Source organism: Sodiomyces alcalophilus (assembly GCF_042370955.1).
Source record: "Sodiomyces alcalophilus JCM 7366 unplaced genomic scaffold ACRALscaffold_7, whole genome shotgun sequence".
In the NCBI taxonomy this organism is placed as follows: Eukaryota; Fungi; Ascomycota; class Sordariomycetes; order Glomerellales; family Plectosphaerellaceae; genus Sodiomyces; species Sodiomyces alcalophilus.
The window spans coordinates 1831055-1959403 of NW_027263538.1; the positions used below are offsets into that span (position 1 = coordinate 1831055).

General features: G+C 54.3%; 38 protein-coding genes and 3 non-coding genes across 41 annotated transcripts; 22 read left to right on the forward strand and 19 right to left on the reverse strand.

Moving 5' to 3' along the window:
- Nucleotides 1–348: 348 nt before the first annotated feature.
- ACRALDRAFT_212415 (uncharacterized protein) lies at nucleotides 349–2185 on the reverse strand (the record flags this gene model as incomplete). The annotated part of the gene is made up of 7 exons (XM_071023875.1): nucleotides 349–373; nucleotides 415–553; nucleotides 630–911; nucleotides 995–1017; nucleotides 1049–1976; nucleotides 2005–2048; nucleotides 2115–2185. 7 exons carry the CDS (start codon nucleotides 2183–2185, stop codon nucleotides 349–351), a joined length of 1512 nt encoding a protein of 503 aa, XP_070872556.1.
- Nucleotides 2186–2751: 566 nt separating this feature from the next.
- Nucleotides 2752–3583, forward strand: ACRALDRAFT_1072007 (uncharacterized protein; the record flags this gene model as incomplete). Its single annotated transcript, XM_071017920.1, has 2 exons — nucleotides 2752–3317; nucleotides 3379–3583. 2 exons carry the CDS (start codon nucleotides 2752–2754, stop codon nucleotides 3581–3583), a joined length of 771 nt encoding a protein of 256 aa, XP_070872557.1.
- ACRALDRAFT_1077460 (glycoside hydrolase family 61 protein) lies at nucleotides 3348–5331 on the reverse strand. Its single transcript, XM_071018645.1, has 7 exons — nucleotides 5023–5331; nucleotides 4933–4941; nucleotides 4838–4867; nucleotides 4530–4783; nucleotides 4388–4448; nucleotides 4055–4304; nucleotides 3348–3997 (listed from the first exon to the last, which is right to left on the reverse strand). Exons 1-7 carry the CDS (start codon nucleotides 5122–5124, stop codon nucleotides 3954–3956), a joined length of 750 nt encoding a protein of 249 aa, XP_070872558.1. The 5' UTR covers nucleotides 5125–5331; the 3' UTR covers nucleotides 3348–3953.
- Nucleotides 5332–8241: 2910 nt separating this feature from the next.
- On the forward strand, nucleotides 8242–12323 carry ACRALDRAFT_1044169 (uncharacterized protein). The gene is made up of 4 exons (XM_071015342.1): nucleotides 8242–8706; nucleotides 8774–9662; nucleotides 9758–11274; nucleotides 11398–12323. The coding sequence occupies exons 1-4, from the start codon at nucleotides 8476–8478 to the stop codon at nucleotides 12004–12006; spliced, it is 3246 nt and encodes a 1081-aa protein (XP_070872559.1). The 5' UTR covers nucleotides 8242–8475; the 3' UTR covers nucleotides 12007–12323.
- On the reverse strand, nucleotides 12212–13987 carry ACRALDRAFT_2060715 (uncharacterized protein; the record flags this gene model as incomplete). The annotated part of the gene is made up of 7 exons (XM_071021934.1): nucleotides 12212–12379; nucleotides 12431–12573; nucleotides 12632–12693; nucleotides 12757–13377; nucleotides 13453–13568; nucleotides 13632–13810; nucleotides 13897–13987. 7 exons carry the CDS (start codon nucleotides 13985–13987, stop codon nucleotides 12212–12214), a joined length of 1380 nt encoding a protein of 459 aa, XP_070872560.1.
- Nucleotides 13988–14251: 264 nt separating this feature from the next.
- Nucleotides 14252–14486, forward strand: ACRALDRAFT_212410 (uncharacterized protein; the record flags this gene model as incomplete). Its single annotated transcript, XM_071023874.1, has 2 exons — nucleotides 14252–14295; nucleotides 14339–14486. 2 exons carry the CDS (start codon nucleotides 14252–14254, stop codon nucleotides 14484–14486), a joined length of 192 nt encoding a protein of 63 aa, XP_070872561.1.
- Nucleotides 14433–15386, forward strand: ACRALDRAFT_2139941 (uncharacterized protein; the record flags this gene model as incomplete). Its single annotated transcript, XM_071024164.1, has 2 exons — nucleotides 14433–14950; nucleotides 15014–15386. Exons 1-2 carry the CDS (start codon nucleotides 14511–14513, stop codon nucleotides 15384–15386), a joined length of 813 nt encoding a protein of 270 aa, XP_070872562.1. The 5' UTR covers nucleotides 14433–14510.
- Nucleotides 15387–15489: 103 nt separating this feature from the next.
- Nucleotides 15490–16429, forward strand: ACRALDRAFT_2036876 (uncharacterized protein). The gene has a single exon (XM_071020816.1). It carries the CDS (start codon nucleotides 15916–15918, stop codon nucleotides 16300–16302), a length of 387 nt encoding a protein of 128 aa, XP_070872563.1. The 5' UTR covers nucleotides 15490–15915; the 3' UTR covers nucleotides 16303–16429.
- Nucleotides 16430–17526: 1097 nt separating this feature from the next.
- On the reverse strand, nucleotides 17527–20313 carry ACRALDRAFT_1082911 (uncharacterized protein). The gene is made up of 2 exons (XM_071019378.1): nucleotides 19844–20313; nucleotides 17527–19760 (listed from the first exon to the last, which is right to left on the reverse strand). Exons 1-2 carry the CDS (start codon nucleotides 20244–20246, stop codon nucleotides 18322–18324), a joined length of 1842 nt encoding a protein of 613 aa, XP_070872564.1. The 5' UTR covers nucleotides 20247–20313; the 3' UTR covers nucleotides 17527–18321.
- Nucleotides 20314–27372: 7059 nt separating this feature from the next.
- On the forward strand, nucleotides 27373–27956 carry ACRALDRAFT_212406 (uncharacterized protein; the record flags this gene model as incomplete). The annotated part of the gene is made up of 3 exons (XM_071023873.1): nucleotides 27373–27386; nucleotides 27480–27672; nucleotides 27756–27956. 3 exons carry the CDS (start codon nucleotides 27373–27375, stop codon nucleotides 27954–27956), a joined length of 408 nt encoding a protein of 135 aa, XP_070872565.1.
- Nucleotides 27957–28063: 107 nt separating this feature from the next.
- On the forward strand, nucleotides 28064–29386 carry ACRALDRAFT_1082910 (uncharacterized protein). Its single transcript, XM_071019377.1, has 2 exons — nucleotides 28064–28541; nucleotides 28610–29386. Exons 1-2 carry the CDS (start codon nucleotides 28190–28192, stop codon nucleotides 29335–29337), a joined length of 1080 nt encoding a protein of 359 aa, XP_070872566.1. The 5' UTR covers nucleotides 28064–28189; the 3' UTR covers nucleotides 29338–29386.
- Nucleotides 29387–29446: 60 nt separating this feature from the next.
- Nucleotides 29447–31398, reverse strand: ACRALDRAFT_212404 (uncharacterized protein; the record flags this gene model as incomplete). The annotated part of the gene is made up of 11 exons (XM_071023872.1): nucleotides 29447–29507; nucleotides 29569–29798; nucleotides 29831–29877; nucleotides 29971–30340; nucleotides 30380–30715; nucleotides 30751–30826; nucleotides 30918–31016; nucleotides 31082–31090; nucleotides 31176–31196; nucleotides 31253–31320; nucleotides 31345–31398. 11 exons carry the CDS (start codon nucleotides 31396–31398, stop codon nucleotides 29447–29449), a joined length of 1371 nt encoding a protein of 456 aa, XP_070872567.1.
- Nucleotides 31399–31421: 23 nt separating this feature from the next.
- On the forward strand, nucleotides 31422–31931 carry ACRALDRAFT_1071999 (uncharacterized protein; the record flags this gene model as incomplete). Its single annotated transcript, XM_071017919.1, has 1 exon — nucleotides 31422–31931. One exon carries the CDS (start codon nucleotides 31422–31424, stop codon nucleotides 31929–31931), a length of 510 nt encoding a protein of 169 aa, XP_070872568.1.
- Nucleotides 31932–32443: 512 nt separating this feature from the next.
- Nucleotides 32444–36886, reverse strand: ACRALDRAFT_212402 (uncharacterized protein; the record flags this gene model as incomplete). Its single annotated transcript, XM_071023871.1, has 4 exons — nucleotides 32444–36484; nucleotides 36516–36574; nucleotides 36663–36715; nucleotides 36840–36886. The coding sequence occupies 4 exons, from the start codon at nucleotides 36884–36886 to the stop codon at nucleotides 32444–32446; spliced, it is 4200 nt and encodes a 1399-aa protein (XP_070872569.1).
- Nucleotides 36887–37639: 753 nt separating this feature from the next.
- ACRALDRAFT_2036880 (uncharacterized protein) lies at nucleotides 37640–38248 on the forward strand. Its single transcript, XM_071020817.1, has 2 exons — nucleotides 37640–37874; nucleotides 37963–38248. The coding sequence occupies exon 2, from the start codon at nucleotides 38062–38064 to the stop codon at nucleotides 38239–38241; it is 180 nt and encodes a 59-aa protein (XP_070872570.1). The 5' UTR covers nucleotides 37640–37874; nucleotides 37963–38061; the 3' UTR covers nucleotides 38242–38248.
- Nucleotides 38249–49813: 11565 nt separating this feature from the next.
- On the forward strand, nucleotides 49814–51399 carry ACRALDRAFT_1082907 (uncharacterized protein; the record flags this gene model as incomplete). Its single annotated transcript, XM_071019376.1, has 2 exons — nucleotides 49814–49891; nucleotides 49962–51399. The coding sequence occupies 2 exons, from the start codon at nucleotides 49814–49816 to the stop codon at nucleotides 51297–51299; spliced, it is 1416 nt and encodes a 471-aa protein (XP_070872571.1). The 3' UTR covers nucleotides 51300–51399.
- A 679-nt stretch (nucleotides 51400–52078) lies between these two features.
- ACRALDRAFT_2054777 (uncharacterized protein) lies at nucleotides 52079–52892 on the forward strand (the record flags this gene model as incomplete). Its single annotated transcript, XM_071021719.1, has 1 exon — nucleotides 52079–52892. The coding sequence occupies one exon, from the start codon at nucleotides 52079–52081 to the stop codon at nucleotides 52778–52780; it is 702 nt and encodes a 233-aa protein (XP_070872572.1). The 3' UTR covers nucleotides 52781–52892.
- Nucleotides 52893–53052: 160 nt separating this feature from the next.
- ACRALDRAFT_1051925 (uncharacterized protein) lies at nucleotides 53053–55675 on the reverse strand. The gene is made up of 10 exons (XM_071015706.1): nucleotides 55509–55675; nucleotides 55201–55431; nucleotides 55128–55134; nucleotides 54918–54987; nucleotides 54816–54822; nucleotides 54713–54738; nucleotides 54574–54651; nucleotides 54437–54521; nucleotides 54286–54358; nucleotides 53053–54144 (listed from the first exon to the last, which is right to left on the reverse strand). The coding sequence occupies exons 1-10, from the start codon at nucleotides 55530–55532 to the stop codon at nucleotides 53288–53290; spliced, it is 1458 nt and encodes a 485-aa protein (XP_070872573.1). The 5' UTR covers nucleotides 55533–55675; the 3' UTR covers nucleotides 53053–53287.
- A 371-nt stretch (nucleotides 55676–56046) lies between these two features.
- ACRALDRAFT_1051924 (uncharacterized protein) lies at nucleotides 56047–57896 on the forward strand. The gene has a single exon (XM_071015705.1). It carries the CDS (start codon nucleotides 56168–56170, stop codon nucleotides 57617–57619), a length of 1452 nt encoding a protein of 483 aa, XP_070872574.1. The 5' UTR covers nucleotides 56047–56167; the 3' UTR covers nucleotides 57620–57896.
- Nucleotides 57897–59294: 1398 nt separating this feature from the next.
- ACRALDRAFT_1035914 (uncharacterized protein) lies at nucleotides 59295–61318 on the reverse strand (the record flags this gene model as incomplete). The annotated part of the gene is made up of 10 exons (XM_071015009.1): nucleotides 59295–59332; nucleotides 59403–59638; nucleotides 59697–59799; nucleotides 59871–60093; nucleotides 60169–60220; nucleotides 60286–60407; nucleotides 60474–60531; nucleotides 60604–60735; nucleotides 60798–60886; nucleotides 60995–61318. The coding sequence occupies 10 exons, from the start codon at nucleotides 61316–61318 to the stop codon at nucleotides 59295–59297; spliced, it is 1377 nt and encodes a 458-aa protein (XP_070872575.1).
- A 4140-nt stretch (nucleotides 61319–65458) lies between these two features.
- ACRALDRAFT_t255 lies at nucleotides 65459–65550 on the reverse strand. Its single transcript has one exon. It is a non-coding gene; the product is annotated as a tRNA-Pro (tRNA).
- Nucleotides 65551–66358: 808 nt separating this feature from the next.
- Nucleotides 66359–67814, forward strand: ACRALDRAFT_1036227 (uncharacterized protein; the record flags this gene model as incomplete). The annotated part of the gene is made up of 4 exons (XM_071015016.1): nucleotides 66359–66689; nucleotides 66788–66930; nucleotides 66995–67081; nucleotides 67158–67814. The coding sequence occupies 4 exons, from the start codon at nucleotides 66359–66361 to the stop codon at nucleotides 67812–67814; spliced, it is 1218 nt and encodes a 405-aa protein (XP_070872576.1).
- A 552-nt stretch (nucleotides 67815–68366) lies between these two features.
- On the reverse strand, nucleotides 68367–69689 carry ACRALDRAFT_1035483 (uncharacterized protein; the record flags this gene model as incomplete). Its single annotated transcript, XM_071014998.1, has 1 exon — nucleotides 68367–69689. One exon carries the CDS (start codon nucleotides 69687–69689, stop codon nucleotides 68367–68369), a length of 1323 nt encoding a protein of 440 aa, XP_070872577.1.
- A 229-nt stretch (nucleotides 69690–69918) lies between these two features.
- On the reverse strand, nucleotides 69919–70009 carry ACRALDRAFT_t254. Its single transcript has one exon. It is a non-coding gene; the product is annotated as a tRNA-Pro (tRNA).
- A 558-nt stretch (nucleotides 70010–70567) lies between these two features.
- Nucleotides 70568–74770, reverse strand: ACRALDRAFT_1044157 (uncharacterized protein). Its single transcript, XM_071015341.1, has one exon. It carries the CDS (start codon nucleotides 74516–74518, stop codon nucleotides 71021–71023), a length of 3498 nt encoding a protein of 1165 aa, XP_070872578.1. The 5' UTR covers nucleotides 74519–74770; the 3' UTR covers nucleotides 70568–71020.
- Nucleotides 74771–75464: 694 nt separating this feature from the next.
- ACRALDRAFT_1036197 (uncharacterized protein) lies at nucleotides 75465–76082 on the forward strand (the record flags this gene model as incomplete). Its single annotated transcript, XM_071015015.1, has 2 exons — nucleotides 75465–75707; nucleotides 75774–76082. 2 exons carry the CDS (start codon nucleotides 75465–75467, stop codon nucleotides 76080–76082), a joined length of 552 nt encoding a protein of 183 aa, XP_070872579.1.
- Nucleotides 76083–76947: 865 nt separating this feature from the next.
- On the forward strand, nucleotides 76948–78378 carry ACRALDRAFT_1065197 (uncharacterized protein). The gene has a single exon (XM_071017109.1). It carries the CDS (start codon nucleotides 77137–77139, stop codon nucleotides 78067–78069), a length of 933 nt encoding a protein of 310 aa, XP_070872580.1. The 5' UTR covers nucleotides 76948–77136; the 3' UTR covers nucleotides 78070–78378.
- Nucleotides 78379–79921: 1543 nt separating this feature from the next.
- On the forward strand, nucleotides 79922–82542 carry ACRALDRAFT_1077450 (uncharacterized protein). The gene is made up of 2 exons (XM_071018644.1): nucleotides 79922–80500; nucleotides 80561–82542. The coding sequence occupies exons 1-2, from the start codon at nucleotides 80375–80377 to the stop codon at nucleotides 82184–82186; spliced, it is 1752 nt and encodes a 583-aa protein (XP_070872581.1). The 5' UTR covers nucleotides 79922–80374; the 3' UTR covers nucleotides 82187–82542.
- Nucleotides 82543–84301: 1759 nt separating this feature from the next.
- ACRALDRAFT_2029360 (uncharacterized protein) lies at nucleotides 84302–84883 on the forward strand (the record flags this gene model as incomplete). The annotated part of the gene is made up of 1 exon (XM_071020584.1): nucleotides 84302–84883. One exon carries the CDS (start codon nucleotides 84302–84304, stop codon nucleotides 84881–84883), a length of 582 nt encoding a protein of 193 aa, XP_070872582.1.
- A 323-nt stretch (nucleotides 84884–85206) lies between these two features.
- Nucleotides 85207–87700, reverse strand: ACRALDRAFT_1051918 (uncharacterized protein). Its single transcript, XM_071015704.1, has 6 exons — nucleotides 87400–87700; nucleotides 86676–87342; nucleotides 86536–86587; nucleotides 86148–86474; nucleotides 85928–86079; nucleotides 85207–85855 (listed from the first exon to the last, which is right to left on the reverse strand). The coding sequence occupies exons 1-6, from the start codon at nucleotides 87516–87518 to the stop codon at nucleotides 85676–85678; spliced, it is 1497 nt and encodes a 498-aa protein (XP_070872583.1). The 5' UTR covers nucleotides 87519–87700; the 3' UTR covers nucleotides 85207–85675.
- A 612-nt stretch (nucleotides 87701–88312) lies between these two features.
- ACRALDRAFT_1082899 (uncharacterized protein) lies at nucleotides 88313–89705 on the reverse strand. Its single transcript, XM_071019375.1, has 3 exons — nucleotides 89520–89705; nucleotides 89044–89402; nucleotides 88313–88943 (listed from the first exon to the last, which is right to left on the reverse strand). Exons 2-3 carry the CDS (start codon nucleotides 89108–89110, stop codon nucleotides 88345–88347), a joined length of 666 nt encoding a protein of 221 aa, XP_070872584.1. The 5' UTR covers nucleotides 89111–89402; nucleotides 89520–89705; the 3' UTR covers nucleotides 88313–88344.
- ACRALDRAFT_1077448 (uncharacterized protein) lies at nucleotides 88792–89705 on the reverse strand. The gene is made up of 3 exons (XM_071018643.1): nucleotides 89520–89705; nucleotides 89044–89402; nucleotides 88792–88943 (listed from the first exon to the last, which is right to left on the reverse strand). The coding sequence occupies exons 1-2, from the start codon at nucleotides 89602–89604 to the stop codon at nucleotides 89110–89112; spliced, it is 378 nt and encodes a 125-aa protein (XP_070872585.1). The 5' UTR covers nucleotides 89605–89705; the 3' UTR covers nucleotides 88792–88943; nucleotides 89044–89109.
- Nucleotides 89706–95464: 5759 nt separating this feature from the next.
- On the reverse strand, nucleotides 95465–96026 carry ACRALDRAFT_1065193 (uncharacterized protein; the record flags this gene model as incomplete). Its single annotated transcript, XM_071017108.1, has 1 exon — nucleotides 95465–96026. A coding segment is annotated over exon 1 (199 nt), but the record flags the coding sequence as incomplete, so codon positions are not given.
- Nucleotides 95991–100603, reverse strand: ACRALDRAFT_2139965 (uncharacterized protein; the record flags this gene model as incomplete). The annotated part of the gene is made up of 1 exon (XM_071024165.1): nucleotides 95991–100603. One exon carries the CDS (start codon nucleotides 100601–100603, stop codon nucleotides 96110–96112), a length of 4494 nt encoding a protein of 1497 aa, XP_070872587.1. The 3' UTR covers nucleotides 95991–96109.
- A 1886-nt stretch (nucleotides 100604–102489) lies between these two features.
- Nucleotides 102490–104926, forward strand: ACRALDRAFT_1082896 (uncharacterized protein). Its single transcript, XM_071019374.1, has 2 exons — nucleotides 102490–102865; nucleotides 102949–104926. The coding sequence occupies exons 1-2, from the start codon at nucleotides 102613–102615 to the stop codon at nucleotides 104418–104420; spliced, it is 1725 nt and encodes a 574-aa protein (XP_070872588.1). The 5' UTR covers nucleotides 102490–102612; the 3' UTR covers nucleotides 104421–104926.
- Nucleotides 104927–105115: 189 nt separating this feature from the next.
- On the reverse strand, nucleotides 105116–106012 carry ACRALDRAFT_2029366 (uncharacterized protein; the record flags this gene model as incomplete). Its single annotated transcript, XM_071020585.1, has 1 exon — nucleotides 105116–106012. The coding sequence occupies one exon, from the start codon at nucleotides 106010–106012 to the stop codon at nucleotides 105116–105118; it is 897 nt and encodes a 298-aa protein (XP_070872589.1).
- Nucleotides 106013–109084: 3072 nt separating this feature from the next.
- On the forward strand, nucleotides 109085–109156 carry ACRALDRAFT_t230. The gene has a single exon. It is a non-coding gene; the product is annotated as a tRNA-Met (tRNA).
- Nucleotides 109157–109865: 709 nt separating this feature from the next.
- On the forward strand, nucleotides 109866–111374 carry ACRALDRAFT_2029367 (uncharacterized protein; the record flags this gene model as incomplete). Its single annotated transcript, XM_071020586.1, has 6 exons — nucleotides 109866–109886; nucleotides 109967–109987; nucleotides 110055–110337; nucleotides 110433–110961; nucleotides 111048–111156; nucleotides 111246–111374. The coding sequence occupies 6 exons, from the start codon at nucleotides 109866–109868 to the stop codon at nucleotides 111372–111374; spliced, it is 1092 nt and encodes a 363-aa protein (XP_070872590.1).
- Nucleotides 111375–112605: 1231 nt separating this feature from the next.
- Nucleotides 112606–113616, forward strand: ACRALDRAFT_1077443 (uncharacterized protein). The gene is made up of 2 exons (XM_071018642.1): nucleotides 112606–113125; nucleotides 113179–113616. The coding sequence occupies exons 1-2, from the start codon at nucleotides 112876–112878 to the stop codon at nucleotides 113229–113231; spliced, it is 303 nt and encodes a 100-aa protein (XP_070872591.1). The 5' UTR covers nucleotides 112606–112875; the 3' UTR covers nucleotides 113232–113616.
- Nucleotides 113617–116903: 3287 nt separating this feature from the next.
- Nucleotides 116904–118963, forward strand: ACRALDRAFT_2111757 (uncharacterized protein; the record flags this gene model as incomplete). The annotated part of the gene is made up of 2 exons (XM_071023539.1): nucleotides 116904–117493; nucleotides 117631–118963. 2 exons carry the CDS (start codon nucleotides 116904–116906, stop codon nucleotides 118961–118963), a joined length of 1923 nt encoding a protein of 640 aa, XP_070872592.1.
- Nucleotides 118964–122596: 3633 nt separating this feature from the next.
- Nucleotides 122597–126457, reverse strand: ACRALDRAFT_1035498 (uncharacterized protein; the record flags this gene model as incomplete). The annotated part of the gene is made up of 4 exons (XM_071014999.1): nucleotides 122597–123435; nucleotides 123553–124118; nucleotides 124869–125526; nucleotides 125608–126457. 4 exons carry the CDS (start codon nucleotides 126455–126457, stop codon nucleotides 122597–122599), a joined length of 2913 nt encoding a protein of 970 aa, XP_070872593.1.
- Between the last annotated feature and the right edge of the window lie 1892 nt (nucleotides 126458–128349).

Consider the following 128349-nt stretch of genomic DNA (forward strand, 5'->3'; position numbering starts at 1 on the left):
GGGGAATAGGGGAATAGGGGAATAGGGGAATAGGGGAATAGGGGAATAGGGGAATAGGGGAATAGGGGAATAGGGGAATAGGGGAATAGGGGAATAGGGGAATAGGGGAATAGGGGAATAGGGGAATAGGGGAATAGGGGAATAGGGGAATAGGGGAATAGGGGAATAGGGGAATAGGTGGCCACCCACAGCACATCGCATATTCGCCCAACAATCTCCAGAAGACTCGTCCACGCGGCGGACATCCGAACATCCAAGGTCGGGTTCTCACACCCTTCACCGGGCCGTTTAGCATCGATATCCTCGACTTTTAAGAACTGGGGACGCCCCAGGTAAAGTGCCCATTCCCTAGAAATCGGTGTTAGGAGACGGTCTGACTTTGGACATCCATGTTTTGTTCTAAGGACGGGTGACGGGCCAACATGCCTATCCAGATTGAAGCAGCTCCAGAACACGATGCGGCGGACCTGCCGGTCAAGTTCGGACAAGTCGGTCTCAAACGTGTCGCTATCTCTGTGCAGACCCAGCTCATACGCCAGCCGTCCGGCACCTCCTATTCGCAAACCAGTGGTTAGACCCCCAATAAACCCGTGTGACCGGAGAGATTCTCTGTTCTCTGAACCACTCACCCGCGTACATCCATCCCTTGGTATCGTGGGATATCGCGCAGTGCATTTCGCTCAGCAGTTGAAGCGACTGCGCCGTTGTGATCCCCGGCGTGTCAAGGTCCGCATTCAACAACTGGACACACTTGCTGACCAAGTAGGGCGGGTCGTCCTCGGCGTCGTCGGCGAGAGCCAGTGCCCGGAGGCCCGGCTGATCGGAGATGGCGGCGGCTCGGGTAAGCATGCAGTATACAAGCAGTCTGCTGCAGTATTTGGTATCTCCGTTTCTCATGTCTCGTAGGAAGGCTAACCGCCACAAAGGGTGTTAATAAAAACACTACGATCAGGGCATTTCTAGGAGACGGTAAGAGAAGATAGGCGATGCGCACCCTCTTTATGAATGCTGCGAGACCTGAATGTTAGCTGCGTGAACTTAGCAGGACGTTGGGGACCCAAGGAGAACGCACCATGGAAGAACCTGATGCTGATATGTCCAGTACAAGTCCAGCAGATGGTCCTGCACTTCTATGGGAAAGTCGTCCTGCCAGCTCGGCCTCGACATGCCGCACGACTCCCGGATCAACACGGACGAAGTAACGCTCTCCATGAGATGTAAGCTCGACGTCGGTCCAAAGTACCGCAACCGCCCAGCGCGGTCGCTGTTGAGCTGCCTCTTCCCGCCGCAGAGCCTAACAATCATATTATCCGACCTGGACGACGTTTCCGACGCCGAGGGCTGCGGCGACGCGTCCGTGGCGGCGGCCGGGCTGATCGAGGTATCGGGCGTTCCAGAGTCGTGGTCTAATGGCGGGAAGTCGAATGCACCGCCGTCGTCGCCGCCGCCGTCCATGAGACAGAACTTGCGGTGTTCTTCGAGCTCGGCTTTCAGTCGGGCATTCTCGGCTTGGAGCGCGTCGATGAGGCTGCGGGTGTGGGTGCGGCGGCGTTCGTCGAAGCTGGGTGTGCGGCATTCGCGGTCTAGTTTGAAGCAGAGGCCGCATCTCGATTCTCCTGGGGGTCCTGGTTGGCACTGAAGATGATTGTCAGATGCAGTTCCGTGGGAGCTTTGTTTCTCTGCGCCATACGGAGCTAGGAATAATGATTCTCTTCTCACCTTGACCTTCTTTCTTCTACAAGTAAGACAAGCGAGGTGCTTTGTAGAGTGTCTTTTGGCTGGGGCGGGCTTCTCTGTCAGATCCATAATCGGAGTCTTATCGGGGGTCATATAGTGAGACGGCTTGTGGTCCATTATTCGGATTGCACGTCGTTGAGGACGAGGCTGTTGTCGAAGAGATGCTGATGCTGATGATGTACGCGATTCGAAGGACTCTTGGGTGATGATTTCGGTTTCGTCTACGGCCAGTTGAGCTCCTAATCTCGAATGAAGGGTGCAAAAGACGAGAAGGCATGTCAAGATGGCATGCAAGACCCAGCGCCATCAACCTGCAAGCGTTGGGCCTTGACGTCTCTCCCTATTACCCCAGAATTCCACCTAGGCGGTACGATCACGTGGAGGCGAGAATGTCAGCATCTATCCCGCATCGGGTAAAGGTGCATCTATAGTCCATTTGTTGAATCATCAGATCGTGGGGGAACCTGGGGAACCTGGGGGAGGGTGGATATGGTTAGCCGGCTGGAGCTTGGACCTAGAGGAAATAGGGGTAAGCTCCTGGTGATCCGGACCATCGATCCCATGGACCTCTCCAGCTTCCCCTCCTTTCCCTTCACTGCCTCATGTCTCTAGATTCGTAAGCAGAAGCTAAAAGATTGGAGAAGAGGATGGAGACATAGTCTTTAGCTCTTGGGGTTCGCTCCAAGGACCAAGATCCAGCTTCGGACTTTATTACCGACGATTGGAACATGCCAAGGCCTGTCCGGAATGGCCTGAAGGACTGCAAAGCAGGCGATCACAGAACGCACCTAGTGGCTGCAGAGCTATGTGAACTACGGCCCGAACGATGTCAGCAGAATGAGGACTGTCGGAGGTTGGTGAAGTATGAAAAGGGTGCGATGGAAGGCTCTTGAGCGGGTTGTCTATCAACAGTATCAAGCATACTCCCGAAACTCTCCCGTCTCATCTCTCTCGGGACATTATCTGATTTCACTGTCTTATACTTCCACGCTCGCCTCCACTCCAAACAAAGCCATGTCAACCAACTTCCAAGGAAAAGTCATCGCAGTCACCGGCGCCGGCGGCGGCATGGGCCTCGAGACGTCCAAGATGCTCGCCGCCCGGGGCGCCAAGGTCTCCATGGCCGACATTCAAGAAAAAACCCTCTTCGCCGCGGCGGAAGAGATCGAAAAGGCCGGGGGGCAGGTCATGGCCCGCGTCGTCGACGTCAGCAACCGGGCATCCGTCGAGTCGTGGATCAAGGAGACGGTCGACAAGTTCGGCAAGCTCGACGGCGCCGCCAACCTGGCCGGCATCCTGCCGCGGGGCTTCGGGCGGGACGGTGTCGAGGATCTCGACGACGACGACTGGGACCGCGTCCTGGCCGTCAACCTCACGGGCACGATGTACTGCATGCGGGCCGAGCTGAAGAACATGAAGGACGGCGGCAGTATCGTCAACATTTCGAGTATTGCCGGGTTGATGGGGATCCCGCACAACTCATCCTACGGAGCTTCCAAGTTTGGTGTCGTCGGGTTGACCAAGTGTGCGGCGACGGAGGTTGGCCCGACCCGGAGCATCAGAGTGAACTGCATTGCGCCGTACGTGATTTGAACACCCGTGCCAACGACGTGGGAAACTGTTATTGTATATGCTAACCAGCTGTCGGGACAGGGGAACCATTGCGACTCCCATGTATGAGCAGGTCAAGACTTTCCGCAACGGGAAGCCTATAGACGAGATCCAGCAGATCAAGCGGGATGGAAGGCCCGACGAGGTCGCGTCTGCTGTCTGTTGGCTGCTGTGCGACGAGGCATCGTACATTACGGGGCAGGTTCATAATGTTTGTGGAGGATATATCTGCTAAGATTCATCCGTACTGGGTGTCTTTGGTCATGGTCTTCTTCTGATTGCGTCAAGCTGCAGCATTCAGGACATATCCGGGGGCAATCCAGGGGTAGGTTCAGGGGTAGATCCAAACATCAGCGCTGTCATCAATGCGTACATGCACGGCTTGCTTCCGCGGAGTAATATAATCGTGCAAAACATGGACAAAGAAACTCTGGGTTGAATCGTGACAAGAGCTACTACAGTTAACTCTCGATGGCTGACCGCAACCTCAGCTGAAGGAACAGTGTCTCCATTCAAGAATATGTGAAGCGTGAGCCCACACACTATACAATCTAGATATCTAGCTAGAGCGCACAGTGCCTCCTCTCCACCCCCTAATAAGACACCTAGCAAGTGAATACAGGAGGGCCAGGGATGATGTATTGCTGGGCTAGGCAGATTGTTAGTGAGGGGTCAACGAAAAAAACAGACACTATAAAACACTCACGCAAGTAGGCATTGTAAGTGATACCGGGATCAGTCGGGGAGTAGGCGCCCGGGAAGCTGACAAGGTTCGTGGGAATCGTGTTGCCGGACCCGGTGACCTGGAGCTGGTGGCAGCTGGGGTAGAACTGGACGCCGGGATACGCCCAAGCGGCATGTAGCGCAATGGTCTCATGGCGGACCAGGTAGTAGCCGGGGGCAAGGCACTCGGGGATGGTGTACTTGTAGTCGTTTCCGGGTGTCATGAGGGGGGTCTTGCGATGAAGGCACCAGACGTTAGTGGGAATCATCCCTTCACTTCCATAACAAATGGACAATTGAAAGGGTAAACACTCACGGAGCCCCAGTAATTTGAGGTGCCGTCACGGCCCTCCTCGTGGACCTTGAAGAAGACGGGCCTTGTCGTGATTGTTAGCGGTGCTGTACTGTTGAGGGAGGACATAATGTTCTGTTCTATATGATATCATTGGGGGTCGTACTCTGTGCCCGGAAGCCAGTCGTGGCAGCCGGTGTCGGGACAGCGGGCCATGTAGGTCATGACGGGGCCGACATGGGAGTCGGGCCACAGGGTCCAGCGGAGGCTCACGGTGGAACCGGCGGCGGCGGGAGCGTGGAGGGCGGCGGGCTCGGAACCCTCGATGCCGCCGGCGGTGTAACCGCCGCACTGGAGATCGATGAGAGTGAGGTCTTCGATGGGACCATTTCCTTGGACGGGGCGGGAAACACGGTCGGGCTAGAGACTTATCAGTACATGACGGACACTTTGAGGACATCACATGCAACTTACAATAGGGTTCATGTACGGGTCCTGGTAGGGCTACAGGGTTTTTCGTAGTCAGTCGGTGCCAGTCCCGTGGGGGAATAGAAATGTCTCGGCTTTACCTGGTAAAACTATAGTTTGACATTGTGTTAGCAAGGGGAAGACAAGCGGTCGAGGGAAAAAATATGTGCCATGATGCCATGTGAACGAACCTGATATTCTACGCCGCCAATGTTGGCAGTGTCAACATAGCCATGGGCCGAAGCCAGGGCAGCCAGGCCAGCGAGCGGCAGAGCAGTGAGAAGCTTGACCATTTTGCAAAAGTGAGAAACGGTCAGTCGTACGTTGCTGTTATTGAAAATAAATAGGAGTCCCTGCAGAGAGATACTCTCATGCCAAACCCGGGAACCTGGGTCTCATATTATATAGACCTGTGAACGATTTTCGATCACCTGGGATCTCGTGGGTGACTGCGGGATGTTGATTATTGTGGCGGCCCATGTGCATGGGAGATGGGTCAGACTGCTCCCCGAAAGGGGGCCCACGGAGGATCGTGTTGCGAGAAAGTGGCCTCCTGGTTCATCTATATGAAAAGTTGAGATTGGACTGACGGAAGAACTTGGAGCGAGAAAATGACGTCCCAGTATGCCTTGATCAAAACTGCGTGGCGTGTCAAGGAGAATTACGGCCAAATTACCTGGTTCTGATCATCTTGTGGACATGGCTACGGGGGATCGCTCCCCGAGTTATGGTCACGATTCACACAATTTCGTCTTTCCGATGCGATTCCCCCAATGAGAAGGGTCTTATTCCGATGCAATCCTTGACAGGGTCTGCAGCGCGGGCCTTGGCGAGGGGGATGCTACCGGAATAGGACGCACGGCCGGTGTCAGTTTCGGGCTCGCGGGCTCACGGGAATCCGGCGACCGGAGGTGAACGGAATAACCAGAATGACGACCCGATCGAGAATCTGAATCTTAGTCATCAAGCCCTACGGTAACGCACATTCCGTTTAATCCCTAAGATAATAACAGTACAATCATACAAGACACAAAACACACATGAGGCCTAAATACGAAGAACCGTTTTTCCAGTGAGAAACCGAGAGTTAATAGGCCGATAGCCTCTAATCAAGATGGACAAGTCAACTCGGCCGTCTCGATAACCATGTGCCTCGGTGGTTAGTAATCCGCTCGGCACAGCCACACGCCAGGTTGGAAGTGGCGCACTAGTCCGATGGCTCGTACGAACAAAGGACCGGATAGAAATCCGTCGGAAGACGATGGTTGATGGTCGATCGGGCGAGTTAAAAGTGTACGAAGTATACAACATTGCTGGTTGCTTCGGTGTGTGACTTTACTATACGAGCTGTGCGACGTGGATTACAGAGGTCAATACGTGGATTATTCCAGTAACACCGTTCGGACTTTATGTCCGCTACGTCACGTGCTTTTGCCCCTTGAGAATGAGATGCCCAGTGGATCATGATCACTACAACGTACTGCGGGTGGATGAATCTTCAGGAATTGTTCATAGTAAGTCATAGAGGATGAAGGAAATCATCATCTACAGCATCATCTCAGATATGTTCGGACGACCCAGATGACAAGACGCCTAGATCTACAGAACACCGTACTTTGCCTAACAGCGTCCATTTTAAATAATAAGTTATATACTGACCTCCATATCCATCTCAGTCTATGTCCAGACGAAAGCACTATATCCAGACAAAGGCATACCAAGGAAGTCAAAATAAAAATAACAAAATCAACGTGGCACTATCAGGTAAGCCATCTTTACACTACGAACACTACGAATACACCCACGCCACACTTGACCTGCCACTGGTACACGCAACCATCAGTGGCGTATATATTTTATTTTATTTTATTTCATTTTATTGTATTTTCGTCATTTTCATTCCCTTCCATTCCCTATTTTAGGCTTCGTCCAGAGTACGTATAGTGGCTTGTACCAAACTCTCAGTGCTTTACACCTCCGCCGGGGTTTTAAAGGTTAGCTCGTATACAAACAAATATGAACAAATATGACTGGTCGGGACCCATAAATCGACCCGCAAGTATATATACCTATATTCATATACAATATACTAGTAAGTATAAGTACCTATACTTAGGCCGAAATCTTATTTCCTCCACTCAACACCATCATCGTCAGTCTCATACCTAGTCTGTGTCTTCCCTATCCCTTCTAATAACCTACTATAAACGGTAAGGTATTATACGAACTAGAGCCTTTAAAAATCCCCCAAAGCAGCTTTAATAGCTACTCTAAGCTCTTCCCTTCCCATCCATTAAAATCCAGCTCTTTATCCAGAACCATGGTGATAGCTTCAATTACCATCCTGTGTCCTAACGTCACTCATATCGTCATGATCAGATGTACCTCTCCATATAAATTTGTATGGGAAGATACCGATCGGCGGTATAATCCAATGAAAGGTTGAGACGTGGGGCGAAGTCACAAACTAACCTTTAAAACCCCGGCGGAGGTGTACTAATTCTGATCAAGTCAACTGCCACAGACACCGACCGGCGTGGGGGGAGAATATACCTAGGTACTGTACCGCCACTGTACTTCGTACCTATCCAAGCCTTCGAAACGGAACCCACGGCCCCCGCGCACTCTTGAAATACATGGTGACTTGTTAGGTACTTCCTCAGAACGTCACTCTTGCAAAGCCATTCGTAATCCTTGCCTTGCACATTGCCTATCCCGGATCGGGTAATGTCTTGGAACCCCGCGCATTCGGTCATCCCTCCGGATCACCACCGGACCCGACGCCGGGGAATGGGTCGCTGACCATCTCCACACACCGGATATAAACCAGCCCTCGCCTAAACTGGCCGCCACCAACTCAAAATAATCACTGCTGTCTCTCGTCTTTTTGTATTTCGCCACCTTTTTTTTTTTTTTTTTTTTTTCCTTTTCTTTCTTTCTTCTCCCATTCCTCGGAGAAGTATTCTCCCTGGTACGTAATGGCCTCGGGTCGACCCGAAAGTCTCCTGCAAGTCATGCGTCTTGGCTTCCTCATCTGGCATGGACTGTCTCGACGTACAACTCTAGTATCTACGACGTACACCATGCATCACCGAATCGCAGAGAAATATCAAACTGCCGGGAATACAAGCGCATTCTCTCTCATTGGACTCGGCGAGATCGCCATCCCCGACAGCCTAGGCCTTGTTATATCCCCTCCCCCTCCCTAACTAGTCATTCGGATGTTTTAGACGGTCTCGTTCTCGCTCTCGTGGGATCCATCTATACTTATACTAGACTTACTTAGTACCTATTTAACCTTGATCGGCGTCTGGTGGAGTTCTCGTCTTTTTTTTTTTTTTTAGTCTTTTTCTTGTTCTTTTTTTCCATTTACTCCTCGCGCCGCCCTGAATATCCGAGGCATAATCCCACCATCTTCTTCCAATCTCACCGCCATTCGTTCTGTTCCTGATATGGAGATTCAGATACCCACATTGCCAGGAAGCTTCTTTACATTAGCCTCTCTATATATAGTCTATCAACACTGAACCACAGTCTCTCCTCGTCCCTGATGCTTTGATGCTTCTCGTCATTTCTCCATCCCACCTTTCCCACGCCACCACCCCTCCCACCCTCCTCTACAGTCGAAAGGATCACTGCCCACCATGGCAAATCCGGCCGTAGCAACCTCCGCCGACGAGCCCTTGTCTCGGCCCGCCCACACCCTGCCGTATAGCCAGGTCGTCCATGAACTGGGCGTCGACGCGACCCAGGGCCTGACGGCCGACGAGGCTGCTGCCCGTCTGGCCAAGTACGGGGCCAACGACCTGGGCGAGCAAAAGACCGTGAAGCCGTTGCAGATTTTCATCGCCCAGATTGCGAATGCCATGACTTTGGTAAGTATCTTACTTGTGTGGATGACATAAAGGGGGAGGGGGAAAAAAAGGGAACTAACACCCCCAGGTCCTCGTCCTCGCCCTCGCAGCAAGCTTCGCCATCCAAGCCTGGATCGAAGGCGGCGTCCTCGCCTTCATGATCCTCCTCAACCTCATCGTCGGCTTCATCCAAGACCTCCAAGCCGCCCGGACCATCGCCTCGCTCGAGTCCCTCAACTCGCCCACCGCCCGCGTCCTCCGCGCCTCCGCCGTCGCCGTCATCCCCGCCGCCGACCTCGTCCCCGGCGACATCATCGACCTCAAGACCGGCGACGTCGTCCCCGCCGACGCCCGCCTGCTCGACGTCGTCAACCTCGAGGCCGACGAGGCCCTGCTGACCGGCGAGTCCGTCCCCGTCCGCAAGGACCCGGCCGCCGTCATCGACGACGAGCTGATCAACCCGGGCGACCGCATCAACGTCGCCTTTAGCTCCAGCACCATCACCAAGGGCCGCGGCCGCGGTGTCGTCGTCGCCACCGGCCTGCGCACCGAGGTCGGCGCCATTGCCGCCGCCCTGCAGGCCGAGGGTGGCGCTGAGAAGAGGAAGCTCAAGAGGGACGACCAGGGCAAGGCCACCTTCAGCGCCTATATTCTCTTCGCCCTCGGTTCCGCCTGGGACTGGCTCCTCAGGTTCCTCGGCTTGACCGTCGGAACCCCTCTGCAGAGGAAGCTGACCCAGCTGTTCCTGTACATCTTCGTCTTCGCCATCATTTGCTGTATCATCGTGCTGGGTGCCAACGACTTTAGCACGCGGACCGATGTCATCATCTACGCCGTCGCCACCGCCATCGGTACCCTGCCCGTGACCCTTATCCTGGTCCTCACCATCACCATGGCTGCCGGCGCAAAGGTCATGGTGGAGAGGAACGTACTTGTGCGGAATATGCGCTCTTTGGAGGCGTTGGGTGGGGTGACGAGTGAGTATTTTTTCCGTTTCCCTTCTTTTCCTTTTCCCTTCCCTCTTCCTCTTCCTTTCCCTTTTTCTTTTTTTCCACTGACTGACATCTGCCAGACATCTGCTCCGACAAGACAGGCACCCTGACCCAAGGAAAGATGGTCGCCAAGATGGCATGGCTCCCTGGCCACGGCACCTACTCCATCGACACCGGGAACGAGCCGCACAACCCCGAAGTCGGAACCACCAACTTCATGCCCGTTCCGCCCAAGGACATCTCCCCCAAGGCCGAATCGTCGCAGGCTTCCGTCGTTCCCCCGACCGAGGCCGCCACCCACGCCTGCCTCAAAGAATACCTCGACGTGGCCGCCCTCGCCAACCTAGCGACCGTGCGAAAGACGACGGGCGACGGCGAAGAGGCCCAAGATGCCCCCGGCCAGTGGGAGGCGCACGGCGACCCCACCGAGATCGCCATCCAAGTCCTCGCCACCAGATTCGGCCGCAGCGGCCTCCCAGCCACAGCTGCACCACCACCGCCATCCCCATCCTCCGCATGCCCCCCGGCGCCGGAATGGACCCAGCTGGCCGAGTTCCCCTTCGATTCCTCCGTCAAAAAGATGTCGACCCTCTGCCGCAACACCGCCACGAACCAAATCCACATCTTCACCAAAGGCGCCGTCGAGCGCGTTCTCGAAAGCTGCAGCGCCATCGCCGGCCCCTCGTCCCCGCCCTCCCCACTGACCGAGGCCGCCGAATCCGACATCCTCGCGAGCATGGAAGCCCTCGCGCGCCGGGGCCTCCGCGTCCTCGCCCTCGCCAGCACCGTCATCTCCGAACGCCCCGTCCCGGAAGAGGAGGCCCGACAGGGCAAGCTCGCCCGCGCCGACTTTGAGCGCGACCTCGTCTTCCGCGGGCTTATCGGCATCTACGACCCGCCGCGCCCGGAATCGCGTCCCAGCGTCTTCAAGTGCCACCGCGCCGGCATCGCCGTGCACATGCTCACGGGCGACCACCCGGAGACGGCCCGCAGTATCGCCGCCCAGGTCGGCATCCTCCCCGCGCGCATGGAGATGCTCCGCGCCGACGTCGCCGCCAATATGGTCATGACCGCCCACGACTTTGACCGCTTGTCCGACGCCGAGTTGGATCTTCTCCCGGAGCTCCCGCTCGTCGTGGCGCGTTGCGCGCCGTCCACCAAGGTCCGCATGATCGACGCCCTGCATAGACGCCGCTGTTACGTTGCCATGACGGGCGACGGCGTCAACGATAGCCCCAGCCTGAAGCGCGCCGACGTGGGCATCGCAATGGGCCTGAACGGGTCGGATGTCGCCAAGTCGGCCTCGGATATCGTGCTCAGCGACGACAACTTTGCGAGTATCCTGAACGCCGTCGAAGAGGGCCGCCGCATCTTTGATAATATTCAAAAGTTCATGCTTCACGTCCTCGCTGGCAACGTCGGCTTCGTCACCACCCTCCTGGTCGGCCTCGCGTACAAGGACAACAGTGGCGTATCCGTTTTCCAAGTGACGCCCGTGGAAATCCTCTACCTGCTGCTCGTTGCCGCCGCTTTTACCGAGACTGGTCTTGGTTTTGAGACGGCGTCGCCCGATATTCTGAACCGGCCACCTCAGAGTGTAAGTCGCGTCATCGTTCCATGCCATCCCGAGTCCTTGACCCCTGCCCCCAACCTCCCCCCGGCGCGCTCCGGCTGAGTATGGCCAACCACCCAATAACCCAGGCTAACAAGGTGACAACAGCTCAAACATGGCGTCTTCACCCCCGAATTCCTCGCCGACCTCGTCGGCTACGGCATCCTGATGGCCATCTGCCTCCTGAGCTCCTTCATCATCGTCCTCTTCGGCATGCACGACGGAAACCTGGGCCACGACTGCAATTTGCGCTACTCGCCGTCGTGCGAGGGCGTCTTCCGGGCCCGGTCGACCTGCTTCGTCGCCATGATGTGGGTGTTCCTCTTCTTCGCCTGGGAGCTCGTCGATAGCCGGCTGTCTTTCTTCGCCGGCAGCGTCCACAACACGCGTGCCTGGGCCGCCCGCCTCTGGCGCAACCCCTTCCTCTTCTGGTCCGTCGTGGTTGGATTCGTCAGCGTCTTCCCCACGCTGTATATTCCCGTCATCAAGGACAAGGTCTTTTTGCACGCGGGCATCGGTGCCGAGTGGGGCATTGTCTTCGTCTCCGTATTCATCTTCATCGCCGGCGCCGAGTCCTGGAAATGGGCCAAGCGCGTCTACCTGCGCCGCAATAACATGATGGAAGGGAAGAAGGTTGGTGTCAGCGAGGAGGACCTAGAGGCAAGGGCATTTGAGAAGTATTATCTGAAGAGCGAGAGCAGCGAGAGTGAGAAGTAATTGTCGGAGGCATGGTTGAAGCGAAGCTGTATATAATCGCAAGTCGCAGTCGGACTTGAAAACAGATACCCCGAGAAACTTGAATGCGATGCTTTTTTCACTCGTCCTTTCTTTCTTCTTTCTTTGTCTTTCCCTTTTTCTCCCGGTGATTGAGTCTCGGCAACAAATGGAAGAATCGGAATGCGGATAGAGTGGTTTGCATTCATTATAGCCAGTATTTAGCCCATATGGCGTGTTCCTCTTTGGAACCCCTGAACTTGAATTCCACTTCGGTGATGTCTTGGAACCCTTCCTTGATTTTGGGCTCTTTGAACCGGGACTTGAAGCCAGCGAAGGCAATCCTCGGCAGAGCCGTCCGCGATTCCGGGTTCATCTGATTGGTATGAGTAGACGATCATGGATAGCTGGTAAGGACTGGACCTACCGTCTTACTCAACGCCCTGACGGTGTCGTTATGCTCGCACACGGCCAAGGCCGTCTTGAACCATACGCAGCGGATGGGTACATCAAGCTGCTTCGCCAGGTCCACCCATATAGCTCGTGTCTCTGGGTCAGCGTTGGTGTTGTCTGTCCCCGGTTAGCAATGCGGCAGCAAGAGACGCATGGGGAAACAGAGGCGACGCACCTATTGCCGCAGACCGACCATCCTCGATGATCTCCTTTGCTGCGCTGATACATTTCCCCCGTCTCGAGGCAAGTCAGCTGGTACGTCTTCAGAGCAGAAAGTGGTTACAAAAGGGCGGGACTGACGATTTCAGGGTATCCTGGTTAACTCGCTCATAACCCAGAGGTTCCAGGTGTTTCCAGAAAAAGGTGCTCTTTCCTGCCCCGGGAGGACCAACGAAAACGACGATATCCTTGTCGTTCCTCTTCTCGAACACGGCATCGGTCGCCTGAGCTTCTTCCGGCCACGGATAGTCCGCCAGATCGAATTCCCGCTGAAAGTCACGGGGCGGCTCGTCGAGGAAAAACTCCTCCGGCGTCTTGAAAGGTATACCGGCGTTGTGGGCAAAGTTGCGGTCGGAGCAGCTAAAGTCCTTGGCAGCGGCCACCGCGCCATTCTCGCCATTCTTGAGCACGGCAGTCCGTCCACCGGCATCACCGACGAAGAAACTCTGAGCGAGGTCAACGTCTCCCGTTATGTCGTAGTCGTCGCAGGCCTCATCCCACATTCCCAGGCGCGGTTTCCTGTAAAGGTCCCTCCCTGTTGCGGCATAGACAGAGACGGGAATGTCGAGATGATTGAGGATAGCGTTGCACTTCTGCTTGAAGGCGGTGACACGATCCTTGGACATGGCTTTCGGGGTCTTGGTTTTCGGGTCGGGATGAAGGACGATACCTCCTTGGTTCGAGAGAATGATAACGCGGTAGCTAACGGTGGGGTGAAAGATGAGAGTCAGTCAAGGAGAAAAAAAGGGACGGATTGCCACAGGAAGTTTCTCTCACCCTTCATTCTTGTAGAGCTCTCGCAGCCGACCGGGGACGGAGCTATGCCACCACTTCCAGTCTGTGGCCTCAGTGGCGTGTTTCTTGCCGGACGAAGTGGTAATCAGGGTCGAGTCCTAAGTCACCGCTTGTTACTCGAATGATCCTTTAGGGTATTGGGTCTCGGGTGGGGGTTATACAAGGTCAAAGGCCGCAATCTTCCTCCTTGCCGTCATCGGTTCTTCGGAAGAATTCTCCGGCTCGTAGCGTCCGACAAGAAGGGTCGCTGGTGTGTCATCGTTGGGGGCTCGTTCTGTCCAGATTGTGCGTTCCTTGGGCTTTTGGGAGGTCGGGGTGAAGAAGTTGGCCACGGCGCTTTCTGCAGACGGTCAGACGCAGGTTCGGCTGGTGACGAGTATCGGAGGGGAGCTGCAAGGGGAGAAAAGAAGAGAAAGAATTCCTCACTTGTAGTGCCAGAAGCCGCCCTTCTTTTAATTGGAGGGCCGGATATGGGAGCGTCCAGGGACTTGCGTTTGTTCGTAGATGGAGGTGTCATCGTCGTGGTGGTGGTGGTGATCGTTGGACGCAAAGGCCGGAATATCGAGTGTGCGCACCTAAGACTACCAGAATAGACGACTCCACGATAGTGGATGGATAGAATCAGTCGGCTTCTGGAAGATCGTCGCCTGGTTGTGCTGCGAAGGTGGGAGGTTGCCTGGGAGGTGAGAAAGTACATTGGTAGGGTGGTGCGAAGCTTTGGACGCGAGTCGTACCTAGAGTCGTAGAGACTACAACGTACTTCGTACAGGTGTTAGTAATCATGATACAGCGCGTCTCCATCGCGTTTGCTCGACGGGAAAACACGTGACCTGATCCTGACTTAATGTAAAGTCACCAAAGTCACAAGTCACAAGTCACTTGGTGTTCACCTCCATATTCGTCGTAATATCTTCCTCCCACCTTCACGCCATTCTTTCCTCACCACCCGGCATTCACCTACCAAACGAACCCTGACCCATTTCGTCCTCCAACTCATACTCACCCGCGGCCGCTGACTTTCGGCAACTGTGCCTTGGACCATGTACGAACTCTTCCTTTCCACGTTCGTGGCCGACGAGGATATCAAAGCCACCTGCTTAATCCTGGGCGGTCTCTGCGCCATGCCTCCCTGGGAAAGCCTCCAGCGCGTCCTCTTCTTCAAGGGTCCGGCTCGTCCCAACGGCCTATCCAACCAGTCCTCGTTCGTGAAGACGACCCGCAAGGACGTCCCCGCCCTCTGGAAGGAACTGCACCAACAGCTCAGCCGCCAGTCCTACATCATCCAGGCTCGCTACGAGGTCTTCAAGGACAAGGACTTTGGCACGGAAACCCCGGCCAACTTTGATTCCCGGCCAGGTGTCCTGCACTGGACCGACTTTCCCGAACCCCCGCAGAAGGGTTCGTTTGTGACCCAGCGGAAGAAGACGGAGATTTGGGACCAGCAGAACCTGCTCTCCATCATGCGAGACAACAACTATATGTATGATTCCTTGTTTTTCTTCCCCCGCTAGTCTGAAATCTGACCATCACTGACTCAACCAAGCCTGAAATGCGAAGCCATCGAGGAAACATACCAGTTCTTCCGCGACGATGTCGAGTTTTGCCTGTTCCGCCATTACCTGCTCCCGCCCTCCGGCGACGGCACGCCTTTGGGGGTCCTCGGCGATTGGGAGGCCACGTTCAGCCCCACCGACCCGGGCAAGCGGTGGCTCTTCATGGTCAAGGTGCACGTCCTCCAGGACAACCAGCCCGACGAGGTGCGGAAGGCGCACGAGAAGCTGGCCAACATCCGCCGGGAGCTCGAGGGCGTCTTCGAGTTTAGGGTCTTTGACCGCCGCATCCACGATACCCGGGTCGCCGTGGAAATGAGGAGCGGGCCCGCGCCGTTGCCGCAGGTCATTACGGTCAGCAATTAGCAAGCCTGTGTCTTTGTCTCGATCTAGTCGACGTTGGATCACCCAAGACAGAATTGTCTCAATGCTTTCTTCGACCACCCTGCGCACTCTATATCTTCACGCACCAAACCACCGCTTATTCGACGAAATGAGACATGAGCCGAGTTGGTCTCCGTCTGAGAGGTTGTCCCGTCGATGTTGTTCATGGACATGCCGGAACATATCTGCGGGAAACAGTACCACGTACCAGCAAACAAGTCTACCGTCCTGACGGCATTGCGTCACCAGCAAAATAATATCACAAGACGAACGCCAGACGTATGGGGCTCATGCTACCGACGACGCGAAACGGCAATTTCGCAGTACGACCATGCTGGAGAAAGCCTCGGGGTAGTGATAGTGTCCCGACGCTTAACCTGGGGTGGATACAGGGCATCCATCGGCGAGAAGCGCCTCTGGTTGGCACCGGATTCGACTTCAAGGCAGTTCTCGACTCAAGCACCGATGGAGTGAGTGTCAGGGCCAAGGGCCAAGAGGTGATACAGGGATAATGACGCTGTTCGCATCGATATCAGCGGAGCTCTTGGTGTTCAGAGTCTTTTCTCTAGCCGCTCAATCTTCGAGTGCTCGGCGCCTAGTTGATGAGTTATCCCGACTCCACGACCCTGCTCCTGATCCAAGCAGCCACGGGGTCGCTTCCTGTCGTCATTTCGGCCGACCACAGTTGAGTTTCAGAACCTTGCTGGTCTCGGTGCGAGACAGTCCTACCTTGGTCATCTATTATCCTATACCAACGGAGATGGGCAATGCTTATGGCAGCCCTCGACAGCGACATGGATCTGTTCAACCCCCATCACCTAGCTATCCAACCCAAGGATCCGCGAAAAGCAATTGTCACCAGGCCCAGCGATACCCAAAATACCTAAGCTTCAGTTAAGCGTTTGCGAGCCAGGTACGGACTGAAGGCGGAGAAACGAAACACCCCGTGACACAATTGTATATCCACAGGCCCAGAGGACAGTGGGCCATTTAGCAGGCCAACTAGCCAAGTCCAAGTCAAAAAAGAGGACGCTATAGAGGCGTTAGTGCAAGAGATTTGCGACCATGGTCCACATCATTGTCCCCGTCCTTTTCCCGGTATCCGCATCGAGGTGACAATGGTGAAGACGACGGCGACATTCTAGAAGCAGTGGAACCTCCCTCCATCCGGACCCCGCCTCTCACGTTGACCAACGTCTAGTCCCCACGGCAGTACTTTTCCGTCTCTGTCCCTATTTTTTTCTCCGTTTTTTTCTTTCCTGTCTAACCTCAGTGGTGCGGGGCATTGTGTCTGCAAAATCACGTCTTACAAAGGCGGGATGAGGAGTACGATCGCGGACAAGATGGAAACGCGCGGAGTAAATAGGCGAGCGGCATGACCAGGAGGCGTGGTGTCGGGTTGGACATGACGTTGCCCGACGTGACCTCTTCCCCTTATCAAAAAAAAGAAAAAAAAAAAAAAACCGATACAGAGCTAACGACCAACGGTGGAGCGAGACTACTCAGTACGCCCGTACTAATTTAGCTGCTGGACAACCTCATTGTTATTGTTCTCAAGGACATCAATGTCCGATACCGTCGCGTCGGCGAGGCGCAGGCCGTAGCCCAACTCGCCTGCATGTATCCGAGATTTCTGCCTGCCGGGACAGACACGATGGAGGGCCGGAGAACCAGTTATTTTTAGTTTATTATTATTTGGAGGAAATAAAACATCGCAACAAAGCAAAGAACGTCGAGGTAACAGGCACGACAGGAAAAGGGGCAATGCCAACTTGGGCAAGGTAACATACTTCGTATACCCTAGGTATCAAACAACGAATGAGGATTAGAAAAGCATTGGTTGGGCACGTAATAGTAGGACCTGTAGGTTGTCGGCTCTTGGTTCATCGACATCAATAATACGAGTCGGACGCGGTGGACAAGGACAAGATGAATGGCCGTATCTTCATCATCCTAAAGTCGTGGAAGCCCGGAAGCAGCTGCTCGGCACTCAGATTCGGCAGCCATAGGCTCTCGTCCGCTATTCGTCTGTTCGTCCGTTCCAACGTGAGTCTAAGGGCCTCTATCCGATTTGCTCGCTGGGAGCCAACACACGACCTCAACCAGGGGATGCAAAACATTTCGTTTCAGCTCGTTCGACATGCAACTCGTCGATTCGTTTGTCCTCTCCCACCTCTTCCTCGTCCTTCTCGCCCCCTGCGTGCATTGTTCGAGAATGAAACGCCAACTCATGCCCCCCATCCATACAACCACCCGTCGATATGTACAGCGACAGCAAGGAGGTACAGTGTACCATCCTCACGACAGCCCTCATACAGGCCAAAGATAGAATCGACAACCAAAACCGAACCGGAAAAGTCTCCCCGTTTGTAATACATGCCATGACACCTTTGTCTCTTGACAGTCCCAAATCTATTCGCGTAATCTTTTCCTTTGCAAGTATTTTTTCTTCTTTTTTTTCTTCCTCTTCTCCTGACACTTGTATGTACCGGCCTCGTGGCCGTTGTGTCTGTCGCCCATTTTATTTACATGAACAACCCATCCCCCTCCAGCGCCTAGATATTCAATCGTGGCGCCAATATCTACCGGTACAGGTCGTAGATAATAAATAAACAGTTACATCTCCCGTTTTCCACAGCCGGGTACATGATAGAACGAACAAATGCCTGTCGTTATGATAACATATTCCCCAAAGGGTGGGAGGCCTCATTGCCTCGAAAAGACGATAGCTCGCTGACGCTCGTCGTAAAGGAGTGACTGTAGTCGGGTATCTCGAAACAATGGTGGAAAAAGAATAAAAATAAAAGAAGTCGAAAAAAGTGACAAATGGTCATTCGAATGGACGTTCCGCTAATGAGTCTTTGTCGTCGTCGTCGTCGTCGTCATCATCGTGTCGTACGCGTCACTGAATAGCTCGTTATCTCCGCAGGCCGACTTTGTCGGCCAGCAGCTTCCAAAACCGATTCATGCGGTCATCGCCCATGTCCGATCCCATATACGCCTCGCGGACCATGGGACCGACAATGTCCTCATCTCCACGCTCCGGGAATTTACCCTGGGCGTCGATCAACTGAGGAAGCATCGTCGCCGCTGTCGTCGTCGACGGGGCCAGGGCCACGCTGGCGCTACCGGCGCGGCTTCTACCTCGACCGCGGCCCCGGCTCCTGCTGCGGGACGCGCTGTGATGCGCGCTCGTACTCCGCACGGGAATGAACGACGGCAGCGGGTCGTCCGTCTTGGAAGCCAGGGAAGGGACCCGTTTCAGCGTGGTTTCGTGCGCCTCCCGCCACGCGCGATCGATTTCCGCCCACTTGGCCTCGGTCAACGCGTAAATCTTGGACGTCTGGCCGTAGTTTTCGCCCGTGCGCACAATGTGTTTGGTATAGTTGACGCGCGCCGCCTCCCAGTCCGCGAGGAGCTGCTGCAGGGAGTCGAGCGTGGCTTCACCAGGAAGATAAGGCTGGGGCTGGATGGTGAAGTTGGCGTGGCCAAGTCGATCAGACCATTCGTCGCTCTTTTGCATAAATACGGGCACCGTGGCGGCCGGCTGCTGCTGCTGCTGCTGTTGATGTTGTTGTTGTGGCTGTTGCTGTTGAACAGCTGCCTGCGATGGTGGCTGCTGCTGGTCTTGGCAAGGGCGTAACGATGAGTAAGACGGCCTCGTGCTAAGGGCCGGAGTGGGCGCTTGAGACGGCGCACGAGAAAGCGCCGATGACGCGGGCACCTCGGGTAGACCACTCGCGGACGACGGTGCGACAGAAGGCGACTGCAATGGTGACTCTTGGCGCCCTTCCTTGACTGCGCCATTGAGCAGGGGAGGCAGAAGCGGGGTGGCGGCATGTGCCCTCTCTCGCTCGAGGCTCGTTCCCTTGCTCTGGTCGCTTTCGTCTTCGTCTCCGTCGGGTTCCACGGTCAACGGCGGCGGCGGCTGCGGCGGCGGCGGCACTGCAATGTCCTCGTCACTAGCCCAGAAAGAGCGGGCGGCAGCTGCCGGCATAGGAGGTTCGCTGGATCGATCTGCTGGCCGGCGACGGGAATGGAGTGAGAGGGAAGACGAGCGACTGGATGCGGTGGGCGATGTGAGGTAGAGGGTCCGTTCGAAGCTGGTATCGGTGACTGGCGACCGGAGCTGAGACATGGACATCTTGGACGATTTCCAGCGCGATAGATTCGATAACCGGGTGCTGACGCGCGACGCGAAACCATGCAGCTCCCCTTTTCGCTTGGCCGCCATCCCCTGACTCTCATCGGTAAAATCGCTGGTGAAGCCAAAGTCGTAGTCTATCCCGTCATACTCGCCGACGTACCCCGTGAAGATCATGTCGCCTCCGTCGGGGTCGACGCAAGAATCCTCGGCTATTCAAAAGCGCCAGTTAGTTTCAGATTCAAAAACCCTCCTTGGCCAAAACTCTTGTTGGGCAAACTGATTCGGAACTTACATAGACAGTCATATAGGTCGAACTGGTCAGACACAACGGTGTCCTGGTCATCGCGCTCCGTGGGCTCCTCTTGCACGTCAGGTAGCTGGCGTTTACTGGAGACGAGTGCCGGCGCCGGGGAGAGACCGGGAACCGGAGTGGCGTGTGTAGGTGGTGAGGCGTGACTGTCGAGGCAAATCATGATGGGAACGTCGAGAGAGGATGTCGAGTCGGAGCCACGTTGGTGTCCCTTCGCCGAGAAGGTGGGTGTGACGGGAGACGTGACGTCGGAGGATGACGAGTTATGGGTGTAGTAGACATATTGGCGATCATCATCCACCATGTCGGATTGGTGATAGACTTCCATTCTCTTGCGTTCTTCCACCAGCTGTGGTAGTAGCAATGGTTTAAGCTTTAGGGACATGTTTGTTGCAGGAGTTGGCGGCGAAATAGCTCGCAGGGGTCTTGGTACCCGCTACTGGATTGTTGTTCTGTTGGGTGGCGGTGAGTATTGAGTCCTTGCCTGGGGGTGGGTGCGGGGCGGTGGGCTAGTCAAAAGAAGCTCAAGCTTCAACTTGGTCCAGGTTGGTGCGGCAAGGTAAAACGAAACCCGGGGGAAAACTGGGGAAGAGTTCGTTCGAGGGGCAGGGGAGGGAGAGGGACAGGTAGTATTAAGTGAGTGCCGTCGGGAAAGTAGCCCGAGAGCGCGGGAGGGGAAGCTGGGTATGACAAGTCAAGCCACTCACTTTGGTTGTCGGGGCGGGCTGTTCGCTGCCTGACAAGACGCGGTTGTTCGGGTGATATGATGCGAGACGTGGGCGGTGATGTGGTGTCAGACACCCAAGTAGAGAAATAAGTACTTGGGTTAAACGTGGGGAGGGCTGTTGTGTGAGAGGCGAGCAAGTCAAGCGTGAGGCTCAAGCGGATGGTCCGTCGTTGTCGTGATGTTCGCGTGACCTTTCTTAGTGTTTGAAGTGAAGCCAAACAACCGCCAAACGTATCGACTGCCTCCACCAACGCCGCGTTCTTCAGTAACTGGAAATGACTTCCGGTGCCTGAGTCATGTGGCCGTGGTGGTCCGTCCAAAGATAGTAAAAGGGCGGGATTGGGTTGAGACGTGTCGTGAGAGCCCAGGAGGTGCGTTCTTTGCCGTGCTCTGACGCGTCCGGGTTTTCGTAGCGTTCCTGTTGCGGCGGAATTGTCCCACGTGTACGAGTGGGCGGGGAATTTGGCGGCGGTCGGTCAGGTGTTGAGGCAAGTGGGAGCGTCAAAAACCCGGGGAGAGAGTAAGTGCAGAAGAGTAGAGTCACTCAGGTTGGGACCAGTCCGGATGGCGGGGACCAGATACCACCAGCGACGAACGAGATAAGAGGTAGTATGCGTGCCGGGTGTGAGTTGTCGGATGTGAATGTCCGTTTGGCGATTGACAGGTGAAAACGAAAAGTAACGTATGGTATGTAGAATCAACAAAAAAAAAGACTGGACTGCCGAGTGACAGGTATCCGTCTATTCTGCAGGTGACGATGTTATGATTGGCGTCAAACGGTGGGTTCCAAGACTTCCTGGGTCGATATGAGTGGCCACAGAGGTACGGCCGACATGCGGTTATGTACTAGGCATGTAGGTGAGGTAGAGCTTGTTGAAGACGTGGTCGAAGGAGAAGCGGGAAGAGTAGATTGAGTGGATAAAAAAAGAAGTGAGGCGCCTGCAGCAAGCGTGCGTGTGCGGCTGTGATGCGGCCCCCGGGGTTGTCTTCGCGTGGCCGTAGGCGGTTGGGTACAGATAGGAAGTGTACGAATATGATCTCTGTTTTGCGACTGGCGGTCTCTTGTTCCTTTGGGAGAGAAACGAAGCAACGTCGTGGTTGGTCGGCCGGGTCTGTGGGACGGTCCTGTCCGTCGGTGATAGGAAGCACAAGACACAAGACGGCGAGATGGAGGAAGGACGCAGAGGAGGACGAGGCCGACCTGTTTTGTTGCTGCGAGGCTATCGTGACATGGAGGAAGTAGGAATCGTAGTAGGATTGGGCGGGAAGACTTTTTAGACAATTGGACTCGGCAGGTTATGTCAGACTCTGAGGGTCGAGAGGATTACCGGTTGTAGGTGGGTATCGACGTGGAAGGTGGTCAGTCATGGTGGGACGGGGGCGACGGGAAGGCAAAATTTGGCATGGGCAAGGGTCCAGGGCAAGAGCGAGTGGCCCAAGGACTAGGGGGACTAGGGTGAGGGGAGAAGAACATGGGACGCCTTAAGCTTGCGGATACAACTAGACCCAATAGGGACACCGTGTATAACGCTCGGGTTCCAGGTGGCACTGTGAAGTACTAAGGAACTTTGCCCCAGCAAAGTGCCTAGGTACGTTGTACGTTGTAGTCATCTCTCTTTTAGACGGTGTAAAAATGATTCAGTACATACGTTATACTTGTCAGTGCTTATACCCCGGACGAACAGTATCATCAGAATCACAAGATAGGTGCCCTCTATTCGTTGAGTCCTGGCTCATGGCAGACTGGCGCACTGTCTCTTTCTCTCCGGTACATGAGTACATGTACTCTTTAGCGTGTTCGTATGTACGTTGGACAGATACAATGGGCTTCCTTCCATGCATTGGCCTTGTCTCTTTTCCCTTTTCATCCTCCCGTACCGTACCAATTCTTTTCATGGTTCGGCCTGTTGTCTGGACTCTCGGAATAAAGTGCAATGCAACGCAAAACAGCGTGTAGACTTTTCCAATCCACTATTTTTTACCTTTTTATTTATTTATTTTCAACAGAATATAGCCTTTTCAAACCCATGATCCTATTCCACCCTCTTCCATATTTTTCTTTTTCGAATAGGTGGAGCGACTCCAAGTCTGCGCCGTCTCTCTGCATGCTTGCCGGTATCGATTAGGGCAGTGCCCTGGAACCGCGCGATAATGTTCGGCGATTGCAGATGGCGACCCAAGATAGATGATAGCATGATAAGAGCTTTCAAACTACGGTAAACAAACTACGGCAATAAGGGCTGCGCGTGTAGGCGGCGGTAGCATCGATCATGGCCTCTGAAAATAGCCTCCGACGTTGCTTTCTGCCGTCCTTTCCTGTGGTCCTTTATTCGTCTGCTGGTGAGACAGCGCCGCAAGGCCCAATCCTGCGACTTACAAGACATTACAACGTTACTTGCATACCATACTCACCATCAATCTGAGAAACCGGGGCATTGATGAGGGAACTATCCAACGGGTCCCTTTGACTGTCTTCTTCCCATGCGTCCTGATAAGTCGTGGGCTTGTTCGTTTTTTCGTTTGTCTGTTTCGGTTTGTCTTGCTACAAAGCCCTCTTTTCATCCATAGCTGTAGTACGTTGTATTTGTTTCCGGATGGGATGACATCGATTGGATCCATAGCCAAGGTAACCCTGGACTGCCTCGGCCTTGACATGTTCCCGGTTCCTGGTTAGGGCTCACACACCATGGGCCGTCCAGCCGTCTACCCATTTAGAGTGCTGTGCTTCTTTCTCACCACGGCCCAACACAATGGGCCTCAGCCGTTTGTCTGTCAGGCTGAAAAGAATCAACATTCCGTCTTCCAGCCAACATCCTCGTCGACGGTGGAGCAAGACGGCAAAAGCCCAGTCCAGAAGCTCCGTATAAGTGGGGAACGAAACGTCCAAGGAAAATCAACAACCGTTCCACCTACAACGTATGTACGTTGTATTTTTTGGGAGAATTCGTCAAGTATCAATGACGTTTCTTACCACCTCTCACTCACTATTGTGATGACGATAACAACGTACCTATGTATATACACTGCGCACTATAAGGACAGCAGACCATTGGTGTGCCTTCTTCAACACGACAACACGTGCTGCCGCGAGGTCGAAGTCACCGAGGCTGACATAACGGTCCGAGAAAGGCAACCGTTGGACTTTTGTATCCAGATCAGCACGCGGTCTAGGCTCTGGTAATCCCTGCTTGACGGACGCCACAAAGTCAGGATCACCCTCGCAGCGGATCCAGGGACCGTTTTCCTCAATTTCCACGACGGGTACGGCGTTCTCCGTTTCTGCGATGGCGTATGTACGTTGTACAACCAGCCACTTGGACAGTAGAAAACGGTCAACGGTACGTTGTGCATTTCCAGTTGCCCGCCTTTTTCCCTTTTCCCGTCAGAGGAAGTGCCCAACCACCCCGTAATCAGAAGCAAAGGGCACATAGCGGACGCTGAATGCCCCAAACATGTGAAACGAACGCAGGAGCCAGCCGTCGACCTGATCGATCCCCCAGACCCAGACCCCAGACCGCCATCCCGCCTTTTTCTCCAGGTGGCAAAGGCGAATGCGATACTGCGGCGTGGCGACGTTATCTATTCAACCTCTCTTCTTTTGTCATTTTCCCGTCCAAACAGGTAAAGTCTTCCCCGTAAGCGCGGTTTCGAGACGCAGGGTCTCGGAAACCCCGTAGATTGATGCAAAACCCATGGTTTGAAGGGCTTTGGCCCCCAGGCTCAAGCAATGCATCGAATGCTTATGTACTCGGTTCATGTGGAGAGACGAGGCTGGGAGTTGACAGGACCCGGGACGGCGGTGAAGAGACGACGCAACAGCGCCAGCCATGAACACGACGCGTTCGGCGTGCTTTGCGAGAAGCAGATGCCAGGAAGTCCATGCTGAGGTCCGTGTCGGCATGCGATTGATATTCGTCCACTGATCTTGAGCCAGCGGTGAGGATTGACACGAGCCTTTTCGATGGTGAGCTGAGCCTCATATTCCCCCCAACCAACCCCCTTCGGCACTGCATTGCTAGGTGCATTAGCCTCCTTGGAATGCGATAGCTTGAGCTTGAACGTATGTACTGAGTAGACCACGCAACAGAGGCTGAGACACTCTACAAAGAGGTAGCTCCAATGAGCGGTCGGGGTGGGACTTGGAACCTCAAGATCGCGGCCTACGTCGTATCTTTGTTCTTTGTACCCTTCTACTCCCATGCATGCTCTGCAACGTACTAATGCCACAGTCAGTCTGTAACCGAGCTACGAATACAATTGTTCGTCCTCCAATGACCATGGGCTTCTTTTCTTGTCTCGGATACAATTGATCCGTCCTCTGCGACAAAGAACGAGAATGCGCCGTCAACCGTCCGAGACAGACAGTCCAAACTGCCGGGTCCATTGGCGAAGAGAATTTTCAGCCGGCTCGGCACCGATGAACGCCACCCATGGCACTAGAAGCAAACCCGGGCCCAAAAGTCTGGACGGGCTGACGGTTTAGTCTGAATTATTCACCGCTACACTCTGCTAATGATTCGGTCGGCTGCGTACAACGTACATAAAGTGGCTACCTTGATTAATAACCCAAGGGACTCGACAAATCTTCTTTCCTGTTCTTCTTGTGCCGTGTTGTAAATCAATCCAATACAGCGTAAACCGGATTCTCCCAACAAGGAGAAAAGGCAACAAGTGGTGATATGCTTCTTGCGCAATGGCTTCGTTGTTCGGAATTCAGACCATGATGCCTGTCTTATGATGGCGATGAAGCTAAACGTAGCCGGTGTTCCTCTTATACGCCCTAGCTACTCCTCTACTGTGTCGTGGTGATTACCGCTACTCCCATTACTTAGTACTATCGAGGGTCTGTCCCACGGGGTTGCGGGGAAGAACGCGGCAATTCGTAGCACGTTGAACGGACCAGATGGAAACGGTCGGTCCTCAACGACTTCTTGTCGGCCCTCGGCGACTGTCGAAACGCCTTCACCTAGGCCAGCCCAAGTCGCACCAAACACGACATGAAGGGGTCACGACTCTGCGGTATCTCCCGTCGGCCGTCCTTCCTTCCTTCCACTGTGGCTTCTTCCATCCATGATCCCACGGCTTGCTCGGTTTGTCCCCATGTGGTGCCCCATCCCACGGGATCATGGTCCATGTCAACACGTCAACGACTCATCCCGCTCTTCCCGCCTCGCGTGTCCCATGCGTCCTAGCCGGCCCGGGAGGATGGTGTAGATTACAGTATGTTACGCTCCTGCGGATGTGCGTTCCTATCTACGAGAAGTATACAACGTACAACGTATGCACTGCGCGCGTCGAGACTGTGGCCGGTGATCCGTCGCACGTCTCTGCGAGGCAGGAAGCCGTGGCTATACTGAGTGAACCGACGAACGGTTAATATAAATATATCGGTCATGCATCGGGACTCATTGTGTCTCGGGCAGATCGTGGAGACCCCTCACGGTAGTCAGTATTAGCACGTTCGTATCGTACTCGGTAGATCCCATGTACTCCGGAATCAATAAGCTTCGGGGCGATTAGATCGAGTGCACGACAGGCCCCCGTGTGCGTATGACTTGGCCTTGGCGGAGATTGTCCCGGATCTTGGTGTCAGCGCAACATCCGGTTGACCATCTCCGGTCCAGTCGCTCAGTGGATTTATTTTTCACTATTTTCTTCCAATTGCTGCTGGTCCATCTCTTGCGTGCTATCAGAATGAGTCACGAAGTATCCGCCTTTCGAGGCGCTTATCAGCTCTTCTCTCAGAGTGGGACTGGAGGGGCATGACGGGCGTGATGATAAGAAAGTCAGCCAATTTTCATCTTCGGCTTTCGTTCCAAGTCTCCGCAGTGGCCCAGCCGGAACAAAACGTCAACGTGCTCAGTAGCGTAGTGAAGCTCTCAGGGTCGCATTGCACCCGCTTTTCCAGCTGGGTACCTGCGTTGGCGAAGGTTCGAGACTATGATGAGGTGTTTTTTCTCTTGCAAGAGAATTAATAAAATGAAGTAGAATAGAGTAAGAAGGGTCGGCTCTTCCCAACCTCTTCCCGAGGTACCTTGCAGTAGCCACGTCGTCATGGAGGGTTGCAACGATCTTCCATGTGCCCACTTGGGACGGGACGAGGAACCTGACCGCAAAGTAAACGAACGCGAAGGAGCCACGTTGACGGGCAGAGAGGGGCCCTTTGCTAGGTGCTGACGCTGAAAAGCTTGTCGGGGCGGGCCTGCGTGGTCGTAACGGTTGCATCTTGGTGGGCGTCACGCCCACTGCCAGGACGGGATGACCTCACCATTCTCCCCATTCGTTTCCCTTGCCCACCGAAGACATGATGAATAATGGATTGTACCGGTATTCCAAAAAAAAGTCCACTCTGGAAACAATACGAAGCCGTTGTTGGTCCACCGTCTCCACAACAGTTCGTTTGTTTGTACACGTCACTCCGACCTCACCGCTCGGGATTCGTCGAAAGGGCGCCGCATGTTGTACAAGGCATGTCGAACGAAAAGATGTGCCGATGGGCCTGGCCAGGAGTAATCCACTAAGACGTACTTTGTAGTGTACGAGGTATGGTGTGGTGGGTGAGGATGGAATGAAAGTGCCCTGTCCTGATTATTCACTTGACTTACTAAGTACGAAGTAGGTTAGGTGATACTGCTTATGTAAGTTTTTTCTTTTCCCCCCCCCCCCCTTTTTTTTTTTTTTTTTCTTTTTTTTTTTGCGCAAGACCGGTGAGTGGAATCTCATCAGCCTCACTCGTTCATATGAAGCCTCAGTCGTGAAACCATCTGGGATCACTCAATAGTCAATGTCTGCCATTATGTGATGCAAACATATGAAAATCAGTACATCAATTCTCAGTCCATATTTTTGAATATACCAATCTTCTAAGTAGGCCTTTCTTTCCCATATCAGGCTGCCCTTTGTGTATCACCTCATTCCTCAAGCATCACTCATCCAAGATGTAAATCTAAGAGTTAGTCCGTCCATCTGGGCTCGCCAGGACCTCCCCAGGCCGACACATATAAGCACTCTTCTTCAAGTCCGTTCACATCGTGATCCCGACACCTTGCACTGGGTCAATGAGTGTCCTGTCATCCACGACGATGTCAGATGGCTTTGGTATCCTTCTCATTCTTTTCCATCTTCCCCTTTAACCTTCTTCAACTAAGGCATGTTCGATGGGCTAAGTCGAGGCAATGGAGCCCGTACCGAGTCGGCGCCGTCATGGTTACGTCCAAACGACATTGTAATTCCCGTCCCCTAACCTTCCAGCTCCCGTCACCGTCATATGGCCGTCACCCGTCGGATCTCCATGCCTACCCACTTAACCCCGAAGAGTTAAACTCGGCGCGTCCCATCTTGCAAGAGAAGAGGCGACTTGCCCCTTGAGAAGCTCAACAGCACAATCCACTAGTGGAATCGTAGCTGGACGTCATGAATGAATCCCATGATGTCAATCCTCTCTTACCCCCTGGAATCGCATCTCTGCTCCGTTTCGACCCTCAACTCATACAAGAATCCAGGACGAAAAGACGTTGTAAATCACATAGTGAACAGTAAATCCATCTATCCAAAAACATACACGTGTCTCGTCGGACCAGTAACCTCAAACCATCACCGAAATGGGCTACCCAGAGACCTTTGAAGGCTTCTGCGTCGATAGCCCCAAGACATGGACCACATACAAAAAACACACCCTCGAACCCAAGCCCTTCGCCGAGACCGACGTCGACGTGGAAATCGAGTGCTGCGGCGTCTGCGACAGCGACGTCCTCACCGTCACGGGCGCCTGGGGCGATTTCCAGGGACCCCTCTGCGTCGGCCATGAGATTGTCGGTCGGGCCGTTCGCGTCGGCAACGAGGCCAAGGACGTGAAACAAGGCGACCGCGTCGGCGTCGGCGCCCAGGTCGGGAGCTGTCTCGAGTGCGACATTTGCAAGTCGCAGAACGAGAACTACTGTCCGAAAAAAATTGGTACACTACCCATCCTCTCTTTCCCCCCTATTCACTCAGGAGACAACACGGCTTGCTAAGTACACCAGACACATACAACGCAAAGTACCCAGACGGCAGCACCGCCCACGGAGGCTGGGCCTCCCACATACGGGCCCACTGGTACTACGTCTTCCCGATCCCGTCCGCCATCCATTCCGCCGAGGCGGCCCCGCTCCTCTGCGCAGGCGTGACGACCTACTCGCCGCTGGTCCGGGCGGGCATCGGACCCGGCAAGCGCGTCGGTGTCCTCGGCATCGGCGGCCTGGGTCACATGGCTCTGCAGTGGTCGAGGGCGCTGGGCGCCGAGACCTACGCGCTGACGCACTCGCCGCACAAAAAGGCCGACGCCCTGCTGCTGGGCGCCCACGACGTCGTCGTCACCACGGACCCCGGCTGGACTGACGCCTGGCAGTTCAAGTTCGACCTCATCCTCGACTGCACCGACAAGACGCACCAGTTCGACGTGCCCAAGATCCTCGGCACCCTCGGCATCGGGGGACAGTACCATATCCTCGGAGCGGGGGACGCCCCTCTCGCTCCGCTCCCGGCGGGGGTCTTCATGCCCAACGCGGCCAAGATGACGGGCTCGCACTTGGGTGATAGGCAGGAGGTCCTGGCCATGCTGGACCTTGCTGCTAGGACAGGTATTAAGCCATCAATCGAGACGCTGCCTCTCGGCGAGGAGGGGTGCAGGGAGGCTGTGGAGAGGCTGAAGGAGAATAAGGTGCATTATCGCTTTACTTTGACTGATTTTGATAAAGCGTTTGGTGGGTAGATGGGTAAGAGATGTGATTTACTCGTGATGGTGTGACGGTATGGTATGGCGTTGGGGTTCAAGTGCAGCGATTGAGGAAAGAGGGCCAAGAGATTCCGACTTGAAATCCCTATTGATGGAATGGCGGATATGAATGATGAATGTCCCATATTTTGACACAAGACGCCCGGCTTGCGATGCGAGAGTGTTAGTTTTGTCTTGGATAAGGAACAGACTCCCCAAGGTCACCACTGAACACCCTCGGAAGGATCCCGCTTCTTGCGGACGCCGGCCAAGAAACCAAGACCCTTCCGGTCCGGCAACGTTTTGACGTATTCGGCCAATATGTGCGGGCTCAGGGCTAGCCCGTCGAGTGCGTCTTCTATGTCATCGTCATTCTCACACGAGACAATGATGTTGCGGATGTGGGTTGACGAGACGTCCGGCTTGCGCGTGGCCTCACGCCAGGGGACGAAACGAATCTTGGTGCTGGGTTCGCCGCGTTTACGGAAACGGCACTCCTAGAGCCATTCCAGGTTCGTAAACTCGGCGATAACGGTACTGGCAGCCATTGTGTCTGAGGGACTTTTTAGCTAGCGGACTAAAGGGGAGAGGAGGCAGACGGGATAAGACATGGATAATATAAACACTCACCAGCTTTAAGATCGTTCCTAGATGCATGGCGCTCCCGCATCTTGGCCTCGAGAAAGCGCCCAACATCCGATGGCCTGAAACTGACGCGCTTCCACTCATCACAAGCCGAGATGCGCATTGGCGTCCCGCCGTTCCCACCGCCCGCGACAAAGTCCACGGGCCGGCACACATCCGTGACCATGGTATTCCTGCATCCCCACTTGGTAGGATCATGGATCCCAGACAGCGAGACGTAGTCCGGGCCCACGAGCGCCATGAACTCGACGCTGAACCCGTCTGCCCGGATGGCGCGCGCCACCTGCTCGCAAAAGGCACGCCACTCGCCATCCGGCTTCTCAAAGACAAAGACGTTGGGCGGCAAGCCCCGGGCCTCGCGCCATAGCCGGGCGCGGAGGTGTTTGGGGAGCACGAGGGGCCGGTGGCGGCCGGCAAACTTGGAGGATAGACGGAGGTCGTCGGTGGGGATGATGATGGCGGCTAGGATGTTGAGGTCCGCGCCGCCTCGCGCGAGGCCGTGCTTGACGAGTTCGAGGTGGCCGTAGTGGGGTGGGTTGTACGACCCGGGCATTACGAGGATGGTGTTTGGGTATCGCCTGCGGAGTGTCGGGGTTTCGTTCTGCGCTGTGTTGAAGATGGGAGACTGTGATGTCTGGTCGGGATCGTAGAAGCATTGGAGGTAGGGTTCTAGGGGAACTTGGTGCATCGCAAGTTTCCTCGTCATTGTGTGACCGGCGTGATGCGTTGGCTACTGCTGCAAGAGGCTGAAAAGGTGAGCTTCACGGGGTAGCGTGTTGTGTGTTGGTCCAGATCAGTGGAGTTTGGTGACCACAAGGGAAACCGGGTGTCTAGGGAGATACTATTTCACTGCTTGCAGAACGGCTGCCTAGGTAAGGTTCGAATTTGTTTAGTTCTGCCGGTGCAGGAGCAACACCACAGTCCCTACCAACGTTTTGTCCGACAGTTGCACTTCGAGTGGACTGTCGCGATTCGTAGGGAAGTCGTCGTCCAGAAGCACTCGAGTTCTCACTTGAATTTTGGAATAATGCCTATGCAGGTGGCAAGCCATGTGGAATAGACATCACGTATCGTTTTCGGGCATTTGCGATGAAACTCAAAGAGGCTGAGGGGAGAAAGAGGCAAATTGATTTAATGTTTATTATACGGAGTAGTCGGTGTTGAGAAGAAGAAGCAAAGACCGACTTCACTTCCTCGGGGTTGGGGTTGAACTCACTGTGATGACTAACCTCTCTTGACTAAGCTCTGTTGACTAAACTATGTTGACTAATTGCGATTATTAAGCCAAAGCGCCGCGGTAATCAATGTCGCCCCCAAGCCGAAGCTGCCCGCCAACTTCAACAAGACATCAACCATCACGAGCAACTCCATCACCACCTTCAAGTGAATCGCAAGACCATCGAATTTATTCATTCACACAGATACTAAACGCCACAATGTCCCGTCTCCTCCGTCGCCTCCCTCGGCACATCATCGCCAAACCCCAAACAACCCGAACAAGTCTCACAACAGCCATCCTACGACCCTATTCCTCCTCCTCCTCCTCCTCCTCCTTTGGCCCAGGCCCCGCCCCACCAAGACTCCCCCCCGAAGAACAAGCCGAATTCGAGCGTCTCCAGCGCGAAGCAGCCGTGTCCTCCGCCTTCCACCCCGACGACTCGCAACCGCCGTCCTTCTCCCCTTCGTCCCCCGCCACCCCGGCATCCACGCCCCGCCACACGACTTCTACCTCGCAGACACACCAACAACCATCACAGCAACAGCACCAAAGTCAAGAGACGGAAGACCGGGATCCCAACCAGGGCGGCGTTTTCCGCGGCGCTCCGCCCGAGTTTCAAGGCGACGTGAACCCCCGCACCGGCGAGGTCGGCGGGCCCAAGAACGAGCCTTTGCGATGGGGGGAGAAGGGGGATTGGAGCTACAATGGCCGTGTTACCGACTTTTAGTCATCGCCAGCGTGGCCCGAGGAAGAAAAGAGACGGATAAAGATTTGCCGATGGACGTTATTCCAGGGGAGGAGGGAATACGATAATAAGGGGATAAGGGGACTAGGAGACGTATTCAATGTTCGATCAGACGGGGCTGGCCTGGTTATTACCTGGTGATAATGGGGCACACGGGCGGATGCCTCGTTGACGTGTCTTGTGGGACGACACTACGCGCAAGAATCGCTCGTCCAGCATACGAACCCCATCCGCGAAGGAAATGAGATGCGCACAACCATCGAATTACGGTCCTGTAAGATGCGTGTTTAGTGTACAATGCAAGAAAAGAGATTTGTGCCATCCTCTCAACCTGGGGAATCTAAGTAGAAGCGTACATGACACAAAACGCCGTCGCCTTTCAATCCTGCCACTTCTCCCCTTCATAAACGGGGGAGAAAACCAACCGGCGCGAAAGGGGGAATCAAAAATAAAAAGATCCAAGACAATGGCTCTCCTCTCCTCCATCTCTTTCATTAATTGCTCCTCGTCCCTTCGTCAACCTGCCCCCGCTTCTCCTCCTCGGCCCCAGCGTGACGCACCTCCGCCCCGCCACTTCCGCCCACCGTGGGCCGGTTCTCCTTATCACCGTTCGGCCCATCCTTATCCGCACCATCCGACTCTCCCCCGACGACAGCGACAGCGACGGGCTTCTGTTCCGTCTCCCCGTTCGCCGCCGCATCCCCTCCCACGTACGTGACCCGCTCGCGATCCCGCGGTCCCGTCGCCTCGGCCCAGTTGATCCGCTTCACCTCCGCCATGGCCCTGCGGATCCGCTCCCGCCGCCCCTTGCCGCGCAGCCGACCCTGCGCCCCGGCGCCGTTTTCCACCCACCGGATCGCCATCACCATGAAGCTGATGCCGTCGTGCACCGACTTGCGCCCGTGGTACGTGCCGCCCCACTCGCGCGACTGGATCCCGAACCGCGTCGTGCTCGCGTACCTCTCCAGCCTCGGCAGCACCAGCAGCGTCACGTGGAGGTCGCGGTCCGCCCGCACGTGCACGGGTCCCGTCTTGGGCGGCTTGTCCAGGTACGTCGCCGCGTTGGCCTCGCGCCGCGCCTGCTCCTCGCGCTCCTTCTCCTTGCGCTTCCTCGTCGGGACCTCCCTGTCCTGCTGCGACACCCCGCGGTCGAGGTCCAGGAGGCTGACGTCCAGCCCTTCCGCCCACTCGCCGCGTATCCAGCCCCCATGGATGCAGGCCGCGATCACGTCGGAATCGTCCGTGTACACGTCGGTTCCCCAGAGCGCCCGGCGGCTCGTAATCTCCTCCCGCGCGCTGGGTGTCAGGTGCGCCCGCGCCACCTTGACCGTCAGCGTGCAGTTCTCTTTGCCTTGGATCAGCTTCCACGGCAGCGGCATCGGCGTCGATGCGAAACCCTGGTCGGGGGGATGCTTCTGGAGGTGCCGGGCCGGCTGCAGTTTCACTTCGTAGAGGACGTCGCCCAGGTGCGTGCGCGGACGGTCCATCACCAGCTGCAAAACCTCCTTGGATGACACGATGGTCCTGGGTCTGGGCGGAATGGACGTCATCGCGCTCACCGGCGTCTTGCCTAGCGACGACTCCCTGGCCGTGCCCAGCTGTGACCGGGCCGCATGGTGGTGGTGGTGATGGTGGTGGCGATGGTGGTGGTGATGCGCCGAAGAAACCTCTTTGCCGACACCTGCCGCCAGCGGCATCGGGGCGTGGGCGTCGCCCCTGACGTTCCTGAACGGTGTGAGACCCGGCTGGGCGGCGGCCGCGTTCTCGAGGTGCTCGTGGTCGGGGGGGTGGTGATGATGATGGTGGTGATGGTGGTGATGGTGATGACTGTGTGGGTTAATGGACTGAAACGGCTGTGGTGGGGCCTGGTGAAGATGGTGATGATCAACGTACTGGTGGTTGTGCGGATTCGTCCTGGGGCGTTTGGCGTTGCGGCCACCGGCACCGGCAGGGGTGAGTCTCCCGCTATGGTCGTCCTCTGCTTTCAGATCGGGCGCATCCTTCAACTTCCTCCGTCGGCCCTTGGTCGTCTTGCCACCCGGCCCGTCCGTGCCCGAATCGTGTTGCACGATGCCGTCGGCGTCCTCGCGCCCGGCAAGGCCCGGAACACCGTAGCCAGATCCCTGATCGTTGGCGTGGGGCCCGTGGGTGGCAGGGGCAGAAAGGATGCCGCTGGCTCCGCTCCCTATACCGGAGAACATGCGACCAAACTCGCTCTTGATGCCCGGCTCTCCCGCCGGACCTGGAAGTTGCGGCTGGGCACCCTGGACAGCTTGGGGAAGAGGCGACGTACGGCCCTTGCGGTTGGTCTCATGGATCGCGAGTAGGTTCCTTTGGCCGGCCGGCGGGTGGTGGTGTCCTTCTTCAGCGGGGCGGTTCCTCGAAGCATCATACAGAGCCGCGGCAGCAGAAGGGCCGCCATGGACTACTGGATTATATGCGACCGAAGGAGGAGGCGGCGGTCCTTCTTCGTGCGGCCTCCTGTGGCCGTTGTTGGGAGCAGCTGGTTGGGTTGGAGGGTGGTAGAGGTTGATCCGGGGTCGATCCGGCGACTCGTACGGCTGCGGTTGTTGCTGGGCCGGGCGGGGCAATGAGTGTGCAGGGCCCGGGTGGGCAGTAGCTGGGGCTTGCCGGTCAGCGGTGGGTTGTTGGGGGCCGGCGTGTTGGCCGGCATAGGCCGGGGGCGGCCCCGCGGCAGAATGTGGCTCGGGCGGTCGTCGCGGGTAAAAGCCGGCCGGGTCGTAAGGCGCCCTCGACTGATCATAAGGTGGTCTCTGCCAGGAGCCCTGGTCGCGAGGATCCCGATGATCCGTCGGACGGCCGAATTGTGCAGGGGTGGGCTGGGACCTCTGGACTTCGTGCGGACGATAGTCACCTTGATGTGGGGGGTGGGCAGTGGGATGGCCAGGTGGGTGGGCAGACGGGTGGCCATGAGCACCGACTCCCTCCCCCCCCGAATATGTTCGTTCTCTCCGCTCCCTCTCCCGAAACTCCATCTCTTCACGTCTTTCCCGCTCATTGCGAAATCGGTCGTCGAAGCCAAAGGGCTTGGGTCCCGCCCGTTCGGGATTGTATTCCTTGTATTCCATCGAAACCCCGGTTGGGTGGTTGTCCTCAGGACCGGGCGGCCCGGGCGGACCGGACGGAGCCCCTCTCGGACCGTTGACGGGTCGGGTTGGCGGGCCATTCGCATACGACGACAACGACTTGGGCTGACTGTTCGGCCTAGGAGGAGGCGCACCATGGGGCGGACGAGTCGAGTCGGCGACGTCTGGCTGCGACGGAGCTCGGTGGTGAAGAGCCTGAGCCTGGGGTGTGTTGTAACGCTGTGCCTCGGGAGTCGTTGAATAGGTGGCGTTCTGCGGCGAGGGAGCCGTGACGGTCGTTCTGGGATCATAGGGTCGGGGATGGGGATGATCGGGGGTATGGGGTCTTCGGAAAGGATGGTATTCAGAGGATGCGGAGGGTAGCCTGGGGGATACCTGGATGGCCGGGGCAAAAGTCGGGCCGGCAGCTGAGGAGTTTGAAGTCTGCGATGGGTGACCGTATGGGGCGGAATGTGGTGGTGGCGGCGGCGGTGGCGGATGGGCGTCTCTAGATGCGGAGAGCGGACCGCCCAGCATGGAAGATATGGACATGGAGCTACCGGCACTGCTCGATCTCGGGACAGGCCCTAAAGCAGGTAATTCGCGACCGCTGGGGAAGGAGGCGGGCGGTCCGACGGAAACGGGTGGAGCTCTAGGCGTTGGTAGGCCATAATGAGCGGGCTGATGTGATGGGTGTTGCGGTTGCTGTTGCTGCTGGTGTTGCTGTTGATGTTGCTGCTGATGTGGCTGTTGGTGTGGCTGTTGATGTTGCTGCTGTTGTGGTGGTTGATGATGATGATGTTGTTGTTGTTGATGTTGTTGCTGATGCTGTTGTTGTGGCTGTTGCTGTTGGTGTTGTTGCTTCTGTTGGTTTTGTTTCTGTTGTTGCGAAGGCCCTGGCTGGGGAGGCGACGCCGGTGGTGGCATGGTGCGATTCGCCGACGGGGCCGCAGAAGGAAGAGAGGACGCGCTCGGACGACGGGAGGGACCAGCACCATGAGGTGGGATTATCGCGTTCGCGTTCGCGTCGGGCGGGTGAGGACGTGAGGTCGAAGAGTAGTAGTGGTTCTCGGCCGATCTGCGCTGATCCGGATACTGGGGATTGGGACGCGACGGGTGGACGGCTGTGGGTTGGTAGGGCGGGTGGTTGGGAGCGTTCGCGGGAGCTGAAGCTGCAGCAGCTGAGGTAGAAGCTGAAGCAGACGCGGAGGCAGAGGCGGCAGATGAAGGAGGAGGGTATGAAGACGCAGTAGATGGAGAGTATGGCGACATGACGTTTCGCGAAAAGGGAAGCTGATGGGCTGGCCGCTTGTCCATGATGTTTCCGCCCAAAAAGGAGCCAAGGAGCTCGGGAGGGAAGAGGATGTGAAAAACGGGAAGAGGGGGAGAAATCGGTGGATGTGGAGGGAGGAAGCTGCATACGCTAACGAGAATAGGAGCTTTAGCTTGCTACGGCGCATGTACCCATGTACCAATGTACCAATGTACTCCGTACCTTATCAAAGTGTGGAGAAGTCGATGACCTAAAAGGCTTGGGGCCTGAGGCAGGCTCGTGACAGTGACGTTCTTTTTTCTTTTTGTCTCTCTTTCTCTGTCTTTTTTTTTCCGGGCTATTTTTCTTTCTCACGTGCGCTGGGTCGCAGGCGAATAGCAAACAATCGTAAATGTGACCAACTCGCTCTGAATGGCGTGATGAAAATTAAGAAATTAAAAGAGTCGCAAAGTGTTTGGCAATATCGTCGATATGGTCAAGGGACAGGAAGAAGAAGAGAAAAAGAAGGATAAAATAGTAATTATCGGTGACGAGAATTGTTTTCTGCTGGTCTTGGGTCGGGTCCCTGGCAGGGGCATGATCAAGTCGCGGTCAAGTGATAGAGTACCGGTATCCCGGAGAACCCTGTCTGGTATCTGGCATAGGCCTTACTCTTTTAGGATAGGTTGCCAAGGGATGTTTCGTACACGAAATTGGACTCTGAGCGTAAGGTCCCGGTACATCGTAGAGTCGTCAGGGTCGAGTTATGATATGATAGGTAGGTACTATTAAGTATCTCTCGGGTATCCTCCTAGCCAAATAGAGTGGTAGGGTACCTAGCATATACCTCCCAGGACGTAGTAGTAGATATACAGGCCTGCCCCCGATCTTTAAGCCACCACCGCCCTTAAACCAGCAGGTGCCGGGCAGTGGCTATAGACTCAGCAGTTTTACTTCACAGGACATGAAAATGAAGGATAGCTGTACTGGTCGAGGGAAGGGCTTTAGAAATCTCTTATAATATATATGTATTTCTATTATTTACGAATCCTCCTACTCACTTAGTACACGAGTTTATCCCTTCTGTGTCTCTATGATATACCGAGACCCTGTGCCCAGAGTCCAATTTCATATGCGAAAATATCCCTTGGCAACCTATCCCAAAAGGGTAAGGCCTATGCCAGATACCAGACAGGGTTCTCCGGGATACCGGTATTCCAAGTGATAGCTGGTGGTGGATCCCAGTACTTTGTGTGCTGTACGAAGGAAGTACAATGTACATTGTACACGTAGAATGCGCGACAAGAATAGGTACGAAATTCCCCGTGTCTCGTGTCTGTAATTTCATAGTCCAGTGCCGTACCGTACCTGAATTAGGTGTGATTAGTTGTAATTACGAGGAGTGTACTCCAAGTCGACTTGACATTTGAAATTCCACGCCTGACTTTTTTTTCCTATCGCTCTTTCATTTTATCCATTCTATTGCCCTTCCAAGAAAAGGAGACGAATAAAAGGCTTCCGAGGTCTAACAGTCAAGCCGCGCTGTTGGGTGTGACGGCTGACAGGGGTTGGACGAGCTTGAAGGAACTGACTCGTCAACAGCACAGCAGACAGCCACAAAGCGGGGCAACGGACACGAGTGGCGTCGGGGAGACAGGGGTAGAAATACACGTACTGTATGTATCACGTACCAAGTACAAAGTACAACGTACATGTTGGTCGGTCAGGGAGATTTCAGCAATCTGGACCGGGCGAATAAATACAACGTAAATGAATGGCTTGGACTATCAGACAAGCCACTGCAAGCGCCTATCGACATGCCGACGTGATTATAGTCTGCCGACCCGGTCGATCGTCCGTCTGGATGGATGGGTATCCCGTCTTGGTGTTCGTCGAGAAAATAAGCTGCGTCGCTTGGCTTGCGGACTCGTCTTTTTGTCGAACGGATAATTAAGATGGTGTGTTGGTCGGGGCTTGAAGAAGGGAGACAAAGAGGCGGGAAGATGCGGGGTTGGGATATACATATCTTATGCAAGTACCTAGAATCGAGGAACGTCTCTCCCTCTGCAAGGCACCAGAAGAATATGTCTCCTACCGAGTACGTACTACACCTCTACCAGGGTTTAATAGGTTAGCTCGTGTATAAGCCCTACTTCCCTTATATAACTGGATAATAAGAAGTAGTGACCTACCTAGGTATAGGTACTTACTTTTATATAGTATTACCTAGTAAAATTAAGTACCTATACTTATATAAAAATCTGATTCTATTCCCTTAATACTATAGTTAATAATCTGTGTTATCTTTATTCCTCTTAATTACCTATTAAAGGCGATAAGGTATTAAACGAACTAGGACTTCTAAGAAGTCTCTGTTAATTACCTCCTAAGCTGCTTTAATAGCTGCTTTTAATTCCTCTCTGCCTATCCAGTAAAGCTCTGGATATTAACGATTAATCCAGCTCTTTATAACGAACTAAACGTTTTTTATAGGAGCCAGGTTAGGAGAGTAAGGCGGATAGTCTATTAAGATAATATCGTTATCTTAAAACCACTGTTTAACCGTTCTTAATCGGTGGGAGGGGGCGTTATCGTGCTAATATATCTTATATAGTAGGCGTTCTTCTATAAAGCATAGGATCCTAGGGTAGATAAAATTAACGAACCCGTCCCCGTTAACGCCTCCGTATTCTTAAGGCCAGATAAAAAAAGGCCCCTTAATACGCCCTATAAATGTCAGGGGCATTCTAGTTAAGGGGCGATAAGAGATATTAAGGAACGTGTAGACGGAACCCGCCCCTAGGAGGACCCTAGGCTAGCATATAAACGGGTTTATTTAAGTTAGTAAGAGTCCGTTCAAGACTTAGGGCCTTAGGCTCGGCTACCTACTAAGAGGATAGCCAGGGGACCTTAAAGTAGACGTTTTCCTGTTAAGTCCTGGAAGGGAGGGCTTAACGAATAATCTTATAATTATTCCCCCCCCCTAAGGTTAGCTTCGTGACCTATTCTTATTATAGTCTTAACGACTCTCTTTACTCCTTATATAAAAACCTATAATATTTTATTCGTTCTAACCGTTTACGGGTATAATAACCGTTAAGAGTTCGAAAGACTAGTTATTTTATAAATCCTACTACTACCCCTAGCCAGTACTTAAGATACCCCCTAAGCGTACCACCACTATTCGTACCCGGGATACTTCCCCCGCTACTAAATAAGCTAAAGCCGGGCTATTAGGCGCTAATCGTGAGTAATCCTTTATACCCGAGTTAGAGGATAAAGATAATAACCCCGAATTCGAGATTCGCGGATAAGCTAACCCGGACGCTTATAATCCTATAATAGGACTACTACTTAACTAGGGGACCCCCTAAATTATCCGAATAGAACCCTAATTCGATATTAAAGACCTTAAGAGCCGCCCCCCCGGTACCCTATTATCGGCGGAGCTTAATTTCCTAATTAAGTATTATAAGGACCGCCGAGCCCGTAAAAAGAAGGAGAAGCGCCTCCTTACCCTTCGATAAGGGAAGGACCCCGATACCTCTAAGTATACACCCCGAGGGGACTCCCGTAAAAGTTAGTATAAGGTTCCGTAAAAGCTCCCGGAATAGGATAGGCAGTCCTATAACCAGTTCTAGACCTTCGTTAAGGAACTTAAAGAGCGTTTTATACTTAATAATATCGAACCTACTAAACCGGAGAAAATATATCTTATGTTTACCCTATTACTAAAGATAATAAAGTCCTGCTAGCGTGCCTACTATAAACGTATATATAGGAAAACTAAAGGTGCTACTTAGGAGGACCTTAAGTCGTTCCTAACTAAGTAATTAGTCGATAATAAAACCCACGAGATATTTATAACTAAGAAGCTATTTTTAAACTAGACCCTATAAAAGCCTAATTAGTCCTATACTAAGTTTATCGATAAGCTTAACTTATTATTTAATAAGATATCCCTACCCTTCCCCGATAAATAGTATATATAGTTAATCTTAATAAAACTTAATAAGCCACTATATAATTAGATTATAATAGCCGGTATCCCTACTAATAGTAAGGTACTAGGAGTCGTAGCCTAGTAGGCGGAGATTACCCTTTTATATAAGAATAAAGAAAAGCTACCCCGGAATAATCGCCTAAGGCATAATCGTGGCGAAAAGCGTAGGCGTAATAGTGCCCCTAATAGGGCCCGTACCGTAATAGCCCGTCCTTCTATACCGCCTTAAGGTTTTATAGAGTTAATTAAAATAAATAACACGGAGACCTAAGGTCCCCTTAAAAAGCGCTATAAAAGTAATATTACCTATTTTAGATATAATAAGAAGGGCTATTACCGGAATAAGTGCCTAAAAGAAACCTCTAATTTAGGTTAGTTATTAGGATACTCCGTTAATTAAAACCCTAATAACCTACTAATTAACCCCTAGGCCCTTATTATTAAATAGGCTTAGGCCTAGGATAGGCCGCCGTTTTAGCCGTTCTTTATTAGTAAGGGCGCGATTAAAGCGAAGTTAGAGATACGGCTAAGCGGCGGATAGGGCCGCCAGAGCGCTAAGCTTAATAGAGGCGCTAAGGTTAACTTAATTAACTAAAGAGCCCTACCCCCTAACTATAAGCCCTTAGGCCCGTTAAAGAAACTAGGGTGGGTTATCCTAGGGGTTAAAGTATAGTCCCTCGGGACTCTTAAAACGTATATTAAGGTTACGGATAGCTAGGACTAAACCCGGATACACCCTATCGAGTTTAAGGTGCTAGATATAAACCTAAATAGATCCTAGATTATCCTCGGTATACCCTAGTTAGTTAAATATAACCCTATTACCTCCTTCCGAACCAGCGAATAGATATATCGACTCTATAAGGACGACCTTAGGGGCGTCCCGAGCCGGAGGGAGCTAAAGAAAGCTAAGGAGAACTCTTAGTTAATAGTTCGGCTAGTAAAGTTAAGCGCCCCCCGTATCGGTAAGGTTATAGGTATAAGGTAGAATACCCCCGGAGAAGCAGAGGACACGTTACCTAATAGTCCTTTAATCCCCGTTATCTAATTAGACCCGTCCTATCCCTTACCCCCTATACCCCCTAACTATATATAATATAATAAAGGAATTCTAGTATATATTAATCCAGGGCCCTATTAAGAGGAATTAGATAAGGAAGTGCCGGAAAGCCTTATCCCCGAGTAGTACCGAGAGTTCTAGGACGTTTTCGATATTATAGAGGCTAGCCGTCTACCCGCCTACTAGCGATAAGACTACACGATCGAAATAAAGGAAGGTAAGTTACCCCTATTCGGCCCTATCTATCCCCTAGCCGAATAGGAGTTAGCTATGCTATAAGACTATATTAAGGAAGCCACGGTAAAAGGATAGATCCGCCCCTCGTTTAGCTTTACGGGTACCCCGATCCTATTTATACCGAAGAAGGGTAGTTAACTACGGCTATATATAAACTACTAAGGCCTTAATAAGGTGACCTAAAAGGACTATACCCCTCTACTATTAATACACGAAATCCTTAACCGCCTCGTAACCTTTACGGTATACACTAAGCTAGACCTTAAGGACGTATACTATCGCTTAAGAATTCGAGAAGGGGATAAATAAAAGACGGCCTTTAGGACTAAGTACGGGTAGTTTAAGTACTTAGTAATACCCTTTAGTCTATATAATACCCCGGCTAGCTTTTAGCGCTATATTAATAAAGCCCTAAAGGGTCTTATCGATACTATCTATATCGTGTACCTAGATAATATCCTAATCTATAATAAGGATCTTAGTTCCTACCGGGTGTATATTAAGGAGATCCTTACGCGTCTTAGGGAGTAGTCCCTCTTCGCGAATCCTTAGAAGTATATATTCGAGATATAGGAGGTCGAGTTCTTAGGCTTTATATATAGCCCTAAGGGTATCTTTATAGACCCTAAAAGGGTTAAGGCTATTAAGGACTAAGAGGAGCCTAACTCTATTAAGAAGATTTAAGTCTTCCTGGGTTTTACCGGGTTTTACCGACGTTTTATTAAAAGCTACTCGAAGGTCGCTACTCCTTTTACGGACCTATTAAGGTTAGGAGGCAGACCGGGTACGTTTTAGTTAGGGGATATAAAAAGGGCCGCCTTCAAGAAGTTACGATTATTATTTTAGTCGGTACCTATACTACGGTATTTTAACCTAGCCTTACCTATTTATATAGAACCAGACGCCTCTAACTTTATACTTAGTGCTATAATTAGCTAGTATAAGGATCGGATCTAGCGCCCTATAGCGTTCCTGTCTAGGAAGCTTAGGGGACCCGAACTAAACTACCCGATACTAAATACTAAACTAATAGTAATCGTCGAAGCGTTCCGGTAATAGCGCTACTACCTAGCGTATAGTTAGACCCCTATAAAGGTACTAACTAACCACTTAAACTATTAGTATCTATTAAATAAGCCTTAAATTAAACCTTAACACGCCTATTAGCTAAAAGAGCTTTCTAGCTTTAATTTTAAGATTCGTTACTACCTAGGCGCTTAGAACCCTGCGGATAGACTATTAAGGAAGCCGTAGCTCGCTATAGATTAGGCGGATCTTAAAGCGGAGCGGCAGAAACCCGTTAAGGGATTTACTAAGAAGTTTATAATCGGCCTTTTAAGGTCCCGAGGTATACCTAAGCCCTCGGGTCTAGCTAGTTTAAAAAACGAAGTTATTTTTACTTAGAAGGACGATCCCTTTTATATCTCCTTAGTAGCGAAAAATAACCTATCGGACCCTTAGTCCTATAATAGTTAAGGTGCGGTCTACTTTAGGGACTATCTCTACGTCCTAAACTAGCTAGGTTTACGCGATAAGGTCCTTTAAGCTTTTTATAATAAGCCTACTATAGGCCACCCTAGGTTAGGCTAAACTATTAAGAGGATTTCTAAGTCCTACTACTAGGAGTACCTTTTACGAGACGTTAAGAAGTTCGTGCCTACTTATAGGATCTGTTAAAGGACTAAGCCTTATTAGCATAAGCCCTTTAGGTACCTAGCACCTCTGCCTATACCCGAATAACCGTTTTAAGAGATCTTAATGGATTTTATAACGGGTCTCCCCCCTATAACGTCCTAAGGTAAAAAAAGGGACGCTATCCTGGTTATAGTATATCGGTATACTAAGTACGCGTTATATATCCCTTATAGCAGCGCCCTAATAGCTAAGGGTCTGGCTTATATCCTATAGGTGCACGTTTTTAGCCTCTACGGATTATCTAATAGTATTATTTCGGATTATAGGTCCTTATTTACTAATAAGTTCTGGACCACTTTATATAGCCTCCTAGGCGTTATAAGGAGGCTATCCACTATATTCCACCCCTAAATAGACGGTTAGACGGAGCGCTAGAATCAGAACCTAAAGCACTTTTTATAGGCGTTTTATTCCTTATAGCAGGACGACTAGGTAAACTAACTGCCCCTAGTATAGTTTATATATAACACCGTATAGTATTCGGCTATCCGGTAAACGCCTTTTATCGCGTTAATAGGTTTTAACCCGCGCAGGCCTTATAATATATAGATATATAAGTTAGGCGAGGTCCGCGCTATAGTAGCTAAATAAAGGGTAAAGCACCTTATATCAAATCGTAAAGCTATAAAGGTCTTTATAAAGAAGGCCTAAACCACCTATAAGAAGTACTATAATACCGGCCGCGTAGGCTAGCGTTTTAAGGCAGGGGATTATATACTATTATCCGCGAAGAATATTAAGTAGCGCCGCCCTAATAAGAAGTTATTAAATAAGTTCCTTAGCCCCTATAAGATCACCTCTATAATAGGATAGTATAGGCTCGCCTATAAGCTATAACTCCCGGAGTCTATAAAGATTTATAACGTTTTCCTAATCTCCCTCCTTAAACTATAAAAGTCCCGAGATAGTAAGTCGCCTATACCCGCGGATATAGAGGTTAAGCCCTAGGAGTCCGATAAATATAAAGTTAAAGAGGTCCTAGCCTATTATTATAATAGTAATAGGCGTGAATACCTTATTAAGTGGACCGATTACGGATATAAATATAATATATAGGAGCCGCGGAGATACCTCCCCGACACGCTTATTAAGGAATATTATAATCGGAAGGATAGTATTAGTTAATAGCGTTATTATACCCCGTAGGGACTTTTTTATTTATAGGATAGTTAAGAAATAAAAAAAAAAAAAAAGGAAAAAAAAAAAAATAACTTTAACGCCCCTCCCCCCTAACTCCCCCTAACCTGCACCTAATAATAACTAAAGCTTAGTTATAATCGGTTTTTTTATAAAGTTCTGCTAACTTCGATTTCTTAATTTAAACTAACTAGCCTAAATAACGGCTAATAATAGCCAGATAACGCTCTGTCTTAATAAAAGCGCCGCGCCGTTTCTCCTTAGCCTTTTCCTCCTTTTCTTAGCGATAACGCGTTATAGGGTCGAACCCCTTATTATTATAAGCGAATTTTTTTATAGCCTTAAGGGCCCGCCGTAACTTAATTTAGACCCGATAAGCCCGCCGCTATAAATATAATTAGTATTATCTTAATACACACTAAATATACTTTAGGTTAACCTATAAAAGTATAGTTATTAAGACTATCGCCGCCCTACACGGCCGCTACTAATATCTTCTATAGCTTCTTAGCTACCCGCTCCGCCTATAATAAAAGCTATATCTAGTTAGTAACCTTAGGAGCGGTTAAAAAGAAGGGGGCTATAGCTATAAGTAGGAACGTACTAACTTATAATCTCTACTATTACTATCCTAATAGTAATAGTATTTATCGGATACCTTATTACCGCGGCAGGGCCGTATAATAATAGGACCGGTAGCGCTATCGCCACGTAGCTTTAAGCTAATAAAGCTATAAGCGCACCGCCTATAAGGAGCATAAAGCTTTAGGCTAGACTTAACTAAAATAACAGGACGCACCGCTATAATAACGCTATCGCCGTCGCTAAAGTCCGAGGGTCTATTATTAAACCCGTTAATTAAGGGTACGAACTCCGATAACGATAACCCGTTAAAGGAAGCCTCCTCCTTATTAAAGACGGTGGCTCTATCGGCACCACCGCCTATAACGATATCCTCGCCAGTATAGTTAAGGACACCCTTTAAAGCATTAAGGTACTTAGGAGTATTATCGGATAAGCTATCGCTCTTTAAAGGGGGAGGGCTAGTCGACTTAGTGACCGGAGCTACTATAATAACTAGCTACTTAATAGTCCTAACCGGCGTAGGTTATCTAGCTAAAGCTACCGCCGTAACTAGCTACTTAATAGCTTTATCCTCCGAGGAGGAAAAAGACGATAAAATAAAGCTTAATTCCGAGCTCGAATCCGATAATAACTCGGATAACGAGTTAGGCTACTACTACTACTTTTACTATAATAGCTACTACTTAAAAGCAGCCGCCGCTACCGCTACCTTAGCCTTAGCCTAAGCCCGCCGAGCCGCTCGCCGGGCCTTCTTCCTAGTAGTCTTAGTTATACCCTTATTAATAACCTTAGGCGCTACCTAGGTAGACTTATTACCGACCGCGTCGGACTTTTTACCGCTATACTTATTATTTTTACTAGCCACGCCGGACTTTTTACCCTTCTTATAGGATAGGGGCGCTATTATACGATAGTCTGCTTCGAATACTATAGGTTAGCCTTAGTTTCCCCTAAAAGGGATATAATACTTATATAATAGTGTTATTATTATTATTAATATTAATAATAATAATAATAATCTACCGTAATATTAGTTAACTCTTAGCCTAATACGCGAACCCGTATACCGCTAGGATAACACGTAGACCCTTAAGATAATATATATCACGATAAATAAGCCTATAGGATAGGTCCACGCCCTATACGTGGATAGGGTAAGACGACTTACTATAATAGCGACGGAGTTAGTAATATAAATAGGTAATTAAGAAAGGGTAAAGGGGGAAAAAATAATAAGATAAGTCGGGTAAATAGAAGGTTCCTATATATTAAGTAGTCGTATAACCTAAGGTAGGCCCTTTTTATTTTACTCTTTCCCTTTTTACCTAGATTCTATTATATATCACGAGGCCTTCCACGATACGGTTATTTAGTTAATAAAGGGCGCGTCTAAGGCACTATTATAGTATACGCGCGTGCGCGCCTATAGGTAGGCTTTATATTTATTAATATCTAAGTGGACGCTACGACTATCCTAGAAAAAGTAAAAGAGGTTAATTACGGACTAGGAGAGTCTCTTTTACTATTAAGCTACGGCTCCTTTATAGTAACTATAGGTCGGCCTAATAATAATAGTAATAGGTAAAGGGGAATTACGGAGGGCGCGCTTAAGGAGGATAGGCGCCTATAGATTCTATTTACTATTTCTAATTCCCTTTACCGCTACCTAAGGGTTACCCGAAAGGATAAGCCCTAGGCTTAATTAAGTGCCTTTATTATTAAGGTACTAATTTAGGTAAGTTAGGCTTTATCCCGGTATAAACGTAAGGGAGTATATAGATAAAGGGGGTTATAGAGAGTTATGCTTTATCTAAAAATAACTACGAGCCCCGTTATTTATAAAGAACTACGGCTATACTATACGAGGCCTAGGGGGTTACTTAGAGGTTTAGGTTACTTAAAGGAGGGGGTTACTAAAGGACCGGTGGTCTTAGTGGGTTAGGTCTAAGCGGGCCGAGCCTATAATAAACACCGGCTCCCGTGGATATAAGCCACGGAAGGGGGGCGTGATATTAGGGGCATTCTAGTTAAGGGGCGATAAGAGATATTAAGGAACGTGTAGACGGAACCCGCCCCTAGGAGGACCCTAGGCTAGCACGTAAACGGGTTTATTTAAGTCAGTAAGAGTCCGTTCAAGACTTAGGGCCTTAGGCTCGGCTACCTACTAGGAGGATAGCCAGGGGACCTTAAAGTAGACGTTTTCCTATTAAGTCCTGGAAGGGAGGGCTTAACGAATAATCTTATAATCATTCCCCCCCCCTAAGGTCAGCTTCGTGACCTGTTCTTATTATAGTCTTAACGACTCTCTTTACACCTTATATAAAAACCTATAATAATAAAGCAGCCCTAAAATATCTATCCTTAGGGGTTCCTTCGTAGTAATAGGTAATCTTTAGGGCGTTTTATATCGTCTATTATCACCTACTGCTTTTAGACTAGATCGTTTATAGCCTAGGTCTTATTAGCTATTATAATAGGGTGCCTAACCTAGTCGTCTTCTATTAGAAGCAGTTCTAGTATATCCTTTATAAAGGCTATACGCTTACGTTTATATTCTTCTGTTCTATTAATCCGACGAGGGCGGATACGACGTGTATACTTTAACTCCTTTATCGTGGTCTATGTAGCGGTATCGCTATACAAGGAGAGACTAGGCATAAGCTAGCGTAGATCTCCCTAAAACTATATACGATTCTATGGATCTTCCCGAATCTATTCGTGTATACGCTATCGAATAGGGGTGCGGATCCTTTTCCTACGTTACTTGCTTTTTTAAGGCGTGGCTTATTAATAGGTAAGCTATACTTAACGGACCGTGATCCTCTGGCCTATAGTTATAGAGGCAGAAGCTATAATACGATTATAGCTTCAGCCTGCGATATACCGGAGGCCCCGAAGCTTTAGTCGTATATCCCTAGAGAGCTTTTATAATCGTGGTGATTACTCCTATAGCTCCTCTTGGTTTAAGACTAGAAGTAAGCTATCATGATAATAAGCCTGAATAAAACGGCTAGCTAGGCGGTTAAATCGTGTAGCCAGAGGCGAAGTAGGAGGGCTATAGATCCTCCTGCTAGGCGTGATATTATCGGGGGATTTATTAACTATAAGAAGGCGGCGAAGCCATAAAGTCTTAGGCGTTGATAGGCGTTGGATCTTAATATCTTTATTATTATCTTAAGGTAAACGCAGGGGAGGTAGGCGAGGCATGGTAGTAATAAAGGTTATTATAAAGAGCTTATTCTGATAGATCTGTTAATATCTTTAAAATACGGATTAGTATAAAATTAATAAAGTTATATGTGGTTAAAGTTAGGGTATCTAAGTGTTTACTAAGGCAGGTAAAGTAGTAATGGCTTTAATTATTATTCCCTTTATTAATATTAGCCCGGTGGTAATATATCTTTAAGTACCTATCTATATAAAATTATATAGAAAGGTACGGATCGGTAGCGTAATCTAATGAATGATCGAGGTGTGGAGTAAAGTTATAAACTAACGTATTAAACCCTGGTAGGGGTGTATTTGTGCGGACGAGTTGGGATGAATGTTTAGAGTAAAGACGAGTAAACAGCAATATCGTGGGGAGACTTTGCGGTAATTGTGCTAGTGATACATACACATGGACAGAGCGAGAGTGGGCTTGAAAAAGTATCCGTACAAAGTACATCGTAATAATAGATATTGTGCAGTTCGCTGATACTGTATGTATCGCGACCAAGGTAGAAAAGGACAACTTATTTGTACGTACATCTCGGGCTCTATCCAACCACATACAAAGTAACGTCCACGATCCGCCCCTTGCCGATAGCTCTTTCCTCAACCACCTAGGTACTTCGTGTAAGCTTCGTAAGGTACGTACAAGGGCCGCCAACCCTATCGGCTACTTTACATGTTCTCCCACCAGCTCGACGCACTTCATCTGGGAAAGCTCGCGATAATTCTTTTCCCCGCAACACCACTTTATGCTGGCCGTGACCCGTGAGCATCGCCCATCAACACCCCGATTTCAGGGCGGGAAATCCCGTCTCCTACGCAGGCGCTGCCCAGGCCGGTGACTTGGGAACCAGACCACCATCTTTCCGAGTCCTTACTCTCGGGGCAATCAACCGGTTGCCAAATAAATACTCGACAAAAGCCACTCGACAAGACAAGGTGATGGTGCAGAAGATTCACGTGATAACGGCATTCTCTGCATGATCCATGTTGAAGATGGTTCCGTCTCCTTGTTTCTGGGACACACAGACGGTTCCTTAGCATGATGCCTTGCGGCAAAACGGAAGAATCGAACCCAACTACTCGACGGACAGTCACCGAGCTGATAGGTATAAATACGGACTGTCTTATGGTCAACCTATCTGTTGCCGGCCGGCCCCAGGATTCAACTGCCGCCCCACAGTTCGCTCCCAACGCTCCCAACGCCGCAATCCTGATCTGGCTGTCGTCCAGTCAGCGACCCCCTTGGGCTTGCGACTCCTATCCACTTGGCTTGCTCGCGCTTCCCCCACCATTGACCGGACATGGAATTTCCCGTTGGTTCGCCCACATCCCGCCTGGCCCTAACCCACGAATCCAACGACCCGCATCCGAATTCGGTGCAGCGCTGTGCAGGGACAACAAGGGACCACGGACCACCGGGGGTTGCCCCCCCGTGTCAGGAGTAAGGTAATTAATCATAGGGCAGGTAGGTTGTATTTCATGGGAAAAAGCGCACCAGGCTTCCAGCCGTCTGGCCCCCTTGGTCTTGACTCTTATATATTCTCTTACACATGTACGAATAACCCGTCTCTTATTCCAGAAGCCATACTAGCCATGGGCCCCAAAGGTTCTAGGCGCTTCAACGGCAAGAGTCGCAGCGGCTGCAGCCAGTGCAAGCGACGACGTGTCAAGGTTGGCAGCCTTATCTTTCTTTCCCCCCTTTTTTTCCAAGCCAGGGCCACACAACTGACCACCATTTCAGTGTGATCGCATCGGCCCTGTTTGTTCCAACTGCTCTCGTCGACAGGAACCTTGCAGCTACCTCGGCCTGTTGGCTGCCGTCCTGGACAAGGCCGCCGCCACGGGCGACTCTGCGTCAACAAGCCGAGATGTACCCCCCGGCCAGCGGACGACCCCCGCCTTTGCCCAACCTTTAACCCGCGATTCTCTTATCCCTCTCCCTGCCGAAGTCTCCAAGGCCGACGAGGCCGAGCTCAAGCGACACTTTTCCACCTGCGCCTGGCAGACCTTTTCCTTCCTCTCCGACCCCAGGCAATGCGACGTCTTTTCGCGTTGGATCCCCCAGCTCGCCACGCGCCACATCTTCATCCACCAGGCCATGCTCTCCCTTTCTGCCCTCCACCTGTGCTACCTCGGCCCACCCGACGTCAAGCGATACTACGCCCTCGCCTACCAGTACTCCATCCAGGCCAGCAACTACTTTCGCCTCGCCGTCCGCGACATCAACCAAGACAACTGGCTCCTCACCGTCATCTTTTACACTTGCAATGGCATCTTCAACTTTTATCGGCCCTTCATGGACGAAAACATCATGGGCATTCCCTGCACCCTGACCCCGGCCGCTTCTCTGCACGCCATGCGCTCGGGCGGCCAGTTCGCCGACTCCATTCGCGGCTTCCTGGAACGGAGCCCCATCCGCGCCAAACTTCAGCAGGCCGACCCGGACGCCTGGGCACGCGATTCCGAGAACCTCGCCCCGGTGGCCCTGGCCAAGCTGGCCAGGCTAGAAGACTGGCTCAGCCGGCTCGGCTCGGAGCACACCGACCTCTCGCCAGACCACGCCGTGACCTACTCTGCCGCCCTGGACGCCCTGGCCGGCTGGGTCCACGGCCTTCCCGGCGGCAAGCCGCGCATGCCCTGCCACGTTGTCGCCTGGGCCATCGTCCTCCCCGAGGCCTACTACTCTCTTCTCGCGGCCAACGACCCCATGGCCCTCGTCCTATTCCTGGTCTGGAACGGCATCATGTCGCACATGCCACGCCGCTGGTTCATGCTCGACTGGTTGGCACGCGGCAGAAGCCTGGCCGTTTCCGAACTGGAGAGGCAGCCCCGCACTTCGCTCCATCAGCTCTGGGAGAGCCTGGAAAGCGAGGGGGCCGGAAAAATAGAAACCGGTACCAGCACGTGCTGCGGTCCGGGGGCTGTCGTCGAGGGATGCGTACAGAGCCAGAGAATCACGAGTGCGGTCAAAGGTTACGAGGGAAACGGCGAGCAGCAGTGCCAGACACCTGTTGATAATCCTTTATCAGGGTGGTATCCACAGACCGCGGGGCATTCGTTGCCTATCCTCCCCCGGTAGGCCCGCCGTGCTATTCTTGCACACTCTATTTATACGTACAGCGTAGCGCATTGTTTCACGACGAGATATAAGCGAATAATGATGAGAACAACATACGACTATTCTTTTTCCTTTGCCATTTTCCCCTGCCGCGGGGATATATTCGAATGCGAAATTTCAACCCTACCCAGCATCGAAAGCCGCCTTTCACCTGGTCCATCTATCTTTGCGTGTTATTTCCAGCGTCTTTAATGTCCCTGGTCTTCCTTATATGTGATGACCAGGTTCGGTAACAAAGAAATCCCCGAAGCTCTTTGCCCGGAGTGGTCGCTGCCATTGTCCTTGCCGTGGGGTCGAGGCGCATCACCTTGGGCGAGTCTTCTTCATTCAAAGAGTGAAGAAAGCCCTGTCGTTGAGATTTGTGTAAGGACAATGCAGGGATTCGTTGACTCGGCTCGGCTCTCTTTGACAAAGTCTTTGTCAAGCTTGCCGCTCGTGCGTATGAGAGTCCGAGCTTCTGAACAGACGGTATGTTCGTTCTTTGAGTTCGCATGTCCTAATGTTCCATCATTCATATTTATAACTCGCAGAGATGTTTGGTGTTTCCTTGGTCGGTGCCCTTCTCTAATTGGAGACAGACGAACAGAAAACTGGCCCTTATTCGCCGAGTCCGAACCATCCGGGAGATATAATCTTCACATCCCCTTTCGAGTCTCAACACCAGGCCAGAGAGTCGAACAGCCTGAAAACCGATTCATCAATCTTATCCAAGGCGACCGATTACTTACGAGCATCAAACCATGGCTTGTCTTCAGAAGATGCCCGTCATCACCAAACCGGAACACGACGTGTACGAGAACATCTATCCCACCAACCCATCGAGCCAGCGTTCACCTCCAGAGCCATGGGTCTCCGAAGCGATTCCCGACTTGGTCGGTCTTTTCTCCCTCTCAGACCTGCTGCCACCTCTGGAAACAGCATTCTCGCAACAGCAATTCGAGAACCAGTGGCCTCCCTGCGCAAGAGACACCGACTTGGAGACACCCCCCGGGGTCTCTGACGACGTCGATAACTCGTACCGTTCGCCCCACCACAGCCACGCCGTCACTGCCCATGACGTCCCCGTCCCCAACGCGTGGAAGTGCTGTCGATGCGGGGCCGCGAAATGGACAAGTCCAACAACGTATCCTTTTCGCCCGTCTCCGTTTCCTCCCGTCCAGGAAACCGAAAAGTGTGCGGGCGTCGTACTCGGGTCCTCCTCCAACCAGCGGAACCCGTCTGAAAACACTGCCCATCAATGCGGCGACAACGGTCCGACGACGGGTTATACAAAGGACGAGGCGAGGGAGTGCGGACACCTCCAGTGCTCCGCTTGTCAGGTCGGGACATTTGCCAGGGCACGCCGCGTGCTGACGACTGTGTTGTTTGGGGTGGAAGGGGAATGCTGGGAGGGCGTCGCGCTGGAGACTGGGTGGGAGCTGGACTTTGTGAGGTGGAAGTAGGCGCTGTGCGGCTGTGCTTGCGTCGATGAAGAGCACGTCAGGGAGATGGTACGGAGTTGGGTGTTGGCTAGGACTATTTCACTTCTGCTGTAGATACTATATTAAATCTGACCTTTATTATTCCATGTACGGTCGGTGTAGGTTCCAAGGTGGAAGATGGCTCCTCGTGAACCACTTCCGTGTTGTTTCTTGGTAGGTTGTGAAGAAACAGGACGACCCTTACCCTGTTGACTGAGGCAATGACTTAGCAGTCCGTTGAACCTCGGAGATATCACCATTTTAACGAGTTAGCATCTGGTATGCGAATTGCCAATTCAAACTTTTCAACATATAATCAGGTAACCGACAAACGCCACGTCATGTAACTCGGCCATTCGTTATAACCATGCCTCCCATCTTATTCCCAAACCGCCTCCTTTTTCAAGTTCCCTTTTATGCCCCTTCAAATCAACTCGGCAGCAGCGAGCATCGAGACACACGGCCGACCAACAATAAAAACAGCCGTCTTTAAACATTGAGCTGCGCAGTGCCGGCCTTGGTAATGTACTCCATATACGGCTTCAGCTTCTCCTCCACGGGCCCGCCCGGGCCGCAGTACCTCTCGACCATCTCGACGGAGCGGCCGATGAACAGCTTGGGGTCGAGGAGGCCGTCAATCTCGTCCCAGACGGGCTTGAAGTACTCGGTGGCCTTGATGCGCTCGATGAGGTCGTTCTTGCCGCCCTGGTTCTTGACGACGTCGCTGGCCTGGTGGGAGAGCACGCGGATCTGCTCGTGGGCCTCCTGGCGGGAGCCGCCCTTGGCGACCATCTTCATGATGATGTTCTCGGTGGCCATGAAGGGGAGCTCCTCCATGACGTGGGCGTGGATGCGGTTGGGGTAGGTGACCAGGCCCGAGCTGACGTTGTCGAGGCCGATGAGGATGGCGTCGGCGAGGAGCATCATCTCGGGGATGTCGATGCGGCGGATGGCGCTGTCGTCGAGGGAGCGCTCGAACCACTGGTCGGCGTAGGTGTCGGCGAAGTTGACGGGCAGGGAGCGCAGCTTGCGGCCCAGCGAGCAGATGCGCTCGCTGCGCATGGGGTTGCGCTTGTAGGCCATGGCGCTGGAGCCGATCTGGTCCTTCTCAAAGGGCTCCTCCAGCTCCTTCATGGTGGCGAGGTGGCGGATGTCGGTGGTAATGTGCATGGCGGTGGCGCCCAGGCCGCAGATGGCGTTGGCGATGTCGAGGTCGACCTTGCGCGAATAGGTCTGGACGGAAATGTCGTACGTCTTGGGGAAGCCGGCCTTTTGGCAGAGGAGCTCGTTGAGCTTGTCGATCTTGGCTCCGTCGCCCTGGAAAATCTCCAAGAAGGAAGCCTGGGCTGAGGGATTGTGAGTTGGCAGTCCTGAAGGAGAAGTGAAAAGGGGGTAGCACGGGGGGCCGCCACTTTCCACAATATACCGAGTATATTGGAACGGGCTGCTGATATGAAGCGACGATAGCATGGTCGGGGGTGACTTACTGCCGGTGGTGCCCATGGCTCCACGGAAGAGCAGACCTTGGCGTTGCGCCTCGATGTTCTTGAGATCCATCATCTGTTCAAGGGTTAGCCCCAACATCACCATTTGGTGGTCACTTTAGGGCTGCATGGTGGAAAGGTTTCTGCAACTCACCAAATCTTGTGCCCATTGGGCAGCCCTACGTCCTGTTGTGATCATCTGGGCGGGCTGATAGTGTGTCCATCCGAGGGTAGGCATACTGCTCGGGATCAGCCAGGTTTGACTAGAAGAGAAAGAGACGGCGGACCTACTCCTTGGTGTGAAGAGCAAACTGGGAAAAGTTGTGGATGACCTTGGCGAGCTTGGGCAAAAGGAGATCCATGGCATCCCTAGTCCAAGTCAGTAGCTAGTATCGACGGGGGTCATGGATGTGATTTGACGTTTACATACCTCATAAGAATCAACTCGGCATTGTCCTGTCGCCTTGAGAGTAAGCACCCGCATCTTCACCAGGAAGGGAGAATGATGGACATTGGGATAGCATGCCACATACGGTTACACTAAGAGGGAGTTAGCAATCGTGAACATCTTAGCTGTGCATGGGGTCTCGGGGAGGATGATTGAGTCATGGAACTCGGAAATAGGGGTAACTTGCAAGCAGGACGTGGCTCCGAGATGAATAATGGGGGCGGCAGCAGGGGCAACCTCTCCGAAGGCGTGGACATCTAGGAACAGAAATCAGTGACGGCCCCTAAAGAGCTGGAGTGTAACAAGAGACTTGGAGTCCTCTCATTCTCGGTCGTATAACAGCACCACGACTATCGGACACTGCATCGCCTGCAATCCCCTGGGGCTGAATACTTACGGGCCATCTATTTTCAAAGAACAAAGGTTACTTCAACTGCTCCTCTTACACAGGCGACGGGACATGCACTCACCACATCATGACGACGACGCTTCTCCTCGATGGCAGCGACGGCGAAATCCTCATCCGTCACGGTGAGGTGCTCGGCCATCTGGGCCAGGGCCTCGTCGCTGATCCCCTCGAGGCCGACCTCCTTCTCGGACTGGGCCAGCCAGTACCAAAGCTTGCGCCAGACGGAGTGGCGGGACCTCGCACCGAACAGCGCCTTCATTTCAGGGCTGCTGTAGCGCGAGTCCAAGGGGGTCTTGGATTTTCCACGACGTTAGCTGGGGGCCGTCATATACCTAGTGGGGATCGTTGGAAGATGGGAATGAGTGGTACCTTGTATGTGTCGAAGCCTGACATGGTGACGACAGTGTAGTAAGAACGAAAATCGCCGTAGGAGGTGGTGAGGTGTGGAGTGGATGAACGGTCTGGGGAGGTGAGGTTGACGGCCGAGGATGTGAGTAATTAGGGAGGAGAGAACAGGATGAAAAATTACGAGGCTTCACCAGAAGCTGTGTGTACTTCGTACATTGTAATTACGTATTCGTATATCGCTCGTTTTAGTCTTTAGTTCCCCCTCATGACTGTGTGTGAAGCTCGAAATCGAATGGTTGCGGTTGGAACGCTTAGTCAGAGTCATAGCTGTAAAGTCACGTGGATTTGATTCTTCTCACGTGAAGTTTCACGTGACGCAATCGACAGTCAGCTGACCTATTAATCCGATCCCGGACGAGACAGTCAGTAACATTAAACTCCTTTGTTTTGCTTCAGTGTAGGAGAAAACAGATCAATAACCAACCATACATAAACAGATAACACTGCAGCTTCAAGTTCATCAGCCGACAGAACATATGGCGTCGAAGAGAGTGGTTTGCATATTTCACCATCTCATTCTGCGTTGAGAGGGTCACGTTCATTCACCCACCTATCTACATGAGACTCGGATCCTTCACTTGGCGAGACGCGTGAGAGGACAGACTGTTGGCCTCATCGCCATGTCGCATGTTTGGCTGAACCTCATTTTAACGGTCATTGTAGCCTCCTCCTTCGTGAGGACCGCAGGCGCCAGATGCAGCGTAGAAGGCCCCCGTCACTCCGCCGACTTGTTGCTCAAAGGCACCGTCCTGACGCCCCAAGGGTCTCTGGAGAATGGTTGCGTCCTCGTGCGGTCGGGTAAAGTTGACTACGTCGGCACCGGCTGCGGTTCGGACCCGAGCGTCACCGTCGTCGACTGCACCGGCTCCGTCATCTCACCGGGTTTCATCAACACGCACGAGCACATCGAATACTCGACCTTTGCACCCCTCGACGATATCGGAGAGCGAGTCGACCACCGCCACGACTGGAGACGCGGCATGAGGGACAACGCGGAGCGGCCCGTGCAAGTGAACGGCACCAAACCCGACGCCACCGCATGGGGCGAGCTGCGACACCTCTTCTCCGGCACCACCTCCATCATTGGCGGCGCCATGGTCCCCGGCCTGACGCGGAACCTCGACTTCGTCGCCGGCCTGGAAGACGGCATCGAGTCCCCCGTCGCCACCTGGGACATCTTCCCCCTCGACGACTCGGAGGGGATCCTGCGCTCCCGGGACTGCGACTACGGCCCCAACGCCACCACGGTCGAGGAGGCCGGCAAGCTGTACCGCTACATGGCCCACGTGGGAGAGGGCGTGGACGACGAAGCCGCCAACGAATTCCGCTGCCTGTCAGACCCGACGTACGATGTCGTCCCCTCCCCCGACGGGGCCGGTCTCAGCGTCGATATTGTCGCGTCCAACTTTGCCCTCGTCCACGCCCTGGGCCTGACCCGGGCGGACTTTGACCTCGTCGCCCAGAGGGGCGCCAAGATCGTCTGGTCCCCGCGCAGCAACGTGTTCCTCTACGGAAAGACCCTCGACGTCACCTACCTCCTCGACGCGGGTATCACCGTCGCCCTCGGCACCGACTGGCTCCCTTCCGGATCGGCTACCATGGCCAGGGAGGCCGTGTGTGGCTACATGGTCACGCAGGAGAGCTTTGGCCGGACCGTGTCCCCCAAGACGCTGTGGGAGATGATGACGATCAACGCGGCCAAGGTTGCCGGGTTCGAGGAGCAAGTAGGATCCCTCGAGGCCGGGAAAGTGGCGGATATCATCGTGTTCGGAGGACGTGGTGCCGGCGGACAGGAACACGACGACCCCTTTGCCCGGGTTGTTTTCTCGGCGGCCGAGGACCTTGAGCTCGTTATGCGAGGAGGAAAGGTCCTCTTGGCGGGCGAGAGGCTGGGCGCCCTGACAGGAGGTGCGTGCGAGACGGTTTCCTTTGGCGATATGGCGAGGACGATCTGTGTGGAAGATGAGCTCGGAAGGAGCTTTGCCGAGTTGGAACGGTCACTGGATGGAGTTTACCCTGCCATTCTCCCGGCCATCCCAGACGGGGAGCCAACCTGCAAGGCTACCCGATAGTTGGCAAGGTGAACAAATCTCCGAAGGCTTCAATGTTGATTAAAAGCCCGAACGGGGAGACGGCTGCTACTCGATTGACAAAGGCGGGACCTTTAGAGACGACAACATGTCGAGCCGCTCCATGCAGTGCTAATCTTTAATCTCTCTCGACCTGAGCTAGTTTACGGTAATGAAAAACTCATGACGGCAAAACAACGCTCTGCCCATTCCACACTCCTTGGCACTCATCAAAGCTCCACGCAGGTATCATCATGACCCGAAACGTGCTCACACGGAGAATCGGGTATCTCGTGAATAGGGGGAGCCAATACACCTGAAGTTCTGGTTCCTCGGCTTCATCACGAGAACCCAGAGCCCGGACATGTCGAAAGTGGATGCTGCCGCCAACCGACTTGCACATATGGCCACTGAGCCAAACGTCCCAAGTTGGCAAAGCCCAGGCATAAGCACATGGCTGTATTCCGGACTAACACGGGACGGGGAAATTTCATGTGCGAACAACGAAGACCAGTGCCCTCCATACCCACCCAACGTGCCGAGACCGTTGCATCTAGGTGGTGGGCCGACTAGGACTGCGGGCCGCGGGCGTGTCCCATCAATGACGGCGCTGGGCTTGGCTGTCAGGGCCGGCCGGAAGCCCAGGTCATCGATCCTGTCTTTCATCAATTGTCATATTCCACTGCGCTCATCTCATCATGTACCCTGTATCACATTCTTCTTGGCGAGACGCGTTCCTCTACTGCTGCCGTCGAATGAGGCCCCTTGCTTTCCCCGATTCAGTAACATCGGGGTTTGTTGACGGTTCGTCGATCGTCGGACGGATCAATGGTTTCAGCAAGGACATACATACGTCTTGATGCCCAAGAAATGGGTTATGGGTCGGCTCCCGCCGTGCGGCCGTATTCCGAGAATCAGACGCATTTCCGAGCCGTCAATCCAACCCTGAACCCGTGCCCATACATATCTAGATGACATGATTGCTCTGCTGCAAAGGTGGCTCTCCGGGCCCTCCCAAGTTCCACCAAGAGTCCAAGACTCCAGATGTGCGCATTGGACAAGCCATGCAAATGAGGCAGCCGCAGTAGACGCGCAAAAGGCCGCCTTGGACACACACTCGACGGGTTATCGGGCCGCCACCATCCGCGTCAAATCATGGACGAATCTGGAGGGATTTTCCGAGGCACCCCTGACTAGCAAGTCGGTGCGTGCTCTTCTTCGTCTTCTCTGAGGGGACTCGGGGAGGATTGCCTTGAACAGGAAGCATACGATTCAGCTGAGAACATGAACTTACAGTTGAGAACATGAACTTACAGTTAAGAACATCGTATAAGTAAAACTGCATCTCAAAAGTACAAATGCGATGGCATGCTAGACATCATCATCTACAGTACTAGCCAGTACCAGCGTACACTATCATCTATCCCATGACATGCAACGTAAAGACTCAATAACTCATTCTCTCCGCAGAGAGCGCGCCGCTTTGTATGCCATCAATGCCCAAACTTCCCACTCGGCCCAGACTCCCGCTTGACATGAAAAGAAGAAGAAAAAAACCTCCCATCTACATGACTTTCCCTTCTATGCTGCGTGGTTCGCGGTCGGGACGCGCGAATTCATATGTGAAAAACTCCTGAAATGCTGCAACGCAATGCCACCCAAGATCCAGTCAAGTCCATCAGAAATCCCACAGAGTACCAAACGCGTGCATTCCCTCTGTGATGGCAAAGTCAGCTTGGACCGTTCCCGCCAATGTCTGTCGAGCCAATGCGTGCTTGGGACTCACCTTGAAGACAACCGAGCATCATCTCATCGTTGCCCATTTTGTTGGACGTTATGAAGATAACCTCGGCCCCCCAGCTCTTCCACGTATCTCTCAGCAGCTGCATGCTATCTGGCCGACCGCCGCGCTTCTTCGTGTCCCAGAGGATCATTCTCTCCGGCTCAATGTTGTTGTGAATGAGACCCGCAATGGTAGGTCCAAAGGTCTTTTCCTGATCGGAGCCTATCCAGATGAGGAACCTATCAAGGCGTTAGAGAGGTTCTCAGCTGGACCGAGAATGATGAGATTGAAACGTACCAATTCGGGCTCTGGATGCAGGTAGATAGCGCTGCGCCGATACCAGTGCCAGTGCAGACGCGGATGCCTCTCTTGAACATGGCGGAAGCGTGGCCAACACCAGCTATAAGAGGGTACAGTTAGATGCGACTGGGTCATCATAAGGGAATGTCAATAAGAGTGCGTAGTGCGTACCGAACTTCAGTTCTCTGGTCCAGACGGTCTTGGGCGGGTCGTCAACAAGAGCCCTGGTAAAGTCTCCCTGAACGCCGCAGATCATGTAATGACAGCCAGATTTCCGGCCCTCGCTGATGATTCCGAAAGCGTGGTATTCCATCACCGAGGTGCGGGAAATGCGGCCCAGGAGACCCTGCTGCATGCCGCGCTGGAAACGGAGAATGGCGACTTTGGGCGATGGCTAAAGAAAAAAGAAACCAGTTAGATTCAGACCGATGTAAGAGAGAAAAGGGGGTAGGGGGATGGAGGGACCCACGATTTCAACTTCAACGGGAACCTCCCGAAGTGTGAACCAGGGGATGACGATACTGCGTGGAAAGGTTAGTAAGAGCACTAGTCGGATGGATCAGATGCATGCCGCCGGAGAACTTACAACACCGTCATGAACACGGCAAACCACAACTCCTGGGCGTTGAGCATGGCCCAGGTGTCGGCCCGCCACTCGCCCGTCCTGATATCGTAGGTGTTTCCCAAGATGACAAACGTCCAAGTTGCCTAAGACGCCGTTAGAACCGCCTCCAAACTCGGAATGGATAGTGCAAGGAGTTGAGTGTTTCGTACCGCCAGGCCTAGCCACCCGATGAAGCGGTGGTGTCTCTCAAACGTATTGTGGTGATTGCTAAGCTGGTGTCAGTGTTTCGTTCCTCTGTTTACTTTGGTCCGAGAAGGACCACGAGTTGGGAGAACTAACTTGCGAACCCAGGGGAAGGCGCTCAGAGCCGAAACAATGACAAAGGCCGCCGTGATCACACCGGTGGCAATGACGGCTTCGTGCTGGACGGAGCTGTCCAGTGCAATGTCGACGACTTTGTAAATCAGCCAGCTGTAGAAATCACCTGTTAGTCTTCGCTTGAGCCGGTCCGGGTTTGAGGGTGATTCTCTTACGCCGTGCCGGAAACTGCGCATCCTGAATGGATACCTCCGACGTGCTGGAGAATCGAAGTCGCTGCCAATTTGAAGCGTATCGGAGCCCACTAGATTGAAGTTTATATATTAGTTCCAGTTCGGTGGAATGGGCTTCGGACGACAGTGGACAAAGAAAAAAGGGGCAAGACAAAAAATAAACAAAGGGGGTCACATACGCCTCGCAGGCCGTAGATGGCGACCATGTACAGAAACCGCAGGAAGAGCTCGTTTCTCATGAGAATGGCGCAAAGGAGGTTACCCAGAACCAAAGCGCCGAGGTGGTTCACCGCATAGGGGAATCGACCGACGGCAGCCATGATGATGCCGACGAGGTTGAGCAAGGTGATAAAGGTGAAGAACTGGCGGTATGTGTTGTACCAGAACCGGAAGCGCACCCAGCGGCTGACCTTGGGCTTTGGCCGCTGTGGCTTCTTCACCGGCGGACTCGGCTCCAGGGGTTTGGTCGGCGTGGCGCATCCCGACGAGTGTGAGGGCGACATGACCGACAACACGGGCACGCTGGAGGCCGGGGTGATGCCTTCGTGCACGGGCGAGACGTGACCGGGCCGGTTCTCGAAGTGCTGATGCGATGGCGTCTTCTCGTCCCCATGGTGCGCGGGTGATGGGAGCACCGGTAGGCTGTCGGCGTTGTGGTAGAGGCCCTTCTCTGCGTCGTCAAAGTCCCGGTTCTGGCCACCGGGCGTGGTGGCCTCGCTGTCAGACCACGTAGGGGACATGTTCGAGGTGTTGTCACGAGCAGTCGAGAATCGAGTCGAGTCGAGTCGAGTCGAGAGTCGAGACGACGCAGGGGGAAAAGGGCGAAAGGAGAGAACAGGCGAGGAGTGCTAAACTGTTAATCCCAGAGACGAGCGAGTATCCGGGGACGGTCCATGGGCGCTACTTGAGGTTATAAAACGCCCCCGGTCCCTCCCTCCCGTTTGATGACGATGACCCGCAAGGCCGGTTCCAAGACCGCGACCACCCTCCCCCCCAGGCCCAGGGGGCGGGTGATGGACTGTTGCGTCCCGAGAATGATACAATGCGAAAGGCACGTACGTTGTAAGTGGGAAACCCTCCGCCGCGTTTTTCTGCATGCAATATCCAGACGAGGCGTCGACTTACAGCTGACAGTCAGGGGGAGGGGTGAACCGTGGACGGCGGACCATGGGGCTCGGGAGGGCTAACGGAGCCAGATTGAGCCCTACCGGCCAGGCTACCCCACACCCTATACGATCGTGAACCGTATAAAGGGACTTTGATGAAATGAGACGTCTGGCTGACTTTCGCCGGCGTATCGGCTCGTTCTTCCGTATATATGGTGGCGACACTGCGAACACATCGACGAGCCGCGAAAAGGTACACCATGGCCCATTCCAATGTGCCGGCATGTCTGAATAGGCTCCCGGCGGCGGCGTCTGGGGTTAGTGGACCTTTAATTATCTCGGACGCGCTTCTTCTTCCACTTTTTCTTTTTCTTCTTCTCCTCCTCTTTTTCCCCGTGCTTTTTCTCGCCTCTTCTTTTTCTAAATCTTGTTCACCAATGCTTCGTTTCAAATTGTCCTCATTCTCGACCTCTTGGACTCGTCATTGTGTGAAAGGCCCGCAAAGTTTAGCGAGAATGTGTGCTGTGCGCTGTTCACTGACGTATTTCAACTGCTCGGACCTCACCACTCGGCGCCGAGATCGACAGGGCGAGCCTTGTCAACCCGATGATTCCGATTTGGTGATCAACGCCGAGAGTGCAAAGCTTGGTGTTGGGGCCTCGTTCGGCCTCTCTGCAGCGGGCGAAGCTGATATTCTCCACGGACAGCCCCCCACGTACGTTGTACCGTTGCGTGGAGATACCCTGCCTTGGAATCTGGGGTTTAATTTGGATAATCGGCCCTTCGATGTTCGACTCTGGGGCCACCGCGGAAGGGTGACCGCCTTGACGTAAACGTAAGTACGTTGTAAGCTGCCGTGCTGCACATACAACGCACATACGTTGTATGATAGCAGCGCGTCCTGCAGGCCACCGGCCAGCGCCGAACGGCAGGGAAATGAAACTCCTCAACCTGGCATTGAATAGATTTGCCCCATCCACACTTTCGGAGACGCAATTTCGTGATTCCTGCCAAAATGATATCATACCGTTGTGGCTCGACGACAGCATCGAGATTGTATGCTTCAAGTTTCAAGGTTTTTCTTTGTTTTTTTTTTTTCTTTTTTTCTTTTTCATCGTCATTGTTCTTGCTTCGCGTCTCGTCTTCTGTGATATCATACCATCTCTCGTTAACCATCGTCCCACAGGACATTTCGTTTCGTCTCTCTTCTTTGTTGCTCTGTTTGAGTGATTTCTTTCAACCTTCTCATTTAGGAAGTTGACGTTCCGGCGTTGCCTCTTCCGGCGTCCGGAACGACGATGGAGGCTTCCATGGTACTTACATACCTACTTGCCCTGTCACGTGTCACGTCACGGCCCGGCCAGTCAAATGGTGTACATAGGTACGTACTGCGTAGGTCAGCCAACGACCAGAGAAAGCGGTGAAATCAGTCCATGGCGACCATGCTCGACCAGACTCTGGTTAGAGTGGCGGCGCTGCGTGCATTTGTAAGGCATCATCTCTACTATATACAAACATGGAGTAAGTACATACATACAACGTACAACCTCGGCCTCCTGCTCTAGGATCATTGAGTCGAGGAAGGAAAAAAGAAGCCAAATGGAAGTACGATGGTGAACTGCCGACCCTCGAGGCACGAGCTCTTGTAGAAACCCACCACCCCCACGCGGGTATCAACATGATCGTGTTTTAGGTTAAAATAACGGGGCAAGACAGGCAGGGAGGTGAAATGCTCGAGAAAATGTGAAATCAAGCCAATCTAGGCCCTACCTTCCCCGGGTCGGACGAGCCGGCGAAGGGGGGCTCCGCTAATGGGTACGGGTAGATGTACAACGTGTCGGTGGCCTTAGGGGACGGAAGCTTCTTCGTGGTTTTGTGGCTTTCGCCCTGGGTCACCGAGTCGGGATCTCTGCCGGCCGGGGTCCCCCAGCTCTCTTTCAGGAACCACGGTCACTAAAACAAGAGTCCCGGCAAGGGAAAGAGGTTACTGTGTTTCGAGACTTTTGTTGGTCTATACGGGATGGACTAGTAAGGCGGCAGAAGTTTCAAAGTAAAAAACTGTGGACAATTTCCGAATTTGTGCCGAGTCTCTGTACACTACTTGGGCTTGGGCAGAACGCCGAATCTAGCCTAATTATGCGGCTGCCGCGCCTCCACCTACCACCAATTTCACAAACCGCGGTTCCCTCATCCGTGCACGCGACGGTTCGCCTGAATTGAGCGGTCGAGAGAAATGGCCTCTCTTTGTCCCCCTCTTCTTCACTTCTTCACTTCACTCTGCATGCACTTGCTTTTCAAGTCTCTTTCTCTTTCTACTTTACATGGTAGGCATAGGTGGCTTATATAGCTTCCGCTCTCCGCCACAGCAAAAGCCCGGCTTGCCCCCGGAATTATTACTGCCCGGCTTACGCGTACCACGGCCTCTCGCGTATCGTATACTAATCGGAACCGGACAATCGAGCGGACAATAATATACAACGCCGCCATTATGCAAAACATCGATCGAAATCATGGGGTAATACATAACAGGTCCATGATTCAGGCTTCAGATTAATATTCCCGTGCGCATATGCATACGTTGTACGAATATATAAACGATAACCAGAAACCGGGCAGTATTTTTGAAAAGGTTCGACTGGCGTGTTATTGCATTGGTTAATTCAGCTTACGCTTCTGGTCGTCGTTGCTCGGCGGCAGCGCTCCGCGGTGGTATTACAAGACAGGCGACATCAGACGGACATCTATAAGACTCCCAACAACCAGGCACCTCCTAATATAGGCGGCGATTAAGTAGTATCGGAGAAAATGCATCTCGTTTACTCCAGCCACGTGTTTATCTCTTTGACACATCCCAATTTCAGGGGCGTCTATACAATGAAGTCATGTGCTCGACTATACTTCGTAATCGATGACACGTCTTTGACCGAAGCAAGCTTGGAAGTAAACACCTTCGTCTACACTACATGATAATTCATTGTGTCCACCCGCCGAGGCAAGGCTTTTTCCTGCTTGAACAGCCAACTAGGGTCGATCACTTTCCGCTTTCTGAAAAGCCTACAATCAATCACCTACGTACGATAGTAAATATTTCATGATGATACGTCGGATCCCCAAGCGGGCCGCACAGGACAATCTTGCAACTCGGTCGCCGGTCGGTCTTCGGCCTATCTTCTTACAAGCAGAAGCAATGCGCCAGTGGCCGTCATGAATTCACCTTATTGCCATTTGAGCCTCGCCTCAACCCCTCAAATTTTACCAATAGGACCACGTAAACTAAGCCATCTTTTGGCACTGAGTGCCGGGGAACCAAACGTCTGTAACCTACGGCGGCGTTGTTCTGCGTTTCATGACTTTGGCGGGACAACGTCTAGCTTCTGCGAATGGTGGCAGAACCTCTCGTTCCCGACATTGATAGGAAACAAGAATCGAGCTTTCTTTTGGAAGGGCAGAGACGAAGGAAAAAAAAAAGACGAGAAGAAAGACAAAAAAAAAAAAAAAAGAAAAAAAGAACCAAAGACCAAAAAAGCAAAAAGATTGGGCGCCATCCGGGGATTGAACCCGGGACCTCTCGCAAGCTGTGCTTTTGGGTGTTACCCTAAGCGAGAATCATACCACTAGACCAACGGCGCTGATGTGCGGTTGTACTGGTTGTACCAGTGCTGGTCGACAATTGCCAAAGCCACAGCACCCATCATATATTTTTGATAATTTTGTTCTTGTTCGATTTATGGATGGATCCTCTCCCCCAACTCGTTCGATGCGCCATTTGAACCAACTACTCTCATGGCAAGCAGGTGCAAAACTATGTCAAGTATCGATTGTATCGGCTGGTACTTGGGTCGACGGACAATCCTCGATACCAGGTAGTGCACGTGCTGTCCCGGTGTCGAGAAACCATACTGGCAACTGGGTTTGCCATGTGTTTCTGCGGTCAGCAATGTACATGTACCTAGGTGGTCTGTGAGCCACCCAGCAACGACTCGGTCTGTCACTGCCCGCATCTGATTGGTGGATACAATGCCGCTGTCACTTTCAAAATCGCCCTGTGCTCAATGGGCGTATGTCACTCCTCCGACATTATTGGTCAAGATCAATGTGGCAGTCAAGATTTCACTGGGATAATCACGGCGAGGCGAAGATTCAACCTTCAGCCGCTCAGTCAACAGTCGCAAACGGATACACGAAGAGGAATTGGGACCAAGGAACCCTCTAGCCGCGTCTTTTCTTTTCTTGTCCCGTTTGCTTTTCCTTCTCGAACGAAACTTATATAACCTTCATCGTGGCCTCGATTCCATCTCCCACTTTCCACTCAACACTTCACGTTCGCCCAAGCCAGACCTAGAGTCATCGTCACAAATTCACATTACATACCACGCTGAAGCCTGGCACACCGGACGACTCAACCCGAGCGACTCCAAACCCATCATGGAGAAGACGATGTCTCAAGACCCGAAAGACCCGGGCGCTGCGCCGACGCGGCCAGAAACGGCCAGCGACGTCCGGAATCTCGACGGCGTCAAGTCTGAAAACAACACCCCAGGCGACTCGAGCCTGGCAGATTTAGAGCAGCAGGCCACCGAACTCCAGACCGAGAACGATTTTCTCAATGGCAAGACATCAGCCTTCAAGGCCATGGGTTGGCTGGAGCGGTGGCTCGGCCTCTGGATCTTCATCGCCATGGCCGTCGGCATCATCCTCGGCAACTTTGTTCCGAGTGTCGGGCCCGCCTTGCAGAAGGGCAAGTTTGTCGACGTCTCGGTTCCTATCGGTATGTTTTATGTTTCCTCCCTGAGGTCATTGAAATAAAGAAAGAAAAGATGCACGTGAAAAAAAAAAAGATGGATCACTGACTCTTGTGATCCTCAGCCGTCGGTTTACTCGTCATGATGTACCCCATTCTCTGCAAAGTGCGCTACGAAACGCTGCACAAGGTATTTGCGGAGCGCGAGATTTGGAGGCAGATGCTCTTCAGCGCCGTCATCAATTGGATCGTCGCTCCCTTTTTCATGGTGAGTTTTGTCGGCGACGGGGCCTTCACGAGTCCTCCTGTGCTGACTTGGGTGCCGTCATCAGCTTGGCCTAGCCTGGGCGTTTCTCCCGGATGAAGAGGGACTACGGGAAGGTCTTATCCTCGTTGGTCTGGCGAGGTGCATTGCCATGGTATGTTCAAACTATCTATCCGCCGGGCTTTCGAAAATTCCAGGAAAACTAATACAGAGTCCGAACACAACAATAGGTCCTGATCTGGAACAGCCTCTCGGGCGGTGACGCCGAATACTGCGCCATTCTCGTCGCCCTCAACTCCCTCGTGCAAATGGTCCTCTACGCCCCCATGGCCGTCTTCTTCCTCAACGTCATCAGCGGCTCCTCGACCGCCACCACGGTGTCGTACTCGGTCGTCGCCACCAGCGTCGCCGTCTTCCTGGGCATCCCCCTCGGCGCAGCCATCGTCACCCGATTCGTGGTCCGTCGGCTCGCGGGCCCCGAGTGGTTCGACAAGGTCTTCATCCGCTTCCTCTCGCCTTGGTCGCTGGTCGGCCTGCTCTACACCATCCTGGTCCTGTTCGCGTCGCAGGGTCGGCAGGTCGTGCAGCAGATCGTCGACGTGGTCCGCGCCGCGGCCCCGCTGATCGTCTACTTCACCGTCATCTTCTTTTTCACGCTCTGGTTGGCCCGGCGCTTCGGTTTCAGCTATTCGCTCTGTGCGACCCAGAGCTTCACGGCCGCGAGCAACAACTTTGAGCTGGCCATCGCTGTGGCTGTCGCCATCTACGGCCCGGATAGTCAGCAGGCCCTTGCCTCGACTGTGGGCCCTCTTATCGAGGTGCCCCTGCTGATCGGCCTCGTGTATGTCCTTCGCTGGCTTGCGAAGCGGTGGGAGTTCAAGATGTAAGCGTGGGGTCTCGGGACATTTGGATAGAAAACGGAGAAGTAGAATCTGCACGGAGTCCTTGGCGTAAGTTTGTGGTAGAATCCAGCATATACCCCGTGTGCTATCTATCGTCTTGTATGTAGATAGAGGCTGTTTTATGACCTATGGTCTTATCAAAGGTGAAAAGTTAAGTTGCTTTCCTCCGTCACTTCCCGTAAGGGGGCGGCATGTTAGCGAGGCTGAACTCGATGCCAACTCCCTCGACCGAGCTTTTGTACGTTGTGACGATTCATATCCCTGATATTGGAAGAAGGAATATATTATTGTATAGATGTATAGTGAGAAATGAAGGAAGCTGTCGCAGGAACGGTTACTTGAAACTAGCTAATGGCCCCTTGGGAGAGGATACGGCCATCGGTGATCACAACAAGAGGGTGTAAGAGACCAACCCCAACTGCAGCAGAACCCTCACTAACTGTAGCTGCCCATGGGAAATACCACCTCAATTGAAGTCTAAAGATGATTTGCGGCACGTTGATCGCCAATGAACCAGTTACATGACTGACAATTAACCTATTCCGGATACTTTTGCAACATACCATTAACAACCCGAATATTTTCTTCCCAGAACTCCCGAGCTTCGCTTTCAGAGAGGTCTTGCGGCCGCCACTCCGGCTTCATGAACAAGCCGAATCTAAACCACTCTAAGAATACTTGGGTAGCCTCATTCTCGGCCCAAATCTTCCAGTCAGGAATAGTATTCCAGAATGCCTCACGGAGTTCACCGGCACGGTCGTACTCGGGACCAAACCCATTAGAAGCCGGCTCGCGGAAAAACATTTCGATGATCCGGTGGAGTGACGCGAACGGCGCACTGGCGACAAATTCCCAGTCAATAATGGCCTCTATGTCGATGGGTGTACGGCGAGAAACGATTATATTATGGGGTCCCATGTCAGAGTGCATCGCGACGATGGGGATGTCCTCAACGATGGCTGGAATGTTGCGCAAGCGGTTATGAACCAAGTCCCTGATTTGCTCAAGAAATCTCTCCTTATATTCCTCGATACCTTCCTGCTTCTCCAGGGCGACAAGCGACGACTTGATGTAGGCTCGGAGATACTCACGCACGGAGGAAAAAGGGCCGCCCAGACCGTGATGTCGGTCGGGCTTGACGCTGAGAATGACCTCGCCGCCGACGTCAGTGGCGATCAGCTCGCCGATCAGCCGAGGCTCCGGGAGAGGGAGACTCCAACAAGCTTGGAATGCGAGAGCCATTCTTCGTACAAAAATGAGCTTCTCGTCGTGGGATAGGTGAGGATATGTCTCTGAAGCTACAACGCCCGGTATCAGTCGCGTTATCTGCCTTCCCATACCTGTGACCTCTTGCCGTCTCTTTTCTCCGGGTATCGGATACACGGGAGGCACTGGTAAGATGTGAGGCTCGACCGTTCTCGAAACCAATGTCATCAACGAGTCCATAGACGCTACATTGCCATGGTGGCGCAGCTGGACCACGTAGGCGATATCCGGATCCTCCCGTACAGTGACCTTGTACGAGATGCTCAATGCACCGTCGGTGAATCTAGTCGACGAGGCAAGGTGCTGACCCGTGGCCGAGAGAATTGCCTCCGACAAGTCTGCTTCCGAGATCATGATACGTTGTGGAGAGGATATTTCCTTCGACCGCCTGTCGATTTGGATCCAGTACCGGTCAATAGGCAGAGCGGGTCCGTCGATATCTTCCAATGCCACCGACCAGGAGAATTCCGTAGGCGTCGTTTTAACCAATGCATAACACACACCTTTTTCCTTTGGAGACCCGATGGCGCCAGAGAAGACAAAAGCCAGGAGCGCTGACACGGCTTCGTCCAGCTCTATGAGCTGTTCGGCCATGATTAGAGTGATATCTAATGGACGGTCGCAATAGAGGGATTTACTAGTCAGGGCCAGAAAAAAAAGGAGGGGGAAAGGTGGAAGGGGGTAGGTTAATACGGAGTAAAGGGGGAAAAGAACTAAGGTTGTTGTTGATAGATATGGCGAGGAGTAAAAAGGGGAAAGAAAGGCCAAGAAAGAGACCAACAAAAGAAAAAAAGAAAAAGAAAAGCCAAAAAAAGATGACGTGGGCGCCATCCGGGGATTGAACCCGGGACCTCTCGCAAGCAATGCTTCGGGTGTGACCCTAAGCGAGAATCATACCACTAGACCAACGGCGCTGTACTGCTCCCCGAGTGGGCTCGGAGGCTGGTCGATGACTGATGCACGCAAATGGGCCCTTATATACCTTACTCTATGAAACACATAGAACTCTTCCAACATTATTAGTCAGGTGACCTGGTCGGAAGCGGGGCATTGAACCGCACCCCTAAATTATAACAGACCTGTTGTCCGGACTCCAATCCTCCTTCCTAAATATCCATCCCATTTCTAGCCAACATGCCAACGTTTTCCACACAACTGTCTCCTATGCGACGTTGAACACCAGAGCGACTCAACGGCCGGGGATCCAAACATCCAAAGTCGAACAGGACTGTTTCCCCTGCCGAAAAAGTCCGAGACATGGAGCTCCCGTTGTTCACGCCACTAGAAATATCTTCCTGTCCATCGGCGCACTGGGGCGTCTTTCGGGACACGAACACCAATGCGTGGTTAGACCAATCTCTCAATCGCCAGTTCAAATGGGCCCCTTCCCTCGAATCATACCACTTGCGACTCTCCCGTCTCCAGCAGGCTGCCCTGGAAACGGGGCGTGACCAACATTGTGCCTGCACGGGACGACGATGCGTGTAGCCTTGGAACTACCCAGGGAACGGAGCAACTGATATTCTCTGTTTCTACACAACCTGTCTTGGACCATATGTGATGTATCAGTCGGAATTTGAAGACATCAGAGTGAAACAGACGACATGGCTGACATGAACATCGAATCACACACTGCACAGAAGTTAGGGCCATGAGGCTCGGATGCCTGACCGACAAAAGACTTTGAGGTGGCGACCGAGAGGCTTCTACGGCACAAGAACATATTGACCGAGGTGGTTCCGTTGTTACCAAGAGTTCAAGGGTTGACAACAGTGCAGGCTGCAGCTCGTCCTGACGCCTTGACTACCAACAGTAGAGACCCCCCGTTATTGCTACCTGTCATCAGCGCGGTGAAATCCCTCAACGGAATGGCCGGACCCAAAAGCAACTCGTCGTAGGCCACGGGCCGTGGCTGCAGCTCCACCCTAAGCACCTCCGAAGACTAGAAGGCTTTGGATATGGGTTCTACCAAATCCGCGCTGGCGCAGCAGTTCCCGGCCACGGTGAACCGGGAACTCGGCCACGACCATGATGCTGACGTCCGCGGGGTCAATGCCAGCCATACACAACAGCTGAAGCACCGCACAAAGTGTCTCCCCTGTAGCAAGCACATCGTCCAACACCACTACTGACGAACCACGCGGCACAGCATCCCGCTCCATCTCGACCCGCTTCTCTCTCTCATCGATGGGCGCCAAGGACGAGATGTTTGATGGCCGCTTGACAACAGAAATGGTGGGTGGGGGAAGTTTACCGGCATCGCGAACCAGCACCAAGGGCACACCAACTCGCAGGGCCAATACAGATGCGAAAACAAAGCCGCCGGTTTCGCAGCACACCAACGCATTGATGCTGGACCAGTCTCCGGTGAAATGAGTCTGAAGCAGCGACGAGCACAAGGCCAACCCACCTGGCTGCTGAGAAATATTGAGCACGTGGCGAAATTGGACTCCTGGCTGCGGGAAGTCGGGCACAGGCCGGACCATATCAGCAAGCTGTTGCAAGTCCTCGTGGAAGAAGGGAAACAGGTGTCGCTCGGCAAACATTCTTGCCGGTTCGTTCCCAGGCAAATCATTGGCAAAGACGAAACTCGGGCGGTAGTCCAAAGATGCCAAAGTCGGCCTGCCCTTGCTGATACTGCTGCTGCTGTCCTTATTGTCGCTTCTCCCACGGTGTCCTCGGCGACCTTCCCGAGCTTCTTCACTGCCTTGGACGTGGACTTCGAGTAGCCTGCTATCTGGCAATAACGACGAATACGTTGCGACAGGGGCCTCGTCTCTCATCCCGGCGATGAGTAACACATCCACATCCGTCGTGCCGTAGACAACATTTAGGAATTGCTCCTGTAGCAATCGAGGTCGCTGCTGCACCATGGCTCGGAAATACTTGGTCAACGAAGGCCGATGTTGCTCCTTATACGCACGATCCGAAAGCAGGAGACCCAGGTCGGCGCCGGTAGCTGTTGCGTATTCCCGTTTGATCGCATCGCTAATACTGACGGCACGCGCCCTGAGACTCTTGTGTGGGTATTCGATGATGGCTGAGGCCCAAGCATCCGCACAATAATCCTTGCCGGCGCCGCTTTCGCCCGTGACGAGAATGATGAGCTGCGGTTCCATCGGCGCCTTGGGAAGCGGGCATGCGCAAGCCAATATATTGCGCGGGTCGAAGGTGTGTTTGAGACGGGCCAGCCGCGGCCGGTTCGGTCCAAAGGCCTGAACCGCCAAAGCTGCATCTCTGGGATCCGGCCCGAGATCTGCACCGTAAGCTCCGCAGCTCAGCGGCAGCAGGTCTCGGGCGATGTCATAGACCCAACCTATGGCGCTTTGTGCCGCCTCCGTTCCATCCTTGTCGCGGGGCCAAACACCGGTGATCACGCAGGCAAAGTCCCAGTCGCGACAGCCGAAAGCCGTGGCATTGGCAGCTACGTCGCCGACTGCGCCGCCGCCTTGCAGCAAATGGAGGTAGCAGAGTGGCGAGGGACGCGTCTCAATGGCTGCCACCAAGATGTCTCCAATGCGCTCGGCTCCAATGTGTTTCAGGAATACACATCGCTTGAAGGAGGATGTCTTGCCGCCGCTGTGTCCGCCATGCATTTCGGATACGTACATCTCGGAATCGAATAGGCCGACGCTGTCCACGGTCTTGGGATTGTTGTTCAGCCCCAGAATTGTAGCCGTGGGAATAGACGCAGGCACAGGCTCAGTCTTGGTTGTCTCGGGGGTTGCGGAAACTTCGAACATGCTCACGCCAAGATGCAACTTGCCTGTATCCCAATACAGGTATGCATCTGCAGAACAGTTCCGCGGGAGCTCGCTGGCGACCAGTTGATCGAATTCGCCGAGTTTCAGTCGCGCGTCGTGGGCGTTGTCCAGTGGAAGAACCCAGTTTCGGACCGAATAGGTTGGAGCCGTGTAAGCCTTGAACGTAACGCTGACCACGATCCCAAAGTTCGTCCCGGCGCCTTTTATCGCCCATAACAAATCGTCCTCGTTTTCAGGGCGCACAGCTCCAGCTGGCCTGCACTGGCTTGGTACCTGACCGATATAGAGAGTCTGGCCTGAAGCGACGCTGACCACCACGGCACCGACGATGGCGTCGGACGTGAGTCCGTACAGTCGAGCCAAGTGCCCGATACCGCCTTGCAGCCACAGTCCCGCGCCTACGCTGGGGCGAGCGCCCAGGGGCACCGTCAAGCCGGCTGCCATGGCCTTTCGGACGACGTCGCCCGATTTGCAGCCGGCCCCGGCGACAACCAAGGAGCTTGGCCCGGAACCGAAACCCAATGCTTCTCCTCCTTCCTCAGCCTCAACAATGTTTACCTGGTCGAAAGCGCTCATGTCGACCGAGACGACGTGAGGCCACACACAATGGCCGCTATGTCCCCCGCCAATGACGGTCAGACCGACCCCGTGATTCAGCGCCCAACGAACACAGTCCTGGACGTGTTGAATCTGCGTCGGCCTCACGATCGTAGCGTATCGGTGGAGGCGAGCCTCCCGGTTCTTAATCCTGTTCTCCTCCGCCATCAACGGCACCTGCGCCGCCAGCTCCGGCAACGCGGTCGCATGGCGGGTAAAGGCCGCCATGATGTTGGGCGCGCTGAACAGCAAGCGATCTGGATGGGCATCCTCGCGACGGCCCAAGGCGCGGCAAACCTTCCGCCACTCGACGCGGACAGACTTGTCGGCCTGTACATCTTGCATGACGAATCCGGCAACGAAAGGCGCAAAACGATTCAGCGTGTCGTCGTCGTCCGCCACGTCAATGATGCCGGCAGGGAAAGAAGCTGTTTGATGGCACGCTAAGCCGTCGAGGTGCAGCGTCCCGTCACGATGGAATACCACCACCATTCCGCTTTCTGGCGGCTCCACCAGCATGTCCAGTGCCCGCTCGATGAAGCTGCGTTTGGGCTGCATGCCGTACATGCTGTGGCAGAATAGGACGACGTCGAACTTCTCGGTGCCATCACTACTCCCATTAGTGCGGCCACTGGTGCATACGCTGCTGTCTGGCGAGAAAGGGGTCCGATGAATGTCAGGCGGGCTCCCCAGACAGGGTAGCGGGAGCCCTGTGTCTGAGGGTGAGCAAAGCCATTCCTCTAGACCCGTGGCGAACAAGTTGTTGGGCTCAAATGCAGTGTATTTCTTTATCTTGTGTCTCAGCCCGCTGGGCAGAGATCCAAGGACGCTTTTCGGGCCGGGTCCGATTTCGAGCACTGAGACATGGGAGCGCGAGTTGAAAAGAGGGGTTAACAGCAAAGATAGCTGAGGGATGACGAATTCTTGATACGTAGCCCGTCCAGAGCTCTGCAGGATGTCGAAGCCAGCACTGTGCTGCGTGTCGGACAGTGGCTGCGTCGGGCGCGATGTTGCGTAGGCCTTCTGCCGGAGCGCCAACTTGAGGGTGTTGAGAGTGGCCATTTTGTTGTGTAAGCACAGAGTGGCAGTGGGAAATTGTGAATTGTGTGTCTTACACGATAAAGAAGATGATGTAGGCTTGTTTGGTTTGATATACTACTGGAGCCCAGGGGCTGTGAGGTAGATCATGACCCCTATCCGATTCCGAGGGTCTATAGTCAGCGGATATATGGTGGTACAGCGTTGGCATGTTCGCACGTACTACCATAACCTCCTTGATTTCAGGGCGAGAATTACAACGACCTATCATCACCGTGTTACCTTCCGAGAAGCTCGAGCCCAGCGGCAGCCTTTACAAGCTTGACCAATGGATACCATTCGCATTGCAGTATCGATGGCCTCCTGCATTACTGGTTACACATAAAGCCTCTTCCATTGCTCGACACATATGGGTGGCCTCCTGCATATACGGTATACCGACCATCTCGAGTTTGTCATCCTTATTGTCTGGTCGGCGCCTTACAGACGAGACGAGGCGTTGTTCGTGCGCATTGTTACCCTCGTCATGGCCTTGCGGCTGGCCTTCCTCTGCTGTCGGGTGGCTGGAGGCCAACCAAGTTAGAACTTGAGGCGGATGTCTGACAGTCTTTGTAGTGTAACCATGGCCTATATTTACATCTGACATATATGAGCCCCCAGCCCGCCCATTCTAGCGCAGGACGATCCGACGGAGAAGTGATAAGTTGGAAGCGTTGCCGACCCCTTTCTAAGTTTCTGCTCCCTTCACAGCATTCCACACAAAGCATACCCCCACAAATTCATCATGGGGCGAGTGAACGCAGCAGAGCTCAAGAGCCAGCCTCTCGATGAGGCCAGCGACAGCGCCATGGGATCCGCAACCCCCAGTACAAATTCCACCCACGGAAGCGCCGATCAGAAACTGTTAAGCAACGGCACCCGGAGCCGCATTAATGAAGAGCCCGAACAGGCTGAAGAGCTGCTAGAAGAGATGCGCGGCCTTGTGAGGAGATTTTTCAAGTGCATAGGCGAGGACCCCGATCGCGAGGGCCTCCTGGCCACGCCGTCGCGGTATATACAGTCGCTTTTATTCTTGACCCAAGGATACCAAGCCAATATCGAGACCATTGTCAATGGAGCGCTCTTCCACGAAGAACACGATGGGATGGTCATTGTCAAAGACATTGAGACGTACAGTCTCTGCGAGCACCATATGATGCCCTTCACCGGAAAGGTGTGTTCAATCTTTCCACAATCCACATGATACATCCCCCTCCTGGCTGAAGCTCACCGTCCTCAGATGCACATTGGCTACATCCCGTCCGGCACGGTCATCGGGCTCTCCAAGCTCCCGCGCATCGCCGAGGTATTCTCCCGGCGGCTGCAGGTACAGGAGCGCCTCACCAGGCAAGTGGCCCAGGCCATCATGGACATTGTCAAGCCGCAGGGCGTTGCGGTGGTGATGGAGGCGAGTCATTTATGCATGGCAATGCGCGGCGTTGAGAAGACGGGCACAAGCACCATTACCAGCTGCTTCCTTGGCTGTTTTGCGACGAATTCCGCGACGCGCGCTGAGTTTTTTAGGCTCGCCGGCGTCAGTAGGGCATGATGTGAGGTCGTGACATGGATATAGAGGAATGCGCAGGTCAAGAAGCGGCAATTTTTATGAAGAATAATTCATTGGATTTTTGACAGGTCTAGCAGCTGGTGACATCTGGACATGGTCGGAATATTTCCGCTCTATACGTTGTACAGTGACGGACAAAACTGTCGAGCCAATGTACTTCCAACTTCACGTTATAGGTGTGCGAGTTGGGGTACATTGACTCGACACTTATGTCCAGTCACTGTAATTAAGCTTACCTAGGTAGCTAAACCGGTCGCCCGGCGCCAAAGTCGGACACATTAAGCCATTGAGGCCTCAGCATGTTCGTCGCCGATCGATGATAGGAAGTATAACGTAGTGTACGTGGTACAGTATCCTGATACGAAGCAAGGAACAAGAAGGACTTGGTAATCGACGAAGATCACCATCAGGTCGTGGTCTGGAACGCTTTACCGTCTCGATCTCCCTGCTAAGCTTCGTCCAAGACGAATGCCCCTTCGATTGCCCTGTCTTGTCTCTGATCATGTCCCGGACCTTGGTCTTTGGCCAGACAGATTGCGCAAAATGAACGAGTGGCCCATTGCAACGTCGTCGGCCAACCCACTTGGGCAGGGTCTGGACCGTTACCCCTGGCGCTAGTCCTGTGCCTTGGACCGCCGGGGCGCCATTCCTGTTTGGTCTGAGGGTAATCATAGGGAGTGACCTGCTGTCGAGGTCTCTATAGGCCTGAGCCTGGGGAAAAGGGGCCACTCGGCCATGTTACTCGTTAACAGGGCATGGAAATGCCCCCCTGGGCTGCTGCATGGACGGGACGGCATGCCCCTGGCCTTCAAATGCCAGCTCATCTCCCCCTTCCTTCGACTTTCCCACCCTCGAAACATTTTTCAACAGCTTCACTCTTTTCAGCTTTGGACACTCCTTATCCTCCATTCTCTCTTTACAACAACCGCGAGCAAGGACTCGCTGTCACTCATTTCAAGGATAGGACGTCAACACCCCAACTGAACCACTCTTTTATTTATTTTTTCATTCATTTACACTAGTCATCAAAACAACAATGCACTTCTCCGCTGCTCTCCTCGCCGTCACAGCCGCCCTGGGAGGCGTCGCTGCCCACCCCTCCCGCCACAACCACGCCCACCTGCACGCGAAGAAGGACCTCGAGGCGCGCCAGATCGAGTTCAAGAAGGCCGGCCGTCCCCAACCCTCCCCCGAGCCGGTGCGGATCGCCGCCGAGCCCACCACGACTTCCAAGGCCGCCCGGCCCACCACCAGCGCCGCCCCGCCCCCCGCGTCGTCCTCGTCCTCATCGTCGTCGCAACCCTCCACCGGCGGCGGCCAGGGCTTCGTGCCCTTCTGCGGCAGCGACTCGACCCGCGCGGCCCGCAACAGCAACAAGCGCGCCACCTACGACGAGATCATGTACAAGGGCAACACGGGGTCGCCGGGCCAGTGGGGCTGCAACATGAAGATCATCGACAAGGCCGACGCGCACGCGTACAAGTACGTGTCCAAGTTTGTGTCGACGGGGAAAAAGTACACGTGCGCGTGCTTCAACAAGGTCGGCCCCAACGAGCTGCTCGACGGGTTCTGGTACTCGGCCGTGGAGTTTTCCGTCGAGAAGGCCGGCCAGGACGACGTCTACATGGCCTTCGACTCGGACTCGCAGGGCGGCTGCGCCTGCGGCCCCGGCGGCGAGGTGCCACGTACCCACCTCGGGCAGCTGTCCGGCACGTGGTTCGAGTGGGATTGGGGCTCGACCCCCAACGGCGGCAACTCGGGTGCCGATGTCAGCGTGCTGGTGGCCGGCGCCATGGGCCTGCCGTATTACGGCATGAGCATCGCGGCCAATGGCAAGGTGTGCTCGTGGGTGAAGAGCGACGGGTCCAACGAGGATGCGTACATGCCGGGCATGGAGGACCTGGACGGCATTGGCTGCAAGGGGTACCATGAGGCTGTGCTTGAGGTCCTGCTCGGCGACGACTTTTGAGTGGTCGTTGGGTTTATGAGGGTCGTGGCATGATGGATTTGTCTAATTATTTGATTCTAGAGCGACGCAAGGAATATGGATCGGAGTGACTGGCGCCAGATGCCAGGCATCTTAATTCGAGTTTCTTCTTTTTTGATTCTTTCTTCTTAATTGCTTATTCACCGCAAGGTCGATGGGCTCGAGGGCTGATGAGACTCGATGTTGGCATGCAAAAGGTCTGATTACGGAATATATGGAATTACATCTTACTCTCTTCTCAACTGTGTCTCGGCGCATAACGGAGCCTGTGTAACATGACGCTTTGCCATCGCATGCGGCTGGATCTCGATGTCTGCCTGGGCCTGAACTGCGTCTTCGTCCCAAGATGGACCGTCGCGTACAACCATCCATAAATGATTACACAGAGGTTCGCATCAGTGCTACAAAAGCCATTTTGGTCGCACGACAGCGATCAATGGCTGTGAGGCGCAGGGCTGACATTCGTGTGATAGTCAAAATGACCTGACGTCTGATAGTGGATGCAGGCGGACATGCTGGAAAAACTGCCGCACATGCCATCATGACTTGACCCGGTGTCGTTGAGCGTTTCTCGCCAGCCAGTCCTCGACCAAGACGGGAAGGTCGGCAGACAATTGTTTCCTTGCGACGTTCCGACTGCTTACTCTGATCGGCATGGAATGGACAGAAAGGGAAAGTAAGCAGACGAAGCACGGATTAATCCACGCCAATGTACGTCCCAGTGCCACTTGATAAGATGAGGTGCATGGATTCTTCGCCCATGGAAAAATCTCAATCATGAGCTTGGAATAATCCATAGAATTCGACTGGCTGTACCGGCGGACTGGTATTCGTAGATAGCTAAATCCCAGGCCTGGAGGAGTGGAAAACTAGGAGCAAGAATTGGGCTCACGTGACCATGGTACCGGTTCTGTGGGCCCATGGGCCGGCCCATTTCATAAGCGCCCCTCTCCCAAGTACCACACCAATATTGTATGTACAACGTAGTGTACATTTAAGTATCCTCGTACTGCTATCATAATCCTTCTTCTCAAGCCATTCTCTACCTAGGCAGCCTAAAGGTTGACCTCATTTCAACAGAGGTAAGTACGAATAATAACTCGAATATAAAGCAAAGTACGGGCTTAAGCTACTGCGCGAGGTAACATTAATGGCGGTAATACTCGACTGATTCGTAATTCGACGATTGGCATAGATACTTATTGTGTACATATATATTAGTGTGGTACCCGAGAGCCACGCGTACTTTAAAAGATTGGGCAAACGGCTCTGCATGGCAGTGGCACAAGCAGCATCCGATTCGACAGATATTCGTCGCACTAGTCTTCTTTTGGGTAGTGTGTGGGGACGGTCTCCCCAAACGGGGAGGCCGTTATGATTCGGACCAATAGAACAATAGAAAGGGAAGATGGCAAAAGATGGGAAAAAAGGAGAGAAAAAAAAAAGGAAAAGAAAAAGGAAAAGAAACTGAATATCAGGGTCCTCTGTCTCTGCACTTTATTCGTCTTTTATTTCCCTAGCGTGATCAAATTGTCCCTAGCTTTACTCCTTACTCACTCTCTCAGGGTCTTGCGGGCCCGTCTTCGGCCTCGGACCCTGAATCGTGGGGTACGGCCATGAAAATTGCGGACGGGCAACGGTTCGCATAGTTAATAAGGGGAACAATAGGGACGATAGGCCGTGAGAAGTGAAGCCAAGAAAGCGAAGCCAAGAACCCCTCAGCCTTGGCTCTACACCGATGTTCTTCCCCTATTACATACGCCCGAGTCGCCGAGTCGCCGCTAGACCTTTTGCCCTTTTGCCCCCAATTTCCTTTTCTTCCCTCCTCTTCATGCTCTCTCTTCTTTCTCTCCCCCCTTTCCATCTTCCTTCCTCGTCTCGCTGCGAGGTCAGATACGCCCTGCGTTTCGTTGTTTCGGACCCTTTATGATTTTGGGCGCGCCAGTGTGTCCACGTCCATATCCACGAATCTCATCTTCATCTTCGTCTCTTTCTTCGAATCCTGTTTCTTCCATCTATACCTTTATTACTACCGAGATTCATTCAGTCGCTCATTACCAACGAAAATAATCAAACCGCAAACCCATAGGTTCCGCTTCGCTTCGACAGTCACTCCTTACGTCGGCTTCCCTCACTCGCTTGTCCAACATTGCTTTTTATATTTCCTATCTACCCTTCACTTTTACGACTCCAAATACCCCTAGCCTGTGCGCTACTTCGACTATTCACCCGCCTCTTATCTATACCAGTTCTACCGGGCCCTTCCTCCCCCGGCAATGCTTTCGAGATGAAGTCCTTTCAGCAAAGTTGGCCCCAGCGCGTTTTGGCCTTTCTTCCCACCCGGAGACCCAGACAAGCCCTTGTTCTCATCTCCGGCCTCCTCATCAGTTTGATCCTCGTCTGTGCCGGTCTGGTGAGTTTAACCCTGACGCCCTCCTCGTCCGCCTCTTGGCTAACCTTCGATTCCTCTTAGCAACTTCGTGAAGGTCCAAACTGGCGATCCCTACGACCATGGGCAGATGACATCGGCACCATCGAGGCTACGGCGCCTCCCGTCTTGAGCGGGGCCCCCCAAGGAAGCGCGATGCCGTCTACCCTCCCGAGGCTCCACATCATCATCCCCTCGTCCAAGTCGGACGTTCGCCTCTGCAAGAACCTGCTCTCCCAGACCATCCTCGGCTACCCCCGCCCCAACCTGGTGCTCTGGGACCAGACCTTCGACAGCCCCCACAACAAACACTTCCTGGGCGGCGGCTCCCACCTGGGCAAGATCAACAGCACCCTGCAGTGGCTCGAGAACCCCGCCCACCAGCAGTACGAGAACGACATGGTCATCATGATCGACGCCTACGACATCTGGTTCCAGCTCCCGCCCGAGACCCTCTTCGCCCGCTACTACGAGCTTCTCGCCTCCGAGGACGCCCGCGTGGCCCACCGCATGGGCCGCGCCTTTGCCGCCGAGCGCATCTCCACCAAGGTCGTCTTCTCCGCCAGCAAGCGCTGCGGGCCCAACGACACCCGCAGCTACGCCTGCTACCCCGTGCCCGAGTCCCCTTTGCCTCCTGACATTTACGGCGACATCACCGACGTCATGGACGTCAAGCCCGAGCCCCACGCTGGCCTGCGCCAGCGCCACCTCGTCTCGGGCTTCATCATGGGGCCCTTCCGCGACATGCGCACCATCTTTACCCGCGCCAACGAGCGCATGCACGCCTGCCTGGCCACCGACATGAAGGAGCAAAAATTCGTGCGCGCCTGGTGCCACAAGGGCAGCGACCAGTTCTACTTCAACGAGATGTACGGCGAGCAGGAGTACCACCGCGAGGTGATGCGCCGCCACCACCACACCTTTCTCGACACCGTCCTCGAGTTCTTCGCCCCCGGCCGCGCCGGCGCCCCGCGGAAACCCATCAAGATTGAGCGCAAGCTCGTCGACGACCCGCTCAACCCCAGCTTCCCGCACCAGCCCATGCCCGACCCGCACTACAACCCGGCCCAGCCCTACGAGTTCGGCATCATGGTCGACCACTTTTCCCAAATGTCGCACCAGACCTCCAACGCCCTCCACGACTCGGCCTACATCGTCCACTCGAAGCCCCTCGCCCCGCAGCTCGAGAACCAGACCCACGGCTTCAAGCCCGTGTGCACCCCCAAGGCGCCCATGCCCACCGACCTCCCCGCCGTCAGCGCCCTCGACCTCCTCCCCGAGCACGACCGCCCGCGCTGGGAGGACCTGCCGCTCTACAGCGAGGTGTGCGCCGGCGTCGTCCCCGTCATTGCCCACCACAACTGGTACAAGAAGTGGCCCATTGAGAAGCTGTGGGCCGACAACTGGTGGACCGGCCGCGCACGCACCTTGTTCGAGGCCCGCAGGGACATGGGCGACCGCAAGCTCGTCGGCGGCGCGGACACGGACACCGGCCTGTCCTTTGGCTGGGAGGACCTCTGCCCGCCCGAGTGGGACGAGGAGATCTTTATGGACGGGGGAGGTGCGAAGGGTGGCAAGGACGAGCCTAAGGTTGTCGCCGCTGCGTCGACGGACGCGAAGCCCGAGGATACCCTGGGCGAGAAGAAAGAGGCCAGGATGGAGTCGGCATGAGCTCTATACGGTCGATATTTCTTCCTCTCGTAACGAAGCTGGAGAGTAATCAGGACCCGATATTGATCGGGCAAGGATGATATGACGATATGGCTGCCCCGTCATGGGGCGACATGAAATACCCTTCCAGGCCTTTTGTATATTCTGTGGCCTTTTTATCTTTTTGTTATACTTTCTTTATATCTTTTATATATTTCTTCTTTCTTCTTCATCTTGTACTTACTTTTCGGTCCAGTCGGCTGTTACCTTGGCCCATCACGGTGGGCTCAATATTTACGGACATATAGGGGAGAAGCCTCAGCCTTGGATCAATACCTCTTGATTGTCGATATATTAACGGCTTACGGTCTTTGAACATGATTCGCCATCCATGCCCGTGTTCCTTTGAGTTGTCGGCCTGGAATTGGACTTCGTCTTGATCCTACCTGATCTGATATGGTCAGTCTGGTTGCTCAAAGACGGCAATCCGCTTTCGAATTGCCGGTTACTTGTCCACTTGGTCTTTTTTATTTTGCTTATTGTTACTTCGTGTTTTCTCTCCCACCGAATGATCGGATATTTTGAGCCTGAAGAGTAGCCGGCCGTTTTCTTTTCTAATAAAAGCCCTCTGAGACACGAACTCCGACTGCCATCAAAGGGTTCGCCATACTCGACTCGTTTCGACCGTGATACTTGTCTAAAAGGGACTCTGGAATGTAAGACCCTGGACAGTCTTGTCAAGTGGCTCTTCTTGGACTGGACAGCGCCGAGACTGTTGAGCAAAAGGAAGAAAGGAAGCCATTCGGTTCATTTCCCGGTATGTACTGCCGGCAGAATGTGGCCTTGACTTACACTGGCTGCATGGCTGAACGGCGATCGCTTTCTGATCCGGATGCCCCAAAGACCTCGGCACGCATGACATCTGCTGTTTTCCAACTTTGCGCCATCTTCAATGTTGATTATAGACCGAGTGCTGTCTGGGAGGTAAGAGGCAATGTGGATTTGCATTCGATGACTTTGACCTACTGTCTGACAATGCAGGTGATAAATGTAGTAGCTATTAACGTTACTTATTCAATATCATAACAATAGTCTTCTCCGTTCACGTATAGCTTGACTTGGTACAGAGCCAACCGCCCTGCACACGGAAATCAGCTTACGGGTTCAGGGAATAGACTGAATGGGAAAAGACAGCCTCTATGACCACTCAAATGTGGTTGTGCTTTGAGTCCTCATCATGTCATTCTTTACTATGAGATAGTGAGTGCACTGTTGGTCTAAGTGCCTCCCAGGGGAGCTGTATGTGAACATGATAGCTGACTGTTTGGCGTTGCTTGTCGCCAGGGCAGCCTCTGTCTTCAGTAGATAGAACCAGCTCTTTTGTTCACCGCGTCTAGTGCGCCGTGAGAAACCAATGCGGCGTCATATTGTCATTATCAGAACTCCTTTAGTTGGTGATAAGTCGTCCATGCATGCAGTGTTGTAGGCATTGAGTATCGGAAAGGTCATCAACGAGCTGAGTTAGGTACGTGTACCCAATAATAGCCCCTGAGTTTATACTAAGTGTCTTCAAAGATCATTGAGTGAACAATGCCAGAGTATCTCAATCAGAAAAAAATACCATGGCTTATTCTAATTGTATGAGAGTATTGAGACTCGGGAACATCGAACATTTCTATACACCGCATTCTATCACCATATCACATTGCATGCACTCGACTCTATTACTCTCCTAACCATATGATGCCCTCCTTGTATGTCAGTGCATTGAGCTGCACTTAGAGTGTCTCCCCTATGCTAAATCACTGCCTCAGGGAGACGTCAACGCCGGGCAGGGGTGAAATTAGGATCGCGTCACGGTATCCACGATTCCACGATATCGTACACAATCGCTGACCACGTACAAGGCGTCTATATCTTATTCACACACTACCTATGTTCCTATACAGTGACTATGTCATTACCAGCCCGAGGAATATAAATATACAACCACCACCAGGGTCTTCTCGAACTTATCGCACAACACCATCAACACCTTCAACAACTAGTCAACCACACTCACAAAACGAACAAGTGCAAGCCACAAGGCACAACCCATCTACAACCCTCAGTCTTTCACCCAAGAACGACGACAACATGAGCTACGGCTACGGCGGTGGTAGTGGTGGCGGCGGCTACAACTGGGGTGGCAGCGGTGGCGGCTACACCTGGGGTGGCGGCGGCTATGGTGGAGGCTACGGCGGTGGAGGCTACGGCGGTGGAAACAATGGCGGAGGGAACAACGGCGGTAGCGGCAATGGTCGCGGCGGCCGCGGAGGAAACAACAACACCAACGGCGGCCGCGGCGGCGGCAATGGCAACGGCAACGGAAATGGCGCCGGTAACGGTAACGGCAATGGCACCGGCAACGGCGGGAACGGCACCAACCCCGGCGTCCCCGACTGGATGGACCCTCGTAACTGGGCCACCCCGCAGTACACCTACTACACGCCGGGCAACCAGCACAGCCAGGTCCAGCAATTCGGCACCGGCGTCGGTCAATCCGTTCAGGCCGCCCACGACACGTACCACAAGTGGGAGTGCTGCCAGTGCCGCTGGTGGAACAGCTTCGTCAACAAGCAGCGCACGGCCACCGGCTGGGTCTACGTTTGCCGCTGCGGACACCTCAACGAGGGCTGCGCCCGCTGCCAGAACATGCAGCCTCTCCGTGTTCCCTGAGTCTGCTCTTTGAGTCTTTCAGGACCTGATCTATTCTTTGGGAGCCCATCTACTTTACAGGCTCGCTAGCGAAAATACGTGCAGAAGCCCCTGGGCGAGAAAAATAAATAAGCTGAATGTTGTCTGACAAGTGGTCTTATTCGACGGTGATGTGTGCCTCATAGACTATCTAATACCTAAGAGATAGTTGTTGATGCTAACGAAGAAACCTGATATTCAACATGTATGTATCGAACTTTCTCCTTATATGATGGGCGTCTTTGAAATAAACCAATTAAAGTTACATATTCAATAGGCTTGGAGCTGGAGATATAAAATATTTCCTGGTCACTTATATATTCAGAGACCTCGTGCCTCACTTTAAGACCAGACGTGTTCAAAGTAGACTAAACGCTGATCTACAATACACGGGTCATAATATAAATACTAAACCTCTAAGGTGTAATTAAACCCGTGAAACTCTATTCCGTTGTGCCACTTGAAGTCTGCAGCCACGGTGTGACAGTTAGACTGAAGCTAGACATGCTCCGGAATCCGCACGTCCTCGGGGCCGGAAAAGTGGGCCACTATGTGGGTCCAGTCCGGTCCTGTAGTCCGAGGGTTCCGAAGCTCAGCCCGCCGCCGAACAACCTAATCGGCTCGTCCACGTGCACGTACACAGAATTCGGGAGTCAGACAAGTGCAATGCGTGAAGTTACCAGAACACCTTCAATGATTTAATCTTCCATTCTAATCACGTGCAATACTTATATGGTCGACCTTATATCACTCTGTAAGTCGATTCGGGACGGCTTACAGATCGTGACCGCATCCCAGGTGCCTCTCACCAAGGGCCTCAAGGGCGTAAATGGCGTCGAGCTCTGGCCCGACATGACGGGAACGGAGGAGAGGCAGCATGGTGGCGTTGACAGGAGCCTTGGGGATCAACTCATGGCCCTTCATGGCAAGGATGGCGAGCTGGTGAGCGGCGGCCTAGAGACACGTTCCATGATTAGCCATAATAAGAACTAAATCAGATTCAAGACATGCAAGAAAATCGTCTACCTTTGCATTGACGGTGAGCGTCTCGGGATCCGGGTTCTCGATGGTATCGCACTCCTGGTGGTAACAGGGGTCTTGCGCAACACCAGTGCCGGTATGGAGGAAACCAAAAGGCTTGTTCAGATATTGCCAGAAGGACGCATAGTCAGACCCATCTTTTGGATCGTTGTTAGCTCTCGTTTACCATTCAATGTTCTCATTGTCAAACTGTCGATCGACTTACTCGTGAGGACGGCGGGTGTGACCTTAATGCCCAGGGACTCGAAAAAGTCGTGGTAAATGTCCTGGATGACCTCGGAGCCAGCGGGGGCGACGGACCCGTGGGCGCGGCCGTCGTTATCACTCACGCCAAAATAGCCGCGGGCAATCATGTCGAAATTGAGATAGACCAGGATGTCGTCAATCTCGTTGGGCTCGAGGTGGGTGCAGTAATACTTGGAGCCCAGGAGACCGTTCTCTTCGGCTCCCCACCAGATGAAGCGGACCTTGTTCTTGAATCTATAGTTTAGGAGGGCCTTGAAAAGTTCGAGAATGGCGGTGGTGCCGGAGCCTAGTGAGGTGCCTGTTAGGACTCATTCCAGAGTGTGACAAATTCAGGGGCACTTCCATACCGTCGTCATTAATCCCAGGACCAGCTTGGACGCTATCAAGGTGGGCGCCGAGCTGCAATGCGTGGTCAGTAAGGAGCAGGAGTCCCCTCGAGCAAATGAAAAGAAAGGGAGTGATAGTCGGAGATTTCACGTTCACATACAACAATGACATTATGAGGATCACCCTCTTCCGTCTCGACAATGACGTTCTGCGTGATGCGCTCCTCAACGACCTGCGTCTGCTGGAAATAGGCCTCCACCTTCTCGCCAGCCTCCAGACGCTCGACCAAAGCCTCGCCATCGGCTAGGTGGATAAACCCAGCGGGCACAAAGCCCTCCAGGTCAACCTCGCCCAGGGAACCAGCAGTCGGGGTGGTGGTCAGGTCATGGTAGATGATAACAGCAGCAGCGCCGTTCTCAGCGGCCGGGCGGACACGACCAGCGAGCGTGCCTCCGGTCGGGCAGCGGAAACGCTGGGTGAGGACAATCTTGCCTCGCACGTCCAGTCCGTCGTAGTTTTCGCTGTAGCAACCCGCCTCGCCGGGCGGGCCGAGGACCAGCTCGGCGGAGACGCCCTCCTCGGAGGTGGAGGGGGAGTAGGTCAGGCCGTAGACGTAGTAATCCTTGTCGTCGACCTGGAAGGAGATGGACTCGACGAGGCCGAACCAGGCGGGGAAGTCTTGCTTCCAGGCCTTGGTGGCGGTGACGTTGGCGATGTGAGACCAGATGTAGTCGACCGACGCGGCGTATCCGGGGAGGCCGAAGGCGCGGTTCCCGTTGCCGTGCTCGTATGCGATGTCGTTGAGTGCTTCGAGATGCGACATGAGGCTATGGGAGTTTCTAGGTTAGTGTCAGACTGTTGTATGAATTTGAGGTCTACGGTACTTTTTAGTCTTGATGTCGGCCTGGATCTTTTCCGATTCGAGTCTGGGCTTGCATTTGGCCGAGGCAGCGGCCACGGACACTAGCGACAGGACGGCCACTGTCTTGTGAGAGAACTTCATGGCGGGATAGGACCCTGAGGTGCCTTTGGCGAGACTGTGATGTGATGTCCAGGCAGTTTCAATGAAGCCCCGAGCCCAGCAGAACTTGAGCAACTGGAGTCTGGCACTTGGACTAGAAAAGACCTGATGGCGAGACGTGATGTCTTATTTTCAGGGGCTCATCCGGAAAAAGGGGCTTATCAATGGCGAGCTATTTGTATGTCACCACATGCATGCATGCAGCTCTCTAAGAAGACGTCCTTTGATACCTTCTTAAAAGAGTAATCATGTGCCGGCTTTTCAAATTGTAAAATCTGGTAGATTCGTTTAGTCTCGTGGGATGAATAGACGTTGATGGCGCTATGTTGGGTGCGCCACCAGTAACATGCAGATCCCGGGCAGCTTGCACCGGCAGCTGCTGGATCAGGAAGGTCCTGAGCGTAAGACGGGGCTGCCAAGAGTCGTACAATGGAGCCCTCTGAGGCCTGGCCGACTTGTGCTGATCTATCAACGGCGTCCTCCAGTTTGCCGACTTGCCAAGTTGCGATCCTCAGTGGCTTGGCCATCTCCTGAGTTTTGTCTCCTGGCCGGGACCACATCCATGACCGGATCCCAACACCTCGGTTTAAGAAAGATGCATGGTTTAAGACACTGCATCTCTACATCTCGAATTCAAATCCCTTGGCCAGAGTCCATTGGGCTCGGATATTCTGTACGTCACCAGTACCGTGTACGATATGCCTCTCATGAATGCAGGGTTCCCTGTCTTCTTAACTTACACATTGAGCTTTTATCAACGTCCTCCGGTGCCTGGCCGCACACTCAACGGCATACGGGCCCTTACCCGCTACTGCGGAAGAGCCGGTAACTCTGATAAAGGCGGCATTTTCCCCTCGCCGTACCCAGGCCTCAGCTGCGTCGCGCGCGTTCTTCCGGCTAGCTCCCACGCCGCGTGTCCCTGGCCATGCAGTTCTGGACTAAGCTCGGATGCCGCCGCATCTCGGGCATGACGTGGTGGGGGGCTCCGTGCATTCCGGTAGAGAGACGAATGGTCAGGCACCACAAAGCCGGGGCTCGGGGTGCTCCTCGGGACGCTCTGGCGCTGGTACCGGCCGTGTGAGTTCGAACGCGCCACGCTCGTGTGGTCGGACGGTGCGTGATGTGACCACATGGTCCCTCGATCCGACTCGGTCTTGTCTGGGACTAATAATAGTCCCGGTATAAAGGAGCCTTCTCCGCCTCGGGTTTGGCGTTGCTTTTTCTTGATCTTGCGTCGCCACCACCATATGACGAAGAGGGTGGCTGCTACCGCCGCTAGGGGCCCGATGACAGCACCGGCAATCCATGCTTGGTTGGAAGTATTTCCATCGGACGATGAGCCCAGTGATGTGGCAGACGAGACGACGTGAGAGGTCTGTGAGCTAGTGGAGGGTGAAGAGTTGGGGTCTATAGGAGGTAAGGAATGTAAGCAGACTGTCCAAGGGTTGAGTGGCGGGATTTGTCGAAACCACGATGATATGGACATGAATTATGAGTTGAGACATACTATCATGTGTTGGATCCGGTGGAAGGTGACGGTAGATGGTGTGCGCTGCCCAGTCTGTCCATGTCATCACCTCACATCAGCATTTTGGTCCCAACGACTCTCTTTACGGCGACAGAACGATCGCGTACTAATGCCGCACATGATATTGGCAGTAGGTTCGCCCTCGGAACCCATGGTCTGGTACAGCGTCATGGTCACGCAGGAGTGATCTGGTCCGCAGTCGATGGTGTACGAGTCGTCATACGTCAAGACGTTGGCCGAGCAGCGCGTCGGCATGGCACAGGGGCCGTCTACACAGCAAGCAGCGAAGCGGCTCGAGGTCTGGAGGTGCTCGCCGTGGCGACACGAAATCGGTTCCGCTACCCATTTCGACGGCACGTTCGCGTCAGCTCGTATCCTTCTGTTGTCTGACGAGATAAAGAAGGAGAAGAAGACAATGAAAATGGAAAGAAGAAAGACTCGAGGTACCATCTTACTACTTGTAGGGTTGAGGAACCATCCTATAAACTCGGACGATGTTTCCGGGTTGTCCGCGGTCAACGGTGGTAGTGATTCCGACATGATGGGCGACTTTTGCTCCTTTTCTCTCCCCTCGTTTTTGTTTTCTTCTTTGTCGTCGACACAGGTCAAGTACTCCGCGTACTTGACCGTGCTTGGATGTAATGGGATCACTGTCAACAGTCGACAATCGGCAGGTCGAGTCCACAGGATAAGGGGCTGAGGCCGCAAGGGCGTCCTCGGGCAAGTTGAAAGAAAACTGACCCAGGAGTAAACGGCAGGAGAAGGTGATGATCTGTCACGACAAGAGGAATCCCACTTCCACTTGAACACCAAGGCAGGTGTTCAGCGCTTAAGCCCGCCATCAGGGGCCAGGGCCCAGGCACGGGGTTACACTGGGATACAGGGCCAGAACATTGATCCCACCCATATCCAGGTCTTTGGGCAATGGTTCTTCAATATAATCGAGGGTCTCCAGTCCCCAAACGGGACTTCTGCTCTTCCATTTCGGGAAATCGCAAGTCATTTATGAAGCTAAGATCTGACATGCAGGGGGCGGTAATTAACCCGCAATCAGGACGCACGGAGTGTCAGCCGAAATTATCATGTTTCTATATTTATAACGTTCTTACGCCACTTATAACGGACGAGTTAGAAAGGCCAAGAAGAGAGACGGAGAGTAAGAAGAAGAAGCGCAAAGACAGACCGAGGACAACGACAGTCAGACAATGACTTCAGGACAGTAAAGGGATCACTACCCCCCTGGCAAGAAAGGCGGCAAGGCCTTATAGGCAGCCGAATTCAGCGGCGTCTTGGCCAATGGCACTTGCAGTTACCAAGCCCTAGATGCACCCTCATGTCAGAACTCGATTTCGCCGAATCACGAATCACCACTACTCCCCGGGACACTCCGCAACCGCGCCTGCGCTGCACGATAGGTGTCTGCGCTGCATGATAGGTGCCTGATAAGATGGAGCTCAGTCAGCGCCATGCGCCAGGAATGAAGTTATAAGGCCGCTTGGGCTGCTAGTGGTGACCCGAGGGGCCGAGCTGTTCATATGTGACGAGTTCGACTCGTTTCGCAATCGCCGCGAGGCATTTCACAGACTGTCAACCACCATGGGCAAGGACGAGGAGAAACGCAGCCTGTACGACGAGGCCTTGAGCCGCTTCCGCAAGGAGGCCGCCGAGCGCTACACCGATGTCAAGCAGGTGAAGCTGCTCCGGGACTTTTTCATGGAACGAGCGACGCCCGAGGAGACGAAACAGGCCGCCGAGGTCCTTAGGGGAGACGCCGGCAAGAAATGGGGCGGCCGCAAGCTGGGCAACGCCGAGATCATCCCCGAGACATGGATCGCGAACATCATGGGCAACATTGAGAACTTTGTCGCGGCCGGCGACTATGCCACCCAGGGAGCGCCCGAGACCGTCGGCATGGCCTGGTACGCCGTCAAGCTCACCCTGACGGCCATCCACAGCAACTACGACCTCTACGCCTTCTTCGGCACCGGCCTGAGCGACATTAGCGAGATGATGATCATTATCCTCCACTACGACCGTCTCTACGACGAGCGGTCCAGGCCCGAGTGGAAATCCAGCCCGCTGGTCGAGAAGCTCTTCGAGGATGTCATTGGCGCCTACGTGGCCGTCTTGGACTTCTCTTTCGCCATCAAGCGCCACTTGACCGCCGGCGCGCTGACCCGCATCAGGCATGGCTTCAAAGACTTCTTTGGCCTCTCCAAGACCAAGTTTGAGGAAAAGATGGCCGCCGTGGCCACACTAAAGGCCAAGATCCTCGAGGAGAGCCAGGCCGCCTTCCAGGACAAGACGCTCACCCAGCTCCGGAGCGTGTCGACCGTCCTGGAGAGCATCAAGAGTACCGTTCGCCACATCGAGGGCTTCCAAGCCACCCAGAAGAAGCTGCACGAGGACGCCATGGCGAGGTTCGACCTGTTGCTCAAGGGGCTGGATGACATTAGGGCATCGACCAAGCGGAAGACTCGGTGGGATTATGCATTCCAGGAGTATCAGACATTCCAAGACGCTCTCCACCCGCTGGACGAATCGATCAAGGTCTACAGCGACACCATCGACGCCGTGTATCCTGGTACTTGTCAGTGGGTTTTCGAGGAGGATGCCTACAAAACGTGGGCCGCCGCGGCAGACAACGCCGTGCTCTGCATTACCGGCCCTGAAGGTAAGTTGTCCAAACTCTTATAAGCTCCGTCCCTCGCCCCTACACGGCTGACGCTTCCCAAGGGTCCGGCAAATCGCATATCGTAGCATCCGTCGCCCATCGCGCAACGCAAGACGACCCCGACCAGGCTCTCTTGTATGTCACTTGCAGCGGGTTCGCAAGCCAGCCATACTCGGCCGATAGCATCTGCCGCACTCTCTTGTCACAGCTGTACTATTTCGCGGCCGAGAGGGGCGAGGACGAGGTCATTCTGCTCGAAGCCTGCAACGCCGTCTTCAGAAAGGCGAAAGAAAAAGGCGACCCCCTGATGATGAGCCACAAGCGGACAGTCAGCATCAACCTGCCCGAGTTCGTCGACGGCTTCTCCCGGCTGGCCGCGCTCATCAAGAAGAACCTGGTTCTTGTTCTCGACGGCCTGGATCGAAACAACCTCAGTGACGGGGAACAGGACGAGCTCTTGCAAAAGGTGCAGGAGCTCAGCACAGCCTTGTCCGAGGAGAAGAACGGACCTCGCCTCCGCCTCCTCATCGGAGGTGCGCCGTCAGCCAGCTTCCTCACCGGCCTCGACCCGTCGCAGGGCTCCTACGTCCATGTCCAAGACAGCAACTGGAAGGACATGGAATTGGTCCTCGCCGATGCGCTCAAGACCGTCCCCGGGCTGTCTGCCGCCGAACAGGACGCTGCCAAGGCCGCCATCCTGGACAAGGCGCGCTCTCGGTTCCGTTACGTCCGGGACACGGCCATCCCTTTTATGCGTGAGCCGTTCCAGCGGCCCCTGTCGAGGCGGCTGGAGGCTCTGCCCGACGGGGCGAGCGATGTCTATAGCAAGGCACTGCGGAGGATGAGCCCTAACTACTTGAATCTCCTCGGCACCGCCCTCCGATGGACCCTTCTCTGCCCCGCATTCCCAGGACTCACTCATGCCAGGGAGATTATGGATGCTTTTCAAGGGACGTATGCCATGGCCCCCGAGACAGACGCCGAGGGGGATGGTGGCGATGAGGATGATGATGGACACAAGGCCGGATTCCCAGCCATATCTCGCTTGGAGGTCGAACAGCTGCGGGAAGCAACCGATCCTTTTCTTTCCGTGTTGCCGGGACTATCCGACGACGCGGTCTGGGTCCGCGAGGCTGACGAGCAAGCCGTCTGTGACTACTTTATCAAACGTGGCACGGATACCCCGGAGGAGCCAGAAGACCACGGCCACCTGTGTGCTCGATGCTCCGCCCGTTCATCGGCCACCAAGCCGCTGTACATTGATCCCAAGGAGGGTCATCTGCAGATGGCCTTGACCTGCCTGCGCCATTTGAACCATCCCCTGTTCCAGCGAAGGGCGGGCTTGCTAGGATGCGCCGTGCCCCAAGTCCAAGAGACGAACACGGAAAACGAGGACGACAGCCGCACGAGTCCAGGGGAAGATCTAGCAGAGTATGTGGACATGTATTGCACCGAGGCATCGGTCGACGACGAGGATGTCATGCAGCCCGGTATGTATGACCCCGACTCGACGGTCTTCACAGCGCGCGCCATCGACGAGGAATCCGAGAAAGGCGACGATGGCGACGGCCACGTCACACGTCTCCGATACGAACTGGCGTATTGGCCGTGGCATATACGGAACGCCGAGAAGATGTGGCCGGCCGAAGAGCGCGCAACGAACAGCGACTGGGCGGCCCTGATGCAGGAGCTCGACAAGTTTGCATTCGACACGCCCCATGTCTTTGCTGCTTGGCAGACCAAGCATGCTGGGAACGACGACGAGCACGAAGCCTTCTGGTCTGGCGACGGACCACACAAGCCGCTCCACATAGCTGCGTTTCTCGGACTCGGCAGCTGGGCGGAGCACCTCCTCGCCCATCGCCAGCAGGAACTCCACGAGCTATCCAAGGGCTACAGCGCGCTGCAGGCCGCGGCGTGCTCGGGACAGGCCCTGGGCACGGTGAGGCTGTTTCTGGAGCAAGGGGCGGATGCCAATGCGCAAAACGGCGTCGGCCGGTCGGCCTTTCACGACTGGCTGTTCCGCGGCGACCTCGGCGTCGACGGGGTGAAGATGTTTTTGGAGCATGGCGCCGACCCCAGCCTGTGCTGCTCGCGCGCGCACTTTAATGCGCTGCAGTACTTTACCTACCGTGGCAAGGATCCCGAGACGCTCGATCTCCTCCTGGCCCACGGCGTGGATATCAATGCAGTCCACCCCGAGGCGGCCATGCAGTTCTCCGCTCTGCATGTGCTGCTTATGCAGCGGGACGTTCCCAGGCCGCTCTTGCGAGCCTTTATCGAGCGCGGGGCGGATACCAACTGGGAGAACAGCGCTTCGGCGAGAGCCCTGCAGATGGTATGCTCCTACGGCCACCTCGAAGACCTCAAGATCCTCCTGCAGTCTGATGTGGTGGAGATTGACGACAAGGATTTTCACGGAACGACGGCCGTCCACCAGGCAGCTTTCCTTGCCCACGTCAAGTGCGTGGGTGCCCTGCTCGAGCACGGCGCCGACCCTGATATCACCGACAAGATCCACAGAACCGCCCTGCATACGGCCGCTAGGAAGGGTCTTGCCGACGTTGTCCGAGTCCTGTTGCCGTACACCAAGCTACCCAACCTCTTGGACAACGGCGGCTGGACGCCACTCTTCTGCGCCTGTGTCGGCAATGACGAGTCGACGGCCCTGCTCATCCTCGACGCGCTCATCGAGCAAAGCGTTCCCCTCGCCGAGATTAACAAACCCACGCGGACAGGCCGCACCGTCCTCCGCCAGGCCGCGGGGCACGGCTTCGACCAGGTCGTCTCCAAGCTGATCCAGCTCGGTGCCGACGACCCAGCCAGCCTCGGCCTCGATGAGCCCGACACCAAAAAGGGCATGACGGCCCTCCACCGCGCCGCTATGAACGGGCACCCCGCCAGCGTGCGAGCTCTCCTCGCCGCGGGCGCCTCCCCCTCCCTCCCGGACAAGCATGGCAACACGCCCCTCAGCCTAGCGCACGCGCAGTGGTCCGTGGCGACGGCATCCGCATCCTACCCGGAAATCCTCACGCTCCTCATCACGGCGGACCCGGCCGCCGCCACCGCCGACGCCAACCTCACCGCCGTGTGCGCCGCCAACGGCTCTGTCCCCCTACTCAGCCAGCTTGCCCGACTCGACGCCCCGCTGCACAGGCCCGACCGCTTCGGCTGGACGCCGCTGCAGCTGGCGCGGCGCTTCGGGCAGACCGAGGCCGAGGCGTTCCTGAAGCGGCAGCAGCAGCGCGCGCCTGCCGACGCCGATGTCCTGCCGAGTCGGTGGGAGAGCAGGTTTCCCGGTGCGACGGCCGTTGGCGCGGCGAGCGTGTGTGCCGACGGGAGAACGGTCGTGCACACGAGTGGACGGCGGGTTTGCGTCTCGGCGGATAGACCGCTGCCGCCGGTCGGGGCGCTGGTCGGGGAGGAGGGGTATTATTTTGAGGTTACGCTGCGGGAGGTTACTTGGGAGGACGGGGAGGAGGGCGGGGAGGAGGACGGGGAGGAGGACGAGGAGGAGAATGACGGGGAAGATGGGGAAGAAGAGGGTGGCGAGGAAAGGGACGACGACGAAGAGGGGGATGAAGACGAAGGAGACGAAACGGAGGAAGAGGAAAAGGAGAAAAGGTACCCCGAAATGGCCATTGGGTTCTGCACCCTTGGCGGCGCGGCGGTCAGGTTCCCTGGCTGGGGTGCCATCGACGATAGCCCCATGAAGACCGCCCGGTCGTGGGGGTATCACGCGAATACCGGGGGGGTGTATTCGTCCATGAGGGATGGGGAGGAGTATCTGGATGGCAGTGGCGAGGAGTTGAGGTACGGAATTGGAGATACAGTTGGGTGTGGCGTGGACTTGGTGAAGGGGGAGATTTGGTTTACGAGAAACGGCGTCAAGCTGGAGACGGTGATCAAGGGGGAGTTGGAGGGCAGGTTGTTCCCTGTTGTAGGGCTGCACGAAGTCGTTTGCTTAGAGACGAACTTTGGGAGGAGGGAGGATGGGGAGTTTAGGTATAAGCCGCCTGAGGTAATAGAGGGGGAAGAGGAGGTGAAGGGGGGAGTGGTGATGGAGGTTGCTGTGGTGGGTGATGGGGGGGTGGAAAAGGGGGTGGAAAAGGGGGTGGAAAAGGGGGTAAAGAAGACGGAGGTGCGCGTGACGACCGAGAAGGTGGAGGATGTCGTTGTCGTAGTCACATGATTTGTCATGTGATACTGTCACGTGATACGGTCTCGGGGTATAGGAATCTAAATAGGGGAAATCTCTTATATATTACGATTATAACTTTATACAGAGTAAAAAACGTTGTATCCTCCTCTAACGTATATAGAATAGACCCTATTTACGCTTTTATAGGTACCGCTCTATTACTTATTAGTCTATATCTTCAGTTCACGTGACGCGACATCAGTCCGGCCCTGCTCGACAACCCGCCCACCATCCAGCCTCAAAAAGTAATCCGCCCCTCGCACAGCCTCCAGCCGGTGCGCAATCGTAATCACCGTGCTCGTCCGCAGCTCCTCCCTCAACACCTCCTGCACCCGCACCGCCGTCTCCTTGTCAATCGACGCCGTCGCCTCGTCCAGCACCACCACGGGGCTCCGCCGCAACACCGCCCTCCCGATGCCAACGAGCTGCCGCTGGCCCTGGCTGAGGTTGCGCCCCCCGCCGTCGACCCGCGCACGTAGATCCCACGACGGCCCGAGCACGCGCCGCAGCACCGCCGCGCACTCCTCGTCGGTAAAGTCGCCGAGCGGGTCGAGGTTCTCCCTCAGCGTGCCGGGGAAGAGGACCGGGTCCTGCGCCACGAAACTGACGCGCTGTCGCCACGCATGCACGTTGACGTCGGAGAGCTTCATGCCCCCGACGTAGATGCTGCCTTGGCACGGGTGCATCGTCGCGAGGAGGGAGAGCGCCAGCGTCGACTTACCCGATCCCGTCCGGCCGAGCACCGCGCACGTGGAACCCCCCGGGATCCGGAACGAGACGTGAGACAGCGACGGGTCGAGATTCGGCGCGTAGCGCAACGTGACGTTATCAAAGACAATGTCGTCGTCCTTCGTCGGCCAGGTCGCCGGGGGGTCCACGTCGCCCTGCGGTTCCCTGGGCAGGGACAGGAGTTCAATGACGCGCTCGACCGACACAAAGTCCATCTGGAGGGTCCCGTACTGCTTGCAGAGGTTGTGCGTCGCCTCGACAAACTGCGACGCCGTCGTCAGCACGAACGCCGTCAGACCCGGCGACAGCCCCTCGTAGAGGGCGAGGAGCGTCAGAGCAAAGGTCGAAAAGGCCGAGAGCGCGTCGAAGCGGTACATCAACCAGGCCTGGAGGCTCCAGTAAAAATGGTCCATCTTCTGGAACGCGTCCGTGACGGCAATGTTCCGGTCCTGGAAGTGAGGCTGCGCCTTGAACGCCCTGATGGTCGCCAGCCCATCCAGGAGGATCCCGAAATTGGACATGAGGGGACTCAGGGAGACCATCTCGAGCCGCCGCAGGCTCTGCGACGTCGGTAGGAACCGCGAAAAGATGTAGACGAACCAGATGGTCATGCCGGTGGAGAAGAGCAGGAACATGGGCGTGACCGAGGCGATCACCGCCATGCTCGATACCCACGCGAGACCCCACCAGGCCACCTGCTGGAGCGGTCCCATGATGCCGCCGTCGATCATGCCAATGTCCGAGACGAGCCGGTTCATCAGCCGTCCGACGGGCGTCACGTCGTAGAACCGAAACGTCGCCGAGCTCACGCGGTCGACGACGCGCAAGAACAGGTTCCTCGCCGCCTTGTAGATCATGAGCAGTAGGAGTCCCTCCGACAGTGCGAACACGAGCGTCTGGCCGAGCGCGATACCCAGGTAGATGAGGAGCCACGGTCGGAGATTGCTGTCGGGATCGGGCAGCCGGTCAAATAGGCGGCCGGCGAAGGAAGAGTCCGGCGAATAGGCATACACCGACGCATCTCGTTGATACGCTTCGCCCCATGCCTTGAGGAGCCAGTAACTCAGGAGGCTGCCGAAACGGTAGAGCCCAAAGACGACGATCAAGCCAGCCCACCACTTGAGCTTCCCCGCTTTGATGTAGGTCCAGTAGACGGAGAGCATGACACCCCCGTCACGGCGATGCTCCTCTTCGACGAATTTCTCCGGCACCGTTTTATCTTCTTGGCCGTCATCAGGTCGAGTTGGTTGATCGTCGTCGGCGACGGCACTAGCTGAATCTCGTCCCTCCAGTCGTAGTTGCTGCTGAAACTTGGCAATCTCCCTGGACGCCTCGTCCGAATCGAGGACGCAAGCCGATCCACCTTCCAACTCGACCATCTGATCCGCCAGGTGAAGGCAAAGATCGACTCGATGGGTAACGAGAACGACGGTGCGACCTTCCATCAGAGGACCCCTGAAAAGCTTCTGGACGATCGATTCCGCCGTGTTGTGGTCGAGCGCTGCGAGCGGGTCATCGAGCAACAGGACGCGCGAGTGGCTGTACACGGCCCTGGCGAGGGCGACGCGGGCCTTTTGTCCGCCCGACAGACCTATCCCGTTCTCTCCTATATCCGACAGATCGCCATGCCTGAAACTGGCGAGGTCCGGTCGAAGGGCGCAGGCGTCAAGGACGGCTGCGTACCGGAGTGGGTCGTAGGGTGCCGAGAAGAGAATGTTGTCGCGGATGCTCATGTGCTGGAGCCAGGGTAGCTGGGCACAGTAGCCCACGGCATCATTCGGTAGGGACGCATCGCCCTCGACACGGTCGAGTTCCCCCAGAACGGCTTGGAGCAAGGCCGACTTGCCGGCTCCGACTTTGCCGAACACGACGGTGAGACCTCGGGGGAAAGCGAGGCAGAGGTCTCGCAGTACCGGAACGTCAGCGCCGGGCCACTTGTACCAGGCGTTCTTGAATTCGATATCGGAAGTCGTCGCCACCTGGCCTGAACCGTCCGGTTCGGGTTCATCCTTATCGGGCTCCTTCATGAACTGCTCGATACGGTCCATGGCGACCGACGCATTCAAGAGGACGGTGATCAGGTTGGGCAGTTCCTTGAAGCTGGATTCGAGCATGGTGAAGAGCTGGAGCGCAGGGAACGCCACCTCGACCCCGAGGGTCCGGCCCGCGACGAAGGTGTAGGCGAAAAAGGTGGCGACGGGGAACAAGGTGGCCGAGGCGACGTTGGTGGTGGCGATGGCGATCCGCCAGAGTCCCGTGACGATTCGCTGGTCGAGCTCGCGCTGCCTGGTGCCGGCGATGCGGTCGATCCACTTGGATTGCCAGTCGTACCAGCGGAGGTGACGGATTCCCTCGACAAACTGCGACGTCGCCTGCAGCCGGTCGTCCGTGGCGACCCTGCGAAGGCGTTCCGAGTCTAGCAGCCGTCGGATGGCGAGCCCGTTCAGGGCCTGGGCAACGGTGACGCAGGCGAGGCCGAGGAGGCAGGGCCATCCGAGGAGCTGCCAGACGAGAGCGAAAGACAGGCCGAACTGAAGGGGCTTGGTGATGAGCTGGGGGAAGTCCCAGAACCTCTGGGCCACTTCGTACACGTCGTTGCGCATGAGGTTGAGGATCTTGCCGGTCGTCGCAGGCTGCGGCGACGTCTTCTCGGCCGCTGGTTGATCGGCTGACTGATGTTTGGGCGGGGGCTGCCCAAATGCTTTGCGGGAGAGTGTCTTGGCATAGATGGTCGTGATCATCTCGCCACGGGCTCGCTCGTAGCACCGCCTCGAGAACCAGAGGGTGAACACAGACGACTGGCACGCGACGAGGCGTACGCCGAGAATGGCTGCGGCGAAGAGGAACGACGCTTCGACGTGGTGCGGGCCGGCCTGGATGGACTGAAGGAGTCGCTTCAGCAGGAGGGGGACGGACAAGTGGGCCGCCGACTCGAGGATCCCGAGGAGGCAGATGATGACAAGGTCCAGGCCGTTAGCCAGGAAGAGCCTTTTCACCACGGTGCCCCGCAGGTCCCGAAAGAGCATGTGCAGCCTGCCATGTTGGAAATCGTAGGGGAGCTGCCAGACATCCTCGTCATGCAGCTGTGTCTTGGTACCCCGCGCTATCAGGGGACCCATCCACGACACGGTCATGAATTGCCATAGGCTCAGATTGTCTTCGGGGCTTCGGGCGTCACGCGTTGGCACATTGGTTGCGATTCCTTTCGTCGGAAGCTTCGGCTCCCTCATGGGCATGAGGAAGACGGCCACTAGGGCGGCAAAGGAGAGGACAGTACGGACGATGATGAGCGGGTCCAGGGGCTCGCGGGCCCTCCTAGAAGCCTCGAGGAATGTCAGGTGGCAGAAGAATACGGCAGTGTAAAGAAGTAGGAGCGACTTTGGGGTCTTGGCCGGACGCTGGACGGCTGTGATGAGGGTAGCGATGAGCCATGGGATCAAGTGGAGCAGGTCGAGGGGTCGCCGAGGTGGTGACAGGACGGAAGCAAGGCTGACTGCCAGACCTGCAATGGAAACGATTGCTAGGTAGACGGTCCAAAGGGTCCGAAAGGTCCAGCGGCGGCGGGGCCTAGAGCTGGAGTCATCTTCCTGCTGTTGCTCTTCTTCCACTTCTTCCTTGGCAAAAGGACTGCACCACTGAGGGCGGCGAGGCAAGACGGGACGTAGAGCAACAGCCACAGCGAGGGAAACAGCAACGACTGCTTGGACGATGGCGACACGGTCGACGTTTATGCTGGTCAGCTGCGAGTCGGTGCTGGGGCCGAATCCGGGGAAGCGACCCTGAGGTTCGGCGGGAGAGAGGAGACGAGATGAGTTCGAAGACCAGTCATGGTGGTAGGGAACCTGGAGATTGGGACCCCAGATGATCTGGTTCAGGGAGCCCTGTTTCGAATTGGCGAAAGAAAACAGCTCGCCGTCGACAACCTCGTCGCCCATGAGTGAGAAGGTCTGTTGGTTCTGGAGAGACGGATTCATGATGATTCGAGGTTCACTTCACCGAGGTCGTCGACTCGTCGCCCCGTATCCTCAAGCCATGGCATCGTGGATGGGAATGAACCGGATCAGGCCGTGCGAGGAGATGAGATGTTTCGTTGCTTTGCCGTCCCTTGCCTGTGTCGGTTCTGGTTCTCTCAACCGTACGCTTGCATCAAGTCCATGGAGCTTGTTTTTGGAGGGGGTTGGTCTGAATTTCTAGGTGATTATGTGGCAGTGGGGACGAATGAGGCGGCACATGACCAAGCACGTGCATTGGGCCGACAGTAGCAACCGTCCAAGGCGAAACGATGCAAACATTTTGTCGGTTGCGGCATATTGATGTGAAGACGGGATACTCAGAGGCAGATGAGGCTCAATTCAGGACAGGAGGAAGAACTCTAGAAGGTACGGTGATGGTTGTACAAGGTGGTGGATGATGGTCAATGGTGAAGGGTTGGAGCTGATGGACAAATGTACTAAGTAGGTATCTGTGCCACGATCGCATTAGCTGTACATGGTACATACAGCGTATGTATTTGTACCTACGCTTAGTAAGGTATTGGGTGGAAATGGAATGGACGGTACCTAACAACGTAAGTATTCGTACCTGACCATCCATCAAGGTTACGTATGATCAAGACTCGAGACTGCTTGTCGGAATGGAGACTCGTCGGAATGGGCAGTGTACGTTGTATATACGAAGTAATTACTTCGTACTTCGTACCAAGGTAGCAGGCATTGACGCTATCGTATAGTCCCCGAATCTCGGAGGATCCCGGAGCCTTAGCACCCAAATACCCAAATTTCCGTTGGCATCTCGGATCGACCCGGCACTTCCCTCGACCGCTCGGCTCCCCGGATTCTTTCAGTCACGCTGCCCGGGTACGGCACGATTAATGACTCGTCGCGGCTGGATTGGATAACGCTACCAGACAGGTCACGGGATTGAGCACGAAACAATTGACTACAAGTACAACGTACATCGCGACCAAGGCAGGTGGAAGAGATGAGCCGTTTCGAATGTATGGAAGCTCGGATGACGAGTCCCCGTCTCTCCTATTAATCTATCGACGTTGCGCCTGCAGTTGATCAACATCACGCACCATCGAGAATGGCAGGCCATGTCGAGGCGTACGTAATACGGTCCCGGGTTGAGAGCCGCGTCGATACGACTTGCCACAAGCACTTTGACCCTGTGACCCAAGAAAGACTCGAATGGGCCAAGTCCGCTTATTGTTTCGATTTACTGAGACTTGCTGGGTAGATCCCTCCATGGCAGCCGTCTTTTTCATCTAGTGGATCTCCTTTACGGGATGCATGTCGCGACACATCGTCGGAACATTGTATTAGGTCTGGGTATGCCATGACTTTGTAACACCCTCCAACGCATTGTAATGGCCTCAATTGGAAGACCCCTCGGCTCTACATGCATCTCCTAGAAGTGTCATGGACTGCGGGAGAGATCGTAGCGGGACAAGAATTAGCGGGTTCTGGGGAAGGACTTGCTAGGTACTCAGTACTTACGAAAACGGCCTAACGATAACTGTCTGGCCAATTAAAAGACGCATATTCCCAGTGTGGAGCCGAAGGGCGCCCCTGACACGTCCCAGAATGTACCCTGCGTCAATGTACATGTGCTCTCCCCGTATTCCCGACGTCAGAGGAAAGAATTACAACGTAGAGGTACGACGGGGTACCCAGTACGCTTCCAGACCCGCCGAATTATCGTGATGACACCCTGTTCGGCACGGGTAAAGTTGTACTTCCAAGGTACATCTCGAGTAGGATTAGTCAAATACCTATTATATGGGGACCTCATTCCCACCTTTGATACTTCGTACATCTGCAAACCATCTCACGACTTCACGACTTCACGACCTGACGACCTCACTTTTTCGCCTCGCATACAAAATTCGATTCCCCCGTGTCTAGCTCTCTGCCACGACGCCACCGACTCCCAATCGCCCACAATGAACTGCCCTTCTCGTACCGACGGCGCCACTCTCGAACACCCGGAATGGAACCAAAGCCCACCCTTCCTCGCCGCCGATCTCACCACCTGTGAAGACCTCAACGGCATTGTCAACGCTCGAGCCCATCGTCGCGGCGGCAAGGACGACGTCTGCCTGGAAGGGAGTTCGGAAAAGTTAGACCATTTAACCCATCCACATTTCGACCCGGACTCGCCCGGCCCCGGGCTCCCGGGACGATGGGAACCTGACAGTGAGTTGGTCGCCTTGACACCTACGCAACTTTCGTAAATGCTCCCTCTTTGGCATCTTCCTGACACCATTCTCAAAAACTAGGTTCCCGTCCCCGGTCCAAGGACGTGTTTGGTGGTGAAGACCAACCACGCCCACACGCCATGGTCCCTCAGCAGCCTGCTGCTCAAGCTTCCCGCTTGAGTGCAGCCTGGCGTTGGATCTCCTGGACAGCCTCGGTCCTGGCGTGTTCCGCCCTCCTCTCCTACTTTCGCTTTCCGCCCTCCTTCTCCCCTCCTGCCATCGGCACTCGCAATGCCACCGCCGACGATCCTCCCCGCGCTCTCCTCACCCGCCGCCTGGACAAACGCTCCACCTGCGGCTCCGGCGTCGTCGACTCGGCCGAGTACGACCTGCCCCTGCACGTCGGCGCCCTGTTCATCATGATCGCCGTCTCCTTCCTCGCCTGCGCCTTCCCCCTCATCGCCAAGCGCTTCCCCTTCCTGCGCACCCCGCCCGCCTTCTTCTTCGCCGTCCGCCACTTCGGTACCGGCGTGCTCATCGCCACCGCCTTTGTCCACCTGCTCCCCACCGCCTTCATCCTCCTCGGCGACCCCTGCCTCCCCGACTTTTGGGTCAAGGACTACCCGGCCATGCCCGGCGCCATCGCCCTCGCCGCCGTCTTCCTCGTCACCGTCATCGAGATGGTCTTCCAACCCGCCCGCCGTTATCTCCCCCCGCAGTCCGCCACCGACTCTTCGAAAGAAGATGCCGCCGATTCCACCACCGTCGTGGCGACTACCCCCCGGGGACCCAAGGACCCGAATCGCCGCGCCGGGGCCTCCGAAAGCCTCGGCCAAACCCTCTCCCGCCTCAACCGTCACCCTTCCATCACCTCGCGGAACCCAGACGCCACCGCTGCCGCTGCCGCCGCCGCCTCGGCCGAGCTCGGCGCGACCACCACCACCACCAACACGCTCAAGGAGGCCACCACGGACGAGGAGCGCAATGACGCCGGCACCCCCCACTCGTGCAGCGGAAGCTGCCACGCCCAGGCAGGCTACATCCTGACCCCGGCGCAGAAGCACCAAAAGGCCATTTTGCAATGCGTCATGCTGGAAGCCGGCATCCTCTTCCACAGCGTCTTCATCGGCATGACCCTAGCCGTGTCGACGGGGTCCGCCTTTGTCGTCCTCCTCATCGCCATCGTCTTCCACCAGACCTTCGAGGGCCTCGCCCTGGGGTCCCGCATCGCCGACATTTCGTGGCACGACGGCGCCCTGCAGCCGTGGCTCATGGCCCTGGCCTACGGCTTCACCACCCCGGTGGGCCAGGCCATCGGCATCGGCACCCACTCGCTGTACGATCCGGAATCCGAGTTTGGGCTCATCCTCGTCGGCACCATGAACGCCATTTCCTCCGGCCTGCTTGTCTACGCCTCGCTCGTCGAGCTGCTCGCCGAAGACTTTCTGAGCGATGAGAGCTGGCGCGTGCTTCGTGGGAAGAAGCGCGTCGTGGCTTGTCTGCTTGTTTTTGCTGGTGCTTTCGGCATGAGCCTTGTGGGTGCCTGGGCTTGAACACAGAACCGTACGACGACTGCGAGAGCTGAACAGTTCATACTGTTGTTGTTTCGTGGATGGGGCGAAGGAAGCGACGAGCGCAATGTTGAGGAATATTCTTCCGTCGTCTTGCGACGGAATTGGTGTCGCTGTCGCTGGAATCGAGGATTGGGTTGGCGTGGGTGAGACTGGCGGTTTGCTTATAGGGGTTCGAGTGGCAGTGAGCGAGACGAGGGATGAAGTAGGCGTCTTAGGCTGCCAGAACCTCCTTAGTCCATACCCTGGCAGAGGTCACATAAAAAGGGGATCGGGGAAGACTCGGAATCAGGAAGCGTTTCCATATACTCACTTCGTTTAGCTTTTTTCATCGGCCTGTTCTTTCCAGCCAGCCATATCAGCCTCTTGAGGTCTGCAGACTTAGAGTAGATCTAGACAAGGCAATATACATACATCTGCTGATTGAATACCCAGTGACTAAAGGGTATGAGAGCAGCTACATGTCACGCAGAGGGCCTTGTCGTTTTGTGGTTGTACTATTCCGTTCAACACTGGATCTGACTATACCTCAAGCCGGGCCTGGGGTTGACAAGAACAATCCCGCGATGTATGTGAATTTCCTCAACTCATCCTAGGTACAAAATGCCGGACGCCCGTCGCCACTCCAAATCAATCCCGTCGAGTTTCCTGCTTTCTATCCTGATCCCGTCTATCCCTCAAATCACCACGGTACAGTCCGACGACTCCGGACTCGTCCCAATCCCACTATCTCGTTCCCTCTCTCTCTCTCGATCCTCGTCACTCCCACCTCTCTTGCCCCACGTCTGCACCAGTCCAGGCGACCACCCGCCAGCCGTGGTGAAAGGGACGCCGTCCCGCCAAGCCCTCGTGGCGCGCAAGCGCATGTCAGCCTCCAACCGGTCCCTCTCCTCGCGCAGCCGTCTCGACAGCACCTCCTCGGTCGGACTCCCGTATTCGTATGTTCCGCCACGTATCTGCTGCTGCTGCGGCTGATATTGCTGTTGCTGTTGCTGCTCAGCCGAAGCCGCCAACGCCTCGCGCAGCATCGCCGTATGGTGGATTCCGCAAAAGAGAGCGCTATCCGACGCCCGCGGCGCGGCGCACCCAACCACAGCACATGCGTGTGTCGCATTGCAGTACCCTCCGTCTCCGACGACCGTTCCTTCGGCTCCAGGCTCCGAACCCACGGCGTCAGGGGCGACTGCGTGGCACCCGGGGAAGCGGCACTCGTGTGCCGCGCAGAAAAGCACACCCGGGGTGGCTTCCCGGTCGAGCGTGGCCGTGCAGTCTGGGTACCGGCAGCGTGCGGGCATGTGGTCCCAGCAAACCTCAAAGTCATAATCTTTGAGAAGACTGCCAATGCCATCTGTGTCTGCTGTCATCGACGTCGGCAGGGGCCCCGGCAGAGAAGCCCGGGGCTGTGTGCAATCCCGGACTTTACACGTCTTGTGGAGCTTGCACCAGCTCCCCCCGTTGATGACGTTGCCACAGTCTTTGACGCAGCAGCTATGCGAAGTGCAGTAGAGTCCATGTTCGGATCTCGTCTCGTGGCAGTCTGGGATGAGACAGGTAGGCGTGTGGATGCTGCACATGCTGGACGCAGCTGCACGCTTAAGATGGCAACCTTCGAGAAAGCACGTATCTATGGGGGCCCTTGTTAGTCGTCTAGATCACCTGGGTAGTATCTGTAAAGCCCGCGGAACAGGCACATAAACCGTACGCTTCTGGCAATAGGCCCAGTCCTGGCTAATATCGGCGCATAGTCTGGGGAGAGTGCAGTTCTCGGCATGACATCGACGGTCTATGAAAAAGTCAGCCTTTTAATACTTTTCAAGGAACTCAAAGTAAGTTTGCGCGCTACACTCACGATCTTCGCAGAATCGAGATGAGCCGGGTTCCTTGGCGTTGGGACACATCAAGCCACCCAGCCTGAAGCGACATGCATCTTGGGGTCTGGTTAGTTTGCCTCGGAAGGGGAGACGGTAGGTATTGGGCGACTGACGATCTTTGCAGTGGAGCGACAGCAGTTCCCGGCCCTGTGACTTCGACTCGCATCGGAGCGCCCTCCGGGTGCAGCCATGGCGCACGCAGTCGGGCCGGGGCGTAGAGAAGACGTATGATTTTGACTTGGGGCGACATTGGAAGAACATGCTCAAGAGACGATAGGCTGGAAGTTGGTTCAAGTGGAAGAGGTGAGTATGATACCGTTGGAAGATAAGGGTACAGTCGTGACTTGTTAGGAGAACGTTGGCAAGCCTTGGACGGAATTGTGATGAAATATGACAAGCCAGGCTCAAACTTTTGAACAGAGTTGAGATAGAAGAAGCTCACTGATATACAGTGGTTCGACAAAGATATCTGGAGACGTGCCACATACTACACCATACGCGTTTGAAGTTTGAGGTCTCCGGGTTAACCGATAGCTGGGTCATGCTGGGTATGGGGCATGTTGCCCGGGGTCTCTGCTGTCTGCATGTCGAAGACACAGAATGTAGAACAGAACGTGAACACGTCAGCAGCAACTATGAGTGCAGCAGTATCTGTTGATTCTCCAAAGAACTCTTGTGCAGCCCACGAAACCCCCAAGACTCGATCCCAATGGCCATGGTCACGGGAGATACCTACAAGGCGTCGTATACCAGGTAGCTGTGCTGGCTTGCGCTACGTCATTGCCAGATCTCCCGTATTCCGTGTTAGTTGACTGATTCAGGTGCCTTGAAGCATTCTCTGAGTCGTGGAAACGTCAGGAAACACGGCGTAGAAGAGGCGTAACCACCAGGGCGAAGGTGACCTTGTTCATTGAAAGGACTAGCAGGTAATCTCAAAAAGTCTCTGATCAGTTCTAAGAAGTTGTGGTCCATTGTAAGGATGTTTGAGAATGGACAAAGACCACAGCAAAGAGGGATCGGTCCCTGTTTCTCTACATAACGTTGATGTTCTTCCGGTACTTTATTGCATTCGTTGCGTTGCATTTGAGACAACATACAACGTGGCTCTGGAAGGTAAACGAATCGATTCCAGCTAATAGTGATACGCATGCATGGTATTGTTTGAGACTGGAATTTGATGAGAAAGGCGTGAACGGTGAAGGTGTGAAACAGATGAAGGATTGGGTGAAGTGGGTGAAGAGAGCTTGTGATTCGTCTCGGCCCAGAAACTCAGGATAATCCGCAGATGCACAGCCTCAAAACAGCCACATACATGCGCCACATCCAAGACCAAACTCAAAACCCGGGTTTGAGTATGAGGACGTGGAAGACGTCCAAGTTCTTCTCCTCATCCTCCTGTCCTTCACCTCGTGCCATGTCCTTTAGTTTCTTATCGCGTGCATTCTCTACGTAACACTCCAATATTTTGCTCTACTCAGGTAGTTCATCTTTAGAAGAAAAAAAAAGGACAGAAAAAAAAAACACAGATCAATCGACATCCGACTAGCTATGGACTCCTTCGACTGTGCACCTTGTGCGTCCATCGACCCTCCGTGTTCTGCCTACCACCGAAGCTCCATCTAGGAGGCCCTTTCCGGCCCCGTCTCTTTTGCAACCAATTTACCCGCCATCCTCCTGGGTCCAAGGGTTTCCGGCATCAAGCCGTCCAAGAACGCAGCCAAATCCCTTTCGGACGCCGAAAAGGGAGCGATAGAAGTGGAACTGGGAGGACGAGAAATCGCTGACCGCGGTCGCCGCTCTGTCTCGCCGTACCCCCGCGCCCGTCTCTCCAAGTGTCACATTCGCAGACGGAAACGCGCTGTGGTCATCGTCTCCTACATCGTCGCCACTGTAATACTAGTGGTCCTCATCTATGCCTTCCGGCCACCAGGTGGGTATAAGTTTAGGTCGTTCTTGTCCAGGTTACGCGGCACTTCCACGGCCTCGAGCCGTACAACAGCCAGAACGCGCCCCTTTTTACGTCAACCTGGCGGCAGAGCCCGGACAAATAAGAGCAAGACTAGTGAGTAGACACGAGGAAGAGAGCCGATGAGTTGAGCCGCGAGGGTGGGCGAAGGGCAGGGACCATGTCAAGTTGTCCACTGCAAGATGAGGACTCTTTGTTGGCCTACAGACTGATCTTTTCGACCTGGGCGTGGCCAGCCCTTGATTGTACTCAACAAACTGTCACCTAAATTCGGGCGGGAATTTAAGAGACTCAACGGCCACAACGGGTTATGGGGTATCCCGGCCTTGGATTTGGTTGTGGGATGGTTATCCATTTCTATTAGCCCTATTGCATTGTTAAATTGCATTCCAATACGACCCAACTATGGTTTCTGTCTCCTATATTACTGTACTGCACCTGCCCTTATCGCCTTGTGTCTATACGAGGGGGCTGAATCCCTGTCAACCTAGGCTTCGCCGCATCACGTTTCGCAACGGGTTTTAGGCTTCAGAGCATCGAAGGAGCCTTTGTGGACCAAAGTCTTGGTGCCACTGGGCCATAATCATTGAATAGGGTGTCGTATACATGAACACGGTTGCTACAGAAAGGCCTCACTACAAGTTAAGCTATGGAAAATTGGAAAGTTGGACCAAGACGGACGTCAAAGCGGTTGTCAGGTGTGAGTTGCCAGTCATGCAAGTGAAACGGTTGGATGATGCGTGGACTGGATGGACTGAACCTTACGCTATCAATGCAAAGAAGTGAGCAGATTCGTAATCAAGTGACAAAGCAACTTGGCGCAGCGGAAGCGCGCCGGGCTCATAACCCGGAGGTCGGACGATCGAAACGTCCAGTTGCTAACTTGATTTTTTGTTCTTTTTTGTCTTTTTTTTACTTAATCTTCAATCGTTCTCCTTCAACACACCAACTTTTTTCTTTCTTTTTTGATAATCAATTACCTTTCACACTCTTGATTCACTTTCTTCCTGTCTCTTTCATTTTGTGCTATTCTTCCCTTTGCTCCCGTTTTCCTAGCATACAAAGTGTGAATATAGGCAGTGTCTTATGCAGGACCACTAAGAGAGATACATATTCTTAGAGCTCTAACACTACGTTTGCACCAGAAGTCGATGTATTCCCTCTATCTATTTTATCTTGTCTTTCATCAGTGAGCAGAACCATCTACGAAGTAATAATATGGGTTTGTCCTTCTCTAAAAATTGTCACGTGATCTGTTATCAGTGACATCACGCTTGGGGCGAGTCATGGAAGTACCTCCGTATTTCTTCTCTCCGAGGCCGAGAAGACCAAATTCCTCACCCCACCAAAATTTTACCCCACTGGCATTTCCACAGCCTCGAACAACCAACCCGACAACTTCCAACGTTGCAATCACGGCGGCACCTTCAGTGTCATCAACATCGAAATACAGATTTCTGCGCGGAGCTGTTCATCAAGAGTCTTTAGCTTCAGGCATACGCATTCGCTTCCTCTCGTATTCTACGGCAACGAGGGGTTCTTTTCCACAAACAGCCATAGCAGGAGGCCAGCCCGGACAACACCGCAACCATGTCGACCACGGTGGACAAGGTAGGACGAGCCTGGACAGGTGTTGATATTTGGAGACTGCATTATGGGCAAATGTGGCTAACCGCTACGTGCAATAACAGATCAAGGAGATTGAGGCCGAAGTACGTCTAGTCATCGATTCCGAATTACCTCTGGCCGAACCAGCGACTGACTAACAAACCACTGCAGATGGCCAAAACTCAGAAGAACAAGGCGACATCCTTCCATCTGGGTCAACTCAAGGCAAAGCTAGCCAAATTAAAGAGAGAACTGCTGACCCCATCCGGCGGCGGTGGCGGAGGAGGCTTGGGCTTTGATGTGGCCAGGACAGGCGTTGCCAGTATCGGTTTCATCGGCTTTCCTTCGGTTGGAAAAAGTACTCTGATGAGCCGTCTCACCGGACAGCACTCTGAGGCCGCTGCCTACGAGTTCACCACTTTGACCTCGGTGCCAGGTCAACTCAAATACAACGGTAAGCGCGTGGCCCTGATCGATTGTCCTTTTCAGGAAGCACGCCCAGCAGAAATGTTGTCTAACCGCGGGTGCTCGTTTCTTTTTACTCTCTAGGTGCACCCCTACAAATTATCGACTTGCCCGGTATTATCGAGGGAGCCAAGGATGGTCGTGGTCGAGGTCGACAGGTCATTGCCGTGGCCAAGACGTGCCATTTGATTTTCATCGTCCTTGACGTGAACAAGCCTCTGACAGACAAGCGTGTTATTGAGGCCGAGTTGGAGGGATTCGGCATCCGCATTAACAAGAAACCCCCCAACATCACCTTCAAGAAGAAGGAGAAGGGCGGCTTGAACATCACCAGCACTGTGCCTCTGACCAACATCTCCCACGACGAGATCAAGGCCGTGATGCACGAATATCGTATCAACTCGGCAGACATTGCCATCCGCTGCGATGCGACCATCGACGACGTGATTGACGTGCTCGAGGAAAAGAGTCGCAGCTACATCCCCGTCATCTACGTACTGAACAAGATCGACGCCATCAGCATCGAGGAGCTCGACCTGCTGTATCGAATTCCCAACGCGGTCCCGATTAGCTCCGAGCATGGATGGAATATCGACGAACTTCTAGAGGCCATGTAAGTCTCATGTTATCCTGTAATGGGCGTGGTTTGGTGATGGTATGTTCTGGATGATCGACGACTAACGTGCGTGGCGGATACAGGTGGGAGAAACTCCAGCTAGTACGGGTATACACAAAGCCAAAGGGGAAGCTGCCTGATTACAACGAACCGGTCGTCCTTCGTTCTTACAGGTGTACCGTTGAGGACTTTGTAAGTCGTCACTGCCGCCGTCTATCGGATCGCACGCAGGATCCTGGGTGACCCGGACCAGCCTTACTGACTTGAATACGTCGTCGCAGTGTAATGCCATCCATCGGACTATCGTTGGTCAGTTCAAGACCGCTATCGTCTACGGAAAGTCGGTCAAGCACCAGCCACAGCGGGTTGGCCTTTCTCACGAGCTTGCCGACGAAGATATTGGTTCGTGATCCTGCCGTCTTCTTACCGCCCCGTACCCCGCCCCCTTATCCACTCCACCCACCAGGACCACCGTAAGCAAATCAAACATTCTAACACATCCATGTGAGCAGTGACCATTGTCAAGCGGTAAAAGCGGTACAACCAAAATTACACGAAGAAGGGTGGTAAACGACCCATCATTTCGTCAACTGACGACGAAGCGAATTCACGACTTGACGACCATGACTGCGGCTGGTTCGGGAACCCTCAACGCCGACAGTCGATAGGAATAGACGGATGGACGGCGGTGTGTCTAGTTCTCCACTAGATCAAATCGCCAGGGCTGGTGTGTGTTTGTAGCGCCTTTGGATATTTTCAGGGGGAGTACGGCTGACCTTGAATAGCACCAAGGAAAGTCGTACCGGCTGACGTTCGATAGTGCGCAGGGGCGCAGCGATCAGGCAGGACGGACGTCAACAAAAGTTATCTTGGGTCTCTGGTCTTCTCAGCATTCTCCGACCCTTTGGACCGTAGATAGACGCGATCAGCCTCGCGACACCATGGCTGCCGCCCACGCGCTGTCGTTCGTCACACGAAACTTTGTGCGTGCGGATTCTTTGGACGACGACGACGACGACGACAACGACGATGCGGCTCTATAAAATATTTCAAAATACGTCACAAAGACCCGCGTACCCAGGTGAAGGACTTGATGTCGCAGCAATGGCGGCGAGGTTGCATAACCGACGGGTCGCTTGCTATGCGGCCAACACGTACAATACCAGGAGATAAAAAGCGTGGGGATGGGATGCAATGCATGCAGCCTGTACGTTGTATAAACTCCAGCATAAGGTTAGGGTCGCCGACTCGGCCGCATACAGGGAAAGGGGTGCATGGAGTGAACCGGCATTTCTTGGACGTTTGGCACCTCGCCTTCTTACATGGATTGCAACAGGCCGAACTTGATCGACTCGACCGCAGAACGTCCGGATTCGGCTGGTGGCCTACCGGGTCCCACATCGCATTCGTCCCAACTCGTCCGTCCATCAAGTGTTGGCGGCATGTGCGCGAATAGCCATCTCGACTCGACGACTCAGCGTCCGTCTCGTGAAGTGAGGTGTTGTTGGCCCGATCGCGAATGGAATTTTGTCGGCCACTTTTTGGACAGAAAGTTCCTGGCCAGTAGTTTGTGCAGGGTGAATCCTTCTGACAAAACTCCGTCTCTCAACTGGCCTTTCAGAGGGCCTCTTTTGCCGCCGACGCTCTTGGGAGGGGGGTGTGGCTTGCTGTCAGTCAACCAGCGGGAGTGGGCCCCAATCTTTCACAGTGAAGAAATACGCAACTTGGCGTGAATCTTTATCATATCTGACTCGGGGAAACGGCGGCCGGCTCTACCCCATACGCGACAAACCAACTCCAAGTCGATGAGAGATGCAGAGATCGTCGCGGGTTCTGGGATGCCTTTTTCTCCTGTCGGGAGCAAGGATTCAAGGTGGAACATTGGGCGCCCCGGTTCCGAGTCCCTAAATTATGCGTATCCACTTGCCGGTCCAGTTTTTGTCGGCCGACGGTTCGCTCCTTTGCCCGCCACCACAAGCATTCCATCTCCTAGACGGGCATAGTGTTGAGGGGAAAGTCCGCATTGGGACAAGACAACCAGGGCACGGACATTGGACACGGATTGCTTTGTTGCTCGAGCTTCTTATTGTACAACGTACTCGCAACGATTATGCACGACCATTCGAATTCTCGAGTTCTACAGCATTGTCACAGGTACGAGGTACGTGAGGTGCTGGTCACAAGATGCCCTGGCGAGTTTCTTACTTGATACAGAAGTGAAAGCAAAGCTTGGACGGTATGCGATGATGGAGACCTGGCGAGAATGACGATTTTGCGCTCTACACAACGAACGAGAGACGAGACACGGCTGGCCCTTATACGTCCGGTTCGGCGTAGAATCATTCTACACAACAGCTGATAACGCTACTTGGCCGCTCCCAAAAGTCGCGGAGCTGCACTACCCTCGTGGCTCTCATGCAACGCGACTGCACCAAAATATGAATTGACATAGTCAAGCCAACATCTTCAAGTCGGAGTACAACGTACAGATTATCACCAACGCCCAGCCAACGTGTCTCACATGGCAATCATACCACGGTTGCGCTAGGAAAACTTGGGACTAGAAGGGAATCGGGACCAGGATACTCGTGCCACAATACGGGTACATTTGCACAGCATGACAAAGTGCGACCAACACGCTCTTGATGAATTCATAATCACCCAAATCAGTCAAAAGGATTCTCCAGGAACTCTATACTAGGTGCACAACCGTACGAGGATCTCTGCTATCTTGATAACACCAAGAGACCGCCTTTTGGGCTCCAAGTTGAAGCACCGGTTTTCTTCGCCATCCGTTGTCTTACGGATGCAACGCACATGTTCGTCTGGCAAGTTCCTCCCCTCACAGGTCCAGGTCCACATCGTTCCGCTGGCGATCTTGGAACTAGCCAACCGGAATCCAGGACTTTGTAGCTTATGCTGGACTTATTCTCCGCTGTCATGCATGGCGCGTTCAACTCATACTGTTGGACGAGATGCCCTTCTGCTTCTGGCCTCCCCCACATTCCCGTACTTGGGTCACCGTATTCTCTTCGAACCGGGAGGATGAAGAGGCGGAGTGGAGGAGACTAAGAACTTATACACAACGTACAGGCAGCATACATTGTCCTCCACGAGTAAACGGAGGTGACAGGGCGAAAAAGCCCACCAGTACTTGCAACGTCGTTGTATGTACATTGGAAAGACGGACCCAGTGCGACGAAATCAAGGATCAAGACGGGACGTGCAACCCTGGTAGACCATCACACACATCACTATATCGTCCAGAGTACAGTACCTACCTATGTACTCAAGAAAGAGAAAGGCCCGTCCCATTAGCTCCCGCAGGACAGACCATATGGCCATATTACGTTGTACAGATATTCAGACTGTCTGAACATTGACCGAAAGGAACAGCTGGCCTATTACTTAGCCGGCCCGAGGTAGCACCGGTTGGATGTGTCCACCAGAGAGGCTGAAAATCGCGAGTTACACTGTTCTTTCTCACACTCTTAGTCGGCTGAGGACATACGGCGGAGCCAGTCATCCAGTTGGTGGTGGGGTGACACGCAAAGAACAACAGTTGCCGGCGGGGCGCATTGGTTGACAATTCTTTTGTCAACGTCAAGGTCATTGTCAACTGGCATTGCGAGGCCAAGAGGCGTTGACCGAGAGTGCGTTGGGAACATGAAGAGAAAAAGCAAAGAGGAGGAAGCGTTGGATTTGGACGTGGGGATATGCCGTTGAAAATATCCCTGCAAGCTTCTATGGACTGACTATTCAGTGTAAACCGGGGTCATCCCAGCACGCTGCCCGCTGTGCGCTATGACAGGACTCGCCTTTTTTCCCCGTTTTAGCGGATGATTATTTACACGTTCCTTGTGGAATAGGACGGATGAGGGCGCAGAGAGGGAGACGACAGGCTTACCCCGAGATGTCATCACGACTACAACGTACGTTGTATACCCACGATCACGACTCATGGTCACCGAGTATTGGCTCAGAGAAGCATGGCGTTCACTGAGACAAGGGACCAAGCCGCTAAGGTATAAGCGCCTTCCGGGCCCGCCCGTTACCCTAGAGGACGGACGGGGTGGTTTAGCGGTGAAGGGCCCGATGATTCAACGCGACGACGGCCTTTGACGAGTTCGACTCGGACGTGTCTCTGGTATCGTCCTGCCCAAATAGCAGCGGAAGGGCTGACTGCGAACAAAACGGCTCATCGGCGAAAAAGAAAGGCCAAGGGAAGAAACGAAGACGAAAAGAAAGACGGCAATCAAGACCATGACGAACCAAGTTAGTCAGTCAAACAAATGCCTCGCTACAGGGCTTGATTCGCACGTTCCAAGCGCCGCGGGGCGACCAACCCATCTTCTTCAACGGACATTCAGTCATTCGAAAGGTCCCGGGCCGCGGGCTTTGAGATAAGACACTCATCTGCCGTTTCAATTCTCTTGCTGTCGGCTCTCTTCCCAGCCCCCTATCTTGTCTACGGTTCTTCAAGTCGCCCACCCGAAGAAAGAAGAGAAAGAGAAAGAAAAAACGAAAGAAAGAAAAGCAAAGAAGAAAAAAAGAAAGCACCCACTCCTCAAACCAATGTCTCGCTAGCAATTATCCCGCAAATCTTGCTCTTTTTCCCCCATCTCGACAGAGACAGGAAAGCGAACAAGTCGGCATTCAGGGGCCTACGAGTGCCCATCCGTCCTGTCCGTTCCGTTCTGTCCTACTCACTCGCCAGACAAGACCCATCCTTACAGCGTACTTTTCGGATATTCCCCTCTTCTCCGCCTCCTCATGCTTCATTCGGATAGATCCAATCCTGCCCACGGGTCATCATCCACACACCCCTTGACCCCTTACCCCTGTCCTCCCCACCCTTTGGATTTACCCCTGCCCACCCCCTCTAGGCCATCAGTTTAAGCATGTCGGCCACATCCACGCCCCCTCGCTCCTCGCCCGAAGTACCCTTGCCGGTATTGCGACGGAAACCTCCACCGGACACCGGCCGGCTCGTGGATACGGAGTACAACGTACGTTGTATGGACATATTAGTGTATGGCCTGGCCCATTACTACGGCATCCATCTGTCTGTCAGTTCTGTCCGCCGCATGTCGAGTTTCAAGCCCAGTCGCGTGGTCCAGCACCTCGATTACCGGTATTCCCAAGACTTGGGGGCCTTCGGCTGTCATTCGACTGGCAAAGAGACAAACCCGACTCTCGACGTACGTTGTACATCCCCCGGCTTTTGCGTCCCTGCAACGCAACGGATCCTGTTTGCTTTGCTAGCCAGCATCGTGCATCTTGCGTCCCCTGATCGCCGCCGCCATCCTTCGCTGCTCGAGGACTGAGACGACGATAGCTATCCGCCAAAACGAACCACAACTACAGCCGACTTGGGCGAGGGAAGAGAAGGACTTCACAGAGTTCACAGGGAAAAGAAAAGAAAAAATCATTAGCCCTACTCCCGCACCTCTTTTCTTTCAGGGGAGCGTGCTATCGCACAACCTTGTCCATCCCCCCACCCTCAGACCCCCCCTCTCTCGCCATCATCGCTTGGTGCACCTTCAACACACCTGCATCGGATCTGCGTCCGCGGATTAACCTTTGCCTAGGTCTGCTCACGACGCAAAGCGCAAACTGCTTGCACAACGCAAACCCACAATCCAATTGGTTCACCTCTCTTACTCCCGCTCTGTGTCTCTCTCTCTTCCCTGCATGTCTTTCATTCATGAAGTCAGACCGACATAGTGTCTATCGGGGAACAGATATTCCCCCCACACGTCCGTCGAGTGGCTGTCTGCCAGGCTCTCGTGGCCGGCACGATACCCATTACCTCTGACTCCAACCCAGCCTTCCAGGGCCGCACGCATGCTGTCGTCGTCTGGCACCCGGAGTCGTCCCTGGCCATCCCATTCTCCCCTGATACCCTCATCGGATTTCAAGACATGAACCAGCCCATGATGCTTTCTACCGGGGTAGATCAGGACAGCCAGCTCTCCCCGGACCACTCATTCAACAGCCATCATCAGCCCCAGCAACAACAGCAGCAACACCCTCATCATCACGATGCGCCTCACAGCAATGAACACTGGGGTGACATGAGTCCCTATAGTCAGAACACCATGCCGGACTATAGCAGTTTCCATTATGGTTCCCATAGTCCACATGGCCTCACATCCGAGTCGATATCTAGGATGCCTCCACCGCCGGTGCCCTTGCAACCGATGCAACCGATACAGCCGATTCAACCTCACCACCAACGTCAACCTCACGCACACCTGTCCATGCTCACGATACCGACCCAGCAACCGGCGTGGCCGAGCATGCTCACCAACCCGAACAGCTACTCGGCGCATTCGGCGCCCCCCATAAGCATGCCTTCCATGGTGGCGCCCACCCCAGCCAAGATGACACGACCGCCCGGCGCATCCCAGTCGACTCCGCGAAAGACCCTGACCGACGACGACAGGAGAAGGATGTGCCAGTATCATCTCGAGAACCCCAACATGAAGCAAACGGAAATCGGCGCCATGTTCGGCGTCGAAAGGAGGTATGTCTCCCCCTGAACCAGACACCTCCGATCCAAAGAAAAGAAAAGAAAAACACACTTCACCGTTCTCTGCTCCGGGGCCAGCCGGTCTAACCATCCAACTTCTTCTTTCCCCCTCTTCTCCTCCCGAAATGTAGCACCGTATCCAAAGTCTTGCGGAACAAGGAGAAATATCTCTACCCGGAAGACAGGAGTCAATCGCCCATCAAACGCACCAAGAGCAAGATCCCGGATATCGACAAGGCCATGTCGAGCTGGGCCAGGAGGCAGGTCCGCCACGGCTCCGACGTGTCGGACGAGGAGATCCTCCAGCAGGCCCGCCACTTTGTCGCCAACGTCGCCGGCGATGCCGACGCCCACATCAAGGCTTTTCAGAACGGCACTTGGCTCGAAAAGTTCAAGCAGAAGAACGGCATCGGCGTGCGCCGCCTGCTTCGAAGAGCTTCTGAGACGAACATACCCGATCATGCGAACATGTCGTCGACCTCCTCGCCATCCCTCGGACACAACACCAACGACAACGGCAATAGCAACAGCAACAGCAACAGCAGTATCATCGCCACAACGTCTCCGACGGTACAGGGCCCGTTATCGCCTTTATCCGCCGAACGGAGCGACGGAGACACGAGCCCCGGTCTCGGTTTCGTCGCTTCCCTCAACACCGCGCCGCCGACCGACGCGGGATCGTCCTCTTTTTCTTCCGTGGCCGCCGCCCCCTTGAGCCCCACGGGGCCATTTTCCTTCTCACCCGATCCGAATGTCGGCGGCTTCCTCCCCCCCGCCGACCAGACACGCGACATGCAGGACGGCGGCAGCGGCGGCGCGGGTTCCAATTTCCAGCGGCCGAGAAGCCAGACGTTCCCCACGCTGGATCTGGAATTCGTGAACAACAACGACAATAGCAACCAACCCAACTCCAACTCGACGGCCGGCGACCCCACGACCCCGAGATTCCAGACGGCCGCATCATCTTCGGCAACCACGGCGCCGTCGTCGGCCCTGCAATCCCCCGCACACGAGCTCAACAGGAACCCGTTCGCCATGGATACCACCAACGTCGTCACCGCCGCCTCGCCGCACCTGCACCGCCACCACAACAGCAGCAGCAGTAATGGTAGTGGCGGCAGCAGCACCGGCGGCAGAATGGCCGGGCGATCAACCACAACGTGCCTCACCAGCGGTCTCTCGTCGACTCCCCCCCTCGGGTCCTCCCCTTCGTCCCCGTCCCAGGAAGACGCCCGTCGCGCGGCCGACACGCTCCTGAGCTACATCCAAAACGCGGCGTCGAGCGGCTTTGTCGACCATAGCGACTACACCGCCGTGCTCCGGTTGACCGAGAAGCTGCGGCTCCACCAGTTTCAGATGCAGGCTGTCTCCAAGACATCTGCTATCGGTGGACTGACGCGGATCCCGGAGGGTGATGGGGAGATGGGGCCGCTGCCTAAAGTCGGGGCTGCCATGGTGGAATAAGCACGTCAAGCGGGCGCACCTCGTCGGGGAGTCTTTTCCCTTCTTTCATCATTTTAGTTGTTTGTTTTGTGGGTTTATGGCACATTCGTCGTGGCCAACGGCGCTAGATTTGGTCCTCTTCTAGGACTGGGCTGCGGGATACGGACCGGACAACACCGAGGGGTGAAGTGACAGGCCGTGTGTGTTCAAGCGTTGGGTTTGCGTTTCTCAAGGTGGAAAAGGAGAAAAAGATACAATGAGGGAAAGGATGCATACGATGGCCTGGTTTCCGGCCTTTCCTCAACATATCGCCAGCCTGCATGAGGATCGACTTCGACTTGGCCCGCATTCTTACATCCACGGCGTCTCACGACCAATTACCACTCTGGACGAGCAAAGGAAGTGGAAAGAGAGGGAACAGAACATACCACGTACACGGCAGGCCGACGATCGACCTCTCGCTGGACAGATCACCCGAGTTGCCATATATTTATTGTTTCGAACCGTCGCTTCTCATCGATACCCCCGAACCGACATGCCGACATCTCTACAGCTTCTACCGAAGAATACTTGCACCGCTCACGCGATTCCATAGTTACCTTTTCCCTTTGTAAGGGAAAGTCTTCCAACATAACTTTTGGGTTTTCTTGTCGGTTTTTATTTCTTTGCTTCTCTCTTTGATTTTGTTTCTATTACTTCAGGCGGACATGCCACGCCTTTCGTATATCAGTTTACTTTCTTTCCTTTCACCTTTTCTTCTTGTTTTACTTTTCTTCTCCTTCTTCACATTTGTCGCACGCGGCAAAGACGCCTGTACACGAGGACGGCGACCGGACTGCCTGACCCTCTTCATCGGGCGCGAGCTCATATACAACCAACTCGCATAGTTGGGCCATCGACTGTCTATACTTTGTTTCATTGGCTTGGGTTGAGGAACAGTATAAAAAATGGTGTTGAAGCGGAAGAACACGTGCTTGGTCATAGGGCTAGTTCCCTGGCAGCGGTATTGGGGTGCGCATGGCAACTACACAACGCTGGCTGGCTGGACCGGTGCCTTGGGTCTTTCTCTGGGCTGGACGCTCAACGGCAACGTGGGTCTGTTGCTTTGTCTACAACTTGCAATGTTTTGGGGGATGGCTCGGCTGGACTGGACTTGGTTTGGTCTCTTTGCGTTGAGATGGAAACGAGGAGAGGGAACAGGCCTGCGCAGTTCTCCCTGTCTTGCTTGGTTTGGTGGTTTGGGGCCGACGGGAGACAACTCTTATACCTGTTGCTACAGTACTGTCCTCTACGGCCCTGTTACTGAAATCCAAGCCAAAGAGGAAACCCCTGAAAAATAAAAATAAAAAAGGGCGGCTATCTGTATTCTCTTTTACGCTATCTCTGGGGATTATGCCACCCTTTTTTGCTTTCCTCTCCCCCTTTTCGTAGCAGAAACAACCATGGACCAGTCCATCCGCTCATCTGAATCGAGTTCTCAAAGGGGATGAAAGCGCTCTGCATTAGCCAAACACATTGAGACCGCCATTCCTGAGCCGGTAGCCTGACGAGACAAGAAAACTGAGACCCGGGACGCTCAATACTATTACTACATTACGTTACAGTGTATCTAAGACGACGAAAGGCGCCCAAGAGACTGCCAGTCTAAGCCGATTCGCTTGCTGCTGATGAAACGAAGCATGAGGTGGACGGAAGGGAACAACAAAAACGACAAAAAAAAACACCCAAGAAACGCGCGGTCATGGCATCGTATCTCATAAGCTCAGCCTCTCATCCAACAACTCTGCCACCCCCCGATCCGCCAGCTCGGGCATCAGTCGCACAAGAATGAGCTCGAGCGCACCGTAGAGGAGATGCCTGTTACAGTACTCGTCGGAAAAGACGTCGAGTACCCCCTCCTCAATCTCGGAAAGGATGCGATCCTGCTCGCGCTGCTCGTCCTCGTCTCCGCCGTCGGGCGCCGCCCCGACGATAGTACCAACACCCGACTCTTCATCCCGGCTGCCTTCCCTGGGCTTGCTAGTCTCGAAAATGGTACTACAACTACTGTTGGCGTCGGGACCCGTGGACCCGCCCAGGAGGAAGCTGCCGAGACGACCGCCTCCTCGGCCGCTGAGGTAAAGCCGAGACACCCATCTCGGCAAGAGGGCCCAAACTGCGCTAGCGCAGCGGCGGCGGAGGGCGCGCAGCTCGCGGTTGGATGAAGGGGCGACGAGGGTCGAGGTGCCCGGGGCGTTGTTGGGGAAGAGGGCGGCGCGGATGGAGCGGAGCAGGACGGGGAGGTGGGACGGGTCGAGTATGCGAGTGCGAATTGCGTGGGAGAAGAGCCTATATTGTTTTGCGCCGGGCGTTACCGTGCCACTTTAGGTCAGCCTCGTGTTTTTTCCTTTCTTGTTTCTTTGTTTGTCCTTTCTTTCTTCTCTTCCTCTCCTTTGTCTCAGCATGTCATTTCGTCAAGCGTCTTGCCATTTGTCTTCCTCCCCCTGCTCTTTGGGCAGCAATGGGTATGGCTTGTGCGTTGGGGGTGGTGTGAAAAGAAGAGATGGGGAGGGGTAGAGATAGATAACCAAGGGGTTGATAGACAAGAGAAGCAGAGCAAAGGGTACCACTTGGCCAAAGTCAGGGAAGAAAAGCGCGGGCAGCGTTGAAGTGTGGAGAGACGACAAGGGTGGTTGCCTTGGAATGGAAATGAAGGCAGTCTTCGCTCCGCAGGAGAGACTTGGGGTCTCTGCGAGGGTGGGACGCGGGGAACTTCCCGAGCGCACAGGCAAGCAGACGAGCTGTGCGCCGAGAGGGAAAACGGAGAGAGACGACCCTGGCGCTTAAGACAGGCTGGCCAGGCCGCCTTGCGGTGGAGCGCTGTGGCCCCGTTCGGGCGATTGATATCTGACGAAGCTTTCGCAAGCTTGACTCGTGTAAGACGATCTTGACGGAGGGTGAATACACCCGTCCCTCATCTGTAGGAGTCTCCATCCGTAGAGAAGGCCAGACGAGGCAGTTGTCGGTCGCCCTTTGCCAGAGGGGCGTGGATGGAACTGTCGAGGTGACGCGAATGGTAACGTCGTATGTGCGACCCCCCGGTTCCTGTCCCAATAGGTAGGTGATGGGCCACCTCGGCGCGTAATCGAGGCGTGCTGCTGGACGACCTTGACCGCATCGCAGAACAACCGGACACCAATGTAGCCGATCTGTTCTGTCATTGGCTGGGCGGTTATAGGTCTTTTCGAAACCATTATTGATGTCGCGAGGTAGGCGAATCGTTGCGCAGCCTAGGTGTCACCATGGCACCTGTCGGAGGACCAGAACAGTCGAATTGGCGGAGGTGTGGGCGTGCAAGCAATAGCAGCGATGGTAATAGTGGCCGGGGCATGATTTGTCCGCCGTCTGGAGCTCAAAATTACCCCAGATTGTCCCGACGGTGAAGGTTCAAGACCCCCGTGAACCAAGCGGTCTTTCATCGCGCATGACGCATTTCTACCCCTCCCGCACTTGCGGGACCAGGGCTGTCCTGGGCGCTCACTGGAGCACCGAGTTGGTCCCATGACCAACAGCTGCTGCGGTGTGACGAGGTTGGAAACGAAAGGGCAGAGGATAACTCATGACGGACAAAACAAGTGGGCGTGAGGGACTGTGAGAGAGAGAGACAGCTTCGACTTACCTATCGAGTGGCCCGTCTAGGTCAGAGAGCCGTCCGGGCCCCCTGACAGCCGCGAGCTGAAGCATAGACAAGGTCCCTCCTAGCCACGGCATCCGGGCATCCAACTCGATCCAGTCCGAGATGCAGGTCCACAGCTTAAAGGTCACAATGGGAGCCTTCTCGGGTGGCGCGGCGGCCGAAGACGTTCCCTTGGACGCCCGTCGTTTCTGGTCCGCAGCTTGGTCGGAACGGGGAGGCAGAGACGCGGAGCCCGCCAAGGCCAGCACGACGACTCGACCCCACGAGAAGGCCAGGAAGAGCCACTGAACACATGACCAGAATATACTCTGAGGCGACCATGTCTGTTGGTATTTCTGCGTGTCGGCGATGTCAATATCGTTTTTCTGGTCCGGCATGTTATGCGCCGCTCGCCTTCCCGACGCATTCTCCTGCTCCTTTGGACCCGTCTTTTGTGAACCTGAACCTGAACCTGAACCTGATCCATTCTTCCTGCCAAGCACCCTCGTCAGGATGATCAGACACTCCCATATAAGCCACGGCTGCGATAGCCTGTTGATGAAGACGTTTCCAATGATGAGCTCGGACAAGATTTGGCCAACCAAGGACGTCAGGCACTCGTTCTCGAGGTCTTCGGTAGGAAGGAGGACGGCGAGGACACCCTGGACGAGGAGCTGTCGATAGGCCGCTTCGTTCTCTTTCTGCTTGGTGATCGACTGGGGATCCTCGGGCTTGGGGACGGGAGAAAGGGGGGCTATGGGGCAGAGCGCATGGTAGACTTCGCGAGGGTCGGTTTCGGTGGGAGGCCGCGCAACGGGTCCGTGAGCTGTACGATAGGCTAGAGAAGAAGCCGCGCTGTCAGCCGGATATACACACAGCGGTTGGCTCGCGGAAGGCAGAAGGTGAAGAAATAGGAAAGTAAATAACAAAGCAAGTGGAGGTAGGCAAGACATACCAATTATATGGCTGCTGAGCAAGTCGGGGAGTTCATCAAACAATAGACTCTCCAAGTCGACCTCCCGGATCCTCTGCTCAAGAGCCCGAGTGCAGTGCGCAACAATGTGGATGATCTCGGCCAAAAAGGTCTCATCGGGCGTAATCTTGCTGTACCATGCCTGCACAAACTCCCTCAGGATGACGGCCAGCAGGGCGTACAGCTGGAGGTCGACATCGTTCCGGCTCGTGAGGGGCGGTAGGAGTTGTTCGATCGGGGCGGGCGTGCTGCCTCCTCTCTCGGCGAGATGCTGCGAGCAGAGGACGCGCCTGATGAAGGCGGATGTGGCTTTATCTGAAAGAAAGTCGGGCGAGGAGGAGGCGGAGTTGGTGGTGGTGGTGGTGGTGATGGAGTAAGAGGGGGATAGGTGAGAGCGTCCCTGGTAGCGGGACGCCGGGGCGGGAGACGGGGTCGACGCGGACACTGGCTTTTGTTTCGGTGGATGTGATGCCTGTGCCGATTCCGAGGCGGCTGTCATTGTGGTCGGGGAGACGGCCGAGGTGGTGGAGGAAGAAGGGGAGGGGGCCCTGATGACAGGACCTCGCAGCCGTGGCGTCGGTGCGCGGGAGGGAGCGGGCGAGGCCGTTGTCATGGCTAGGTTTGGTCACAGCAGGTCCTCCTCATGTTCGCATGTGTCCTTCTCGGCTTGTACGAGGCAAAGTACTGGGTATACAAGAGTCGACGTTGCTCGGTGGGAGTTGATTGTTCGATCGTCGTCCTCGTCAAGATTGGGCATGAAGTAACTCGTACAGGTAGGTACCTAGGTACACGCAGGGAGAGATAAGATTACTGATAAGAATCTGGGTATGACAGCAGGTAACAGTTGGCATACTCATATGACACCTGGCAGATGGATGGGTCTTGATTACGAAGCTATTCTGACCGCCGTGATAGGACCCCCGAGATATCAAGAACATCACGCAATGCAATGGTAGACCTCAGGAGTCGAGTCGTCGTATCAATTACCGCCGTCTATGGATCCAGCTACAACCGACCCAATCATATATGTAGGTGGCACAAGAATACACTGGCTTACTATACAGCATGGTACAGGCCAAGCTCGCAATGCGACGTCTGGCAATACAAGACACCATCTACTATTTCCCATCTCTCCCCTTATTCTTCGAACATTGGCAAAGATGTTGTTCCTTGCGTGTGTTCTTTTTCTCTTTTTCTTTCTTCTTTTCACCTACTCATCCCTCATCGTAGTCTCATAGCTGTATCACAACTGTTAGCACTCGGACACACACACACGACGAAAAGAAAACACAACATACCGCTTGCCTCGGAAGGCCCAGACGCCCCAGTTGCCGCAGCTAATGTCCTGCGGGTCGAGGTCGTTAATGTCCCACCGCAGGCTCCTAAAGGTGTTCTCGCCCGGTTCCAGCAGAATGTCAAACTCGCCGGCCGCCTTCTGGCGCACCCACTCAATGTCCCGCTCCATGTCGAACTGCGTGTACCCCGTGGCGATGATGGGCACCTTGGTCTCCAGCAGCTGCGGCAGCGTCTCCTCCCACTCGTGGCTGCTGGCCGGGTGTCCCAGGCCCGGGTGGAAGAGGACGAAGCAGTCAAAGTAGGGGTCGTACGGCTCAAAGTACCCGCTCTTGTGGATCGTGTGGTAGTAGTCGACAATGGTGCTGATCTTCATGCGCGACGAGATGCGGTCCTCCACCACCATGCCGAACGGGTTCGACGCCGTGCGCGCCGGCAGGGGGAACTCGTCGTCCCGGTTCGCCATGCTCTCGGGCCCGATGAACACGAGATGGATCCGGCTCTCCGGGAAGAGGTGCGCCAGCTGCACCCAGACGTCACGCGGCAGCGACGATTCCGCACGCGCGCCCAGGCAGAACACACGGACCGGGGGGGCGGCCAGATGAAGGTCCTTGATTTCCGTTCCCTTGGCTCCTCTGGGCGGATGGAGGGTATATCGGAGGGCTACACGTAGCGACGACCGTCAGTCTTTTGTTCCAAAGGAAAAAGAAGGCAAAGAAAAGGGTATATAGGTGTGCGGCTTACCACTCAGACTGCGGATTCCCTCGCTCGTCAACCGGCCTCCTTGCTTCACAGTATAAGGGCTGTACTCATGCAGGATGCTGCCAATGGTAATCGGATACGTCAGCAGCTTGGTGACCTGGCGCATGCTCCGCTCGTCATTGACCGCCTCAAACTCGCGCGTGTACATAAAGGTGTCCCAATTGGTCATGTTGACCACGGCCTCGGGCAGCTGGTCCTCGGCCATGACAAACTCGGGGAACGAACGGCCCGAGTGCAGGTCGTGGTCGTCCTCGTTGATCTCGCGGAGCTGGTCGCATATTTCCAGGTGCGACTCGTAGTCGTCCATCCAGTGCTCTTTGCTGCAGTACACCGGCACGCCGCAGTCGGGGCACTCAAAGTCGACGTGCGCCGGGGCGAGGTGCCCGCCCTGCTGCCCCTCGGGCGCCTCGGCGGCCTGCGGCGCGATCGTCGGCACCCGCGTGGTCCGGTGGTGCGGATGCGGGCAGTAGGCGTGCTGCCTCATGAACGCGGCGCGGCGTCGGATCTGCGGGATCGGGCTGTTGGTGAACGAGTGGAACAGATTGTCGGGTTTCAGGATCGGTTTCTGGGCCTGGCCGGAGTTGGCCCCGGGCGCCGAAGCCGCGGCGGCTGCTCCCTGGGCGGCCGAGGTCGTCGTGATGCTCCTTGCTGCGGCTAACCTGTTGCCATCCCTCGACTGGTACGACGCCGTCGTGGTGATGGTTCGGAAGGGACGGGATGGCTTCGCTTGAGCGAACCGCGCCACCGGTCGCCCGGGGATGAACTGCCTCCTCAATGTGACCGAGCATCTCGAACACACGCCGGAGCTCGCGCTCCTCAGTAAAGGCTCCATGCTGGGACCGAAACGTTGCTTGAACCGAGAGGGGTGGAGCTTGGTATAACAGTTTCCCGTCGCCTGATGTTCATGGTGCGAATGGGCTAAATAATTAAGGGAATTCCGTTTCTCCCATTCTACCGTCACGTGTCGGAGCATTGGTTGGTCCGTGCGGGGGACTGGTAGGCAATGATTAGTAATTCAACACGTAACAGGTATCACGAAGTACGAAGTACATCGACGTCTTGACATCTTGACCTCTGTCGTCACTCCGCCCTTTTCTTCGTTGAACCCGTCCCCCCGCGTCTTGTCTCCGACAGCAGTGCTTCTATCTAGAGTTGAACATGAGGTCGACAGAAAGTACGAATCGTACGGAGGATCGTATCTCCACCGTCCGCTAACATGGCCATATGGTCGTAGTCGTCGGCACCCCGACAGACGCTTCATTTCCGTTGGAACGATGGCAACCGTGGCCCGGATAACATGGCTATTATCTACGTGTAACGACAGATCCACAACTTCGTATTGCAGCATCTCTCAGTCCGAACCATCGCACATCTTATACCCACACGAACCATCACAGCAGCGATACCGAGTCGACCATCAGCACCAGTAGAAGCCCCTCTGAAAGACAATATGCAAATCACTGTCCCGCATCATCCAACCCTGCACAACGTAACACGCGCACCGCTCGCCGCCCCGGGTATCTCTCTTTACGTCCGTGGAAAAAGCAGTCCCAAAGGTCACCGTTCCCCAGGAAAATCGGTCCAGTAACTCGAGCATATCTTCGCGGCAGAACGAGAGGGTCTCAGACCCGCCGAAGCTGAGTTGGTCCTTGTAAGGCCCATTGTCCAGTTCCTCAAGCCGCTCCTGGATCAGGGATCGCGACAGGGCTGGCCGCTCCCATTTACCATTGACCTCGACGTCCGCGAATAGAGGCATCGTCCAACTGACCTCCCAACTAAACCCACCTTTGCGGCATCTCCCCAGCCTTGGCCTAGGTCCAACCCTGACCTGGGGCCGGCATGCTAGTGGAAATCTCTCGGCCAGCGTCTGCCCTGGTCGGATGAGGTCCCCCCAGCATTCGTTGCATTGCCAAACACAATGCCACGTGGGCCAGTCGTCCGGACTCCGTACTAATGTAGAAATGATATGTTGAATGGCCTGCCCCGTGAGACGGCAATGAGGACACGCATTCACGTGGCCGAACCATAATCCACATACCCTCAGCTCCGCGGCCTTTTCCGCTTTTCGACTTGGAGGGAACATCTCTTCTGGATGGTTCTCGCCGCACAGGGAGCAGTCCAACGTTCGTTTCTCTCCGTCAACTTCTATTGCTCCCCCTTCCTCGGGACCCAGACGCTGGGCAGAGGGGGGTTTTGGCTGCAGGTCTCGCATCAGAAGTTCGCGTGTGCGCTGTCTGCAATCCGAGAAGAAGACGTCGACGGAGCGGGCGCGGAAGGCTTGCAGAGGTAGGCTGCCGAGTACGATGGCGTGGGCCTCCATATCGAGGATCAAAGAGGAGTCTTTCTCGTGGTACCGGGCAAATTGGCGGTTGCTGAACAGGTCGGCAAAGCGGTGGCTGACTTGTCGGATGAGGTAGATCTCGGCTATGCCGCAATCCGCCAGATAGCCCATGATTTGAAGTAGGAGCTCGCTGGGGAGGCTGCAGAGCGTTTCTCGTGCGTTGCGGCGGCGGTTGACGAGCCAAGAGGGCTCCTGTTCCTGGTGGTCAAGAGTAGATGGGGTGCTGGTGGGCACCGTTTCACTTTGCGACGCCATACTCAGTAATTGTAATGAGGAGTGAGCTGAGGTGGCAGAAGAATGTGTGGTTGCAAGAACGCGGAGGGACAGGAAGAAGGCTTGGGACGATGATTAGGATTCAGGACTGGTGACATATTCCCAGGGCA

What these genes read in the sequence shown, in the direction of transcription:
- ACRALDRAFT_1077460 (XM_071018645.1), bottom strand. Translation starts at nt 5,124, where the DNA reads ATGGTCAAGCTTCTCACTGCTCTGCCGCTCGCTGGCCTGGCTGCCCTG. An exon ending in GACTGGCTTCCGGGCACAGA is followed by an intron (nt 4,449 to 4,529) that starts GTACGACCCCCA and finishes AATCACGACAAG; the next exon opens with GCCCGTCTTCTTCAAGGTCC. An exon ending in CCTCAAATTACTGGGGCTCC is followed by an intron (nt 4,305 to 4,387) that starts GTGAGTGTTTAC and finishes CTTCATCGCAAG; the next exon opens with ACCCCCCTCATGACACCCGG.
- ACRALDRAFT_1044169 (XM_071015342.1), top strand. Translation starts at nt 8,476, where the DNA reads ATGGCAAATCCGGCCGTAGCAACCTCCGCCGACGAGCCCTTGTCTCGG. An exon ending in TTGCGAATGCCATGACTTTG is followed by an intron (nt 8,707 to 8,773) that starts GTAAGTATCTTA and finishes TAACACCCCCAG; the next exon opens with GTCCTCGTCCTCGCCCTCGC. An exon ending in TGAACCGGCCACCTCAGAGT is followed by an intron (nt 11,275 to 11,397) that starts GTAAGTCGCGTC and finishes AGGTGACAACAG; the next exon opens with CTCAAACATGGCGTCTTCAC.
- ACRALDRAFT_2036876 (XM_071020816.1), top strand. Translation starts at nt 15,916, where the DNA reads ATGACGCTGTTCGCATCGATATCAGCGGAGCTCTTGGTGTTCAGAGTC.
- ACRALDRAFT_1082911 (XM_071019378.1), bottom strand. Translation starts at nt 20,246, where the DNA reads ATGTCCCTAAAGCTTAAACCATTGCTACTACCACAGCTGGTGGAAGAA. An exon ending in CGACCTATATGACTGTCTAT is followed by an intron (nt 19,761 to 19,843) that starts GTAAGTTCCGAA and finishes GCTTTTGAATAG; the next exon opens with CCGAGGATTCTTGCGTCGAC.
- ACRALDRAFT_1082910 (XM_071019377.1), top strand. Translation starts at nt 28,190, where the DNA reads ATGGGCTACCCAGAGACCTTTGAAGGCTTCTGCGTCGATAGCCCCAAG. An exon ending in CTACTGTCCGAAAAAAATTG is followed by an intron (nt 28,542 to 28,609) that starts GTACACTACCCA and finishes TAAGTACACCAG; the next exon opens with ACACATACAACGCAAAGTAC.
- ACRALDRAFT_2036880 (XM_071020817.1), top strand. Translation starts at nt 38,062, where the DNA reads ATGGCTTGGACTATCAGACAAGCCACTGCAAGCGCCTATCGACATGCC.
- ACRALDRAFT_1051925 (XM_071015706.1), bottom strand. Translation starts at nt 55,532, where the DNA reads ATGTCAGGCTTCGACACATACAAG. An exon ending in GCCGAGTTGATTCTTATGAG is followed by an intron (nt 54,652 to 54,712) that starts GTATGTAAACGT and finishes GACTTGGACTAG; the next exon opens with GGATGCCATGGATCTCCTTT. An exon ending in TTTGCTCTTCACACCAAGGA is followed by an intron (nt 54,522 to 54,573) that starts GTAGGTCCGCCG and finishes GATCCCGAGCAG; the next exon opens with TATGCCTACCCTCGGATGGA.
- ACRALDRAFT_1051924 (XM_071015705.1), top strand. Translation starts at nt 56,168, where the DNA reads ATGTCGCATGTTTGGCTGAACCTCATTTTAACGGTCATTGTAGCCTCC.
- ACRALDRAFT_1044157 (XM_071015341.1), bottom strand. Translation starts at nt 74,518, where the DNA reads ATGGCCACTCTCAACACCCTCAAGTTGGCGCTCCGGCAGAAGGCCTAC.
- ACRALDRAFT_1065197 (XM_071017109.1), top strand. Translation starts at nt 77,137, where the DNA reads ATGCACTTCTCCGCTGCTCTCCTCGCCGTCACAGCCGCCCTGGGAGGC.
- ACRALDRAFT_1077450 (XM_071018644.1), top strand. Translation starts at nt 80,375, where the DNA reads ATGAAGTCCTTTCAGCAAAGTTGGCCCCAGCGCGTTTTGGCCTTTCTT. An exon ending in TCCTCGTCTGTGCCGGTCTG is followed by an intron (nt 80,501 to 80,560) that starts GTGAGTTTAACC and finishes GATTCCTCTTAG; the next exon opens with CAACTTCGTGAAGGTCCAAA.
- ACRALDRAFT_1051918 (XM_071015704.1), bottom strand. Translation starts at nt 87,518, where the DNA reads ATGAAGTTCTCTCACAAGACAGTGGCCGTCCTGTCGCTAGTGTCCGTG. An exon ending in GCCGACATCAAGACTAAAAA is followed by an intron (nt 87,343 to 87,399) that starts GTACCGTAGACC and finishes AAACTCCCATAG; the next exon opens with CCTCATGTCGCATCTCGAAG. An exon ending in CACACCCGCCGTCCTCACGA is followed by an intron (nt 86,080 to 86,147) that starts GTAAGTCGATCG and finishes ACGATCCAAAAG; the next exon opens with ATGGGTCTGACTATGCGTCC.
- ACRALDRAFT_1082899 (XM_071019375.1), bottom strand. Translation starts at nt 89,110, where the DNA reads ATGACATGGACAGACTGGGCAGCGCACACCATCTACCGTCACCTTCCA. An exon ending in ACCGGATCCAACACATGATA is followed by an intron (nt 88,944 to 89,043) that starts GTATGTCTCAAC and finishes TACCTCCTATAG; the next exon opens with ACCCCAACTCTTCACCCTCC.
- ACRALDRAFT_1077448 (XM_071018643.1), bottom strand. Translation starts at nt 89,604, where the DNA reads ATGTCGGAATCACTACCACCGTTGACCGCGGACAACCCGGAAACATCG. An exon ending in GTTCCTCAACCCTACAAGTA is followed by an intron (nt 89,403 to 89,519) that starts GTAAGATGGTAC and finishes CGAAATGGGTAG; the next exon opens with CGGAACCGATTTCGTGTCGC.
- ACRALDRAFT_1082896 (XM_071019374.1), top strand. Translation starts at nt 102,613, where the DNA reads ATGAACTGCCCTTCTCGTACCGACGGCGCCACTCTCGAACACCCGGAA. An exon ending in GGGACGATGGGAACCTGACA is followed by an intron (nt 102,866 to 102,948) that starts GTGAGTTGGTCG and finishes CTCAAAAACTAG; the next exon opens with GTTCCCGTCCCCGGTCCAAG.
- ACRALDRAFT_1077443 (XM_071018642.1), top strand. Translation starts at nt 112,876, where the DNA reads ATGCGTATCCACTTGCCGGTCCAGTTTTTGTCGGCCGACGGTTCGCTC. An exon ending in AGCATTGTCACAGGTACGAG is followed by an intron (nt 113,126 to 113,178) that starts GTACGTGAGGTG and finishes TACTTGATACAG; the next exon opens with AAGTGAAAGCAAAGCTTGGA.